At 43.6% G+C, this 116,988-nt stretch overlaps 1 protein-coding gene across 1 annotated transcript; it reads right to left on the reverse strand.

Moving 5' to 3' along the window:
- Nucleotides 1-14,831: 14,831 nt before the first annotated feature.
- On the reverse strand, nucleotides 14,832-83,302 carry PKD2L1 (polycystin 2 like 1, transient receptor potential cation channel). The gene is made up of 15 exons (XM_088473892.1): nucleotides 82,979-83,302; nucleotides 65,765-65,878; nucleotides 45,006-45,136; nucleotides 37,928-38,181; nucleotides 34,941-35,165; nucleotides 34,334-34,562; nucleotides 33,539-33,709; nucleotides 32,971-33,152; nucleotides 31,695-31,815; nucleotides 28,597-28,695; nucleotides 28,250-28,371; nucleotides 27,924-28,041; nucleotides 21,339-21,475; nucleotides 19,596-19,743; nucleotides 14,832-16,884 (listed from the first exon to the last, which is right to left on the reverse strand). Exons 1-15 carry the CDS (start codon nucleotides 83,256-83,258, stop codon nucleotides 16,705-16,707), a joined length of 2,511 nt encoding a protein of 836 aa, XP_088330018.1. The 5' UTR covers nucleotides 83,259-83,302; the 3' UTR covers nucleotides 14,832-16,704.
- Nucleotides 83,303-116,988: the final 33,686 nt, after the last annotated feature.

A 116,988-nucleotide genomic window follows, 5' to 3' on the forward strand; every position in this document is an offset into this window, starting at 1 on the left:
CTTAAAGTGTGTACCCAGCTTTAGGCTTTTGCAAGAGTAGTCTCTAAAGTTGTCATTCCCGCTGAGCTTTCTGTATGACAGAGCGGAAACCACAACCAATGGGCATCATTGCACTGTATTTACACCCGTTGTGGTCTGACTAGAACTGTGTACATTGCTACAGGACATGTTGGTGCTATAAATATATGTATTTCTCATTCATCCAGTAAGTGACACTGGAGTAAATACACTGGGGTATAGACAGTAATGAGTGGTGCCTGGGCACTTTTAAATTTATTTAGCAGTGCAGTTCGCGCCTCACCCTCTATACCTCGCCTGACCTCAGTTTTAGAAATGTGACCAGGGGGAGCTAGAGGCACATTGGGCTGTGTCTACAGCCTTTGTAAAGTTATTTTATTTTACTTTATTATGATATATGAACCTTGAGGCCAGGCAAGTTGCGGTAGTCTACCTCCACCACGGGAGCAGCCGGGAGGTACCCGCCACGGCTTACAGCAGCCGGTGTCTGGGTCCCTGGGGCTCTATTAGAGAGTCAACAGACTGGGGAGTCCGCAGCTTACAGTCAGAGCCAGATTAAGGTCCATATGGGCCTGGAGCTGAGATTTATGAAGGGCCTGTTGTGTATTGCTGCTAATAGTGTGACCATTGCACCAATAGTGTGACTTGTGATGTGCTGTGTGTGTGTGGTCTGCATAGGGGGTGTGGCTAGTTCTACTGAGGGCATAGATATCGGCGCCTACCATCAACCACATAACTTTTTTTTTTTGTGAAAGGGTGTGAACTGTATTATCTGCCTTTCCTTTTCAGATATCTGCAATTGTTCCCCATAAGTTTGAATGAGTTTGGAAAAGGATCCTCTGGATCCCTCACCATCTGCTCCTGATGATGCAGGCTCAGGCTGATGGCCGCATATGTGAAGTAATCGCACAGATAGAGCCCATGTCCCGGAAAGAGATTCTTCCTAAATCTGCATGAACATTTTCATTGTCACGTTGCTAATTTAAGCAATAATATATCCCAAATGCACAGGGGCGTTGGAACAATTTTATTTTGGGTAGGGGCAATATAAAATAGTACTGCCACCTGCACCCTTCCCCTCCTTCTCTAACTCTTACCTGTGCGCACAACGCCCAAGGACTCACCACTGACTGTAGCGATGGCCGCGGACTGTCAGAGTCTGTGCTTTACAGGCTACACAGCCCTTGCACCGCACAGAGGAGGAGTAGGTGTAATGTGCGGTGCTGTAACTTACAAAGACCACACATTACACTTCCTTCTACAGGCGGTGCAGGGGCCGTGCAGCCTATTACACAGCCCCTGACCGACCTCAGCCGCCGTGCCTTTTAAATCTTTACGGGGAGGGAGAACCGCCCCCTTGCCCCCTCCTTCCCCGTTCAGACGCCTGTGCATCTGCACTTAAAATGCTGGTATGAAAATCAGCCCCTTTGCTCCTAGTATGTTACTGCCAATTACAGATATTACGCCTTCACGGAGCTGCTCTGCCTCTGCGTGCTGTTTGGTAGGGTGCGGTGGGGCAGGACATCACACAGTTCAGAAGAGGTGCTCTATACAGCACAGGGAGGGCTTGTGAAGCCTTCCATATTGCCCACCGAGATTCCCCTCTGTGACAAGCTTTGGTCCCCTTACGTGCGGCTCAAGTTCCTGTACCCTCCCAAGTTAGCACTGTACCCTTGGGAAACCATTATTATATTAAATAGCCCACCATCAGAAAAATATAAATATGTTATTAAATAAGGTGAGTCGCAAGCTGATGTTCTTGTAATAAGGACGGAACCTGAAACCAGTTCTGTCTCTGCTTCTGTCCCTAACCTTATCGGCAGCCCTAACCCTAACTGAGAACCTAACACCCTAATGCCGAGTACACACTAAACGATGTGTACCCGGTGCGATGTAGTTAGCGGCGGGACCAGGCGGGGGTGCCGGCATAGGCAAGTACATACACACTTGCTAATGCCAGCAACGACGGGGGCCATGCTGCATTCGGCAGCTTGGCCCTTGCTGCTGATATCACCCGTCAGGCCTGCATTCAGGTCAGACAGGCGATGTCGCTGACGACGCACTCATCAACCGCATATCGGGTACACACTGGCCAATGTCCGGATCAGACGACCTATCGTCTAGTGTGTGTACCCGGCATAAGCCTCCTGGATATGTTAACAACGTTGAAATTTTAACCACCAATGTTGACCTGTGAAAGTTGACATGTTAACCACAGACGTAGTGACTATGTGACCGCCAAAAGTACATCTAAAGGTACGTACACACGTAACGATTTTTTGAACGATTTAACTATAACGATGTCATTATCGTTCAAAAAATTGTTCAGTTTCTCAGTTATAACAATGAACGAAAATCGTTCAAGCGCGCTCCCGTTTGTAGTTCATTTCAGACTGTCCAACATAACCATTTTCATTAAGGGAAGGAACATTTTTTCGTTCATCGTTGTAAAAATCGTTCATTTAGGTGCATACACAATGATTTTTTTGAACGATTTAACTATAACGACATCGTTATCGTTCAATCGTTGAAAAAAACGTTCAGTTTCTTAATTATAACGATGAACGATTTTTGTTCATGCGCGTTCACATTTGTAGTTCATTTCTGACTGACCAACTGAACGATTTTGATTAAGGGAAGGAACATTTTTCGTTCATCATTGAAAATATCGTTCAAAAAAGCGTTCATTACACTTCAAAAAATCGTTCACTTTTCAAAGGAAAATCAGACAGAAAATCGTTGGTAACAAAATCATTACGTGTGTTTGCAGCATTGAGCCTGAGTCTTCCATTTCTGGCACCCTCTTTATTTATTTTTTTTAAATATAGATGTAAATTGCTGCCGGACACAGCATCAGATAAAGAGAGGGATAGGTGTGTATACATGTCACTTTGAAAAAGAATGCATGTGGATTCTGAAACATTGGTGTGTACTGACATGAAATAAATATATTTCTCTATAATACCTGGAGTGCCATCTATCATTTCAACTCTGTATCTATTATCTACAACAGATAAAGGCACCTGTTCACTATCACAATGGATATAATCTGAGTGCCAGTCCTACTACCATTTCTTATTTCAATATATATATATATATATATATATATATATATATATATATAATATATATTATAGCGCCAAGGGTAAGATCACAACACATTACATACATAACACACACATTTACTCACACAAACATAACACACATATAACACATTACACCAACATGCATGTGATGGCAGCCCTGCGTCCATGTATTTCCACCAGCAGCTCAGCCTCTGTAGCTCCACTTTCATCAAAATGTAAGTGCCTAGCTGCCAAATTCCCTCTCCGGGAAGAGGTGGACGGTGGCTAGTAGATCCTCAGATAAGGATAGGAATCATTTGATGTTTCATCTGAAACATTGGTTAATGGTTTCGATGTTCAATGTTTCATTATCATCGCAAGATTTCTCCCCCGATGTTTTTCCCCGCTTTTCCAATGTTTTTTTTTTTTTTGTAACACTGTGGTGCTGTCACTGCTTTGGGCTGCCAGCTGGCTCTCTCCTTGTTTTATATAGTCAGTTACAACTTAAGAGAGTACAAAACACTTACTGGGGTAATGCTGCTGTGTGCATGTTGCTGCTCGGGGAGGTGGCTGGCAGTGGCAAAGTGAAGACACTCTGGTCAGCCAATTAGCAACAGCACTTAGGACAGCCCCACCCCTGGCTCACTGTCACTGGTGCTGCTCTCAGTGAACACTGGTTGGCTGCTTGGAGTGTCTGGCTTCTGCAGCTATTGGTAACTGAGCTGTCAGTCTCACAGTGTCACTGTCTGGCACTCACTGCATGTGCAGGACAGACCCAGCAGTGCCTCAGTGTCTGGAGTGACATTATTGGTGAGGAGCTGAGAGAGAGGGAGTACTTGAGGAGACAGAGGGCCTTATTCAGACCCAGTCGCAAGCGCTGAGCGCTTGCAACCGGGTCAATGTTTTCCCACTGGGCATGCGCACGTCGGAGCCGGCTCCGACGCGCGCATGCGCTAGACCCGGCTAGCAACGGGCGCTCTGTCACTACGGGTCTCGCACCAAAGGGGGCGAGCTGTTGATGGTGATTGACAGCTCGCCCCGTTTGGGAGGCGGGCAGGGGGGGTGGCCGACCAAACGGAGAGGTTCCCGACAGAACGATTGCCGTTTGGGGTGGCCCCACTGACATCAGCAATGATGTCAGTGGGGAGCTTCCTGCTCGATCAGAGCAGGAAGCTTCCTGGGGCTTGCGGTTGCTGAGACCCAACCTTAGGGTCTCGTCGCAAGCCCCGATGGTTGCGATGGTCTTGACCATCGCGACCATCACCCTGGTCGGTCGCTAAGCTGTGGGTTATAACCCACAGCTTAGCTAGCGACCAGGAGGCCGCACTTAAAAAAAGAAGCGGACGCCCTCATTCAGAGAGAGTGATCGCTTCTTGCGACCGCCTCTGAATGAGAGCCAGAGTATGTTTGTCATGATATAGACTTTAGCTGAGGGTGAAGAAGAAAAAAAAATAAAAGGAGACTCTGAAAGAGTAAAGTCTAGAAATTAAATTGAAAATAGAAGAGCCTGAGAAGGAAGTCTGTCAGTGTTGTTTATGGAGGACATTAAGGTACTGTACCACTATCACCAACAGGATCTGCCAGCTACACTGCCAGTGCCCTGCCAGCAGGGCCAGATTAACAATGGTACGGGTGGAGCTGCAGCTCCAAGTCTCCAATGCAAATAAGCCCTCATGACCCAGTGTAGTCTAGGCTGTGTTGATGTTGATAGGATTATTTTTCCTGTCATCACCAACATTGCAAAGCCCAGCCCATTCACCCCAGGCCGTTCTTAGCCCTGCACATATCACCTCTGGCGACCGAAGCCTCACATATCACCCCAGCTGTCCAGAGCGGTAGAGCCCTGCTCATTTATGCATGTTTTACATAATCCCCGCCCATTTGGTGAAGCCCTACCCACCCGCAGGTGCCCGCAGCCCCGCCCCCTGCGGGCATCTGAGGTCACTACTAGTGACAGACAGTATTGCAGAAGTGTTGTTTGTTACTGCTGGCATGGCACTGGCAGTGTAGCTGGCTGATCCTGTTGTTGATAGTGGTACAGTACCTTAATGTCCTCCACCTCCACAAACGAGTAACACTGTCAGACTTCCTTCTCACTCTCTCCTCTTTCTCAATCTAATTTCTCTTGTCCATTTTTACAGATTTTACTCTTTCAGAGCCTCCTCCTTTTTTTTTCTCTCTCTTCTCCACCCTCAGCTTAAGACTCTGTCTATATCATGACAAACACACTCTGACTCCTCAAGTCCTCCCTCTCTCTCTCAGCTCCTCACCAATTAATGTCACTCCAGACACTGAGGCACTGCTGGGTCTGTCCTGCACATGCAGTGAGTGCCAGACAGTGACACTGTGAGACTGACAGCTCAGTTACCAATAGCTGCAGCAGCCAGACACCCCAAGCAGCCAACCAGTGTTCACTGAGAGCAGCACCAGTGACAGTGAGCCAGGGGTGGGGCTGTCCTATGTGCCGCTACTAATTGACTGACCAGAGTGTCTTTACTTTGCCACTGCCAGCCACCTCCCCCAGCAGCAGCATGCACACAGCAGCCATAGCCCAGTCAGTGTTTTGTACTCTCTTCTTAAGTTGTAACTGAATATATAAAACAAGGAGAGAGCCAGCAGGCAGCCCAAAGCAGTGACAGCACTACACATTGTTACAAAAAAAAAAAAAAACATTGGAAAAGCGGGGAAAAACATTGGGGGAGAAATCTTGCGATGGTAATGAAACATTGAATCAAAAACATTGCAGGGTTAAACATTGAAACCATTTAACCGATGCTTCCGATGAAACATCAAATGATTCCCATCCCTATCTGAGGATCTACTAGCCACCGTCCACCTCTTCCTTGGCAACTGCTGAGAGGGAATTTGGCAGCTAGGCACTTACATTTTGATGAAAGTGGAGCTACAGAGGCTGAGCTGCTGGTGGAAATATATGGACGCAGGGCTGCCGTCATATGCATGTTGGTGTAATGTGTGGTTGTAATGTGTTGTGATCTTACTCTTGGCTGTGTGTGTGTGTGTATATATATATATATATATATATATAAATAATCCAAAGTGTCCACACTCCAATGCATAACGGGATGAAGGCGGGGTGCTTAATTTATAGACCATAAAATGTCCACAATGCATAGAAAAAATAATCGGCACTCACCAGGTAAAGAGGCATAGAAAGTTTTTTAATTGCCATTATAACGACAAGGTGCATAAGTTCAGTTGACGTTTCACTCCCATTTAAGGATATTTATCAAGACATAGCAGCAGTTCCCAATTGCAAGACAGCCAAGGGCAAAGTGTATACCCACACTGATTGAATCGAAACTCCTCTCCTGGCTGCAAAGCCTGCTGGGACATCATGGATAGAAACTAAGCAAATTCCACCCTAATACAATAATTAAGCATCAGCTAGGACTTAAAAATATAGATCAAAGTACTCCTATCTGAGCGAATACCGTGCAATGATAATTGCGCTTATCACACAGGCACACACATCCATATAGACTGCAAAGCACGGGTGATATCAACGGGGGCCAAGCTGCCGAATGCAGCATGGTTCCCGCCGTTGCTCCGTCGTTGCTGGCATTAGCAAGTGTGTATGTACTTGCCTATGTCTGCACCCCCGCCTGGTCCCGCCGCTAATGACAACGCACTGGGTACACATCGTTTAGTGTGTACTCGGCATTAGGGTGTTAGGTTCTCAGTTAGGGTTAGGGCTGCTGATAAGGTTAGGGACAGAAGCAGAGACAGAACTGGTTTCAGGTTCCGTCCTTATTACAAGAACATCAGCTTGCGACTCACCTTATTTAATAACATATTTATATTTTTCTGATGGTGGGCTATTTAATATAATAATGGTTTCCCAAGGGTACAGTGCTAGCTTGGGAGGGTACAGGAACTTGAGCCGCACGTTAAGGGACCAAAGCTTGTCACAGAGGGGAATCTCGGCGGGCAATATGAAAGGCTTCACAAGCCCTCCCTGTGCTGTACAGAGCACCTCTTCTGAACTGTGTGATGTCCTGCCCCACTGCACCCTACCAAACAGCACGCAGAGGCAGAGCAGCTCCGTGAAGGCGTAATATCTGTAATTGGCAGTGACATACTAGGAGCAAAGGGGCCGATTTTCATATCCAGCATTTTAAATGCAGATGCACAGGCATCTGAACGGGGAAGGAGGGGGCAGGGGGGCGGTTCTCCCTCCCCGTAAAGATTTAAAAGGCACGGCGGCTGCGGTCGGTCAGGGGCTGTGTAATAGGCTGCACGGCCCCTGCACCGCCTGTAGAAGGAAGTGTAATGTGTGGTCTTTGTAAGTTACAACACCGCACATTACACCTACTCCTCCTCTGTGCGGTGCAAGGGCTGTGTAGCCTGTAAAGCACAGACTCTGACAGTCCGCGGCCATCGCTACAGTCAGTGGTGAGTCCCTGGGCGTTGTGCGCGCAGGTAAGAGTTAGAGAAGGAAGGAGGGGAAGGGTGCAGGTGGCAGTACTATTTTATATTGCCCCTACCCAAAATAAAATTGTTCCAACGCCCCTGTGCGGTTGGGATATATTATTGCTTAAATTAGCAACGTGACAATGAAAATGTTCATGCACATTTAGGAAGAATCTCTTTCCGGGACATGGGCTCTATCTGTGCGATTACTTCACATCAGGCTTGCCTACCCTCCCGATTTGGCCGAGAGCCTCCCAATTTTCGGGTGCCACTCCCGGCCCCGCGGAAAGGCAGGCAAGCCTCCCAGAAGCCTCCGACCCTCCCGTCCTCCCCCTGAAAAGATTAGAAACCCCCGCAGCGGGGGAGCCGGTGACGCAATTCGCGCTGAATCGCGTCATCGCGGCCCCGCCCCCTGCTTCACACTGCCGAAAATAACGGCATTGTGAAGAGGGGGCGGAGCCACAATGACGCGATTGTGCGGCTCCGCCCCCGGCTCCACCCCCAATGTACCACCAACTAGCTGGCCCGCCCCCGGCTCCGCCCCCAATGACCGCCCCTGCCCCCCCTCCTGCTGTTAGCCGACAATCAGCTCCCTCCTGGAAGGCTGGAGCTGATTGTCGGCAAGTATGCTTCACATATGCGGCCATCAGCCTGAGCCTGCATCATCAGGAGCAGATGGTGAGGGATCCAGAGGATCCTTTTCCAAACTCTCATTCAAACTTATGGGGGCCGTTGTCCGGTCGGAAATGGAGGAACAATTGCAGATATCTGAAAAGGAAAGGCAGATAATACAGTTAACAACCGTTCACGAAAAAAAAAAAAAGTTATGTGGTTGAAGGTAGGCGCCGATATCTATGCCCTCAGTAGAACTAGCCACACCCCCTATGCAGACCACACACACACAGCACATCACAAGTCACACTATTGGTGCAATGGTCACACTATTAGCAGCAATACACAACAGGCCCTTCATAAATCTCAGCTCCAGGCCCATATGGACCTTAATCTGGCACTGACTGCCAGCAGTAACACACAACTTCTGCAATACTGTCTCTCACTAGTAGTGACCTCAGATGCCTTCGGTGGGTGGAGCTGCGGGCACCCACGGGTGGGCGGGGCTTATCTAAAGAAATGCATAAATGAGCAGGGCTCTACTGCCCTGGACAGCTGGGGTGCTATGTGAGGCTTCGGTCGTCAGAGGTGATATGTGCAGGGCTAAAAACGGCCTGGGGTGAATGGGCTGGGCTTTGCAATGTTGGTGGTGACAGGAAAAATAATCCTATCAACATCAACACAGCCTAGACTACACTGGGTCATGAGGGCCTATTTGCATTGGAGGTCTGGAGCTGCAGCTCCACCCGCCCCATTGTTAATCCGGCCCTGCTTACAGTGAGTATATTTTACCATGCTTGACTAGCAGGGTTGGTGTGGTTGCTAGGTGCAGTGGTAGTCAGGGTCAGAAGGTGGCTGGGACCTCTCTACAGCATACCCCTCCAGTAGTCCTAACTACTAAAAATGGGTATGTCAGGCTTGAATCTTATAGCGGATTTACAGCCACCCAGTACCTCCCTGTAAGCTGCTGTGCTGAACAGACCTGCTTTTGCAGTAAATACATGTACTATGTGCCGGCTTCTCTACATTAGTGACCGGCGAGCTCACTGCCACCTGCATTGGAGATGAACTAATGGTGGGAAGCTTGGGAAACTGCCTCATATAGGGAGATGTACTAAGCTCTGGAAAGTGATAAATTAGAGAGTGATAAACTATCAGCCACTCTGCTCCTGTCATATTATAGGCTGTGTTTGCGCTGATTGGTAGTAAATCACTCTAAATTATTACTTTCCAGAGCTTAGTACATCTGCCCCAGAGTGAAGCACGGGGGATCAGTAAAGCCAGTGCTCCCCACGCGGCTTTGTGAAGGTGCAGTGCGCTGCTGGCTGGTTCCAGTTTCAGTCTAATAAAGTTGTATCCTTCCTTTCTCTGTCAAGGTTCATTCTATTATTTTAACTTCGGAAGTGTGCTAAATTTGTTCAGACTAGTACTCTCTGAGCCCGCAGTGGTGTTTGTCTTGATGCTGTTCCTTGTTTGTCTGTTAGGATGGAATAGAAGAGAGTGGTGGTATTATAAACCGATCCTGCTATGTAGGAGGAGTTGCTTAGATTTGCAGTTCTACAGCTACTCTACATGACACCCTTGGGGCTGGTCATCTTGCTGCATGACCTTGTGGTTCCTGAACCTAGTGGATTCTTAGTCCGCTTCTTGGTTCCCTCTGGGGACAGGTGCCATTAAACTTTCTCTTGGTACACAGGTGATCCTACCGGGTATATTCCAATTACTCCACACCCTCTCCTGGGTTTCTGGTGGCATGGGCTCTCACATAGTACAACTACATGACCGTCCTGGTGGCTCTGATCTGGCTTCGCCGAGTAGGGTACATGGCTCTTCAGTAGTTTCTTGCAGGTGACCCATGGCCTGGCTGGCAACTTTCAGCCTGGGGGGCAAACCAGAGCAAGTGCCCCTGCTTTTCTACCGGCGAGTGCAATTTTAAAAACGGGCTTGACAGTAATGTTGGGGGTGTGTACCACAGTAAACTACTACATGCCTGATTTTTTATCCTATATGGTACACATCATAATTACCTTTATTTACTTCAATGACATTGAATATATTACACTATAAAGTGCTTGTTTTTCACCTTCTGACAAAAAAAATAAAAATAAATATATATATACATTGCTTGAAGTGTGCGGGTATGAAATGGTATCTCATGCCGTCACTTCACTTTGGCACCCGTCCGGCACTAGAACTGTCCCAGTGCCGGTCAACAAGCGGCTGCTCTCTGCTTGTTTAAATTTATCTCCGACAACGAATCAATCATGGCTCGCGGAGCAGCAGCCAATCAGGGGAGGCCGGGGTTGGGACTATCACTGTCTCAGCGCCGGTCACCAAGCAGCTGCATGTTTAAATTTGGCTCCGGCCGCGAGTCAATCACGGTTAACGGACCAGCAGCCAATCCGGAGCAGCCACGTGTCCGCCCAATTGGCTGACAGTCCGCGAGCTGTCATTTGCTCACAGCCGGCGCCGAATTCAAAATGCCAGTACCACCAAGGAGAAAGATTGTGGAAGGGAGCGCAGCGACCACGTTCACCAGAGCAGAGCAGGGTGAGGTGGGCAGTGTGCTGTGGTGTGAAGTATGCTATGAGCTATGGTGTGTGGTGTGCTGTGCCTGTGAGGGAATGTGTGCGTTGTTTAAGAGGACGTGGGGGTATGGAAATATCAGGGGGCTCAGGATTTGGGCCTGCCTAAGTAAAGCCCCCCGATATATCCATACCCCCACTTCAAAATGTCTACTTCGACCACGCACAGATTATATATATATATATATATATATATATATACATATACGCACACACTCACTCAACACACACAGTCACTCTTAGGGCCTGATTCAGAGCCGGACGCAATTAGCGCTTGCTCGTCCAGAAAATAGGGGTGCTATTCAAATCAACCGTTCGCTCTTTGCGGTCTGTTCACGCCTCTAGGTCTGAACGAGCAAACAAAACTTGCGGTCGTTTTTTTAAAAATTACGCCCCCTGGCCACTCGCATCCTACGTCATGTCTGCTATTTATTAGATTAATCGAGTACATCGACCAGCGTATGAACTGCTCGCTATTCTTGGGGTTGGATTTTGCTACCACAATTTTGCGAGCAGTTCTGGCTATAAAATAACCCAGTGACGTGGTCAATGACGCTGCTGTTTTAATTATGCACACCCATAAAACGCCCGTTTTGACCTTTAAGCACGCCTGCGTTCGGATCTCCACTCCCCGTTTTCAAGCACCTTCCACCGTTACCACCCACATACGCCTACTCCTGTCACTCAAATTATCAGGCATTCGCTATTTTGCGAGCACATGAATTTCGACCGCACTGACTGGTTCGCGCATGCGTATAACGATCCGTACGCATGCGCAGTTGGACAAGCATCGCTCGGAGCGGCCGCTTACGAGCGGCTCTGAATCAGGCCCTTAGTCAGCACACAGTCACACATACAGTCACACTTAGGACCTCATTCAGAGCCGTCTGCAAAATGCGAGCGCTCGCTCTGAATGAGGGCGGTCGCATTTTTTTTTTCAATGGCCTCCTGGCCGCTCGCTAAACTGTGGGTTACCACCCACAGCTTTAGTGAGTGACCAGGAGATGGTCACGATGGGCGAGACCGTCGCGATCATCGGGGCTTGCGACGAGACCCTTGAGGTAGGGTCTCGTCTGCCGCAAGCCCCAGAGAGCTTTCGGCTCTAACAGAGTCGGAAGCTCTCCACTTCCGGCTCTGAGGGCGGCCATTTGGGGCCGCCCCCAAACGGCAGGCGTTCGCATGGGAATGCCTCCGTTTGGCCAGCCACCCCCCCCGGCCCGCCTACCAAACGGGCCGAGCTGTCGATCACCATCGACAGCTGCCCCGTTTGTAGTGAGCCCCACGGAGCGAGAGAATTTCTCTCTCGCTCCGGGGCTTGCGCACGTGCACAACATCGACCCGCTTGCGAGCGCTCAAGAGCTCGCAAGCAGGTCTGAATGAGACCCTTAGTCAGCAAGCATACAGTCACACTTAGTCAACACACACATACACACACAGTCACACTTTGTCAGCACACAGTCACACTTAGTCACACACACACATACAGTCACACTTAGTCAACACACACATACACACACAGTCACACTTCATTCAGAGCCGCTCACAAAATGCGAGCGCTCGCTCTGAATGAGGGCAGCCGCATTTTTTTTTTTCAACGGCCTCCTGGCCGCTCGCTAAGCTGTGGGTTGCCACCCACAGCTTTAGCAAGTGGCCAGGAGATGGTCGCGATGCTCGAGACCATCGTGACCATTGGGGTTTGCGACAAGACCCTTGAGGTAGGGTCTCGTCTGCCGCAAGCCCCAGAGAGCTTTCGGCGCTAACAGAGCCGGAAGCTCTCCACTGACATCAATGGTGATGTCAGTGGGGCCGCCCCAAACGGCAGGCATTCACATGGCCAGCCACCCCCCCGGCCCGCCTGCCAAACGGGGCAAGCTGTCGATCACCATCGACAGCCACCCCGTTTGTAGTGAGCCCCGGAGCGAGAGAATCTCTCTCTCGCTTCGGGGCTTGCGCACGCACAGTGCGGCCGCTGCACATGCACAGGGCACAACATTGACCCGCTTGCGAGCGCTCAAGCGCTTGCGAGCCGGTCTGAATGAGACCCTTAGTCAGCACACGCACACACAGTCACACTTAGTCAGCACACATACAGTCACACTTAGCAGGCACACAGTCACACTTACTGCAAAAAAATTAGGTGGTAGAGATGGCGCTGCACACTGACCTCTGCCTACTCTTTCCAGCAGACCTATCCCAATAGGTCCAATATGAATATAAAAAGTTAATGTAGGATAGAGTGGGTCCGCTGTCTGTGTGTAAAGTCAAAGGATAACAAAAACAAAGAATACTTATCCTAAATAATGTAAGATAATCTTCCTTTTTGCCACAAACGTTGTTGTAGGTAATTTTTCCTTACAAGTCATCCATCAGGATAATTCCGTATATATGCAAAAATATAAAATATAAAAAACGGAATGTGTAGATCCTTCTAATCAATAGTATGATAATTCATAGGTATGTTACAAAGAAGTGTACAGTTTTTTATTTCAACTTTGATTCTGGATGCAGAATGCTTATATATTGGTTGAACAGCCCAGATTACACACCTAACTTACGTTAGCAAGGGGTGTTACCAGACGCATAAAGATTTCTTTCAAACAAAAGTTTAACGATACTTTTCTATATATAACGGTTCACACACCTGACTTACACATGCAAGGTATGCTGGGAAGCTCATAAAGGTTTCTTTCAAACATACGTTAATTAGTCTGATTAGTAGAGCTTCAATAAAGTGGATGCGTACCCATACTCACACTTTCTGGTGCATATTAAGACTCATCAAGGTATCTTTTCAAGAAAAAACTTCCCAAAGTGTCTCAGATAAAATAGGTAGGTATTTAATTCATAGTTGACGTAACACAATATAAATATTATAAAATCATAATAAATCCATAATCATACCTTGAAAAAGGGAGCTTTAATCCCGAAACGCGTTGGTCCTGGAGGCTGTCCAGATAGGTGTTTTTGGTACTGGAATAGAGGTGAAGTATGTGTTCTTTTATTTTTGCTATTTTCATCAATATGACTGTGCTGGCGCCTGCACAAAGTCGCGTTTTTTGAACACATGGTTTATTTGCCTATGGTTCCTATAGTACCTACCCTATCCCACTTTATTTACTACTTTTGGGGAATATTGACCCTATATCTTGTTTTGACCTTTATTGGTTTTACTTTTGGATATATGGATTTATTATGATTTTATAATATTTATATTGTTTTTTTAATTGTGACCGGGAATTTTGCAAAAGCTGGTCTGGGCCTCCCAGGTTAATGAATCTTCGCGTCTGGATGTGGTTCCATTGTCTCGAGCTTTGTTCTCGTATTGCTTCCATGCTACCACGGATTCCTTGTTGGTGCTTTCTGATACCTCACGTCAGGGCTGGCCAGCTTCTAAACAAAATTTTTCAGGTGGATCCGTCAAGCCGTTAGCACCTAGCTCCATATCTGCTCACGCTATGTTTTCAGTGGGATCCTCAGGGGCTGTCAAATGGGGAGGATTTGCTTCTTCACTTTGCCATGTGGCTGTGTGGTTCACAGTTCATACCTTTTTGTTATGTTTTACCAGTTGTTCTCTGGTGACCCCTATTTACTGTTGGTCGCAGGGTTTTGAAAGTTTCTCTGCGCTTTTTTACCTGGGTGGACAGCTTTGGGACGTCCCCGGTGTATTCACTTCAGTGTCCCTTAGTGGATGAAGTAGAAAATAGGATTTTGGTACTTACCGATAAATCCCTTTCTCTGATTCCATAGGGGACACTAGACACCCTCCCAGCGCTGTTCCTTGCTGCAATGGTCTTTGGAGAGTTTTCAGCTGCATCTTGCTTGTCTGCAGCGTATCAGTTTGTGGAAGCTTTTGATAGCTGTTCTCGGTAATGGACATTCTTAGTTGGTACCTCCTTATCCTTATCCTCCATATTCTCTCAGTCTTTGTTCGGGCTTGGTTAATCTTAAGTAAGGTTGGGTGGGGTATAGAGGGGGAAGAGCCAACTACACATCTAAAGAAATTTAAAGTGCCAGGATCCACTCATTACCTGTCTATACCCCAGTGTACAGCCATGGCCAAAAGTTTTGAGAATGACACAAGTATTGGTTTTCGTAAAGTTTGCTGCTTAAGTGTGTTTAGACCTTTTGTCAGATGTTATTATGGTATACTGAAGTAAAATTACAAGCATTTCATAAGGGTCAAAGACTTTTATTGACAATTACATTAAGTTTATGCAAAGAGACTATATTTGCAGTGTTAACCCTTCTTTTTCAAGAACTCTGCAATTCGCCCTGGCATGCTGTCACTCAACTTCTGGGTCATATACTGACTGATGGCTGCCCATTCTTGCCTAATCAATGCTTGGAGTTTGTCAGAACTTGTGGGATTTTGTTTGTCCACCCACCTCTTGAGGATTGACCACATGTTCCCAATGGGATTAAGGTCCGGGCAGTTTCCTGGCCATGGGCCCAAAATGTTGATGTTTTGTTCCTTAGTCATCACTTTGCCTTATGGAAAGGTGCTCCATAATGCTGGAAAAGGCATTGTTCATCACCAAACTGTTCTTGGATGGTTGGGAGAAGTTGCTCTTGGAGGATGTTTTGGTACCATTCTTTATTCATGGCTGTGTTCTTAGGCAAAATTGTGAGTGTTCCCACTCCCTTGGCTGAGAAGCAACCCCACACAAGAATGGTCTCAGGATGCTTTACTGTTGGCATAACAAAGGACTGATGGTAGCGCTCACCTTTCCTTCTCCGGACAAGCGTTTTTCCAGATGCCCCAAACAATCTGAAAGGTGATTCATCAGAGAAAATAACTATTATTACCTCAGCCCTCAGCAGTCCAATCCCTGTATCTTTTGCAGAATATCAGTCTTTCCCTGATGTTTTTCCTGGAGAAGTGGCTACTTTGCTGCCCTTCTTGACATCAGGCCATCCTCCAAAAGTCTTCGCCTCACTGTGTACTCACACCTGCCTGCTGCCATTCCTGGGCAAGCTCTGCACTGTGGTGGTGCCCCGATCCCGCAGCTGAAACAACTTTAGGAGACGGTCCTGGCGCTTGCTGGACATTCTTGGGCGCCCTGAAGCCTTCGTCACAACTATTGAACCTCTCTCCTTGAAGTTCTTGATGATCCATAAATGGTTGAGTTAGGTGCAATTTTACTAGCAGCAATATCCTTTTGTGCAAAGCAATGATGACTGCTCGCGTTTCCTTGCAGGTAACCATGGTTAACAGAGGAGGAACAATTATTTCAAGCTCCACCTTCCTTTTAAAGCTTCCAGTCTGTTATTCTAAATCAATTAGCATGACAGAGTGATCTCCAGTCTTGTCCTCGTCAACACTCTCACCTGTTAACGAGAGAATCCCTGACATGTCAGCTGGTCCTTCTGTGGCAGGGTTGAAATGGAGTGGAAATGTTATCTTTGGGATTAAGTTAATTGTCATGGCAAAGAGGGACTTTGCAATTAATTGCAATTCATCTGATCACTCTTCATAACATTCTGGAGTATATGCAAATTGCCATCATAAAAACTGAAGCAGCAGACTTTGTGAAAACCAATACTTGTGTCATTCTCAAAACTTTTGGCCATGGCTGTATTCACTGTCCCCTATTGAATCGGAGAAAGGGATTTATCAGTAAGTACCAAAATTCTATTTTTTTTACACTGTTTCATTGCACGTACTTCAGTATGTATTTGATTTTTATTTTTCAGAAAAAGTAAAGGCGCTGAAATCTTCTAATTATTTACCCTGTTAATCTTCAGAGAACCTTGTGCAGTTCCATTGTCCTTGACAAATGTAATTTTACAGTTTTAAGGTAAATTTTTAAACAGATCAATCTCAGTGGTGCCAGATATAACAGATATATAACTATATTTAACTGCAACATTAAACAGAGACAGTAACTGTACATTGGATAGGTACAAACTTTTTTTTTCCTTTGTCTATTACTAAATTTAGAGGTAACAGGATTGTAATCAAACACACAACCACAATACAAATGACAATGACTCTAAGAGAAATTTAAGGCGTTCTGTGAGCCAGTCATATGTGGGTAGAACGCGTTGCTGTTTCTGTACGACTGGTCCATGATGTTCCGGGGTTTATAATCGGAGTCCCAGTTCTCCTTCTCCTCTTTCACCAGCTGGCCTAAATTGCGTTGACGAATTTCTTCCTGGCTAAATTGTTTCTCCTTTAGATATGAAAAACAAAAACATTTTAACTGAAAAGTGCTTATTTATGCACAAACACACTAAAACGACCAATCTGCTGGTTTATTGATCGTGCTAGTTCCAGTTCACCTGCTTCAGTATTTAGGATCGCAACATAGTAACCTTAAATAATTTATACAATTTATAAAGTGTGATGTTTGTGTAAAATTGATATTTAAATTAACTTTGCCAATCTTTTCATTTATCTGCAAAAACATATTGTATGTTGCCTAGACTCCGCATGACTAATTTGTTTTAGCTTGGCGGTATTGCAAGAGAGTCTTATAGAGGGCGATTGAATGAAGTGGCTTGCCCATGATGCGTTGCTCCCTCGCTCCCCATACAGGGGCACAGAAAAACTAGCGATGTCCAGATATGCGTGGGATGCATTTTGCCTCTAAATGAATCTGTTCCATATTGTGAAAGAATATAGCAGCTGTAGGGCAAAGCCTCTTGCATCAATCAGTATTCACCCTTTTTTTATTTATTTTTTTACATCTCATTTTCTTATATCATGTAGTTAGATTGGATTTATCCAGGAATTCGAATCGCTAATAATCATATGATACACAGTTAGTTAAAAGCTAAGCATTTTGCTAACTAATTATGATTAAACCCCAGACAAGTTTCCGTCTTGCACCATATTATAGAAGCACCTTGAGCTGCAATTACTGGTAAGTCTGGCAGCAACTGGACACTGCGGCTATCACCCATTCTAGTCGCAGTATTACAGTTTGTTACCCTGCGCTGCACTCACTGGCAGCAGAAAGTAGTGTGGCACCTGTCAATCATTATCTGTTGATCACTATAATGAAATGCTTTTTCATACTTGCTGCAGATTTTATAGATCCATGATCCATCCAGAGTTTGAGAGAGAAAAAAAAACACCCTATTGTCACGGTAGTATTGTGAGACTAGGGTGTATATTTACTAAAGTGAGAGTTTTTAGAATTGGAGATGTTGCCCATAGCAACCAATCAGATTCAAGCTATTCTAGAAGGTGAAGTTAAATGTTAAGTAGAATCTTGTTGCTATGGGCAACATCTCCACTTCTAAAAACCTGCACTTTAGTAAATATACCCCTAGGTCAGTGCTTGTGCCACAGCACAACAGAGAACTATATTCTTAGTCACTTCCTTGTGTGTGCAGTGCAGGATAAAGCACCATGGGCAAAAACACCAGCGCCTGTGAATAAGTATCCCAAGTAGAATGATATCTGCTGCCGTCATTCAGTTTTTAATTGTATTCTTTTAGACCAAGCTATCACTAAACACATTTCCTCCATCTAGGTCACAGTCTTACCCAGCATGAGGGAGCTTTGGGACGCTCCATGATGTGCACATGAACACAATGACCAGAAGAGGTCTGTGCTTGCTGTTTAAATCTCTTTTTTTTTTTTTTTTCTCCTTGGGCTACAAATATTCATAGTCAGTTTATCCATCTAGGTTTAGTCTACACTTTATCTTTGAAATTCTCTGTTCATCATTTATGATATCCTCTGTGTCTGTAGGGAGCCTGGTATGTGGAAATGCCTCTTAAATGTACACGTAAAACACTAATCTGTCACTTTTGGTAATGTGTAAGACTAAACGTGTGTAATCCCAAAACACCTTTCTTAGTAAAGTACTATGAAAAATAAAAGTATGATGCAAGCCTAATGTAATAGAACTACCATTATTTAACAAATAAATAAAAACAAGCACACCTCACTACCCCCACACAGAGGTCCTCGCTTTTTAGTGCAGACTTGTACTCTCTGAATTCTCTAGGCCTCAGTGCTTTCACTTCCTATTATGCTGAGGACACCTACAACTCTTGGGTTTTCTTTTTTCCTTCAGAGCTTAAACACGCGTGCTGTAGATGTGTAACCCTCATTTCAGAGAACACCTACCCCGCCTATTGGTAGAAGTGGTTTTTCCCTCTAAATTTAGAGCTCATGTTTGAAGGGACTTAGGGGCCTATTCATCATTAGGGATGATCACTAGTGATAAATATGTTTTAAATTCGCTGCGAGCTTAAAAGATGTTTTGGAGGCATTCATCGTGCCTCCCTAATAAAAGTATCACTTCCGAAAAGCTGCTGTTTTTGTGGAGTCAGCTCTCGGAAAGTGATACTTTTTCCCTGCAGCTGAGGTATCCACAAGGATTTCCTCACTGCTGCAGTCTCCCCTTCAACTCGCCAGCTGCCAGTGTTCGTCCTGGCCCCCCCTTTCCCCCCACTGGCACTAGTGTCTGTCCCGGCCCCCCTTCACTCCCGCAGCCACTGGTGTCTTTCCCCCCCCCCTGCAGTGTGTCCTGGCCCCCCACCGCTGCTGGTGTCTGCTGCTCCCTCCATTTCCTCACAGGTTACCGTGTAAACAGCAGTCTGTGAAGATTATCAGGGGCTGAACGCCATCTCAGGATAGCATTCAGTAACGCCATCAATTTCCGAAAAAATGCTTTTTCGAACCTTGATGAATGGCCCTGACACTTATTTTGTACAAAAGTAGGTGAAAATGTTAATTTTTCACCTGTTTTTGTGAAAAATAAGTGATGATGAATAGGCCCCTAAAGCTCTGACACCTTTCCTACTCTGATGTGATTGGCTGTGTCTGTTCACCTTTAGCAGCAGCCGGTCTAAGAGTGCCACACTGTTGTTGTAATGTTACACTGCGCAGGGCCTGGTCATCACCAGTGAACATAACACGGCTTACCTTTGCAATATTGTTTGGCAGATTGTCCACAAGGTTCGTCTGCTTCGTCTTGTTTGTTTCCAGCGTTTCCAATTTTGTCTCCACGGTTTCTAGTTTTACCATTATTCCACTAACGGACATTTCAAGTTGCTGAAGTCTTCTCAAAAATCTGCAAGACAAGCAGTGGTCAGACTGGTGCTGCTCATAGCTCATGTTGTGGATTCACTATTGGCAGTGTTACTAATTCATAAGTCTGTCTTGTGTCTGTTCTTTTATGATAGCTTGCAAAAAATGATTCTAATTGTTTTATACTGTACTCATAACAAGTAATACACTAACAGGTGTGTTCTATTGCTTAGTGTGACAGACAGAAAGGATTACACTCCAGGGTTCTCATGGGAGGCAGTTACTCGTAGCTCCTGTGTGTCTGTGGTTTTCATCCACTGTCACACGAGTCCAGCCAAATTGCCAGCAGCAAAATGCTCATGTGGAAAATCTTAAAGCAGAGGTAATATTGTTTTTGTTTTGCAGTGCATAATAAAATTATTTCATATAATGATTATTAATTGTGTTGGTGAGTATTACACCCAGTCTTGTCATTATAACTCAGCGCCTTGGATCCTTCCTCTCCTTACATCATTGCAAGACAGAGGTTCCCAAACGCGGTCCTCAAGGCACCCCAAAAACATGTTTTAGAGGTATCCATGACTGAGCACAGGTGGTTAAATCAAATTGACTGCGTACTAATTAAGTCACCTGTGGTCAAACATGGATATACTTAAAACCTGGACTGTTAGGGCGCTTTGAGGACCGAGTTTGGGAACCTCTGCTCTAAGGGGTAAATTTACTAAGAATCATGTCTGGCCAAGAATGAACATGCTGAGACACGTGGTTTTTCCTTAAACACACAGATTTACGAAGAATCGTACTTCACTGAAACGTGTATAATATATTGGGCTGAAATGAGTAGACCTGCCTGTGAGCAGCGTGTTCTGCAGAAGCACTGCACAGATCAGTGTGATCTGTGCAGGCTTCTGTGTGTTGTAGGTGAAAGGTGCTAAAAATTAAGAAATAACGGTCTGGTACTTGAAATTTACCCCGAAGGGTCCCATTTATGGTTAGAAGTCTACAAATATAACTTTGCACCTGTTGAAAACCATGTTATGCTGCAGGTGTAAATTTGTGTAGGGGCAAATTTCGATTTAGGAGGTGGTGTGTCCCAGCTCAACTCTAAATCACACATAAAAATGAAGCTGACCAGTATTATCCCTGCATTGCATCATGGTTTGCCTAGGTACAGAAGGAGGTGGGCTGTAAGACATATTTCTTCTTAGATGATAGAAGCTGCAATAACATCTGCACATCAGAATTAGTCATTACCCAACATATTAACATAGAAACCGATAAACAAAATGTGTACAATACAACACTTTACACAGGTGCTCTAATCTCATTCGGGGTAGATTTACTAAGCCTAGAGGGTTTATATACAAAGTATTGCATAATAAAACCCGAAATTTCTGTACATGTTTATGTTTGATAAATAAAAGTGCAATGCTTTTACTAGCAAGAGACTGCTAGTAAAAGCATTGCCCTTTTAATTATCGGGCATAAACACGAACAGAAGTGTTGTGTTTTACAACCTGACACTTCGTAAATAAACCCAGTGGGGAGAGAGAAAGTACCAACCAAACAGCTCATAACTCATCTATTGGCATATGCATACTTCAATCAAAGACCATTTTGATTAATAAAATCACTTACACTGTGAATTCTTCTTGTGAAACCCAGTTGGACTTAGCAGAAAGGTTGTTCTTCATATCTGATAAGTTCACCACTTCGTCCAAATCCTTGCTCCCATATGATCTTCCCAAATTCTCAATCTCTGCATTCAGAGCCAGCTGTAACGAGCATTGTTATATTCAGGGGTGTAACTAGAACTTTGTGGACCCCATAGCAAAATTTTTAAGGGGCCCCCCAACTCAGGTCTCATCCAGAGTGTGTATGTATATGTGTGTATATGTATGTGTATATATAAAATGTATACAGTCAGGTCCATAAATATTGGGACATTGACAGAATTTTCATATTTTGGCCTCTATTCACCACCACAATGGCTTTGAAATGAAACAAACAAGATGTGCTTTAACTGCAGACTTTCAGATTTAATTTGAGGGTAATTACATACAAATCAGGTGAATGGTGTAGGAATTACAACGGTTTCTATACGTGCCTCCCACTTTTTAAGGGGCCAAAAGTAATGGGACTATCAACTCAAGAGCTATTTCATGGACAGGTGTGGGCTATTCCCTCGTTATTTCATTATCAATTAAGCAGGTAAAAGGTCTGAAGTTGATTCTAGGTGTGATATTTGCATTTGGAATCAGTTGCTGTCGACTCTCAATATGAGATCCAAAGAGCTGTCACTATCAGTGAAGCAAGCCACCATTAGGCTGAAAAATCAAAACAAACCCATCAGAGAGATAGCAAAAACATTAGGTGTGGCCAAATCAACTGGTTGGAACATTCTTAAAAAGAAAGAACGCATCGGAGAGCTCAGCAACACCAAAAGACCTGGAAGACTACGGAAAACAACTGTGGTGGATGACAGAAGAATAATTTCCTGGTGAAGAAAAACCCCTTCACAACAGTTGGCCAAATCAAGAACACTCTCCAGGAGGTAGGTGTATATGTGTCAAAGTCAACAATCAAGAGAAGACTTCTCAAGAGTGAATATAGAGGGTTCATCACAAGATGTAAACCATTGGTGAGCCACAAAAAAGGAAGACCAGATTAGAGTTTGCCATTACAGTTCTGGAACAACATCCTATGGACAGATGAGACAAAGATCAACTTGTTCCAGAGTGATGGGAAGAGAAGAGTATGGAAAAGGAAAGGAACTGCTCATGATCCAAAACATACCACCTCATCAGTGAAGCATGGTGGTGGTAGTGTCATGGCGTGGGCATGTATGGCTGCCAATGGAACTGGTTCCCTTGTATTTATTGATAATGTGACTTCTGACAAAAGCAGCAGAATGAATTCTGAAGTGTTTTGGGCAATATTATATGTTCATATTCAGTCAAATGCTTCAGAACTCATTGGACGGCGCTTCACAGTGCAGATGGACAATGACCCGAAGCATACTGCAAAAGCAACCAAAGAGTTTTTTAAGGTTAAAAAGTGGAATGTTATGCAATCGCCAAGCCAATCCCCTGACCTGAATCCAATTGAGCATGCATTTCACTTTATGAAGACAAAACTGAAGGGAAAATGCCCCCAAAACAAGCAGGAGCTGAAGACATTTGCAGGCCTGGCAGAGCATCACCAGGGATGAAACCCAGCGTCTGGTGATGTCTATGCGTTCCAGACTTCAGGCTGTAATTGCCTGCAAAGGATTTGCAACAAAGTATTAAAAAGTGAAAGTTAGATTTAGGATTGTTTAGTTTGTCCTATTACTTTTGGCCCCTTAAAAAGTGGGAGGCACATATAGAAGCCGTTGTAATTCCTACACCGTTCACCTGATTTGGATGTAATTACCCTCATATTAAATCTGAAAGTCTGCAGTTAAAGCACATCTTGTTTGTTACATTTCAAAGCCATTGTGGTGGTGAATAGAGGCCAAAATATGAAAATTCTGTCAATGTCCCAATATTTATGCACCTGACTGTGTGTATATATGTATATATATATATATATACATATATATATATATATACAATTTTTTTTTTTAATATGAACTGGGCGGGACCTGCACCGCACTGTAGGTCAGCGCACAATATAGGCAGTGTGTGTGTTTGAGAGCTGCAGGGACCTTCCCTGTCGCGCTCTCAGTATACAGTGCATCCGGAAAGTATTCACAGCGCTTTACTTTTTCCACATTTTGTTACAGCCTTATTCCAAAATGGAATAAATACATTTTTTTCCTCAAAATTCTACACACAATACCCCATAATGACAACGTGTAAAAAGTTTGTTTGCAATTTTTGCAATTTGAATTAAAAAAAAAACAAAACTAAGTAATCACACGTACATAAGTATTCAAAACCTTTGCTCAATACTTTGTTAATGCACCTTTGGCAGCAATTACAGCCTCAAGTCTTTTTGAATATGATGCCACAAGCTTGGCACACCCATCTTTGGGCAGTTTTGTTCATTCCTCTTTGCAGCACCTCTCAAGCTCCATCAGGTTGGATGGGAAGCGTGGGTGCACAGCCATTTTCAGATCTCTCCAGAGATGTTCAATTGGATTCAAGTCTGGGCTCTGGCTGGGCCATTCAAGGACATTCACAGAGTTATCCTGAAGCCACTCCTTTGATATCTTGGCTGTGTGCTTAGGGTCGTTGTCCTGCTGAAAGATGAACCGTCACCCCAGTCTGAGGTCAAGAGCGCCCTGGAGCATGTTTTCATCCAGGATGTCTCTGTACATTGCTGCATTCATCTTTCCCTCTATCCTGACTAGTCTCCCAGTTCCTGCCCCTGAAAAACATCTCCACAGCATGATGCTGCTACCACCATGCTTCACTGTAGGGTTGGTATTGGCCTGGTGATGAGCGGTGCCTGGTTAGCTCCAAACATAACGCCTGGCATTCACGCCAAAGAGTTCAATCTTTGTCTCATCAGACCGGAGAGTCCTTCAGGTGCATTTTGGCAAACTCCAGGTGGGCTGCCATGTGCTTTTTACTGGCTTCCGTCTGGCCACTCTAATATACAAGCTTGATTGGTGGATTGCTGCAGAGATGGTTGTCCTTCTGGAAGGTTCTCTCTCCACAGAGGAATGCTGTAGCTCTGACAGAGTGACCATCAGGTTCTTCGTCACCTCCCTGACTAGGGCCCTTCTCCCCCGATCGCTCAGTTTAGATGGCCGGCCAACTCTAAGAAGAGTTCTGTTGGTACCGAACTTCTTCCTTCAAAGCAGCAGATATTTTTCTGTACCCTTCCCCAGATTTGTGCCTCGAGACAATCACGTCTCGGAGGTCTACAGGCAATTCCTTGAACTTCATGCTTAGTTTGTGCTCTGACATGCATTGTCAAGTGTGGGACCTTATATAGACAGGTGTATGCCTTTCAAAATCATGTCCAAACAACTGAATTTACCACAGGTAGACTCCAATTAAGATGAGGGAACATCTTAAGGATGATCAGTGGAAACAGGATGCCCCTGAGCTCAATTTTGAGATTCATGGCAAAGGCCGTGAATACTTATGTACATGTGATTTCTTAGTGTTTTTTTCTATTAAATTTGCAAAAATGTCAAAAAAACTTTTTACACGTTATCATTATGGGGTATTGTGTGTATAATTTTGAGGACAAAAATGAATTTATTCCATTTTGGAATAAGGCTGTAACATAACAAAATGTGGAAAAAGTGAAGCATTGTGAATACTTTCCAGATGCACTGTATGTGAGGGTATGGAGCACTGTAGCCGCTGTGTCTGACTGCGCTCCTGAGGCTACCGGCATAGTTTAGAAGTGCACATTAAAAAAAAAAAAAATTCTACTACATATCCTGGCACCCTCCTCCACCCCAGTGCATGTGCCGCATTTCCCCCACCTTAGATACGCCACTGATCACTTGGCAAACACCCCCCTGAGCACTACTACTACAGTGGCAGTACTAGCTACTAGTTAGTTACTTGCTTGGGCAGGGGGAGAAGGAGTCGGGCTATCATCTCTGCCTGCACTGATTAGTACAGGCTCTGCTGCGCTAGATGGCCGATGCTACCCACAACCCTTCGGTGCGTGGCTGCTTTTTTTTTTGGCATACTGGGTGTCAAGCCCCGCCCCTGTCACATCCGGATGAGCCAGTGGAAATGCAGGGATTTTATTTAACTTTGCGGGGCAGCGTGAAGCTTGTCAAGAAAATGGGAGCCTATCGCGAAGATGCAGGTGGCTTGGCCAGTATGGTGCAGGGGGTTGCTTGCTTGACTGGCGGGCCCCCTAAGCCACCGGGCCCCATAGCAAGCGCACACCTTGCAGCCTCTATAGTAGGGTTAGCCAACCTCTGTCCTTGAGAGCTACTAACAGTTCATGTTTTGCAGACCACCTGGTCCACAGGTGTATTCATTTCTCCAGTGGTTCCCAATCTTTTTTGAATCACGGCGCCCTAGAGTATCAGCATTGTTTTCACGGCACCCTTAAGTATAAGTTTGTTATTGAGAAATTCAGAAACAAATCTAGTAAAATTGTAAAGTGAAGTAAATTGTGCTTATATGTCATCCTTAGGCTCAGTTATGTGGTGGTGGACAGGTTTACACTTCTGTTTGTTCACGTTTTTACCGTATTGACCGTATATAAAATGATTTGGTGCTGGACCACCAACCTGAGGCACCCCTGCAAGTGTCCCAAGGCACCCCAGGGTACCACGGTGCACAGTTTGGGAACCACTGCCATACTCACTAACACATTTGAAAAGATACACAGATGGGGCTAATTATTTCACTTGTAAGTCTGTGAAGAGACCTGGAAAACAAGCACTGTTGGCAGCTCTTGAAGACCAGGGTTGGCTACCCCTGCTCTATAGTTACGTCACTTGTTATATATTTCTATTTTATACAATGGTGTGACTAATCCACATAAGTGGATGAGAGTTGCACCACTGACAAAATAAGAATCACATCATACATTGATATATGGATAAAAAAGTATATCTTAACAGAATCAGCCGAATCCTCTTTTGCATTCAGCTTGGAAGTGTAACATGCAGTGCTATAGCACTTTTGCCGGCTTGTCCCTGCTCCCAGCACATGGGAGGTCACTGCATCACAGAAGGGGAGCTGGAAGCTGGGCACATGCTAAGGACGTGTAGGGTGGCTTCCCAGACTGTAGGGTACTATTCCAGACATCCACTAGCCAAACACAAGTGCAGCGATGGTGCTTTCCCATTGGCCTTGTGCCCTGGGCGGCGGCATCAATTGCAAACCCCTCAATACTGCTCTGTAAACATGAAAACCTTCATTCTGACTTTGACCTTTTGCAATTGAAAACTTTTTTTTTTTTTTTGGACTTTGATAGATTATTTGTGAAACAGAAGAAATGTAAAGTTTACGTACTTTCCATTGTCTGAATGAAGTATCATAACAGCAAAGTAGTAACCACTACAGCTGTGTATTCATGGACAGAGGAAACTGACGGGATCGGTATGTATCACCGCCGGCCGCAAATCCAAACAGCGCATGTCCGGCAGGGGTGAAGATTCAGACTGCTGCTAAAGGTAATAACCACTAATCTTCCCCCCCCCAACCTTAACCCTTCCTTAGGGGTGCCTAACTCTAACCCCCCCACTTGCCAAAGCCTAAACCTAACCCTCCCCGGGAAGTGCCTAACCCTAAGTCCCCCCCCCCCGGGAGCCCTAAATCTAACCCTTCCCCCCCACCCCCCGCGGCTGTGCGTGCCTGGCTTACCTTCGATCTGTAAGCCGGGTGTCGGGCTCCCGGCGTAGGTAAAATGACAGGCGTCGGGATTTTGACGCCTGTCATTTGTACCTTGCCGGGATTAGACTGTCGGGATTGCGTCCGACTGCTTCCTGAAACGGACATGTCACTGGTGAGGGGTACACTATTGTAGTTTTATCATTAGCTAGTTGAGGGCAGTTGTAGAAGTGGGACATCTTTAATAAGGAGCTGCTGTACATTTTGTATTGTCTGATAAGACTCGTTTGATTTGGAGGTACAAATAGATGTACCCTGCATTCTATTGCCAGAATTCACCCCTACAATGGGAAGAGTCATCTTATACTGTCCCTGTTTAATTGTGAGGCTCATTAACAAAAGTATTTCTGCTTAAAGTTTCAGTGCCTACCAGGCATATAATCATGTTGACTGGTACCATGATACAATGTGGGATACACAAAGTAATATGCTCATTTCATAGAACCCAGAATAAAAATGTTCTCTCTTCCAGTTTCCTGTGTTATATTCTGCATTTGTAAACTATGGATTGCTAATTATATTATTCCTCTTTTTTTTTTCTTTTTCTTTTTTTCTATTCAGGATAGGATTATCTCTGTGTCAGTGTTACAGCTAGTGGAACCTGATGGTTTATTAGAGTGTCAATAGTTATGTGGCACTGACATGAAGGAGGAGTAGCCAGCAGTTTCTGACATGTGTAGCTGCTGTTCCTTATACTGTATGTCAGTATTATACTGGGAGTGTGCTGCTTGCCAATGATGAAACAGCCACACTTATGGTGCCAGAAGTAGAGGATGCCGGGTGAGTGATCCAAGAGGGATAGTGCCACCCTAGATTTACTATCATTTACTTATTTGGTCAAGATTTACTATAGGGGTGAAAAAATATAAAATACACTAAATATTACACTCCTTATTATATATTAGTATTGTTCACATACCCTCCTTTCCTCCAGGATATTTCTCATTCTCTTCTGCTCTTCTTCATCTAGGATCCGGTTACCATCCTGGTCAAATCTAGAAAAGGCAGCTGTAATCTCATGGTCATCATGTCCCATCCTGCAATAAATAAAAGGACTTTATTTTGTGATATAACTTGTTACTAGTTTTTGAGACATGTCCTAGTCAACCAAAATCTCTGTCTGTGTATAGTGGTATATGCAATTTTAACATAGAGGCAGAATAATTAGGTGATCCTTCTATGGGTCAGGTTGTGTCCATTGAAATCTAGATCCATAGATCTGTAATATACAATGCTACTACTCACTCTTTTAGATTGTTTTTGAATTCTTCAAATGCCATTTCCTTGGAGCCGTGTTGCAGTGCTTTCTGCACATCGGAAATGCGCTCTTTCTTTAGTTTCAGCTTCATTAATGTCTTCCTGTAACCCTGGAATAATGTAAATGTGAACTTGATACCTTTTTGGTAGATTGTTTATTGGCGGTTCCAAAAAGGGCAAATTGCCCAGAATGCATTACAGCTTAAACTGGAAAATAGTCACTTTTTAATACTATATGGCAAAATGACACTAAACCACATTATCCATCACTTATAAATATCACATTTAAAGAGTAATTTAAACAAAAAAACAAGGCCTGTACTTGTTACCCATACCTGCTTTAAGATGTCCGAAAACTGTAGCTCATTCTTCTGGTGTGAAAGCTCTTCTTTCACTTCTGAATATGTGTCATTTATGATGGCCAAGAACATGTTCTAAAGAGGAAATTATTAAACAAAAATAAATAAATAAAAAAAAAGAATAACAGACAAAATTGATCTTAAATAGAAGTGCATGGTATTTTTCAGAAATATATACATGTTTTTGTGACACATTTGGAAAAAATATGTTCGACTTCCATATTTATGTGGGAAGCTGGGGTCTTTGGCATCTCACTATCTCCAGCACATCCATGTTGAGAGGTTTTAAAGTGCTGCCCAATAGGGGATTTATTTTTTAATTGGCTATTATGAGTTATGGGCCTGATTCAGCAAGGAACGCAAAGGAGAGAACGCACGTTCCAATGTTCTGCGCATGCGCGAACTAGCCAGTGCGATCGGGTTATGGTACGCAGACTGCACACAGTGTGTACACAGACCCTTCCGATACTGATTGACAGGAAGTGCCGTTTGTGGGTGGTGACAGGGGGTGGTCTGGCGAACGCAGGTGTTGTAACGCCTTTATAGGGGCATGCATAATTAAAGCATACGCAGCCATACCATAAGCTGTGCACAGGAAGCGGCTAAAAGCCTGCGGCAGGTCAGGTCAACCACTATTATGCTAATGGGTCCGATGGTTATGCTATCTTGCGTGCTGATCAGGCTGTGAGTAAAGGGAGATGGGCGGCTTAATATGGGGCTGGGCGCCTGCATCTTGTGCTGTGGTCTCCGTGCGTATGCACTGATTAGCATATTCGCAGCAGACGGGTGCGTGTCTGCTAACGTGCGTTCCTTGCTGAATCAGGCCCTATGTTCCGTATGTGGGCTATTTGTAGCTGTTTGAGGTGGAGCCACCATTCCTGGTATCTTAACTGATCTCTCTCTCTCTACCTGGTATAATTCTTCACAATTATAAGAACACATTTAAAATTTCCCCTTGTTACTTTTATCATGATTGTGCCCCAGTATTGAGGCAGGAAAAGTGTCCATCACATGCAATTTTGTTGACATCTGTGATAACGTTAGGAAATATTGCTTTTTATATAAAAAAATAAACTATGATCTATGATACAGCAGTTATTTCTATTACTGAACAATACTTTGAGCAAGAAAATGCAGATACTATTACAATGTGGTAGATGGGTGCAGGGGCGTATCTACCCATTGGCCAGGATGGCACTCGCCAGGGGCGCCAGCCAAAGGGCTCTGTGTGTTTGTTAAAGCAGCCAGCCAATGACAGACTTTCATTGGCTGCTGCGTCCACGGAGGGACTCAAGAGCTCCGCCTTCCGGCTCCCCCCCGCAGCGGGTGATGGGAGAGACGTAATGACGTCTCTCCCATAGTGCACTGCAGAGCGGGCCAGTAAGAGCGGACAGTGGCGATCGCGTCAGGAGCGGGGATTCAGGTAAGTTGTGTTTTGGTTTTATTTCTTCAGTGTGTGTAAGCCTGGCACGGGGGGGGGGGCTACTAGGGGGCACTGTATAGTTGGTGGCCGCTACTGGGGACACTCTATGGGGGATGGCCGCTACTGGACGCACTTTATGGTGGGGGTTGGCTGCTGCTGGGGCCACTGTATAGGGGGGACTACTACAGGGGGCAATGCAGCACAGTGGGGACTACAACTGGGGGAAATGCAGCATAGGGTGGACTACTACTGGGGGCAATGCAGCATATGGGGGACTACTACTGGGGGCAATGTAGCATAGGGGGGACTACTACTGGGGGCAATGCAGCATAGGGTGGACTACCACTGGGGGAAATGCAGCATAGGGGGGACTACCACTGGGGGCAATGCAGCATAGGGGGAACTACTACTGGGGGCACTGTATAGGGGGAACTACTGGGGGCAATGCAGCATAGGGGGGACTACTACTGGGGCACTGTATAGGGGAGTACTACTACTGAGGGCAATGCAGTATAGGTAGGACTACTACTGGGGTCACTGTATAGGGGATACTACTACTGGGGGCAATGCAGCATAGGGGGGACTACTACTGGGGGCAATGCAGCAATGGGGGACTACTACTGGGGCACTGTATAGGAGAGTACTACTACTGGGGGAAATGCAGAATAGGGTGGACTACTACTGGGGGCAATGCAGCATAGGGGGGACTACTACTGGGGCACTGTATAGTGGAGTACTACTAGTGAGGGCAATGCAGCATAGGGGGGACTACTACTGGGGGCACTGTATAGGGGAGTACTACTACTGGGGGCAATGCAGCATAGGGGGGACTACTACTGGGGTACTGTATAGGGGAGTACTACTACTGAGGGCAATGCAGTATAGGTAGGACTACTACTGGGGTCACTGTATAGGGGAGACTACTACTGGGGGCAATGCAGCAATGGGGGACTACTACTGGGGCACTGTATAGGGGAGTACTACTACTGGGGGAAATGCAGAATAGGGTGGACTACTACTGGGGGCAATGCAGCATAGGAGGGACTACTACTGGGGGCACTGTATAGGAGGACTACTACTGGGGCAATGCAGCATAGGGGGCTACTACTGGGGGCACTGTAAAGGGGGGACTACTACTAGGGGAAATGCAGCATAGGAGAGACTACTACTGGGGGCAATGCAGCATAGGAGGGACTACTACTGGGGGCACTGTATAGGAGGACTACTACTGGGGCAATGCAGCATAGGGGGCTACTACTGGGGGCACTGTAAAGGGGGGACTACTACTAGGGGAAATGCAGCATAGGAGAGACTACTACTGGGGGCACTGTATAGCGGGGACTACTACTGGGGAAAATGCAGCATGGGGGGACTACTACTAGGGACACTGTCTTGGGGGTGGCTGCTACTGGGGGCATTGCATAGGGGGGACTACTACTGGGGGTACTGCATAGGGGGGTAGCTGGGGAATCATTTTAAGTACTTATTTAATATATAGTGTAATTATTCAGAAATGATGGGGGGAGGGGGGGCGCCAGTCCATTAGTTTGCCAGGGGCGCTCGGATCCCTAGATACACCCCTGGATGGGTGCTGTGGGAATTACTGTTGTGCATGCGCTCATCACACTTTGGATGTTTCGCACAAGCTTACCAACAACACGAAGAAGACAAAGAAAACGTAGGTAACAAAATAAATAGGTCCCAGAATTCTGTTGGCATTGTCAATGGCATCATAGTCAAAATCTCCTAAGATGATTCTAAACTGGGTGAATCTAGAAAATAAAAGATTAGCAATAACTTTATAATGGTTTTCAATATGACATTGCATATGGGTTGAAGAGGAAGGGATTGGGAAGTGTAACCCTTGAAATATCAAGGGTTGATGGGATACAGACAACCAAACATAAGCACTCAATAGGCCTATAAAATAATCACATTTATTGTAATTCTTTAACGTGTGATCTACACAAAGGTCTTGTCAAATTGCTGTTGAAGGTTTTATAGCTATAAGAATAGGCATTGGTATGTTGCCTGGATCATGGATATAGGATGATAGTGACATGATATTAATGTCGCCATTGTGCTGACAATATTCTATCACAATTGGTATAATTGCCATATTCCTTTAAAGTAAACACTATGTTGAAGTACTGATTTGTCTAGATACATCCTAATCTGATTTTCATGTAACGTTAATGAAAAATGCTGCATTTGTTTTCCAAAATAAACATGTACAAGTGTAACTTTTGTGCTGTCTCTCATTTGTATCGGCTATACATTGCTTGTAATATTGCATTGTCCAAAGTGTCCAATTGTGTGACTTCACACAGAGCAATGAAGTAAGGGTGAGCTAAAGGGTACTGAAAACTCGTCCAATGTTATACTATGGAAGCCATTGTACCATATATTGGATTGGGGAAGGTTATCTGGCGTCAATGCTTTCCATGCGCCTGCCAAGAGCTTACTGATCAACAATACATTAGTGCAGACATCAGGAGACCAGTCGGATCAGGTGGAATGCCAGAAACTAGGCAAGTAATATTCTATGATAGTGTATATTCATTGTATATTGTGACTGAAACTCTTCTGAAGCTCTTGGCTTGTGTGCTTTCTTTGATTCAGAAATTAAGGATACTTAGCTCCTTTTATAAACATATGTAACAAGTGCAAAGCTGTTGGAGAGGTCAGTATGAGATTCATTTAAAATTGTCCCCCCCCAAAAAAAGAATATTATGTCTGCAAACCTACAACACCCTTCGTAAAGTACTTTAAATGTCTGTTGGTGTTAGCTTATTGGTCCATTTTGTACATTGCTATTATAGGCCTGCTTAATGTTGTAAGTTCATTATTCTCAGAGATATCAATTGATAAATGGAATTCAAAATGCAGATAATATCACATACGTTATATACAGCATTTTTACTTACATGCACTTTACAAATGTGCTAAAGTTTTCCACTTGGGTTCCAAACAGAAGATATCCCAGTTGAGCATAAGCAAAGAATACTATGAAGAACATGATTGCAAAGCCTAGGATATCTTTTGCACAGCGAGCAAGAGTAGATGAAAGTTGCGTCATTGTCTTATTGAAGCTAATGTATTTGAAGACCTGAAAGAAACCACAGTTATTGTAAACGATATTGTTGGAGTTTTATTTATTCCTATGGCAATAAACAAGTGCTTTTTATTTAAGACCATTGATCCAAATGTGAACTGTTGGAACTGGAATTTCTTTGAGGGTAAATGAAATCCACTATCACAGGGTCTAGGACAGAGGTTCCCAAACTCCATCCTCAAGGAACCCTAACGGTCCAGGTTTTAAGGATAAGTATGCTTGGGCACAGGTGACATAATTAGTACCTCAGTCTTTTGATTTAACCATCTGTGCTCAACCATGGATATCCTTAAAACCTGGACCATTGGGATGCCTTGAGGACCGAGTTTGGGAATCTCTGGACTTGTGTTTGATCATGTTACAGGTTAGTACCTACTTACTTTAATCCATGCGAAAAAAAGATTCACAGCATTCATGTTGTTGTATTGTGTTTGCCAAAAAGCCAAAAACTCAAAGTCTGCGTATTTGTTGGGCTGTTCCAGTAGGGATCCCATAAGCCGGTTAACTTCCAGAGTTCGGAAGATATGGAATGCAATTGCTACAAGAGAGAGCTTAACAAAGAGGGTGTGAATTATTTATGGATAAAGTCACACTCGCAAAATAGAGTGGGGTATACAGAAGCTTTTTTTTATCTTTTAGTTATTACAGAAACCTAATCATAAGATATATACTTTTATATGTTCTATTTTCATTCCATCGTGTTCATGAATATAGATATTGTCTGACTTTATTTATAAAGATCCATATCAATGTATAATGTAGTTCTTCAAAAATATGCCCAATACAATGACCCATCTCTAGTTGTTTCTTAACTTGCCAACACATGCAGCAATATTGCAACATGTGTGTATTCAAAGTAACCATTAAGCACAATAAAATTCTAGCCTGACACAGACAGATTTGGAAAGGTCATGCAGGAGAAGGTATTCCACCAACGTCTGCCGGTGTGTTCCATCAATAGACAACCACTATAATTAGCATCAGGTTGTTTGGGTTGGGTGTAGAAGAGTTGGGTCTGCCCAATTTACCAATGGGTGTGCAAATGTGGTGCGGGGTGCTAACTAGCCGTCACAGCTGTACTCTGTATATGTCTGTGTTTCCCAGTCATTTTTATGAAATAGAAAGTTTAATATAACAGAAGATGCAGACAGCAATGTCTATAAAATGATCCTCACCAGTATAACCACAAGATCTAAGATGTTCCAGATACTTGTGAAATATTTGCATTTATGTATCCTCAGCTCCAGAATTTCCTCCACCATGTAGTAAAAGATGAAAACACAGAAGATAATTTCACAGGCAATAATGAAATAATCCCAGTTGCTGACATATCGAATGAGCTTGACCGTACGAATCTGCCATGACGGTATAGCACCACCGGTTGCTGGAAATTCCACTACGAGTCTGCAGAAGCACATCAAAGGCAGTAAGTGCAATATGGTGCATAAAGAGCAGAATATCACTTTTTTATTTCCCATCTATAATATGAGAGCAGCAGCAGCAGCAGCAGTCTTCTCTGCCTGCACCTGATATAAGGGGGGAGAGCAATCACACTGATAACACCTGCCCCCTGGATCTGCACAATGGCGCCCCCTGCAGAGCACATGCAAATACTCCTCCTTGAAGGGGGGGGTTGTTTGGAAGAAGATGTGGCCATGCTTTCTTACATCTGACCACTCCCCTTTGCCAGTACCCATGCCCATCCAAGCTCTCTACAGCCCACTAATAGTGCTGCTGGCTGCAATCCTATCTTGAACGGGAGCACAAAAAGAATGTGCTTACCTTAAAACACAGAATAGGTTGATGTTGGCATTATACACTGAAAAGTCAATAAAGACTACACGAGTTCCTCTATCCAGCCACAGGTTATATTTCAAGGTTTGCAGACTCCTTAATGTTTCTTGTTTAGTCAACTCAAAATCTGTATAATAACCTCCCCCACTGTAGGTGGCTATTTTTCCCCAGTGTGACGAGCCTCCTAGCTCATCCTCTGTATGATATGTCCACCTGGTGACAACAACAAAAGTAAAACAATGTATTTAAAGAACAGTACTAAAACAGCATAATTTTTTAATAACCTCAAAGTAATTAAATTGTTAGGAATAAATATTAGACATATATACTAAATAGTTTTATAATTCATATTTAAAAAATATCAGATCCATGCACTTAAATACTTTCATCATTACACAAAATAGTTTTTATAACCAGAAAAAATGTACAATGATTTAAGCACTGCCATTTTGGTCATTCGCTTCAGTGTGTTGTAGCGATCACCCTAAAACATTAATTGAGTCGTTAAAACAAAAATGAGCCCGTCCAAAATAAATATGTAAAATTAAAACATAACTGCAAAAGTGTCATTTTCATGCTAAAAATTAAATGCAAATAAATAGCTTTGACACCTGTTACAGCAGCACAAGCTTTCAAGCATCTGCATTTATTGGCTAAACATTTGATGAACCTACAGCTCAGTTGCCAATCCAGCATCAGAGATTTTTCTTTTATGCAGTATGAGCACAAGTTATACCTTGTTTTTTTTGTTGCCAGAAGATTTTGTATATTCAGAAACTACTATTAGTCATGTTGTTCATTCTAACATGTCAAATAACAGTTTATCCAAAATGTTTTTGTTTTTTTCAATTTAAAGAAAGTGAATCAAAAGGAAACACCAGAAATATATTCTATGTGTAGGTTTGACAAGAAAATCTGCACTTGAGAATGAGAATAAACAATTTTTTGCAAATTCCATCTCCATTTAAATGCTAATCAATATCGTAATTTAACAAGGCCTTTCATTTTGTAAGCTAGTACTGTCGTCTTTTTTTTTTTTTTTCCTTTTCAAAGCCCTCCCGTGGCTGGGGAGTGGGACTTCACAGCAAAGGGTTAAGACAGAGAGAGACTAAACTTCCCAGAACAGCGCTGTCAGTTTTGCTCTCTACGGGCTGCTACAAGGGGCACAAAATTGACAAACTTAAAACATTTAGTCAGGGCACTGCCCTACTTGCACATTTGAACCCACTCACTCTCTCTTTAATCTATTTGACCAGCTTTAAAATATAAACAAATAGCAGGAGGGCAATGTGGTTGTCTTTATTTTATGTGACTTATTACTGCAATTTGAATTATCAGTTATAGATTGTTATACTAGAGTGCCAAATATGGATTAATATCCCGTGAGGTCATAGGATTTGGGGCTCACCTCTTTCAAATCTCATACATACCCATAACATTATATCTCTTTTGTTCTCATCAGAGTGAACATTAGGACACATATATACAAGTTAATGTTTTTATTTCAACATTACACAATACAAGTGAATATACAAATATGCATACCAGAGAGGACAATCATGTATAAAAATATGCCTACACCATGTATTAGTGTTTCTTCATTAATTCTGTTCTATTATTGCATCTCGAGATAGTGATAATAGAAGTATTGCGGCGATCAGCGCAGCGTAAATTCATACCAGGAGCCCAGAGACAAAAGATAGTTGTTGGTGTCGCCTCCACTCACATTCACTACCAATGCCCCAGTCCCAGCAGCACTCCCACACATTCCCCCTTAAACCACATTCACTACCAACAGCCCAGCAACACCCAGTCACTCTACTCCCCCTGCATTCACTTGCAACACCCCAGCAGAATACAGAAACACACCTTCCCTTCTGCATTCATTGCCAACAACCAAGCAGCACCCAGTCACATGCACCTTTCCTCCCTGCATTCACTGTCAACACCCAGCAGCACCCACACCCCTCCCCTCTGCTTTCACTACTAACCCCTTCCTAGCACCTATACAAACATTCCCGCCCCCTGCATTCACTGCCAAAACCTCAGCAGCACAGAGACTCACACCCTTCCCCCTGCATTCACTGGCAACACCCCAGCAGCACCCAGACACTCTCCTCATCCACTTGCATTCACTGTCAACACACCAGCAGCACCCAGGCACACACCCTTTCCCCTGAACTCACTGTCAACACCTTAGCAACACCCAGACCCACACACTCTTCACCTGCCTTCACTGTCAACACCCCAGCAGCAGCATACAGACACACTCCTCCCCCAATTAACTACCAACACACCAGCACACAAAATCTAACTGTTGTGATCAGGGTCTTCCATTTTTGCTATTTGTGAGTAGGAAGAACTAACAAATGAGGGGAAGGGTCATGCACTTAAGCCTCTACCCTGCCCATTTTATCATTGGTGCGGTTTTCTTGGTGGAGATCCGTCCCTAGAGACTGGACTCCAGGGAGGGGGCCCTGGCAGAGGGAGGACCACGCCACATGCTCCCTGCTTATTTCTGATCTGGGGCGCATAAAGCAGAACTTGGAGCAATGAAGGAGGACTGCCTTCCATTGCCTCCTGTATTTCCACGATCCTTGTTACATAGGTTTCCTCCACTTGATGTATATGAGGAAGTTTTATATAGTTGTTGGACAGAGAGAGGCATTTTTGCTCTTTTATTAGACCCCGGGGAAGGTACTGATGTGAATTATTAAACATTTTCTGTTAAGCGCTGTGTAAGATAAAGGAGATACATAAAAATGGTTAATAAATAAAGTAAGGCAGGATCAGAGGTATTCACTTAATGTGCATTCTCAGTAACAGGTCAGAATAAATGTGAGATTTCAACAATTATTTTTTAAAACCTATAATATTAGCTGTATAGTAAATGTGGGCACAGATAATAACAGTGATTAGCAATTCTCTAAATAGTCACAGCTATGTTTCACTAAACAAAAACATAATGTACTTACGCTGTCCCGTTATTCAGTCCAAATGGATTTGTATCCTCTTCATCCTTAGTATACACATCATAACAACCCGAGATATCTTCTCTAAAGTCCTTATGTACAACACAAGAATTATTCTCTACCTTCAGCTGTCGCATGCGTGGGACTCCAAGCAGCAGGTTCTCATAGTAAATGAATGAGTTTGGAGTGTTTTCTAAGGACGCATTATTGTACCATTTGGTCCAATAAAGGCCATCAAGTAATGGTCCCTGTGAATACTGGGAGGTAAAATGGAGAATAATATTAGTGTTACAGGTCCTCATCCAGTTATTAGTTGAAAACAAGATAATAGGACTTCTCTCACTTAAATACCTAATAGAGCAGATTGTGACTCTTCTAATGAGCATTTTTGGTTGGCACCCCTAGGTGGCCCCCTTGCACAAATTATATATTCTACAAATTTCTACCACTGCAAGATAAAGTTTGGCAAAATAAAATCCAAAACACTGTTGTCTAACACGTTTTAGCTTGAATGTGTAGCACATGTCAAGTATAAAATTAGTTACTAATTTATTTTTCATTCAGAATTAAAATGTGGGTCACACAACACCACACATTTAGCGTGTAGTTACCCAGGCAGGATAACCGTAGAGAAGCCAGTGTGTTAAGCATTGAGGGAAGCTATTTAATGACTATAAGTTAGAATATGAGATAATGGCTAATGATGCCTGCACCTATTATTAGCCTAGTTATCAAAAAATTAGCTTGTTTTATAAATGGCTAGCAGTTTAAAATAGGAATTGATTTGATCATGCGGCCCTATTATACCTATAGATAGAGATTGTTGCAGTGAGACTGCTACCTTATGACGATCTGCAGACTGTTTAGAAGTCAGGAGCACAAGGTACATTGCAATGGCCCTCCTGTGGTCTCCCTGTGATATGGAGCAACCATACAGAGCAGCAGGAGAAAAAGGGGAATGTTTCTCTTTTGTAACAACAGAAAGAGGTATGATTTAGGGAAGATGGAGCATGAATATTGACATATTATAATTACTGTAAACGTTATGGAGATTTGCTGCTACTGCTGATTATTATCAGGTACTAACACAACTTGTAGCCTATGAATCGCCGTTATTGGTACTGCTAAAATCCTTGTGTACAGGAATTACTGGTGCTTGACAATGGTCATACTGTAATTGCTGTCATGTCACTGGTTACTGCTATTACTTCCAAGATTTATATGGTCGTTACTACTATTGGTGGCTTATTAAAGAGCATTACTACTACTGCTAACATATTACTAGATATTCCATGCTTGTGGATTTTTACTGGGCATTGCTGTTATACTACTGCTGATATTTTATTAGAGATTAGAAATATTTATGGCACATTACTATAGATGGGGGAAGTGGCTGTCTACTGTTGAATTTGGAGTGCGCTACTGCGTAGCCCCATGTTGTCCCTCAGGGAAGTATCGTTCCCTTTAACAAGATGGCTGCCATTTGGTCTTCTGCACATGTGCAGCACCAACTTGTCATCTGTGTAATAGCACCACAATGGAACACATAAGTGTTCCACAGCTCCAAAGAAACCCTGCCGTTTATACCGCTAAAAGCTCCAAAAAGGGCACAACTGTTTATAATTGCACCGCTACCCACATAAAGTCGCCAACTGGTTATTTGTATGCTCCGCTCTATATATTGACTTTGGACTATCCCAAAACGGTTTTGCAAGTTTCACCCCTATCACACAGATAGTTTGCTGTCACACAGCGTTTGAAGAACTTGTTTTTCCCTTGCACCGTAAAAATGCTTAGTTCAAAAGTAGAGCAACATGTTAACTTTAAAAGTTTTATTTAAATTGAACAAAACACCCACTAAAACTTTCCGTATGCTAACCTATGCTTACAGGATAGATTGTATTGCACGTGTGTTTGAGTGGAACATAAGATTTAGTGACAGCCGTGAGAATATCAAAGATGATGAACATCCCGGAAGGCCTTGCACATCAAAAACAAATGAAAATGTGGAAAAAAAAAATAAGAAAATCGTTCGAATTGACAGTCGACTCAGCATCCAAATGATAGCAGAAACGGTAAATATCAACGAAGAAACTGTTAGGCAAGTTTTGCATCAAGATCTTAACATGAAATAAGTTTGTGCTAAGACCAAGGATTCTCACTGCCAAGCAGAAAGAAAATCGAAAGTGCATTTGTACTGAGATTTTGTGACAAATTCAAGTGGATTTGCATTTTTTAGATAAAGTTATTACCTGTGATAATACATGGATCTTCCAATACGATCCTGAGACAAAATACCAGTCCATGTACTGGAAAACACCATCACCAAGAATGAAGAAAGCAAGTCAAAGCAAATTCAATGCTATGTTAATTGTGTTCTTTGCTATCACTCTCACGCCTTCAGGTAAAGTACCAAATATGGCCCATTCAGATGTTAAAAATAAATAGTAACCAAATGGCGAGTGACCTAGCTCTATATTTGAGTCCAAAGTCGGCATATCACTGGGTATGTCAAAAGACAATGGAAAACCCACACCTGGGACAGGAGTGATTCTCTGGCGATCTTATTAAATATTGACGGTGAGAAGAAAGGTACGTCCTGTGGAAGTTGTTGAGAAAGAGTTCAAAATATGATGCTGCAGGAATCAGTTTAATTGAATGATCTAATGTTCGTAGCAGAGTCTGAGTGGTCCAAGATAGCAATTAGTCTCTTTGAGCAAACCCAGTAGTTATTTCATATTGTAGCGGGGTGTCTAAGAAGAAGTAATGCATGGATACGGCTTTATAAGTAGGGTTTTCATAGAGCAAGAGGTTGTCCAGAAGATTATCCCAATCATCTGGTGACAGTACTAAAGTAAGAGTTGCAGCGTAGTATTGAGCTTGAAGATAAGATATGGGAAAAGGTCTAAGTACTGGGTAAATGGTAGCAGCTTGTGAAAATAGCAACGGATTTCGAGTAAAAGGATCAGTGATTTGACGAAACCAGGTAAGGCCCGATTTAGACCACAAAGTAAAATGGTGCTTTGCTTCACAATGTTGGAAACCGGGGTTATGTGTCAGGGGAAGAAAAAGGGTTTAAGGAGCATTTATATCGAAGGGTATGCCAAAGCCTACGGGTAGACCTCAATGGTGGGTTAGATGGGCAGAAGGTACTTCACTATCATGTAAATGTAGAAAAGCGGTTAGGCTGACTTCTTCCAGAAAGGCAGATTCCCAAAGATAAATTTGTATACACATCTTTGTTATATAGCCAGTCCCTCAAATAACAGGTGAGCAGCGTGACTATAAGCAGTAATGTTAAGTAACTTGATACCCCCATTAGCTCTACTTTGCTGGAGTTTTGCAAGGCCTATTCAAGCTTTCTTACCATTTCAAACAAAGGTATGAATCATTTTTTCAATCTTAAGTCACGTCAGGTTAGTAGAATGGGAAAGGATTGAAGAGGGTAGAGTAATCTTGGAAACAAAGAATTTTTTTTTATTTAAAGACAAATTTTATTGAAAGGGTGAGAGGCATTACATAGATGACCTGCACAGAGGTCCAAAAAGAAAAAAATACATAGTAATGATACATGGAAAATTAACAAGTTGTCAGATACATGTATCGACAGACCATAAAATGAGTGCCCACAGTTCTGCAGTCTCAACCAATTTGTAATTAAAGCCTAGCAGTAGAAAAGAAGAACAAAAATATAGAATAGAAGGAGAAGAAACAAGAGTAGGAAAGAAAGGAAAAATGAGGGAAAGAGGAGTTGAAGACTCAGCTGAACTACCGACACGTGGGTGGCTAGGCATACGAGTCAGAGGTCCTGTCCAATTTTGAAAAAGCAGGATAAAGCAGGGGGGGAACTGGTAATGTGATGTCCAGGGATCCCATATTTTAGTGAAACGCTTAGATGAACCCTGAAGGATACTGGTCATTTGTTCCATGGAGTGAATGTACCAGATTTTAGCCAAGACCTCTCCAATGGGTGGGACCTCCGTTTTCTCCCAAACCAATGCAATCTGACACCTGGCTGCCAGCACCATGTGGCAAAATAATTTATGTTGACTATGAGTTGCCTCAGGGACACGCACTGGGAGAAGAAAATATTTGGGACTAAAAGGGACAGAGATGTCTATGATGGAGCTGGCGAGGGCACAAATTTCTTTCCAGAAGGGGACCAGCTTCGGACATCTCCACCAAATATGTAAAAACATCCCTATGTCGATCCCACAATGCCAACACAGACTAGAGATCTTGGGGTGCATTTTATGTAACCTAGAGTTGACATAGTACCACCTATAAAACAATTTATAGGCATTCTCTTTTATACGCACGCAAATAGAACCAGAGGTTACATTGGAATAAATGTCCTCCCAGTCTGCACTATCTAATGTTTCCCGTAAAGCTGGGTACACACCTATACAATCATCAGGCCGTTCATCCAATATCAAGAGAACGGTCATTGGATTGTATAGGTGTATACCCTATCCCGATGCAGGAGTGTTAGCCGATAAACGGCTTTTAACGGTCGGGATCGGGAGGTCACATCTTATGTACAGTTTAATATTCATCGGTTTGACCTCCCGATCCCATAGACGTCCGTACACACTGTGCTATGTCTGCACAGTGTGTATGCGGCTGACAGGGGGTCATACTAGGGACAGACTGCACGACTGACCAGGACAGTTATACATGATTAGCCTGCAATCATAAAAGTGTGTACCCAGCCTAAGTCAGCCGCCCAAGCTCTCTCATGAGGGTCTCTCTCCTCAGGGCATGGAGGCATTAGTTCTGTGTACAGCACGGAGATAAGCCTCTTGGTGTCTGTCCCCCCCCCCCCCCCCCGGAGTCTAAGGACTCAACTCTAGTGAGGGGGTCTATTCAAAAGTCGTGAGGATATTGTAGAGTGAAAGTGCCAAATTTGCAAATATTAAAAAAAAGATATGTGAGGGAGAGAATCTGGTATGAATATCGGAGAATGTAGGAAAGGATGAGTTCTGGGTGGAATCGTTCAACATTACAATTCTATTTTATTTTGCCAGCATGTAAAAGCAGCTGGATTACAACCTGTTCGGAAATCAGGATTGTTGAACAATGGGATCGGGGGCTAGGAGAAGGAGCAATATTATGCCGGCGAATTGCAAGGTCCCAGATATTGAAGACATGGGAGATAACGGGGTGATTAAGACTGCTTTGAGATGGGCCAATCTAGGGAGCCACAACAAGAAGGAAATGGAATACAGTTTCAGAGCAACCGATTCCATTGCTACCCACACCCTCTCCTCTATGGGTCTAATCTACAGAACTAACTGAGCTATCCTGGCCGCCATATAGTAAGATTTAAAATTTGGAACCCCAAACCATCGCTAGATGTGTGTCTTTGCAGCACATCCCTTCTCACCCTAGGGCATTTTTTTAGACCAAATGAATTGTGATGTAATAAACAAAATAATTTTTACTGATCTAGATAGGAGAGATTGAATTTATGCTATCTCTCATTGTGTTCTAAAATTCTACGTAAAATTGTGTTCGGGTTAAATGCATACAGTATAACATAGTGAGATTTGTTGGTATTTGTATCCCTAGATATGTGATGGATTTGGATGGACCATACCAGCCTTTTATAACCTCTGCGAGTATACAAAATTTCACATGTACTTAAGATAATTAAACATAAATTATAGCATCAGTCTCATTATTTAATAGCCACACCTCGTATATCAGAGCTAGATACTTTACATTGCAGATGAAGTGGTTCACTAGCACCCTAATAAAATTCCCCAATGCTGGTGGGTCACAAAATCATTTTGGTTCAGACATTGCCCAAAGAATTGCATATACTATGTGAAACAGGTTGCATGAACCAGATCTGAAGTGAGACAAGTTTTTACTTTGGTTTTATGCTATATTTTTGTTCTGATTTTGGATAATTTAAAACTTGTCACAAATGACAGGTCATTAATGGGCACTGCCATAGAAATAAATGGGAGTATTCTGATTGGTCAGAGTGTGGGAACTACCGTGCCTGTCATTTGTAATAGACTTGACCAATGGGTCTTTACTGTGATATTTAGCAGGGATTTTGTTTGTCAAGTACATGGGAGACCTATAAGGGGACCTTTCCCAAGAGATGTGTAAGTAATATATTGGTGAACGAGGGGTCTGGGGTGTGGTTATTTAAGGGGGTATTTACCAATTCGGTGTGTCTACTATCTTTGTTGCAATATTTTTGTTACAGGTGCACTACAGATGCCAGCAGGTCCTGTCTGCCCGGCAAGCTGACACTTGTGGTTCTCGAAGAGCCAGCATGCCCTGGTACCCCTTAAAATTGGGCATAATGGGGCTAGCCTGGGCCTAGTGCACCACTTACGAATAATCTTAAATCTATTATTACACATCAATTATTAACACTACTCCAACTACTACAATAGTGTGTAGATTTTCACTAGTGCTTTCAGCACAGGGATGGTTGTCCCTGTGGGGGAGAGGCTGCTCTTATTTTGAGGGCCCCACTTACCTAGGGATTTCAGTCCTGTGGGCTGGTACTAAACGCAGTGCTGATTACTGGAAAATCGAGAGGGAACCCATCCGTTTGTCCTCCCAATATTTCCATTAAGGCCTAGGGCTGGTTATCAATTTTGGGGGTGACCCCACGCCATTTAAAAAAATTGAGCACATTTTTGCACTGTTAATAAAAATGCATGAACGGATCCTAGGGATCTCTTTAATGTTTGTAAACCGCGGCAGGATGGTGGTTTAGATGGGGATGGACGGCAGGCTCTATTTAGAAGTTAAAAAGACCTTTTGTAAATGCTGTATTTTGCGGTTAGAACCAGCCGTCAATCCGCGTCGATGCCCATTGCTTTGCAAACACGCAGCTTAATAAATTTACCCCCCTTCCCTCAACCTTGTATGTATTGGTCTGTTTTATGTGCGAATTGCATTTTGTATCATTTGCAACTCTGATTGTCAGGCACTGCTGAGTTTGTGGTTCCTTATAATGAAACTATGACAATGTTAACGATGATCAAGAAATTATTTAAGTATACATTACATCTACACACAGTGGAGTCAGTCATTATGTATTTCTACTCACCGACCAAAAATCACTCATGCTGCCAATAGACTGGAAAGTAACGCCAGCATCGGATGACGGTGTGGACAGGAAAAGTGTGGACATCACATTTGTGTAATAGTAAGTATTAGAGCTCGTCATTCCATAAGTCACTGAAAATACAATATATTGTGATGTATATCTTGCTTTTCAGCATGCGGTTATGTACAGACAATTTATTTTTTTTACAGATAGATACAAGTCGTTTAGACAGAAACATTGGACGATGATACTGTACTGTCTGGAGTCTTCTGTAATGGACCTGTGAGTGCCTCAGTTTTTTGCTTTCCTTATGTTTTGGTATTTTGTGTACCTGGGCATTTCTGCATATGCTTCTGTGGAGTGCCAGCTTCGTGTGTGTGTGTGTAATTACAAAGGGACAGAAGTGTCCCAAATTGTCAGATTAAACAGAACTTGCTGAACTTGTGACATCCTGCTGGTTCTCCATTTAACTACATTGATTTTCAACAAAATACACAGGTTTACGGTGCATGGTGGTGGCGTTTGCAGTGGGGCAGACGTTTGCACTGATTGGTAGGCGGTGTTTGTCGAAGTGAGGGCGTTCCTAACAAAATACACAGGTTTACGGTGCATGGTGGTGGCGTTTGCAGTGGGGCAGACGTTTGCACTGATTGGTAGGCGGTGTTTGTCGAAGTGAGGGCGTTCCTAACAAAATACACAGGTTTACGGTGCATGGTGGTGGCGTTTGCAGTGGGGCAGACGTTTGCACTGATTGGTGGGAGGTGTTTGTCGAAGTGAGGGCGTTCCTAACAAAATACACAGGTTTACGGTGCACAGTGGTGGCGTTTGCAGTGGGGCAGACGTTTACACTGATTGGTGGGAGGTGTTTGTCGAAGTGAGGGCGTTCCTAACAAAATACACAGGTTTACGGTGCACAGTGGTGGCGTTTGCAGTGGTGCAGACGTTTGCACTGATTGGTGGGAGGTGTTTGTCGAAGTGAGGGCGTTCCTAACAAAATACACAGGTTTACGGTGCATGGTGGTGGCGTTTGCAGTGGTGCAGACGTTTGCACTGATTGGTGGGAGGTGTTTGTCGAAGTGAGGGCGTTCCTAACAAAATACACAGGTTTACGGTGCATGGTGGTGGCGTTTGCAGTGGTGCAGACGTTTGCACTGATTGGTGGGAGGTGTTTGTCGAAGTGAGGGTGTTCCTAACAAAATACACAGGTTTACGGTGCATGGTGGTGGCGTTTGCAGTGGAGCACTTGTTTACACTGATTGGTTTGAGGTGTTTGTCGAAGTGAGGGCGTTCCTAACAAAATACATATTAGTAGCAATGGTACTACTTGTGGAGAATAATGGAATACATCTCCTGGAGTGAGATTACTGAAATGGGACAAAGGTACAGCAATTTCCACGCTGCAATTTAAACTAATTTGGGCTGGAGTAGCTCCGCCTCATACGAGTAGAATGCAATTGAATACAAAGAACAGAATGCAATTTGTGCCTTCTAGTTGTACTTCTGTCTGCATAGTGTTCCTCTTCAGATCTTATCACCTCTCTGCAGACCCAGACACACTTCTATTTTGTAGGGGTCTCTCGATAGTGGAGAGTAGTTGTGCACATTGATAAGAGCAAGGTGGACGATCTTGCCACAAGGGTACAAAACAAGGTCTTTTGATCTGCTCTTTGATTGCCTTATGCAGAGTAGAATGTACACATTTTTATATGTATTTGTGTGTCAACACACATTATATAATGCACATGTGCACAAAAAATGACTTCTGCTTCTTTTGCATCTTACATTTATGAGCAGTGGTGGATTTTACCTAGGAGCTGCAGAGCCCCCTCCTGAGCGAAATCCACCAATACTCTCCAGTAAGCCCCCAGTCTTCTATTCCAACTGGCAGGCTTCACCTTAGTACTACATTCAGCTAGTCCCAGGGGGAGGTGTTTTCTTTCCCTGGGACTGCCAGCCTGGACTGCCTTTAGTAGAAAGCACTTCCAGATGGAAGCCACTTCGGCATTTAATACGCCAGTGCTACCTGGCTTCTAGGGGCTGCAGCCAATATTATATATATGCCACTTCATTACAGTTGCAGAGATGGATGCTTTCTACACTTTGTCCAGCTGAGCATACAGTACACAAGTAATTTGGTTGTTTTTGTCATCTGCCTTTTACACCTGAGCTTACTCCATTTATAATGTGTCCACTTTAATCTCAGAGTGCACTTTGTATATGACCCTCATTGTTTTGTTCTTTTGTTCTACTTGGTCATTTTGTCTCTTTTTTTGTTTGTTTTTGCAGGTGTTGCTGTAAATGTACATGAAAAGGTTTAGCCCAGTAGTGGCTTAGATTTCCAGAAATAGTGATATCCTTTAGAATGTAAGCTCTTACGAGCAGGGCTCTTTACCCGCTTGTGCTTCTCCTTGCTTTACTTTCATCTACTTACTCCCCACTAGGCACCTAATGGTGGGTACACACTACACGGTATGCTCCCTGAGCGATATCGTGTAGTGTTGTCCCCGGCAGGCTGTGCTCAGTGTCGTTCATGACATTGAGCACAGCCGCTGAACGATAACATTAACGATATCGTTCAGCGTCGGGCTCTCTCCCCCATTCCCCAACATGCAGCAACCTGACGACATCGTCAGGTTGGCCTGCATGTCAGCCCGATGAACGATAATGACGAACGACCCGCGGGAACGCGCGTCGTCGTTATCGTTCATCTTTTTGGGGTTAAAAATGGACGATAAAGTGGACGACTGAACGATAACGATATAGTTATCGTTCAGTCGTCCACTTTATCGCCCAGTGTATAGGCACCTTTACACTTGGTTGCTTATGTATATGGGTGTTATGGTCTCTAATGTAGCAATGTATATTATCCATGTCCTTGTCCTGTAATGTAATATACTGTAAGTCACTGGTTAACGTATTTGTTTATGTACTTTGTAAGGCGCGCTGCGGAACACTTGTGGCGCCATATAAATAAATGATAATAATAATACTAAAAAGGAGGAGCATCTGAGCTAGACGCTGGGACTAGGATTGCATGCAACTCCATTTTGCTGCCGGATTTTGTATATTTAGCACTGCACATGCTTCGTGGCTGAGCGTACGCAACTGCAAGCAATTCCAAGTCATACAGGTCTCAATCACATCTCCACTTGCAGCTGAATGAGTGTAACTGGGAGCGACAATGGGGCATTGCCATGTAGGCTAAGTGTTCAGAGAACGTGCCATGGGCGTATAAGTGGCATTGCGGCCAATGCTGAGTTGACCATACACAGAGATTGGTCTGAGTTTGGATGGTCTCTTGTACAAGGTATAGGGCTGGTGCAAATATAAGATGATAAAGATGACAGCTACTGCAATTCTGTATATGGGCAAAGATCTGCTGTTATTTCCATGCATGCGATATGGCTGCATTTACAGCATCTTGTGTGCAAGTCTGTATCAGGTCCTGACTATAATCACAATTATGTATATACATTCATTGCAGTTCATATATATATATATATATATAATAGTTTTAATTTCAGTTTATTAAAACATTTGTTAATGCATTTTCTAGTGTACAGTAACGATTTGATTTTATGAAACCTGTTAATGTGATCACTTTCCCCATTGTCTCCTCTATAAATGATGCACATTGTAAATTGAGTTTTGTGTTTTATAAAACTATTTTGTGCTGGAAAAAGAACTAAAGCCATGCCTCTGTACTTTTTTTTTCTGGCATGCAGTCATTATGTCGACATTACAGGTTTCTGGTTATGCTGCGGGTAGGTTTAGGGTTCTAACAGTAGAAAAATGTGTCAATGTGCTCAATGTCGACATTATGACCTTGTGGACATGTCGACATTGATGCCATGTTGACATTCTGAATGTCGACATTTTGTGCCACACCCAGTATACAGTACCCATCACAATATCCAATTCTCTCTGCTGACTTGTAGTTTTAACAAACTAATGGCTGTCAGCCAGCAATGAATAAGAAAATTAACACAAAAACTAGTCTATGCGGCTGCAGAATAGTCCCACCTACGACCTGGCCTTATATAACTCACTGCACTGTATTCTCTTCAATAACCTTTTGCTTTTGATACATCACACATTGCCCTGGTTCTTTCCACTTATTTTCCTATTCTCTCCTGAATTAGTTGATGTGTTTCAAATCAGAGGTTATGGAATAGGAAGAGCATTGTGTATCAATGTAAGTTACGCTGTAAGGTCTGCATATACAAGCCAGGCGTACACCTGGGCAAAGTTCTATATCATACTTACCTACTCTCCCAGAACGTCTGACAGATAACCAAAATTCCAGAATTGTAGATCACTGTACCACATCATGCCCACTACCTGGTGAAATGGGCAGGCTGGGGACACAATGACGCAAGTCTTCACATTTTCCTGCAAGGCGGCGGGAAGTGACCGGTTCCACCAATCACAGTGATCAACTGCTTCTACCTTTGGCAGAACCTCTCCCAGAGTGGTTGATTTCAAAGCTTGCAAGTAGCTACAATTTAACTAAACAAAAATGAGAATAGTGACTTAACCTAATTACTACCAACAGAATAAGATGTTAATCTTTACAATCACCTGATCTGTATTGCGGCCGATCTAGTCCATCTCATCCATTTTGGTTAAGCACATGTGTAGCCACTTTGCCGGTTTCGACTTACCTAATTCTGCATAAACAGAGTTTGCAATCCATTAATGCTGCCTATCAGTTACAGACTGTTCATGGAACGTGTGGCCATTGTTATGTTGGATAAAAATAAAGAGTATTGTATTTGGTTTGTATGTTTGCAGATGGAATGAAGAGATCTCCACAAAGCCCTGTGCTAATAAAGTCTCATCACATTGTTTCTGCAGTCATGTTTTCAACCTTTCCGAGCCATGTGAAATGGGTGATTTTGATGCAGGCTGTAGGGGATAGACTTGTATATGTGCTAGTTGAGCGCTCTGAGGTGCTGAATTACTATCAAAGTCTTTGATTAATGTATTTTATTAACATTTATTCATTAATATGAACTTATATATCACCAGCACATTTCGTTGTGCTATACAATTTGGAACAAAAGAGTAATAAGATGAGACTGGGTAATAACAGACAGACAGAGAGGAAAGAGGGCCCTGCTCGCAAGCTTACAGTCTATAGGGAAATGGGCATTGATACCCAAGGATAAGTGCTATATATTGCATACTGGTCCAGCCCCAGATAGCACAGGATCTTGATTGGCTGTGTGATTTAGTCACACAGTAATGTCAGCCTGGGGTCAGCGAGATGTGTGAGTGAAGAGAAAATATGTAAAGTTATATATGTACTTTGAACAGGGTATGTCATTTTTTATTATTCCCAAATAAAAGTGGATAAAAAAGACAAAATAGAAACATTCACAGAAAATACATTGAATGAAAACTGTAAACAATGGACTGTCATAAATATAGATTATTTTCTTTGCCATATTAACAATTGCCTTGTTGACTCTAAATAAGTTTTGTTTGTTTTTTCTTTCTAAAAAATTAACTTAATTTAAACCATAGAAAGTACTGACTTCCCTGGTGTCCGTGATAACATTGTCCCCCGTGCAAGCAATGGGTTGCTTCTGATCCTAAATTTGTTCATGGGAAAAAGTGGTGAAAATTCTTTTTACATAGACTGGTATAGCCGAAGGACTGTCTATGCAGTGGCGGAACTGCCGGAGACAATGGAGTCAGTTGCCGCCGTTCCGTGTCTTCCTGCTGCTGTAATAGAGGAGCCACCGATCAGCATCAGCAGCGCCCCTCCTCTGCGAGTGGGAGCCACTGACAGGGGCGTGCACGCTGAGGATGGTTGTCACTGTGGGAGTCGGGAGAACAGCCAGCAGATAAGCAGGGGCAGTGGTGTCCAAGGACGGGCACCAGTGCTTTGACTCATCCAGAGTGGCATGGAGGGGATGGGAGACCCTGGCTATAGATGTCCCAGCCAAGGTACCATTGACCTTGAGAAGTGTCACTGAACAGGCCGCAGTTGATGCTGAAGTATAAAGTAACAGGTAAGACAAAAAAAATTGAGGGGAAACTGCATTCAATATGCGGGGAGGGGGGGGGGGTTATCATGGTGGCCAGGAGAGAACACAGAGGGGGGGGGGAGAGTGAAAGGAGAGTCTAGAAAAGGAAAACTAGAGGCACAAGGAGGCACGAAGATGCAAAAGGGAGTATAGATAGAGGTACAAAGGGCCCAGACAGAGAGACAGAATGGGTACAGATTGAGGCACAGAGCGATAGGAGGGGGGACTGAGAGTCAGAATGGGGCACAAGTGTGTAGGCTTGCCATATCATCCCTTTAACTCAGGATACATGTGGATTACACAGGTTCTGTAGCTGATGAAAACCAGGTGATATGACGAGGTGAAGTCAGCCAGCCACAGAACCTGTGTAATTCATGTGTGTCCTGAATTAAAGGGATGATGTGGCGAGCCTACACATATAGAAGCACGGACAGACAGAAGAGGGTACAGGTAGAAGGAAATATGTAATTGGTTGGTTTAGGTAACAATAAATTACTTGTAGACAGATCACTTGACTATTTTGTTTTCAAATAAAAAATGGCGTAGAGGCAAGTGTTTCTGCGTCATAATATACCAACAGGCGGCAGCAACAAAGGTATTCTCCCTGTGCATGCTGTGGGCTCCAACTGAAGCGCACCGATTCCTCTGTACAGTTGGCCACATATAGGTGTCTGATCGCAAAAAACGGGGGACTGCAGCAGATATCTCTGATATCTATGATATCTGCTGTGGTCCCCCTAGATACATTCGGGGGATACTGTAAATTTGCAGATGTCTCCCGAAAGTGGATGTTTTCTCCCGGGGGATATCCTGCAAATTTATTTTAGTAAATAGGCCCAATAGAAACATTCTATTTTAGTGTGTTTGTGTGCGTGTGCCAGGGTTGCCGACATTTGGCTCCATCCTTCCAGAAGGGAGCTGTCGGGCAACCACACGGGAGGCGTACCGATGTGAAAGGGGCATGGCCTGGAGCATAATGCGCCATAGGGGGCGGGGCATAGGGCGTGACAGCGTGATCGCGTCATTGTGGCCCCACCCCCTCTTCACAATGCCGAGATTAATGGCATTGAGAGGCAGAGAGTGGGGCTACGATAACGCGATTCAGTGCAAATCGCGTCACCACCACAAGCACAGAAACACCCCTTGTGTCCTATATAATAATATAAATAGCTTAATCCCAAGAGTTTGTGAAGTGGATGCAGAGCAATTCATATACACCTATAAAAGCTTTGAGTTTATAGTTCAAGTCACTGAAATATCAATATCCAGAAAAAATAAAAAACTGAATGGGAGATGAGAAATAGGGACTGTCACCATCACGTACACTATATATTTTATCAAGGGCTAGAAAACTTTATTTCTACAGTATATAATCACATCAGATAAAATATCAAATGCCTCTTTCACCAGATCATAAGGAAATGATAATTATGCTTTAGTACAGGGGTGGCGAACCTTTTTCCTGCCGAGGGCCATTTTGATATATAACATTATTTGCGGGCCCGGTGCAGGCCCCCCCGTGTGACGTGGAAGCTGTAAGGGCAGCGATGTGACCGTCTGAAGGACGCTCCAGGCAGCACTGCTGCATACATTCTGGCTGCAGGGCGCCGTTCTAGGCACCGTACTAGCCAGATGAGGTTACCAGAAAAAAGCTCAGAGGGCCAGACCAAATGATTATGTGGGCCTGAGGTTCCCCATCCCTGCTTTAGTAGGATAGCATCTTATTCAGTGTGCACTATGCAGGTTTCCTCCAGCCTGTACAATGGGAGAGCAGTGTGAGGCATAATGCAGTTTGAAGCCTGGGCTTGGATGGTTGTTATCACAGAACTCTCCTGCTGTGTGAGCTGCAGCATGTACATACACAGCACATACTCTACATTGCTCTCTTCTAACTGGGTCCTAGAAGAATAACCAGGGACGTGCGGTCAGGGTAGGAAGGGGAGGCAGAGCCTCCCCTGTCATACTCCTGGGATTTGATATGTAATAATTAGAATAATACAAAGAAAATATTTATAACTTATAAACATCTACTTTGTTTATACTTTATTGTAATCATTTTTATAGTTAACACTCACCAACTTTGTGGAGCTCCCTGGGACTGCATGGAGATGAGGCAGCAACAGCTCAGCCTCCCTTCTGTATAGTCAGACACTGCTTGCAGAGCTGAGGGCGGGGCCACACCATGGGCAGTAAGCTGCACAGAAAGATAACTTATAGAGGCATGCCTCTTAGTTGGGGGGCATGCCTTAAGCTCTGATGGACACCTTGGATGAGTCATGACCAGAAAGTGCACTGCAGTGTTTAGAGATCAGAGCTCAGCAGTAAGAGAAGACACAATGATGCAGGTAGGAGAATCAATGGACACTGAAATCTAGTGTAGTGAGGGGAGAGTTAGTGAGTACGGGATGAGACAAGCTCCCAGCACTCAGACCCATCTCCATGTGTGCCTCCGCAGCCAATGACCTCCCCACTCGTCACTGAGAATAACACACAATCAAGTAATGTAAAAAGAGTCCACTTTCACAATTGCTGCAATTTCCCTAAAAGTAATCCATTGTACCAAAACTGTGCTCCTTATGCCATTTAAAAGCAAGAAATTACAGCTCCTTATACGTACACACATAAATATATAGAAACCCTCAAACAATAACAGCTCGACAATCCACAGGAAAAGAAACAGGTGCTTGTTCAATACAATAAATCTATATCACACAGCCACATTGTACCATTGTTTGTTTTTATATGTTTGTACAACATGGAGAATTGTCCAATTACACAGAGTAAACTCAGTTCTGTAACTTCATCCCTGGCATTCATAACAAGGCAATTACACCAGTTTTCCTACCATAAGTTAACAAAGTGCAAGTAACACACATACAACATAGAGATCTTATGTAACAGATACAACAGAGGTTAAGATATGATCATTAAATCATTTACAAATGTGGTAAGTTGTGGAAACACAATACAATTGCCATTTCATTTATTGTATCTTGTAATCAGAGGCATAGCTATTATTATTATTACTGTGTTAATCATATTTTGCAGCTCTGTACAGGGAATATGGACTCTATTTATTAACATTATTTTTACTAAAATAATGTGAAAAGGGGTGTTTTCGCACCCTTTTCACATTATTTTAGTATCACCTATACGTACTAAAGGGCAATTGCAGTAGAATTCGTAAAATTCTACGCCAAGCACTAATTATCACATATTTTTAGTAGGCAGATCACATTTCCCATAATTGAAATGGGAAATGCAATATGGCCAATGTTACTAAAAATAAATTGTGAAAAAATACCGGGGGAAGCCCTGTGATAATAACACTGGAGGTGGCGTTATCCAGAGTTTCCCCCGGTTACCGGACTCCTGCTCTGCTCTAACATGCAGAGCAGAGCGTGAAGCCGGCCCCAGCGATCAGCAGTGTGGTCTTAACAGAACACAAGCTGATCACTGCCAAAAAAAAAAAAAACTTACCTGAGTCCAGGGACCGGAGAATGGGGCTCCGGTCAGCTGATCTCCCATCCTACACTGTGACCCAGTCAGTTGACTGGGTCACAGTGCAGGATGGGAGGCCAGCTGACCGGAGCCACGGAGGACATCACTGGAGCACCGATCCTCGGAGGCAAGTGAAATTAAGGAATGGGGGAGGATGGAGCGATCACACGGGTGGAGGGGGCGGGTAGCGGCGGCTGGTCGGCGCATGCGCAGGCACCTTGTCACTGTATTTTTCCCGAAAAATACAGTGATAAGGCTGCAGATGGGATTCGCAGGGACAGAGCTTTATCACAAGCTCTGTCCCTGCAAGGGATTTTTAATAAATCCCTGTGATATTGCCTGAATGCGAATTCAGTCGGTAATATCACACTACAATCTGCATTTTAATGCGGATTGTAGTAAATGGAGCCCTATGTATTGTCCAGTGAGTAATAATATGCATACAGTATGTGGCTTATAAAGATCACTTTTTATGTTAGATTATATGTCTTGTTTCCCATGAGGGCAGTTGACTGTATTCTTTTCTCTTTGTTTCCACACATTTGCTCAAGCTGCACAATCACACTGCAGTGTCGGCAATATGTGCCAATAAAATAAAGCACAATAGTAATCAGAGTGATCAGATCATTTTTATGCTTGTTGGTGAATGCAGTTGAAAGATTATCGTTATTTGGCCTTTTTAAGTGGCTGTGTTCAATCACACCAAGTGGATCCAGGGACACCATACAGTGGCAAACGCAGGATTTTGAAAGGGGGTTTCCAAATCCTTGGGTACCGAACCAATGAAAAAACATCTAACCACAAATAAATAGATAGACAGACAGATAGAAACAGCTTACACAGGATTTAGGAGCACTAAATATACCACTCAGCCTAGGACTGGACACACACACACACCTCTCCCTATCAGTAAAAACATGAATGTAGCAGGCAAATAAATACAGCCAGCATGATTTATTAAAAACACCCCTCCCCCCAGTAGTGGTCCTCCCTTTGCAGTACCCCAGTAGTAGTCCCCCTTATGCAGTGGCCCCATTAGTGGTCCCCCCTATGCAGTACCCCCAGTAGTGCCCCTTATATAGTGCCCCCAGTAGTAATCCCCCCTTTGCAGTGCCCCTTATATAGTGCCCCCAGTAGTAGTCCCCCCTTTGCAGTGCCCCCAGTAGTGCCCCTTAAATAGAGCCCCCAGTAGTAGTCCCCCTTTTGCAGTGCCCCCAGTAGTACCTTATATATTGCCCCCAGTAGTAGTCCCCCCTTTGCAGTGCCCCTTAAATAGAGCCCCCAGTAGTACTCCCCCTTTTGCAGTGCCCCAGTAGTGCCTTATATAGTGCCCCAATAGTAGTCTGCCCATTGCACTGCCCCAGTAGTAGTCCCCCCTTTGCAGTGCCCCTTACATAGTGCCTCCAGTAGTAGTCCCCCTATTCAGTGCCCCCAGAATGGGCCACCCCCCTATTTAGTGCCCACAGTAGCAACCACTCCCCTATACAGTGCCCCCAGTAGCACCCACCCTATGCAGTGTCAGTGTCTGTGCCCCTTCCATACACACACACACACACACACACAACCCCCCCCCCACAAAAACACAACTTACCTGAATCCCTGCTCCTGCTGCAACCGCCGCTGTCCACTCCACCCGGCCCGTTCTGCACTATTCTCCCGTCATCCTCCCTCTGGTGTGGGGAGCCGGAAGGCGGAGCTCATGAGTGAGCTCCAGCCGGCTCCCTCCGTGGACGCAGCAGCCAATGAGAGTCTGTCTGACTCTCATTGGCTGCTAAAATAAACACACCACCGCCGGGTTGTACGAGCGTACTACGCGGTGCCGGAAGCGGTGTGTTTGTTAGTGTGTAGTGCGGATCGCACTCACTGCGGTCCACACTACACTTGGTGATCGGCGGGAACGGGGGGTTTCTGGGTATTCAGAACCCCCCCTCTGTGTGCCCCTGCCATAGGTCCATTTTGAGGCAATTGGGTGTCTGAGAGGGAATCGGTATGTAATGTCGGCTGTCAGGATGCCTCCTGCCACAATACCGACAGCGGCATCCTGACAGGGGTCGGGTAGGTATACTCACCCTCCCCCCTTCTCCCCCTAACCTCCCTTCTTGTACACATATAAGGTAAGGTATCACACCCCAGCGCCTCGTTATGTTTAAAAAAAAAAAAAAAAAAGATAAATACTATTTATCTTAGATATAACAGTATTTATTTTTCATTTATTTATCGTCTTCAAATAACAGTGAGTGTTAAGATATTTTTGTCTCACCACATGCAAAAGAGAACAAAGATACAATCTAGTGCAGATTGTTCTACTTCAAATTGTTGCACAGAACAAATAATAATTGCAACAGATTTACCCAAGGGAAGTCCCAAGGACCTTACCTCTAGGAATAATAGGCTTCAATGCAGCACAAATACCATTAACACATTTAATAATTCACATAAATTAAAAAAACAGTCACATCAAAGTAATCCACGTATAAGAAGTATAGCCCCAGGATGTATTTTGGGCTTCCTTATAGTCAATATGGATACATCATCACAGGTGAAGTTAGCCTCCTACCAGAATCAGGTGAAAAAGATACATATAATAACTGAAGAGATGTTTCCAAGCAAACCTCAGCCATCAATCCTCATCAGTCCCACACTGGCTCTGTGATCACCCTCTGCACCAAGGTGTTTCTACCTTTCAAGGTCTTTGTCAAGGCAATGAGGGTGTAGTGACCATGAGCTCCCTATATACCCCTGGCAATTAAGACCTCATCACTGGGAGGAGCCATCTTCATTACAAATGATTGCACATATATACATATAAATAGTCCTAAAAATCATAATCTTAATCCTGTTTAAACACAATATAAATCTATCTATTTAAAAATCTATAACAATCACAATGTTAATAGTCTCCTGATGCTAATGGTTCTTCGTATTAGGAGCAGAAGACTACAAATCCCAACATTCCGCTGGTGGAATTCCGGTCCACAGAGCTTCAGACTGGCTCAATTACTTCTGACAAACGGGACTTAACATTGCACGAGGATATGTTTACATGTGTAACCTAAAGTAGGATACGCGGTGACTTCCGGCTTTTGTAATCTTTTAATTTATACAATATTTATAAATTTTTAAATAGATAGATTCATATTGTGTTTAAACAGGATTAAAATTATGATTTTTAGCAGACCTCGCGGCCGCCGGTCTGCTCACTACATCCCGTCTGAGAGAATGTGAAGCTATTTTGGAGCAAGTGATGGAGCTGTTCAAACATTTTTTTGGTTATTTTGTCATTGTTAAAAAATGGTAATATGCAGCTCTTTTGAAGGCTGAAGGGTAGCATACACAACCATTGAAATGTCTTACGGTGCCCACACACATAGCGATCTGCACGCGATGAGCCGATGTGTATGATTTTCCTTGAAACTCTCCCCGGCAGCTCAGCACACGATCTCCACACGATTTGGTGTCCAATCTTCAAACGATCTCTCCTGCATCCAGACTTTCACAGTGCAACAGGTCCTAGATTGTTAGATCTGCCCTACTGCACGGCAGATCTAACAATGCGCTGTGCGACCAGCGGGGACGTGCATCGCATCGTGATTGTGAGTGGGGACTCACGATTTACTCTCAATTTGGCCATATTTAACAACGTCTGTCATTCCAATGTGTCGGAATCGGCCAGATCGGGTAAAATATCGCTGTGTGTGTAGCCAGCTTTGCCCATGACTGTTGTAGAACATTGGTTGTGAGAAAACATTGTTGCAGTTACTATGCGAGTTCGCAGTTAGTACACACTTGCCCAATCTCCCAGAATGTCTGTGAGATTATTACATTTTGGAGAGCTCTCCCAGACTTTCAACAGAGTAGACCAGCCTCCTGGATATCACCCACTTTCCCAGTGAGGTGGGTAGTGTAGTGGGCTTAGTAAGGTGATTGGTGGGGGAATTGCATCATCATGGCCCTGTCCCCTGCTTGTCAATGACGCGATCGTGACGTGATATATGAATCATCTCACATCTCCCACCCAATATTTCAACAAGTATGAGGTACAGATGTGTCCTCATACACTGTTGCTCAAGTTGGGGCAAATACCTCCTCTAGGAGTCAGGTGTCGGCCGTCACGAGCATCCTTCTTGCTGAAAGTGACAAAACTACTTTGCTAGATTTCACTGATCAATTAGATGTGCAAACTCTGTACTTCTGTGTGCGACTGAGTCTGAATCTGTGTAAGAAGTGCAGCGATGCAGTGGCCGTAGCTTTTTCTCACACCAAATGTCATTGTACTTCATCTGCGATAAGCTGGGATAAGCTCTGCAGCAGTCTAAGTGGTTGAAGTGCCATGATGCTGCCCTGAGCTCTCTTGCAGTATACTGTGACAAAGGCAGTGTCAGACTGGGACATGAATGGCCCACCAGGGAATGTACTGATAGGGGCCGCTGAAAAAATGCCAGCACCACTTTGACCTCCCAACTTACAGGCCCATTGACAAGACAACAGGCAGAAAAGGTAAATGTGTAGGCAGAATCAATAAACACTTAGGAGTATATTTACTAAAGTGAGAGTTTTTAGAAGTGGAGATGTTGCCCATTGCAACCAATCAGATTCTAGCTAATATCTTCTAGAAGGTGCTAGTTAAATGTTAAGTAGAATCTGATTGGTTGCTATGGGCAACATCTCCACTTCTAAAACTCTCACTTTAGTAAATATACCCCTTAGAATATGGAACACAGAAAGGACAGGCATACATTTAGTATATGGGACACATACAGGAGAGGCAGACACAGGCCATGGAACACAGATACGACAGGCAGTCACAGGCGATGGAACACAGACTGGGTAGGCCGACACTTAGGATATGGAACACAGACAGGACAGGCAGACACTTAAGATATGGAAATCAGACAGGACAGGCAGACACTTAGGATATCAAACACAGGCTATGGAACACAGACAGGATAGGCAGACTCAGGATATGGGATACAGACAGGGCAGGCATCAAACATCTAACCACGTACCACTTACATTTCCTGTGCTACTACAATGCTCCCTGCAGTGCTTGCAGCTGGATGGATCCCCGTGAAGCAGAGGGGAGGGCTGCAGACGGAAGAGCACACTCCTGAAGGACAACCACATCGCTGCTGAAGCTTCTGCTTTCTTAGTGCATTCTGGACTCCTGCTGCCTGTGGGACCAGAAGGTCAAAGGTCTGCCTGTCTTGTCCCTCCCACCCAGTGAAGAACATGCTGGACTGTCCCCGCCATCGTGGCCTGCTAAGTCCCACAACTGACAGAAAGGATTGGGGCCTTGAAGCAGTGGGTCCCACCAGGAAAATTATCAGGCCGTCTACTGGGCCAGTCCGAGTTTGGACGAGGGATAAAGGAGCCAATTGAATTAAGCCGTTGGAGAACACACAAAATTGCTTTAGAAACTTTTGAATAAAAAAAAAAGATTCAAAGGTACAGGGCAGAATCACATTTGATGTACTGTGCACCTCAGTTTGGGCAAGAGCATCTTTCTTTTTGTCAAAACGCATGTTTTTGTGTTATTGCGAAACAAGATGGTTTGTTTTGTAGATGAGCAGAGGTTTGCACCAGTCTTTCTGATAAAGAGTTGGATGGAGTGAGGACAGATGCGCCTACTTTCAAGGAGTTGTGCAAAACAGAGATTTTATTTTGCTGAATGAGTTTTTTGATATGAGACAGGATTGAAAAGGGGACATTTGTAGGTAAGGCTCAGATATGATGGAGAACATGTCTCATTCTATGCTCTTAATGAGAACAATTTGCACCTTCCATTGCACTTCAGCAGAGAGGTGCAGTTTTTCCAGTGTAAAAGAAACACAAATCTAGATTATAAAAAGCACATTACGTAATAAGGCAGCCTCAATGTCCCCTCTATAAATGTAAGCATTTTTAAGCATACTTGAGGTTAAACCGATCTGTATTTTAAAACAATAGAGGAAATAAATTAAAGTGGTGGTTACTAGGTGGAAGTTTGGACTTTGATGTGCTTTGTACACTTTTGCGCCTATTCACGTTTCCACCTCCTTCCATAGCTAGGTACACTTTAAGTTTGCTGAAACATCTCCTAAGAGCGCAATTTAGGCGTGGACCTTGTCATGCACTGGGTGGGCCATCAAGATGCAACAAAGCATAATAAGGGCATTAGTTGGCAAAAGTTGGTAAGGTGAACAAGCCGTCTCTGGCGAAACGCGCTTCTTCTAACCAGTGCACAGACCGGACCACTGTGACTACTACTGGTATCGTTGTAATGGTTTATATTTACTTTTATTGTATCCCACTCAGACTGCCGTGTCTGATTGAACGAATGACTGTGGGGCCTATTCATCATTACATAATTATCACTTGTGACAGTTATGTTTTGAACTCGCTGTGAGGCATTCATCATGCCTCCTTGCCTAAAGTATCACTTCCAAAAATGTGCTCTATTTGCGAGTCAGCATTTTGGAATTGTGATACCTTCCTCCTTTTAGCTATGCTGCCTACGCTTCCAGCCTGCAGTCCCTGCCCCGGTTATTCCCTCTCAGCCTGCAGCCACAGCCCTGCGTCTCCCCTCAGACACCTCCCGACACCTGTCCCAGCCTACCTGCGGCCACCCTTCCCCCGCTGGCTGCCCCTGCTGCTCTAGCCACTCTCCCCCTTCCACAGCCAGTGTTCGCAGCACAAAACCCCTTCCCCCCCGCTACCGCCACTGCATGTAAATCCTCCCCTGGTGTCTGTTCACCCACAGCCGTCTGGACTTTACTACCACTCTCCCTAGTCCCCCTTCCCAGCCGGAGGTCTCTCCTCTCCAGTAGTGGGACACTGCCTCTGTATGTAACTGCCCCAGTGTCTGACCCCCTGTGGCCGCCTTTCCCACACTGGATGTTACTGCCGCCTTCCACACTCCCCTTCTCTCTCGGAGGTCACTCCGTCCCACTGACTGCCACTGCCATACTGTTATTTCCTTTAAATGTCACATGTTTGTATGTTGTGTTAGGTCACTCATTTTAAATTCAGCCTAGTAATAAAAGTTATGTTTTAATATTTTTTGACGTTTTATCAATACTTAAGAGTGCCCCAACAAAGAGCCCTTCCTTTCTTCTTCTTTTGCTGACTAGCATCCTCTTTGGGCCAGGGGAGCACCATCAACCTAGATATCGCTATAGAACCACATTTGTACAAGGTATTGAGTTATGATGTATTTTTTTATTTTTTATTTTTTTAAATAAGTGCGTTGTCTGGTGCACATCCAGAGGGCTTTGTAAATTAGGTCCACATTATTAATGTAATAGATCCCACGGCTATGAACATGATGGATTGATGGTCCATGTATGATTATTTTCTACATGTGCATTATCATAGTAGTCTAATCATCAATGAAACCACATTCACTATTTAGCATGACTGCTTGCAGCATTTTCCTATAATGTGCTTTATGTACTGTATTATGGAGTTAAACTGGCAAAGCACTTCTCTTTTTAGGATTATCCCACTGACGTTATGCACCTATTTTCCCATGTTTCTCAGGGTAAATGCATAGATTAGTGTATGAAGAGTGTGTTTGTTGCAGGGAGGGAGCAATATTGTCTTCTCGTGGGGGGAAGTGGGCATACTGGAGGGTTACATGCTGACTGCAGACCACAGTGAGACTTCTGTGATCGAATACAACAATTTTAAAATAGTCTGATTTCTGCATGTCCTCTTTGATACTGGTGATCCGTTACTCACCATTCCTTTCACTATGTAGACAATGACACAGAGAAAATGCAAGTACAGATGGAGCCTGTTTGTTATAGATGAACAGCAGTGCGATCAGGCTCCAGTAATACAGTGTATCAATCATATTTTTCCTCCTTAACACCAGCAGTTTACCACTAATCTGCATAGTTATTGCAGCATTATCCTGCTCATCTATATTGCCTTGCCAATCACTGAATTGTACTATATTGCTGAATGAAACATGCAACATCTGTATATGCATTTACAGACCAATGTAATTACTAAATTAACACTCATACGCCATATACTTGCCTACTCTCCAGGAATGTCCAGGAGACTCCCGGAGGCCAACCACCACCCACACCCGGGAAAAGTGGGTGATCATGGGCGGCTTGATGATGCAATTTGCTCTGAAATGTAGCATTATAGCCCAGATCCCCGCATGACGATGCCTGGAATTGCGACCTTGTATAGTGGTGCAGGGGCCACAATGATGCAATGGTGGTGCTACGCCCCTGGAAAGGGCTATCTGTCTGCCCCATGACCCCTTGACCTCTCACCTGGCTGTCCCCTCCCAGAGGGGACATCCAGGATATCTGCAAGTATGCACTACACAGTTCATTCAAAACGTATACATCTGAGGGGAGTTTCCGAGTCAGACACAGTCACGACAGAATTTAAGTCTGCTCGTGGTAGCCTACGGACTCAGATGTGCTAATAAAGCCACCTGTCATTGTGTGTATTACTTTCTTTTCATACATCCAGGATCCTTCACCCACGTTTTTTTTGTGTCTGTAATTCAGCTGTCATTAGTATCTGGAGTTGCACTAGCCGCAAGCTTGGTGTAAAATATCCAACTGACACAGGTGCCCTAACTGCATCTGATATCTAAATAAACCACTGAAGTTTGGCTACACACTGACGACACTCCCATCAGACACAGCCGTTTTGTGCATCTTAATACCTGTGCCCAGGTGCTTCTAGAAAGCCCTACTTGTAGTTCGTGTCTGCTGGCACAAGATCCGACACAGTGGCAACCACTTGCTACATCAGATGTATCACGCAGTGCATGCGCACACCATATTTTGAGATTGACGCATGAGCAGTTGGGTGGAAATTAGAAAATGCGTCCGTTTCTTAAGATGCGGAATAGCCCCTTAGTCTCCTAATAGTGAAACAACCATTTCACTCCCAAGTCAACATCACTGTGACTGGATCATGTAGCCCCACTAAGCACATTTTGCTATCTGGCTGGGGCAATAAACAATCTGTGCACTTAGGACCTGATTCACAGCAGCACGCGATGCCGATGTTCACAGAGTCGAGAGATTCTTTGCTACTGTGCATAGTGCATACGTGAAGATCCCTAATAACTCCTACGGTGCATGCGTTACACAGTGTGTACACACAGAGGTGATGTCTTTGAAAAGTGTCGTGAGCTCCTGGTTGGTGACTGGGAGGCAGCTAAATAGAAGCACAGAGATGGTCCGTCCTATGGCCGTGTTAGGGGAATGTCGCTGAAGTGTTTGCATACACAGACGCTTCATCGTTCACTTTGGAGGCCATACTCTGATGGAAAATCAGCACCTGTCATAGGACTTGTGCAAGTTTGGATGGTGCGACTGATGGTGGTGTCTCCAAATCCTGAAAGTGGGCGTCTCAGTCCTTGCACATTCATACGTGTGCAAACCCGTCAGTATCCACCTCTGAATCAGGCCCTTAACCTCATGTATTAAACACCTATTAGATTATAAGATTGTGAGCAGGGCCCTCTTATCTCTCTGTCGGATTGTTAATACCTAGGGGTATATTTACTAAAGTGAGAGTTTTTAGAAATGGAGAAGGTGCTAGATAAATGTAAAGCAGAATCTGATTGGTTGCTATGGGTAACATCTCCACTTCTAAAAACTCTCACTTTAGTAAATATATCCCCTAATCTAGTTTTATTACTAAGTTTGTTCCAAATAGTAAAGCATTGTGAACATGCTGGTGCTATATGAATATTGTTAATAATAGATAATAATAAAAACAACATAATTAGCTGGTAAAAACGGGATGCGGTCAACATCCCAGCGTGCGGGATGCCGACGGACGATGTACCGGCACCGAAATCTCGACAGCATCGAGACCCCGGCACCAGAATCCTGACCGCAGGCATCCCAAAGGTAAGTTAGTGGGAGGGTTAGGGTGCAGGGTTAGCCATTAGGGGAGGGTTATGGGGCACATCCACTAGACCAGGGGTCTTCAAACTTGGCCCTCCAGCTGCTGTGGAACTACACATCCCAGCATGCACTGCCACCTTTTTGATATAACAGCATGCTAAAACTATGTGCAGTGCATGCTGGGATGTGTAGTTCCACAGCATCTGGAGGGCCAAGTTTGAAGACCCCTGCACTAGACGATCTACTCCCTGTCCAACCTCTTAACGATTTTCCCTTGAAGTTTCCCTTGAAATTTGATCTTCCACTCTGAACTATTTGCAAAAGATTTGCAAACGATTTGCAAAAGATCTAACGATAAACTATGTTGTTTCAATCTGTGATTGAGAGCTTTCAGCTATAGTGGGCCGATAGTGGTTTATCGTTTGATCGTTCAGTGTGAACGATGTGTAAACGATTTGTAAGCAATCAAGTGAAATTGACCTGCATGTTCAGTCGATGGAGGAGACGATCAAACGACCAGCGGGAGCGCGCATCGTACATCGTTAGAAACAATTACTACACGATTTGCAAACGATTTTTAAACGATTTTTAAACGATTGAACGATAACAATATCGTTATCGTTCAATCGCCTGCTAAAATCGTCTAGTGGATGCCCCCCATTAGGGTTAGACACTAGGGTGGAGGGTTATGTTTAGGGTGCTGGGAGGGGGAGGTTAGGTTTAGGCACTAGGGGAGGGGGAGGTTAGGTTTAGGCACCGGGGAGTGAGTGTTAGGTTTAGGGTGCAGGGAGGGGGAGGTTAGGTTTAGGCACTAGGGGGGGAGGTTAGCGTTAGGCACCAGGGAGAGGTAGGGGTAAGGGTTAGTCTTACCTCCTTTCCTTATGGGTGTCGGGATGCCGCTGTCGGTATTCTGACCAGCGGCATTCCGACTGCCGGGATCTCATACCCAACCCGGTAAAAACACTGTGCAAAACATGCAACACAGCGCCATTAAGAAAGGACAGTAAAAAGGACAAGATGTGATTTTTCATCACACTAACTTTTGTATAAAGTGCATGTATTGTATTATGTATGACACTGTGCCATGTGTCACCGCTATACAAATGCACTACTATTGTAACTTCCTAACGTGTTTCCGTTGTCACCTCTAAACATGCATCACACATTCTATCAGCAATATAGCAAGGATTGGGGGGCTGTAATCAGGAAAAGAACATGCAAGATACTATAGCTTACAAGGCAAATACTGTACATTATGATGCTTTAGCCATAGTGCTGCTTACTAAAAAAAAAAGTAATACAGTTATTATAATCACATCATAATGTTAATTTACTGTATCTTTCAACTTACAGAGACAGATGTCCACTAAGAAGATAATGTAGACAAGTAATTCCCTTAGTGTGGTTTTCACAAAAAGCTCTCGATTTTCTGCTGTATCTTCAGTTAAAGTTGTTCCCCAAAGTCCTGTAAAAATAAAGTTTGTCATAAATTATTTTGCCGTATATACTCCCAACATCCCCTCATGTTTACAAATTAACAATATAATCGCAAAAATACATTCCAAAAAGAGAAGTTTAGAAACATCCTTTTATTGTTTTGTGGAGGTTTTTTTTTGCATGACTTAAATAGCATAAATTTAGCATTGTGGTGTTTGGTCTGAAAATGATTACCCTTCAGTATGTTTATTAATAATCCTGCACACATTGAAGGCAGCCATTTTACAGGCTGTGCCAATATTCACTTTATTGCTGTCTATGAATCATGAGGAACCAGTGACATCACAATAGAGGCAGTTATTTTGTTGGATAAACTAATAATACCAATTTGAATGCAGCCTGTGAATACGTTGGGACTTGTTACATAACTGAATCACTTTGTTCTTATGAATATTGGTCTAACCCACAAAATGGCTTCCTCCACTGTGTGGAGAAAATAAATGGTGAAATGTATTTTACGTAGAACAAAAACTCCCAATTACCTGATAGAACATCTGACAAAGGGCTGGAATCAACAAATGTCTCCTGACTGGATGGCCAGAGCTCCCAATGGCTATTATTTCTAGTTGCGCATTAATCATTACTGATGCAATGATGTAAGTGCAATGACTAGAAGCATCAGTAATGTACAGTAATAGGTCCTGCTGCCGTATTAGTGAAATAAGAGGAGCCCACCTATATACTAGTGTAGGACAGCTATGCAAGATTTCAACATAATATACATTATAAACAATATGGAGTCACAGATAGTTCAGCATTTAACTATGGGGTTGCCTTGGACTTCAATTAATCTGTGGAAGAAGACCTTTATAGCAGACTTCCTTAAGTTAATGATTTTATTGAATGCCCTGATGAATCTATGATAGCATTGGTGTAACTACCATTAGGCCCTGTGTAGCTGCTGCCCTGTGCCTCACTCCCCTCTGCCATCTATTCAGATGGAGGCAGCAGCAGGGAGCTTGAGTGAGTGACCATTGACACCTGCAAGGCATCTGCAGTTCCACAACGTCATGTGCATATCCTAGGGCCCAAAAATTAAATTCTGCTCATAGAGCAACTTTGATTAGTTCTTTCTCTCTGGGCAGGAAGTACAGAGAGAAGGTGGGTCACTGGCCTAGAGCGTAGCTTAGGGGAGAGTAGGGGCTGATTGGGAATAGGAAGAGACATATTCCTCTCTACAAATTTGAGGACCCCTTCAAAACTAAAACTCGGGCCACACATTTCTAGTTCTGACCCTGCATGGCATTGTGACAACTCTCCCAGATGCGTAACTGATTTCTACAGAAACACAACTTATTCTCAGTTGATTTCTTCAAAATCTGGATTATGAATGTAGCTTGAACATTTGTGATCTCTAAATGCACCAAGAGTGGTTTTTAAATCACCAGTAAGTTTGTACTCAGACATAAACAGAAAAACAAGTGTTAATATCACAAAACACAGTATATTATTATACACAACCACATGACCACAACCACTACAAAACTTTAAAACTCGTAAAAGCATGAAGGATGAATATAAATGCATTCAAAAGTTGAGGCAGACATTTATCACAATTACATTACATTTTACCCATGAAGAATCATTATGTAGAAGTAAGCTCAGGGTTAATTTATTTCAGCAATTACCATCTAATGCATCAGTGACACCTTTACCCCAGCTCCATCCGCAAATCTTCTCCCAACTTTTATATTTTATATCTGAGGGAAGTGCTTTTACTGCAGGGAATAAGTGTCCAGGTGATCAATGCTCTGCAGATGTGTTAGATGGAAGGGACCAAGAAAAAACACAGAAACCTGTAAAACCCAAGAGGCCAATGTGTCAGCCTGCGTGACGAGTAACTGGGAAGCAGATTCATAACATGTCTTTATTTTCTATTTGTTGCATGATTTTATGGCTGTAATCAGCAAGTTATGAAGATAAACTATTCCTCATAAAGGAGCAATTTGTAAGATTCACAAATGCGTATAACAAACTAGATATATTGTAGATGGGTTGGGTATGGGATTATAGCGATCGGGATGCCAACAGAGGCATCCCGACAGTCAGAATCCCAACGCCTTAATGTTAGTAGCCTAACCCTCCCCCTAGTGCCTAACCCCCAACTCTAAACCTAACCCTCCCCCTAACCCTAATACTTACCATTGGAATGCCGATGGTTGGGTTTTTGGAGACAGGATTCCGACTGCTAATGGGATTCCAGCGCCAGTATTCTGAGCGCTGGCACCTGGACCGCTGGGATGGTGACTACATCCCTTATAGATTACTGTGTGTGCAGAATACAGGACAGGATGCTGGAATGTTGCAGAAAGTGTGTTTTACTTAGCATAACAACTGAAACTGACACATAAGGTTGTTACAGACTCACTGTCTGAGCTTGTAGGGGTTGGTATGATGTAACTTCCTCCAACAAAGCAAGAAACATTTGTAAGTTTGGGTGTAAGACAGTATAACAGACGTGTTGAATGTAGCAACAGTAATATAAACACAGTAAACAATCACAAAACTAAAATGCAAATTGGGATGGGACTAGATGACAAAGTCTTAAAAGTTTGGATTAAGTTTGGAAACTCGTCCAGACCTGGTAATAAAGGGAGCAAGAGGAGTTTGGTCATTGTGAGAAGGCTCAGTATGGGGTAGAGCAATGAACAGCAGTGAACCCTAGAAGGTGATTCTAGCACTACATTAAACATCCACTACAGAACAAATGGGCCTTGTGGTCTTCAAAAATGACAAAAGCAAAACTTGGCAGGCCAACCTTCATCTAATTTTCACATAGGGGGTGGTGCTGTTGGAGGATCTGGAGTCTTGGATACTCCCAGTAAGTGGCATGTGTTCCATTCAATTGTGGAGCCATTAGTTTCCATGGTGTAACTGTTCAGTCTGTTGGAACAACCTTGCACAGTGCCCAGTATGATATTTCCTGCAATCCTTCTAATTTTGGATCTTACTGCAGAAGTAATGGTGCAATGCTTGAGATGGCGTTACCCATGCCCTTCAATGGTGGACCTGTAAAGCCAGGAAGGTTTCATAGGATCTCTGTCAGATGATAATTTTTATTATCACATCTATTTAGAAGAAAGGGGCAGGTCTCAATAGGCATGCGTGGCTACTGGAACTCCTCAGCGCTAGGCTGCTTGTGAGTGGGAGAAAAACACACTTGAGGATTGATCATTTCAATTTGCAGTTAAAATGTTTTCTGTAATGCACCCACTGCATCACCAATAATAAAAACACTGCTAAGGGCCTGGTTCAGAGACTGACGTAGTGTACTAAAATGTGCAAAAACCGCATAAGGTGTCTTAAGTTAAAAGACGCCTTCTGATGGCTTCTCTGATCTGCTGCTGCATCCAATATTACAGCCATCAGATCAACTGGGTGACCCTCAGGATGTCTGGGAAAATCACGCTGCCAGGGCCAGTGAAACTGTGTCCAAAGAGTCCGACGCCCCCGTTTTCTGGAAGCTCCGTGTCACCACCCCCAAACAGTAGTAGCATGTCAATCATGCTGCTGCATTTGGGGCACTGCCAGCGACATTGCATACCCAGATCTGCAGATGCGCAGTGCGACTTCTACGCAAGTGCAGAACTAAAAACATTTGAGATGTGTGTAAACATCAGATTTACATACATCTCTGATTAAGGCCCTTAGTAAAGTGGTTCCTAAACTTTTTCAAGGCACCCCTAGGCCAATCATTTACTAAAAAGTATTGAATTGTGCTTTGCTGTCATCCTTAAGTTTAGTTATGTGGTGGTGGACAGGGTTGCGCTCCTGTTTGACCACATATTCTATGACTGGTACCACCAGCTTTCGTTTTGTCTATCACATTGACCATAAATAAACTTGAACTGGTACTGGACCACCAACCCATGGCACCTCTGCAAGTGCCCCGTGGCGCCCCAGTGGTTCCTAGTTTGTGAACTACTGCCTTAGTATTTACTTTCCTATTAAAGAAATGTACTGTATTCAGTTATCTACTATAGATGTTATACTTTTAATGGAATGTATTATGTTTCGATCGTCATATATTTTTTTATATGTCCAAGTGCCCTATGAGCCTACCCAAGTCTCTTGTGACATAGTCCATCTTCCCATGGTTATTAATAAGCAGAGACATGGAAACAAGAAGGATGATGAGCCGATTATGGCTATTGCTGCTCACAACGACCGCAACTGGCACATTGGAGATGAGTACTCTTAGCACGAGATTCAATTAGCTGCAAGGTTCTGGCGCTTATAAAAATTGGGTTGTCCAGGAAGGAAAGCCTTGCATGTCTCTGTTTGTGCTCCATGCAAGCAAAAAAACCCAAAAACAGTAAGGTACCTCTCATCATTACCCACTATGTGCAGTGACAGGCTGAATATCGCGCTAATTTGAACATGGCCTTTAGGATCATGGAAGAAGGCAAAGCTAAAAGACTCTACGACAGTCTAATATCCCATTTTATACTATATACAGTATTGATGTGTATGCAGCCTGACGAAGGGCAATAAAGCCCGAAACATTGCAAAAGGAGTTGTAGTAATGTCCTTATTGAAAGTCCGTTGAGTGCCGCTTTTTGGATCTGTATATATATATATATATATATATATATATATATATATATATATATATATATAGAGTAGCACAGGCCCGGCACTCAAATTCCAAATATAAAGAAGGTGCCCTCCGCAATGGTATCAAAATAAAGTCATGAAGGAGCGGCGGCACTCAGCAATAACAAGCACAATAAAGAAGGGTTACATAAACCTCTGTATTCACTTCAACGTTTCAATCGTCAAGATTTTCATCAGGAAGTACAGAAACCACATACAACACTTACCTATATGCACAATACACACCACGAGTGCAGCTGATCGCGTCCATCAGGATCACCATCTGACGTCATCACCCCGCACTATGCAGCGGGCGCGACGTCTGACGTGTCCGTCACTATGGAGACCAGAATAAACACATAAGACAAACCGTGCCTTCACCAACATAGAAAATAAATACATAGACAAAACAATAAGGTAATCTACTGTAGGTGAAGACCGTAAAAGTAGAATGTGAGCATCATTAAAACACAGTAATAAAGAGACAGAAATGGTAGAAGGAAGATACGGTAACAGAGAGGTACAGTCTAATGGGACCTACATGTAGGCAAATCAAGATTTAACTGAAGCATGTTAGCGACAATGTTTCATTGAGCCCATTAGGTTGTAACGTATTAAGACGGTGTATCCAACCTGCCTCAATCTGCAGCAAACGTCTAGCTCTATCTCCCCCTCTCACACTGACAGGGACATGATCAATCATTTTGTAACGCAGAGTCGACAAACTGTGTCGATGAAGTTTAAAATGGCGTGCCACAGGCTGATCAGTGTCACTGCCACCAAGGGCTTGGCGGATGGCCGATCTGTGCAATGCCATCCTCTCACGCAACTGGCGAGTGGTCTTGCCAATATACAAGAGACCACAGGGACACCTGATAAAGTATACAACGAATTGACTGGTGCAGGTGAGTATGAAATTAATTTTGTAACGATGGCCTGTATGAGGGTGTACAAAACTATCACCTGTTTCCAGGAAACCACAGGTTGTACAGCCTAAGCATTTATAATTGCCAGGTTTCTTGGTCAGGAAATGAGACTTACTGGAATTTTCAAAATTAGCGATGTCGTTATGCACAAGCCAATCGCGGATATTCTTACCACGTTTATAGCATGGTAATAAAGTTGTATTTTTGAATGCAGGAAGATTAACATCGGTGCTAATTAATGGCCAATATTTTTTGGCAGTTTTAATAATAGGACCACTGCTAGTACTAAAGCTATTGACCCAAACTAATTTATCACTCACATTTTTAGTATTGCACTGAGACTGTGTCACTGATTTGGGTGCCAAAAGGGCCTTTTGCCTAGCCAAATTAAGAGTACTGAGCGAATATCCCCTGTGACGAAAACTCTCAGTCATTTTATCCATTTGTGATGCTTCGTCAGTAGGATCACTGCAAATTCTATGAATTCTCAGAAACTGAGAATAGGGTAAACCCTTGATCAAACTTTTGGGGTGGTGACTTGAAGCAAGCAACAAATTATTACGGTCTGTGGGTTTCTTATAAATAGACGTACTGAGCTTACCATTAGATAGTGTGACCAATACGTCTAAAAAATGAATGCTATCAGCACAAATGTCATAGGTAAACTTAATATCGGGGTCCAGGTCATTAACCTCACACATCATCTGTAGGAACTCATTCCTACTACCCAGCCAGATAACAAATACGTCATCTATGTACCGCGTAAAAAACCTAATTTTGTCCGCATAGGCTCTGTTGGTAAAGAACAAATCTTGTTCCACGCGGTACATAAATGCGTTGGCATAAGCCGGGGCCGCACAAGACCCCATGGCACAGCCCAGGGTCTGCAAATAATAGGACCCATCAAATGTAAAATAGTTTCTCGTAAGTGTAAGAGACAAAAGATGTAAAAACAAAGACAAATCAGGACCATTAAACTTGGAATTGTTACATAACAATTGTTCCACTGCTGCTAGTCCTCTGGTATTCGGAATACTAGTATATAGGCTCACTATATCAATAGTGCAAAGCCAACAATCAACAGGTAAATCAATTAAATCATGTAATTTTTGTAGAAATGAAGAGGTGTCCTTTAGATAGGTGTCTTCAGCTTGTATCACAGGCTGTAAGTAGAAATCAATGTATCTGGATACCTCATAATATAGCGAATCTCTCGCCGCTATAATGGGCCTCCCCGGCGGATTTATCAAGTCTTTATGTAGTTTAGGCAGAGTATAGAAGACCGGAACTTTCGGATGACGGGGCATTAATGCATCCATAGTAGATTTGGAAATCAGGTGATCATCCACAGCAGACTTCAAAATTTCAGTAAGTTCATCCTGGTATATCTTAGTGGGATTCGCTGATAATTTGCAGTAGACGCTTGTGTCGGAGAGTTGTCGTAACGCCTCAGATCGATATGCTGAGATGTCCTGTATCACAATACCGCCCCCTTTATCAGCAGGGCGGATTGTTATACTGGTATCTTTACTCAGGCTTTTTAAAGCATCAATTTCTTTTTTAGATAAATTGAGATGAGCACGATGTTTAGCACCACAGCTGGTGATGCTATTGTCTACCATGTTGGTAAAGCTCCTGATCGAAACATTCTGGGAGACTAGTTCAAACGTAGACTTAGATTTGCATGGTAAAAACTCAGTATGTGTATTCATTCTTTCTGGTATTTCACCGAAATATTCTCTCAGTCGCAATTGGCGATTAAGCCTATGCAGATCAATTTTACTGTTCAATTGATTAAACTGTACCGTAGGTACAAAACTCAGTCCTTTACGCAATACTGAGAGCTCATCTAAAGTCAGAACCTTGGTAGATAAATTATAAACTATCTCCTTTTCTTGGGTGCTTGTTTTGCCTTGCCTCTCACATTGGCCCCCACGTCTGGTAAAGAGCCTGGCTGTAAATCCTTTTTGGCTCTGGTAGTTACCCCTAAAGGGGGTCTGCGTGATGATGTGTTGCCACTGGTACCAGCACATTCTGGGTCACTAGAGGGACCACCGCTGGAGGTATCGGTTTCTAGGGGAAACTTTTTATATCGATTGTAATATCCAGTTTTAACCAATCTTCTCCCTGTAGCAGGATTATTAGCCCAAGAGTATACCTTCTTTTCCTCGTAATCCCTGTTAACGAGATTGAGCTTATTTTGTTTGAACTTGATCAGATCTTTTTTATATTTATCTATTTGGGTCTGGAGTTTAGCAATCCAATCAATTGTAGTATCTTCTGTCAATTTGATTAGATGGTCACTTTCGAATGTTTTAATCTTCTCTTTTATGATATTCAGTTCTCTGCCAGATTCTTCAATAACTAATAGGATTAGATCAAAGGAGGCCTTGTTGAGGATGGCAGCCCACTTGCGGCAAAACTCAGGGTTAAACCGTCCTATGGTGGGTGTGTTGCGGATACGAAATCCTCGTGGTATTTTTTTGGTTCTATAGTAGTCACTGAGAGTGACACCGTGTAAAAAATAATCTGTCTCTTTTCTTTTTAGTCTGTATAATTGAGTATAATAGAAATCAATTGATTCAGCCCCTGCAGTAGTAGAGAGGTTGTCTTTGAACAGAATGCTCTCTGCATCTGTATCTGAGAATGCAAACACATCACCCACAGGTAAATCAATACAGCTCAGTCCAGATTGTTCAATAGAATCCACTGGCTGAGACATACTCTGTATCAATGGACCAGGAAAAAATCAGCAACACTGATGGAGAATCGAAAAAAGAATATATGGTATGGTGCCTAAGCAAAGAAAAAGGTGTCACCACCTCAAACGAATGTAGAGTAGCACAGGTCCGGCACTCAAATTCCAAATATAAAGAAGGTGCCCTCCGCAATGGTATCAAAATAAAGTCATGAAGGAGCGGCGGCACTCAGCAATAACAAGCACAATAAAGAAGGGTTACATAAACCTCTGTATTCACTTCAACGTTTCAATCGTCAAGATTTTCATCAGGAAGTACAATACAGAGTGAATACAGAGGTTTATGTAACCCTTCTTTATTGTGCTTGTTATTGCTGAGTGCCGCCGCTCCTTCATGACTTTATTTTGATACCATTGCGGAGGGCACCTTCTTTATATTTGGAATTTGAGTGCCGGACCTGTGCTACTCTACATTCGTTTGAGGTGGTGACACCTTTTTCTTTGCTTAGGCACCATACCATATATTCTTTTTTCGATTCTCCATCAGTGTTGCTGATTTTTTCCTGGTCCATTGATACAGAGTATGTCTCAGCCAGTGGATTCTATTGAACAATCTGGACTGAGCTGTATTGATTTACCTGTGGGTGATGTGTTTGCATTCTCAGATACAGATGCAGAGAGCATTCTGTTCAAAGACAACCTCTCTACTACTGCAGGGGCTGAATCAATTGATTTCTATTATACTCAATTATACAGACTAAAAAGAAAAGAGACAGATTATTTTTTACACGGTGTCACTCTCAGTGACTACTATAGAACCAAAAAAATACCACGAGGATTTCGTATCCGCAACACACCCACCATAGGACGGTTTAACCCTGAGTTTTGCCGCAAGTGGGCTGCCATCCTCAACAAGGCCTCCTTTGATCTAATCCTATTAGTTATTGAAGAATCTGGCAGAGAACTGAATATCATAAAAGAGAAGATTAAAACATTCGAAAGTGACCATCTAATCAAATTGACAGAAGATACTACAATTGATTGGATTGCTAAACTCCAGACCCAAATAGATAAATATAAAAAAGATCTGATCAAGTTCAAACAAAATAAGCTCAATCTCGTTAACAGGGATTACGAGGAAAAGAAGGTATACTCTTGGGCTAATAATCCTGCTACAGGGAGAAGATTGGTTAAAACTGGATATTACAATCGATATAAAAAGTTTCCCCTAGAAACCGATACCTCCAGCGGTGGTCCCTCTAGTGACCCAGAATGTGCTGGTACCAGTGGCAACACATCATCACGCAGACCCCCTTTAGGGGTAACTACCAGAGCCAAAAAGGATTTACAGCCAGGCTCTTTACCAGACGTGGGGGCCAATGTGAGAGGCAAGGCAAAACAAGCACCCAAGAAAAGGAGATAGTTTATAATTTATCTACCAAGGTTCTGACTTTAGATGAGCTCTCAGTATTGCGTAAAGGACTGAGTTTTGTACCTACGGTACAGTTTAATCAATTGAACAGTAAAATTGATCTGCATAGGCTTAATCGCCAATTGCGACTGAGAGAATATTTCGGTGAAATACCAGAAAGAATGAATACACATACTGAGTTTTTACCATGCAAATCTAAGTCTACGTTTGAACTAGTCTCCCAGAATGTTTCGATCAGGAGCTTTACCAACATGGTAGACAATAGCATCACCAGCTGTGGTGCTAAACATCGTGCTCATCTCAATTTATCTAAAAAAGAAATTGATGCTTTAAAAAGCCTGAGTAAAGATACCAGTATAACAATCCGCCCTGCTGATAAAGGGGGCGGTATTGTGATACAGGACATCTCAGCATATCGATCTGAGGCGTTACGACAACTCTCCGACACAAGCGTCTACTGCAAATTATCAGCGAATCCCACTAAGATATACCAGGATGAACTTACTGAAATTTTGAAGTCTGCTGTGGATGATCACCTGATTTCCAAATCTACTATGGATGCATTAATGCCCCGTCATCCGAAAGTTCCGGTCTTCTATACTCTGCCTAAACTACATAAAGACTTGATAAATCCGCCGGGGAGGCCCATTATAGCGGCGAGAGATTCGCTATATTATGAGGTATCCAGATACATTGATTTCTACTTACAGCCTGTGATACAAGCTGAAGACACCTATCTAAAGGACACCTCTTCATTTCTACAAAAATTACATGATTTAATTGATTTACCTGTTGATTGTTGGCTTTGCACTATTGATATAGTGAGCCTATATACTAGTATTCCGAATACCAGAGGACTAGCAGCAGTGGAACAATTGTTATGTAACAATTCCAAGTTTAATGGTCCTGATTTGTCTTTGTTTTTACATCTTTTGTCTCTTACACTTACGAGAAACTATTTTACATTTGATGGGTCCTATTATTTGCAGACCCTGGGCTGTGCCATGGGGTCTTGTGCGGCCCCGGCTTATGCCAACGCATTTATGTACCGCGTGGAACAAGATTTGTTCTTTACCAACAGAGCCTATGCGGACAAAATTAGGTTTTTTACGCGGTACATAGATGACGTATTTGTTATCTGGCTGGGTAGTAGGAATGAGTTCCTACAGATGATGTGTGAGGTTAATGACCTGGACCCCGATATTAAGTTTACCTATGACATTTGTGCTGATAGCATTCATTTTTTAGACGTATTGGTCACACTATCTAATGGTAAGCTCAGTACGTCTATTTATAAGAAACCCACAGACCGTAATAATTTGTTGCTTGCTTCAAGTCACCACCCCAAAAGTTTGATCAAGGGTTTACCCTATTCTCAGTTTCTGAGAATTCATAGAATTTGCAGTGATCCTACTGACGAAGCATCACAAATGGATAAAATGACTGAGAGTTTTCGTCACAGGGGATATTCGCTCAGTACTCTTAATTTGGCTAGGCAAAAGGCCCTTTTGGCACCCAAATCAGTGACACAGTCTCAGTGCAATACTAAAAATGTGAGTGATAAATTAGTTTGGGTCAATAGCTTTAGTACTAGCAGTGGTCCTATTATTAAAACTGCCAAAAAATATTGGCCATTAATTAGCACCGATGTTAATCTTCCTGCATTCAAAAATACAACTTTATTACCATGCTATAAACGTGGTAAGAATATCCGCGATTGGCTTGTGCATAACGACATCGCTAATTTTGAAAATTCCAGTAAGTCTCATTTCCTGACCAAGAAACCTGGCAATTATAAATGCTTAGGCTGTACAACCTGTGGTTTCCTGGAAACAGGTGATAGTTTTGTACACCCTCATACAGGCCATCGTTACAAAATTAATTTCATACTCACCTGCACCAGTCAATTCGTTGTATACTTTATCAGGTGTCCCTGTGGTCTCTTGTATATTGGCAAGACCACTCGCCAGTTGCGTGAGAGGATGGCATTGCACAGATCGGCCATCCGCCAAGCCCTTGGTGGCAGTGACACTGATCAGCCTGTGGCACGCCATTTTAAACTTCATCGACACAGTTTGTCGACTCTGCGTTACAAAATGATTGATCATGTCCCTGTCAGTGTGAGAGGGGGAGATAGAGCTAGACGTTTGCTGCAGATTGAGGCAGGTTGGATACACCGTCTTAATACGTTACAACCTAATGGGCTCAATGAAACATTGTCGCTAACATGCTTCAGTTAAATCTTGATTTGCCTACATGTAGGTCCCATTAGACTGTACCTCTCTGTTACCGTATCTTCCTTCTACCATTTCTGTCTCTTTATTACTGTGTTTTAATGATGCTCACATTCTACTTTTACGGTCTTCACCTACAGTAGATTACCTTATTGTTTTGTCTATGTATTTATTTTCTATGTTGGTGAAGGCACGGTTTGTCTTATGTGTTTATTCTGGTCTCCATAGTGACGGACACGTCAGACGTCGCGCCCGCTGCATAGTGCGGGGTGATGACGTCAGATGGTGATCCTGATGGACGCGATCAGCTGCACTCGTGGTGTGTATTGTGCATATAGGTAAGTGTTGTATGTGGTTTCTGTACTTCCTGATGAAAATCTTGACGATTGAAACGTTGAAGTGAATACAGAGGTTTATGTAACCCTTCTTTATTGTGCTTGTTATTGCTGAGTGCCGCCGCTCTTTCATGACTTTATATATATATATATATATATAAAATACATGTACATTTATTTATTGTATTTCACTACATTGCACATTCTATGCTGCAATAAGTTTGTCTTACTCACCCTGCATTTCATGATATACAATATATTTATTTCTGCTGTAATAACATGCTATTGACAATTTCATCTGGGCACCAATCACTATATAAACTGACTTATGCCATGTACTTTTGTTCATGTAGTGGTTTACCTATAATTTGGCCCTGGTAACACTACGTGGGCCATGGCTCCAACTAATCTGTCCACAAGCCATCCATTGCGCATCCTACCATGTACAGTAGCTTCAGGCTGAGTTTGTAGCACTTCTTGAACAATGGAGAAAGCATTGTGTAGACTAGAGATCCCCTCCTTAGCACAGCGATACCATATTTTGTGCACTGATTACCTATTTTGCACAAATCACCAGTTTCCCCATCTATTTATGGCCTAACTTGGTGAACACTGTGTGCTTGTACCCCCTGCATACTAACAGTAGGGAGTTTGGGCATTTTAACCCAAGTCTGGCAAAGTCTGATTTTATGCAAATTCAAAAACAAAAACTAATGGATGATGAATGTAAAAAAGTTTTTGGTTTTCTCACCTTCTCCCAGACAGATTCCCAGAAGGTGATTTCAATACGACAAATAATATGCGTAAAAAAATATTTTGATAAATAATATTTCATACATACTGTATGTGCATACAAGCTTTTTATTATATTGGTAATAATGTCTACTCTAAAAAAAACAGTGCTCAGTAAGCACCTGTCCGCCATGACTGCGTTGCTCGTCTGCACAGCACATAACATTGTGAGTCCTTTGTTGCCTGGTCAGGTACTTCTATAAAAGCTCATGAGGTATATTTACTAAAGTGGGTTTATAGAAGTGGATGTGTTGCCCATAGCAACCAATCAGATTCTAGCTATTATCCTCTAGAAGGTGCTAGATAATGATAATTAGAATCTGACTGGTTGCTATGGGCAACATCTCCACTTTAGTAAATATACTCCCATATCTCTCTCCAAACACATGGAGCTGGAATCTACATTTCTTCCAGCACAAACTATTGTACTCTGTGCAAATAATATCTCCACCCCGCAGATCACCTCCTCCTCGTCACTGCACCATTGTTTAAGCAAAACACTTATATGCTAGTTCTATAATAGGCTTAGTTCTTAAGTAGCAGAATATTACATTTAGCTCTCAACTAGCAGAATATTACATTTAGTTCTCAACTAGCAGAATATTACATTTAGTTCTTAACTAGCAGAATATTACATTTAGTTCTTAACTAGCAGAATATTACATTTAGGGAGTGATTCAGACCCGGACACAAAGCAGCGCACTTTCGCTGCTATCAGGGGCAGGGTATGCAAATTCTGTGATCGCACGGCAAGGCTTAAGGACGCCCTCTATGTTTTAGAGAGCGATGGCAGAGCGAACGCACGCTGGTGTAAAGACGCCCACTTTTCTTTCTTAACACACGTCATCTCCAGGAAGTGTATGATTATTCAGAACCATCGAGAACCATCGGAGCTGCTCGCAGCCCTTGAGGTTGACCCAACCCCACGCAAGCACTGCGATCACTGCAGGGTGAAATACAACCAAGTGACGTGTACAATGACGCTTCCATGCTAATTATGCACACCCATAAACTCCGTTTTGACGCCCAGACACGCCTGCGTTCGCAGCACCTCTCCCCCGTTTACAAGCACCTTCCCATGTTACCACCCACAAACTGCGCTATCTGTCACTCAAAGTAGCGTCCAGTCTGTGTAGTACGAGCACACGATTACCGAGCGCAGTGAGTGACTCAGCCATGCGCATATTGACGCATATGCAGATGGGCGACTATCGGCCATAGTGTGCGTTCGCGGCTTAGTGTCTAGGTCTGAATCAGGCCCTTAGTTCTTAACTAGCAGAATATTACATTTCGATGCTGCAATTTTGCAGTACAGCAATTGCAGCAATATTGCAGTGTGTGTGGGCTGAAAACAACTGCGCTCCATGATGAAAATCAGTATCAGGCCTGTGGTAAATGTGGTCGGAAAATAAGTGCAACTGGCTGCATCTGCGATCGGAAGGCCGCACTAACAGGGGAACAGTTAGCCCCAAAGTGATTGTTCAGCTGGAGAAGGTTCAGGTGAATCTCATCCAAATGAGCCACCTACGCTTGTGGCCAAATGAAACCGTTGCTTGGAGCTTACACCAGCTATGGTAACAAAACCTAAACATTATTTACAACTATAGTTAAGAAAAAAACATTTTATCCTAGGTGCCAACACCCCATTAATTCAAAGCACAGTCCAGGTTTTAAAGATTTGCCCATGGAAATGTCCTAATTTTCCCAATATTAACCAACTGAGCAATATTATTCCTATACATTCAATATACTGGAGGTGGTTCTCCTCAGTGCGTGGAAAAGCTACCAACACTGTAGGGGCTGCAGTCAGAATGGGGTCCAGCAATGCTGGGTCACCCACATGAAATCCCCGCACACCTCTCAGAAAACTGATCCAGCGCATGCTAAGAAGAGCAGAGTGAGAGTCTCTACTGACCGTGCACTGACACATATGTACATGTCTGGCTCATATCCAGAGACCCAGTAGGGGTCATGCACCTGACCTACACATGCTCATAAGAGACCATCACTCTGAAAGCAGTGTGGGAACTTGGGGGGCAATGCTGGTCCCTTCCCATATTTTGCTATGGGCCCTAGCTCTGCAGTGTTCTGCTCATGTTTAAGTACCTTCTGTGCTATGTAATTCATATTTATTTAAGAAGAGACTAGAATATGTCACAAAGATAACATTATAATCTACTAAGAACATGATGCTGGGGCTTGTAATGCAATAGTGTTCTCTAATGCACAGGAAGAATAATTTCCATGAGTGTGTACAGCTTAGTAGACTCAGTACAATATCTACCCTTGTTTTAGAGCAAGCAGTAAGTTAAAAACTGGGACAATTAAAAATTAACATTGACGTGTTAGTTGAATAGAATAGTAGTCTCTTATCAATAGTCTATGGCTGGAGAGCACCTAAATGTAACTGTCACCCATACTTTTATAACAGAGAATCTTACATTCCATCCATTGTAGTCCATTGTTAATGTTATACCTTTAATGGATCTCATATCATAACGTACTGGTTAGTAAATAGCTGAGCGCTACTAATAAAACTTACATAAGCATATATGTCTCTGTGTTAAGGGGGGGGGGGGGTCTGAGAGTATACATTTTCTATCTACTTAACAGATTTCCTGGCATTAATTTTGTTGACGGATGCAACAACAAACCTCTTCTCAGCCTAGGATAACTGATAACAGAGAACAACACCTTGCACACCGCTACCTAGCAATGGTAAATACCATAGAACTGAAATACTTTCAAGCTACAACACGAGAGACTTTATATATATATATATATACACCTGTATGTTGTTATCCTAAAACTTAAAGCGACTTGTAGTACAGATGCAGTTGTCCTGTAATGGACCCATGTCACCTCTGAACCATTGTGTGACATGAATATGGTGACACAGAATCCACTCTCAACTGGAAGCCTAATCAGGACCAGTGCTAGCTGAACCTAATTATTAGGCATCACAGCCATTGCAAAACCTGGACTAAGATGGTCATTTACCCAAATCACTAGCACTTATCCACAGATTTAATATTCCATAAAATAAAATACAAATAAGCTCCTAGGAAATATATTTTCCATTTTCAAGGCATTATTTGGACCAATCACCGAGATAGAAACATACTTTTCTCCCAGGACTGTGCTGGCAATGAGATCCCATTTCTCAAGTACAGAGTACAAAACATGCTGAAAAGATGATCAAAATACATAATAGTAAGAAAAATAGAACATACACAAAATGGTGATGCAAGTGCACTGCTGACTAATATAAATTACACATGTTAAGAAGAATTTGCTTAAAAAGCCCTAAAGTGTCAGTTTGTGGAACACCAAGCAAACCTGTGATTAATCATATGGCCTGGTCCACTGGGTACAAGACAAGATTCTCAGTGAGCCCCAGTTTTGTCTCAGTATACCTACGTACATGAACAGGTTGACTTTATTAGAGAGTAAAAACTATAAATCTGATTTACAAAATAGAATTGTTCAAAGCTCAGTGATTAATGGATAACTATAGAAAGATATAAGTAGAATCAGGGTTTTTCAAAGCTTCGTCTTCAGTTTTTTAACCTAGGCTTACAACAGCATTCATTTGGAAGAAGTAATTGATTGCTTTAACAAGCCTGGAAGGGAGTATAAAGGAAAATCAATTCTCAAATCTTTCGAACATGATCATTAAATTTCAGAAAACAATTTTTCAGTTAAAATATTTGATTCATTATGAAAAAGTCCAAATATTTTTTAAAGAAAAAAAACATTTACTGGCAGAGATTTTGTATTTCAATACTGAAAGAATTACCGGTAAATACACTGCTTAGTGTAATCTATAGCAGATTATCATTGCAAATCTGGCTCTTTCAGGGTACGTTTTAGAAGACATTTAGAACTAGATCTTTTATAATATAATAATAAAACATTTTCACTTAACAACACCTATTAACTTTAATTCAACCTCCAAAATCTTCTAATAAGAAAACTTTTGAACATTTCAATATCAGGGAGTGGAATCCACTTTCCACAATCAGGACAAAACAGAAAGAATATAACTCCCTTACCTCTAATTCCGCGGGCAATGTGGGAACAGCATTCCGAGCACAGATTTCTCCTCTTAGTCCCTTTTTCCTTTTGGTAAGGTGGTGGGTCTCCGAAATGGTCCATACTGTCATATGGATTTTCCAAAACAGTTTTGGGGTTGTATATGGCTTTGATCTTTGGAGACGGAGAGCCATCATAGGCTGGATTATCCCAAGCTTTTTTCCCTAAATTATCCATTTCTTGTTCCTCCTGAGGCTTGAACTGATTTTCTGCCTGGCTTCTAAACTTGGCTGGGTTCATGTTGTTTTATTTTGCTGGCTCTTGTACACAGGTCAGCTCTGATAATGATTAGACTCCGTTCTGACACTAATAGATCTGGGAGTGCACAGGTCTTTATATAGTGTCATTCAAGCTGGCTTTTGTCTACAGGACAGAACAGCCAATTGTCAGACAGGTTGTCTCAGACGGTTGTTAGTACAGTGAATGCAGTTAATAGTCATCCACTTTTCATATTCAGATACAGGACATCAAGCAGGAAGGGATGGTGTTATGAAGCATAATGATGTATTGATGTATGTGTGTGTGTGTAATAATTGCATATACTTATCACTAACACACGACAGTTGCATAATAATTTATCTATACAATAAAATCAATACTAACAGGAGAATGTATGCAATAAATAGTTACACATATATAGGGGCGTAATCATTTCTTAAGGTAAATTAATTAAATATAGTTAATTTGACTCAGATATTAGCGTGTGTACGGATTTAAATTACTGGTTCTAATATTGTGACTGCACGTGGAATAAAAGGGTGTGGTATATTATGTTGACATTTAGAACACAATTATAATATAGAAATCATTATGTAGATAACTAAAATGTTGATACTGACTTTATTATGAAGACAGTCAAAATGTTGACAGGGACATAATGCAGACATGGTTATAATGCAGAGATGGACATAATGTAGACATGGACATAATACAGACATGGACATAATGCAGAGATGCATTATGACATAGGGGGTCATTCAGACCCACTCGCGGCAGTACGCTCGCAAGTGGGTCGATGGTCCCCACTGCGCATGCGCATGACGGAGGGAGCTCCGTCGTGCGCATGCGCGAGACCCGGCGAGCGAAGGACTTTCCATCGCTCCGGGTCTCGCACCAAAGGGGGCGTGCTGTCGATGTAGATTGACAGCACGCCCCCTTTGGTGGGCGTGCCGGGGGCGTGCCTGCCAGACGGAGGCGTTCCCATGGGAACGCCTACCGTCTGAAGCCGGCCCCACTGACATCACTAGTGATGTCAGTGGGAGTGATTTTGGCTCTGATAGAGCCAAAATCACTCCTGGCCTTGCGGCTGGGAAACCCGACCGCAGGGTTTCCCTCGCAAGTCCGATGGTCGCGATGGTCAAGACCATCGCGACAATCTTTTTGCACGCTAGTATATGCTGTGGGTGGTCACCCACAGCTATACGAGCGTCCAGGAGGACGCTCCATATTAATGGAGGAGGGCCCTGATTCAGAGCGAGCGCTCTGGTCAGAGCGTCCGGCTCTGAATCAGTGCCATAATGCAGACATGGACATAATGTAGACATTGACATAATCCAGACATGGACATAATGTAGACATGGACATAATGCAGAGATGGACATAATGCAGACATGGACATAATGCAGAGATGGATATAATGCAGAGATGGACATAATGCAGAGATGGTTATAATGCAGAGATGGACATAATGTAGACATGGTTATAATGTAGAGATGGTTATAATGCAGAGATGGTTGTAATGTAGACATGGTTATAATGCAGAGATGGACATAATGCAGAGATGGATATAATGCAGAGATGGTTATAATGTAGACATGGTTATAATGCAGAGATGGACATAATGTAGAGATGGTTATAATGTAGACATGGTTATAATGCAGAGATGGTTGTAATGTAGACATGGTTATAATGCAGAGATGGACATAATGCAGAGATGGTCATAATGCAGAGATGGTTATAATGTAGACATGGACATAATGCAGAGATGGTTATAATGTAGACATGGTTATAATGCAGAGATGGACATAATGCAGAGATGGTTATAATGCAGAGATATTTATAATGTAGACATGGTTATAATGCAGAAATGGACATAATGCAGAGATGGACATAATGTAGACATGGTTATAATGCAGAGATGGACATAATGCAGAGATGGTTATAATGTAGACATGGTTATAATGCAGAGATGGTTATAATGTAGTGTGACACAGTTAGGTTAGGGGGTCCCTTTCCTGGGTAGAGGACTCCTTCCTTACACACACACACAGCAGCAGGGAAGCAGCACACCAGTCTGGATGCAAGTACAAGCTGGTCGGCGCCAGTCTTTATTGTACAATGTCAGAAACATAAAGAAAACATAAATATAAATCCTAGCCCTGTCGGGGCACTAACTTCACAGGTAGTTCCCTCACTACCAGAACCTGGCAGGGCCTAATGCCCTCGCCAGCAACAAAAGCACAGCACAACACTCACGGTTAGGTTTCCAAGTGTCTCTGAGCAAACTCCCTGCCTGCTCTCCCAGGTGAGACAATCAGCCCTAAACAAACTAGGCTTATATTGGCCACTCTCAGGTGGAAAAATAACAATCCTGTTACCAGGCTGCGAGAACCAAAACCTGGAGTGGCCGTGGGTGGAGCCCTCCCTCTCCTCTCACCGACACCCCCAGGTCCCAAACCGGCTTTTCAAAAAGCCGAAACTCAAGCCTGCTACACTGCAGACTTTCTCCTGGGGGTTTAAAACACAAAAGACAAGAATCTGGGACAAATGTACCTGCCACAGACCACTTTACCAGTGATCCTATCACATATCCCCCCCTTTGTTTCGACCTGTGGGGCGGAACAACTGAAGCCCCCAAACAATGAACACGTGACAACGCGTCAGCATTGGCCAGCTGGCTTCCTGGTCTGTGTTCCACTGAAAATTTCAAAGTTTGTAACGCCAAGAACCATCTTGTAATTCTCGCATTACTGTCAAATTTTCAGACATCCACTTCAGAGGGGCATGGTCAGTGATCAATTTGAACTTCCTTCCGACCAAGTAGTACCTGAGAGCCTCTAACGCCCACTTTATGGCCAACGCCTCCTTCTCCACTGTGGCATAGTTTCTCTCATGTACATTCAACTTTCTGCTAAGATAGAAAATAGGGTGTTCCTCACCCTCCTTGTTCTGGGACAGGACCGCTCCTATACCTACTTCTGATGCATCGGTTTGTACTATGAATTCCCTTTCAAAATTAGGAGTCATCAGGACTGGTTGGGAACACAACGCTACTTTCAACTCCTGAAAAGCTTTCTCTGCCTCAGGACTCCATTCTACCATGACTTTTTGTTTGCCTTTGGTCAGGTCAGTCAGTGGGACTGCCATGGTGGCAAAGTTGGGTATAAACCTCCTGTAGTACCCCGTAATTCCCAAGAAGGCTCTCACCTGCTTCTTATTCAGAGGCCGCGGCCAGTTTTCTATGGCATCAACTTTACTGAGCTGAGGCTTTATCAGGCCTCTGCCAATGGTGTATCCCAGATATTTTACTTCCTCCATGCCTAGACCACACTTTTTTGGGTTGGCTGTCAAACCTGCCTTATAGATGGAGTCCAACACTGCTTGCACCCTGGGTAAGTGAGACTGCCAATCAGGACTATGAACGACCACGTCATCCAGATAAGCAGCCGCATACCGTCTATGGGGCCTTAGAATCCTGTCCATCATTCTTTGGAAGGTAGCAGGTGCCCCATGTAGCCCGAAGGGCAACATCTTGTACTGAAACAAGCCCTCTGGCGCTGAAAAAGCTGTCTTTTGTTTGGCGCTCTCGGTTAACGGAACTTGCCAATACCCTTTGGTTAGGTCAAGAGTGGTTAAATACCTTGCCGTCCCTAGTCTCTCAATCAGTTCATCCACTCTTGGCATCGGGTAGGCATCGAATTTTGAAACACTGTTCAACTTTCAGAAGTCATTGCAGAAATGCACACTCCCGTCGGGCTTTGGAATCAACACAATGGGACTTGACCATTCACTATGTGATTCTTCAATAACCCCTAACTCTAGCATATTTTTAATTTCTTTCGACACCGATTCTCTTTGTGCTTCTGGTAACCTATAGGGCTTTAGATTAACTTTAACCCCTGGGTCAGTGATGATGTCATGTTTAATGACCGAGGTTTTCCCAGGTACGTCAGAGAACAGCACCCTATTTCTAATCAGAAACTCCTTGACCTCTTGTTGTTGAATTGCCGACAGGGTTTTTGCCACTGTCACTTCGGGAACTAAGGGCCCTGGACTTACTGGAGGGTCTCGGACGGCCGACAGTACCGTTCTATCTTTCCAGGGCTTTAACAGATTTATATGGTATATCTGTTCCGGCTTTCTTTTCCCCGGCTGGTAAACTTTGTAATTGACCTGCCCCACTCTTTCTAAGATTTCAAAGGGCCCTTGCCATTTAGCCAAAAGTTTATTTTCCACAGTGGGAACCAATACTAACACTCAGTCCCCAGGAGCAAAGCTGCGTAACCGAGCATTGTGGTTGTATACCCTCTGCTGTGCCTGTTGAGCCTGTTCCAGGTGCTCTCTCACTATCGGCACTACCGCAGCAATTCTCTCCTGCATTTGAGAAACATACTCAATCACCGTTTTGTAAGGACTAGACTGCCCCTCCCATGTCTCTTTGGCAATGTCTAGTAACCCCCTTGGGTGTCTCCCATACAACAAGTCGAAGGGTGAAAACCCGGTGGAGGACTGGGGAACTTCTCTTATGGCCAACAATAAATACGGCAATAAGTAGTCCCAATCCCTACCATCCTTGTCGACCACTTTCCTAAGCATGTGTTTTAACGTCTTGTTAAACCTCTCGACCAGCCCATCGGTTTGGGGGTGATAAACCGAAGTTCTTAACTGTTCGATTTTGAACAGGCGGCATAACTCTTTCATGACTTTGGACATAAACGGTGTACCCTGGTCAGTTAGTATCTCCTTAGGTATACCCAGACTGCTAAAGACATGAACTAGCTCTCTGGCAATGGTCTTGGTTAACGTATTGCGCAACGGGATCGCTTCCGGGTACCTGGTAGCGTAATCCATTATGACCAGAATATACTGGTGTCCCCTGGCAGACTTCATTAAGGGTCCAACCAAATCCATCGCTATTCTTTCAAACGGCATCTCTATGATAGGCAATGGAACTAGTGGACCCTTAAAATGTGGCCTGGGAGCATGATACTGACACTCAGGGCAGGATGCGCAAAAGTCAGATACCTCTTTATGAAGCCCGGGCCAGAAAAACCTCTGCATTATTCGCTCAGTGGTTTTCTCTACCCCTAGATGGCCTGCCGTTATATGACCATGGGCCAGATCCAACACTGTTCTTCTGTAGGCTTTGGGAACTATTAGTTGTTCCACAACATCTTCCCCCTTCTTAGTCACCTGATATAACAAATCCTGACACATTGCCATGTGGGGATAGGACAAAGGACTATCAGGGTCTACGGGTTTACCATCAACTACTTTTACATTCTCCCTGGCTTTTACCAAAGTAGGGTCATTCAACTGCTCGACGGCAAAGACCTCTCTTCTGACCTCTAAATCAGGCAGACGATCACCTGGCCCAACAACACTTCCCACCTCAATGGGAGGCACATCAGTTGGCGGGCCACCGTCACGTTCCGCATTCTCTAGTTCGCCAACCATAGTAGAAAAAGGGAATAACTCTGACTCAGAAGAAACTCCCTCCTCCACTACATCGACAACCTTCTCAAATGGATCGGGGTTGTTCACCTCTGGAACAAAACGGCTTTCCCACAACTTCCAGAAGTGAGCAAAGTCTCTCCCCAATATTGCATCGTACACCAGACCATGCACCAAACCCACAGAAACTATAGCAGAGCCACATGGTGTCTCGATGTTCACCTCGGCCGTAACATAATATCGAGTATCCCCATGTATGCAGGTCACACCAACAGTTTTCCCTGTATGCCTCAAGGGGTTCACCAGCTCAGCTTTTATAAGTGTCACCAAGCTACCAGAGTCTAACAGTGCCTCTACTCGGTTGCCATCTACAGTGAGTGTGGTTGCCCGCATTCTCCACCATATTGTGACACAGTTAGGTTAGGGGGTCCCTCTCCTGGGTAGAGGACTCCTTCCTTACACACACACACAGCAGCAGGGAAGCAGCACACCAGTCTGGATGCAAGTACAAGCTGGTCGGCGCCAGCCTTTATTGTACAATGTCAGAAACATAAAGAAAACATAAATATAAATCCTAGCCCTGTCGGGGCACTAACTTCACAGGTAGTTCCCTCACTACCAGAACCTGGCAGGGCCTAATGTCCTCGCCAGCAACAAAAGCACAGCACAACACTCACGGTTAGGTTTCCAAGTGTCTCTGAGCAAACTCCCTGCCTGCTCTCCCAGGTGAGACAATCAGCCCTAAACAAACTAGGCTTATATTGGCCACTCTCAGGTGGAAAACTAACAATCCTGTTACCAGGCTGCGAGAACCAAAACCTGGAGTGGCCGTGGGTGGAGCCCTCCCTCTCCTCTCACCCACAACCCCCAGGTCCCAAACCGGCTTTTCAAAAAGCTGAAACTCAAGCCTGCTACACTGCAGACTTTCTCCTGGGGGTTTAAAACACAAAAGACAAGAATCTGGGACAAATGTACCTGCCACAGACCACTTTACCAGTGATCCTATCACAGTAGACATGGTTATAATGCAGAGATGGACATAATGCAGAGATGGCTATAATGCAGAGATGGTTATAATGTAGACATGGTTATAATGCAGAGATGGACATACTGCAGAGATGGCTATAATGCAGAGATGGTTATAATGTAGACATGGTTATAATGCAGAAATGGACATAATGCAGAGATGGACATAATGTAGACATGGTTATAATGCAGAGATGGACATAATGCAGAGATGGTTATAATGCAGAGATGGTTATAATGTAGACATGGACATAATGCAGAGATGGTTATAATGTAGACATGGTTATAATGCAGAGATGGACATAATGCAGAGATGGCTATAATGCAGAGATGGTTATAATGTAGACATGGTTATAATGCAGAGATGGACATACTGCAGAGATGGCTATAATGCAGAGATGGTTATAATGTAGACATGGTTATAATGCAGAAATGGACATAATGCAGAGATGGACATAATGTAGACATGGTTATAATGCAGAGATGGACATAATGCAGAGATGGTTATAATGCAGAGATGGTTATAATGTAGACATGGACATAATGCAGAGATGGTTATAATGTAGACATGGTTATAATGCAGAGATGGACATAATGCAGAGATGGTTATAATGCAGAGATGGTTATAATGTAGACATGGTTATAATGCAGAAATGGACATAATGCAGAGATGGACATAATGTAGACATAGTTATAATGCAGAGATGGACATAATGCAGAGATGGTTATAATGTAGACATGGTTATAATGCAGAGATGGACATAATGCAGAGATGGACATAATGTAGAGATGGACATAATGCAAAGATGGACATAATGTAGACATGGTTATAATGCAGAGATGGACATCATGTAGACTTGGTTATAATTCATACATGGACATAATGCAGAGATGGACATAATGCAGACAGGGACATAATGCAGACATTGTTATAATGCAGACAGGGACATAATGCAGAGATGGACATAATGTAGACATGGACATAATGCAGAAATGGTTATAATGCAGAGATGGACATAATGTAGACATGGACATAATGCAGAGATGGACATAATGCAGAGATGGTTATAATGCAGAGATGGTTATAATGCAGAGATGGACATAATGCAGAGATGGACATAATGCAGAAATGGTTATAATGCAGAAATGGACATAATGTAGACATGGACATAATGCAAAGATGGACATAATGTAGACATGTTTATAATGCAGAGATGGACATAATGTAGACATGGACATAATGCAGAGACGGACATAATGTAGACATGGACATAATGCAACGATGGACATAATGTAGACATGGTTATAATGCAGAAATGGACATAATGTAGACATGGACATAATGCAGACATGGACATAATGTAGACATGGTTATAATGCAGAGATGTACATAATGCAGACAGGGACATAATGCAGACATGGTCATAATGGAGACATGGACCTAATGCAGACATGAACATAAAGCAGAGATGGACATAGGGCCTGATTCAGAGCCGGTCACTATTTGCGGTCGTTCGTTCTGGAAAAAGGGGTGGCTATTCAAATGAACCGTTCGCTCTTTGCGGTCTGTTCACGCCTCTAAGTCTGAACAAGCGAGCAAAACTTGCGGTCGTAATTTTGAAAAAGACGTCCCCCTGGCCCGCTCGCACCATACATCATGTCCGCTATTTATTAGATTAATCGAGTACATCGAACAGCGTATGAACTGCTCGCTATTCTTGTGGTTGGTTTTTCCAACCGCTATTTTGCGAGCAGTTTTGCCTTTAAAAAAACCAAGTGACGTGGTCAATGATGCTGTTGTTTTAATTATGCACACCCATAAAACGCCCGTTTTGACCTTTAAGCACGCCTGCGTTCTGAATTCCACTCCCCGTTTTCAAGCACCTTCCCCTGTTACCACCCACATACGCCTCCTCATGTCACTCAAAATAGCAGGCATTCGCTATTTAGTGAACAAACGATTTTCGGCCGCACTGACTGGTTCACGCATGCGTATTAATATCCATACGCATGCGCAGATGTGCGAACATTGGTCAGAACGAATGAGCGGCCGCTTACGAGCGGCTCTGAATCAGGCCCATAATGCAGAGATGGTTATAATGCAGAGATGGACATAATGCAGAGATGGTTATAATGCAGAGATGGACATAATGCAGAGATGGACATAATGCAGACATGGACATAATGCAGACATGGACATAATGGAGACATGGACATAATGCAGACAGGGACATAATGCAGACAGGGACATAATGCAGAGATGGAGATAATGCAGAGATGGACATAATGCAGACATGGACATAATGCACAGATGGTTATAATGCAGAGATGGACATAATGCAGAGATGGACATAATGGAGACATGGACATAATGCAGACAGGGACATAATGCAGACAGGGACATAATGCAGAGATGGACATAATGCAGATATGGACATAATGTAGACATGGACATAATGCAGACATGGTTATAATGCAGAGATGGTTATAATGCAGAGATGGTTATAATGTAGACAGGGACATAATGCAGAGATGGTTATAATGTAGATGGACATAGGGCTTGATTCAGAGCCGCTCGTAAGCGGCCCGCTCGTTCGCTCTGAGCGATGTTCGCACATCTGCGCATGCGTATGGGTCGTAATGCGCATGCGCCAACCAGTCAGTGCGGTTGGAAATCGTGTGTTCGCAAAATAGCGAGTGCCTGCTAACTTGAGTGACGGGATGAGGCGTTTGTGGGTGGTAACAGGGGAAGGTGCTTGAAAACGGAAAGTGGAGATCCGAATGCAGGCGTGCCAAACGGTCAAAACGAGCGTTTTAAGGGTGTGCATAATTTACAAAGCAGCGTCATCAACCACGTCACTTGGTTGTCTCTTAGCCTGAACTGTTCGCATGATTGCGGTAGGAAAATCCAACCACAAGCACTGGGAGCAGTTTAGACGCCTTTCGATGTACTCGATTAATCTAATAAATAGCGGAGATGACGTAAGATGCGAACGGTCAGGGGGCGTCTTTACAAAATATCGAGCTCATATTTCGTTCACTCGCTCAGACATAGAGGCGTCAACAGACCACAAAGAACGAGCGCTCAATTTAAATATCCGGACCCTTTTTCTGAACGAGCGAGCGCATATAGCGTCCGGCTCTGAATCAGGCCCATAATGCAGAGAGGGTTATAATGCGGAGATGGACATAATTTAGACATGGTTATAATGCAGAGATGGACATAATGTAGACATGGACATACAGATGGGTTCACATTAGAAATGTGCGCCGGACCATTTTTTGCTGCTTTTGGTTCTAATTCGTCGGCCGGTTTTGGTTTTGCCAACGCCGTGACTGGTTTTGGTTTGGGATTTTTTTTTAAATTGGCAAAAAACTTTAAAATCACATAATTTTAGCCTGTTTTGTTCCTAGAGTATTATTAACCTCAATAACATTAATTTTACACTCCTTTCCAGTCAATTTTGACCACCTCACAGCTCACAATATTGTTTTCAATATTCAATTTTGCGACTGGGTGAGAGCTGTCATACTTGCTTCCCCTTGCAAAGGATTGTTTCACAGTCAGTTGTTTTTTGTTTTTTTAAACCGTAGTCTTCTTGGTCGCCTTCTCGGATGAAGATCCATCCCCAGCAGCAGCAGGCCTAGTGCTGAAGGATGCTTCTGAGGAATCCTGGATATGGAAGGAGTCACTTAGCCTTAATAAACTGGATGCAGGACTACCTCCAATCATTACTGTGGATATTGAGGATGTAGGTGTTGGCGGTAGAGATTGCAGGTGCTGGGATCTAGTTGAATTTAAGAGAAGGGAGCTAGCTGATGTTGGACTGCATGTTGTTATTTTATTAGCACCAGTTTTTGACGTTGTCGAAAAACTTTTCATGAGTTCGCTGCAAATGACATAACAAGGAGGTTCCTAGATTGTTAACGTCCCTACCTCTACTTATCGTCGTTTTACAAATGCTACAAATGGCTTCACAATTGTCAGGATTTGGGTAAAAGTTATTCCACACATAACAGGTGCATTTGTTGGTCCTATGCCCAGGCATGACAATGGCCTTCCTCTTATCATGGTCACTTCCACTGGTGCCTGTCTTACACAAACAACATAATCAGCATCCACAATAATGCTGGCGTCAGCTACACAAATATCCCCCTCATCCTCTTGCACTTCCTCAGTGGCATCCTCAATTTCTATGTCATAAAATATATTTGTGCTGTCCATCCCAACATTTGCAGAGGGAGTATAAATGGAGGAAGGCGGCTTCTCTGCGAGTACAACAGTATCAGAGAGGTCAGGCTCACACATCGCACTTATGGACACACTTAGGCTTTCCTCAGGGATTTGTGACATTTCTGTTTCTGAACGCAAAGTTTGTTCTCTTTCCTTAGTGGTTTCAGTTTTTGTACACCTCGTCTACACTCTCAGTGATAAGGTCTCGTATCATCATGAGAGGCAGAGGAAGATGCCTCATTGACACTTGCAGAATCACCACCCATAAATAAAGGCCATGGCCTCAGTCTTTCCTTGCCACTGCATATGGTGAATGGCATGTTGGCAATTTTATGTTTTTCTGCACCACACTTTCCCTTTATTAGATGTGTATATTGTTTTTTTTTTAATTTTTAGATGCCCTGACAAACCCTCTATGCCCTTGAGCATCGGCTTTAGTAAATTAAGTTGAAGGACCAGTATCATCACCATTACTGGTGGCAGCAGCTGCAGCATATTTTGTTGCTTTTCTCTAAATGGAACGTTATCCATTTTTCAATTCATAGATCACTGCGTGGCTTATATATGCACGTTAACAAAGTGCACCAGACAGTACAATTATTTAATTAATTTTTTTGATGTCACAGCTCTATTCCTGTGTGGACTGGAGCCACAGGGTTTGCATTAAATATGCATGTTAACAAAGCGCACCAAGCAGTACAAATATTTTATTTATTTTTTCGATGTCACAGCTCTGTTCCTGCGGGGACTGTAGCCACAGGGCTTATATGTGCATGTGAACAAAGCGCACCATACAGTACAAACAATACAATTATTTAATTATTTTATTTTGATGGCACAGCTCTATTCCTGCGTGGACTGAAGCCACAGGACTTACATATGCACGTGAACAAAGTGTACCAATACAAATATTTAATAATAAAATGTTATGTCGCAGGCATAGCTCTATTCAAACTGCATGGAGTCACAGGCCTTATATATGCACGTGAATGTCTTACTGATGGACACAGCAGAGTACAGCACAGCATACAGCAGCGTGCACCCCTATACACATTGACTAAGCAGCACGACCACTTGTGAGTGTGGACACAGCCTAAACAGTAGAGTACAGCACAGCATACAGAAGCGTGCACACCCTATACACATTGACTAAGCAGCAGAACAACTTGTGACTTGTAAGTGTGGACGCAGATATGTGCCTCACTAAGCAGCACAGCCACTCGTGAGTCTGGAGACAGCACAGCCTAAACAAGCATAGTTAAGCGCAGCATACAGCAGTGTGCCGTACAAGGAAATGGCGCCGAGTCCTGCCCGCGCGCCTTATATAGAATCCAAAACATGTGAGAATCCGCCTCCGCAAGGATGTTTTGCTTGAAGTGGAATCCAAGTCAGAGGAGAAGACCTGAGCCGCACTCGGATTGACTCAGATTCCCAATGTTTGGGCGTGTTCGAATTCCAAGGAATCCGAACCGCTCATCTCTAGTTCGTATTCATCTGTCCTCTGTGCACTTCAAGTCACATTTACACATAATGCGTAAGCACCACGCCGTGGCATGACTCAGTAGAGCAGAGCATCTTTTCATGCAGCTCTTTCAATTAAATGCATCTTATTCGCAAAGCAATAAGCAATGTGAAAAGGACACAAAAGCAGCTTATGCTAATTAAAATTATGTGGCATGCCTATATTCTGTGTACGAATGTAGTTATATCTGTATGTGAAATGCTTAGTTTCAGTGTCAGTGGCTGTGATATTGTAATGTAGCATTTCACATTCAGAAATAACCGTAGTCGCATATGGCATGGCGCAACTAGAAGGGCTGTTTAACGTAGACATGGACATAACGCAGACAGGGATATAAGGTGCGTAACTTGGGGGTTTGGCACCCAGGGCAAGCTAGAAAAAACGGCGCTCCAACCTCCCCTCCATTTATGTGACCTGTGATTATTGTCCAAGGTCACTTATAGCCTCAGGAGCACGGGCCTAATGCCAATCTATCAGTGCCACAGGCCTAATGCCTGATTACCCCCACGACAACCTGATGGTCTAGGGAGGGATCAATGATGGGAAGCCCTCATACAGGGCCTACCTGTCCAGAGGGAAAGGCAGCAGTGGGGAGCTTTGCTAGCACCCTTAACGTTAGGGCTCGATTCAGACCCGCTCGCTAGATGCGTTCGCATGCAGCCAAAATATGCAAATCCTGTGATCGCACGGCAAGGCATTATGTGTATGTAGACGCCCACCAGCCTGTCTTAAGATACCCATTTTCCCACGTCTACTCCAGGAAGTGTATGCAACAATCGGTAACATGGAGTACCATCGGAAGCGTACGCAACATTTGTGGCTGACCATACCTTACCGCAAGCACTAAGAGTGCTTCAGTGTGTAAAACAACCATGTGACATGTACTATGACACGTGTCTTAATTATGCACGCCTCCGAAACGGCACTCAGACACGCCTGCATTTGCACCACCACTCCCCCGTTTTCATTGACCATCCCCTGTCACCACCCTTAAACAGCTTGTCCTGTCACTCATTCTAGCAAGCTGAACTTCAGTTGCTCAGTGGGGCATGCGCACGCTGGACGAGGCGCATGTGCAGTGCTGTAACGTCGGGCCGCTTGCAAGTGCACAGCGCTCGTGAGCGGCTCTGAATGAGCTCCATAATGCTGATAGGGACATAATGCACGTCACCTGCCTGTTTTTACACAGAAGTCCTCGCAGTGCTTGTGGTAAGGTAAGGCAACCACAAGTACTGCGATCCCTTCCGATGGTCCTCGATGTACCAATGTTTTAATGCACTTCCTGGAGATGACGTGTGCTGGTGGGCGGCTCTGCCTGTGCGATTGGGCGTATGGTGGACGCTCGCTAAGATGTAGTGGGCGTGCTTATGCCTTGGTGAGTGTTTTAATACACTTCCTGAAGATGAAGTGTGCTTAGTGGGCGTCTCAACATACGCTAATGGGCGTCTACATACACAAAGTGATTGCTCGCCAAGACATAGTGGGCGTGCTTATGCCTTGCCGAGCAAGAGACTGCCATGCCGTCAAATTTGCATACGCAGGGAGCGAGCGGCCGCATCTAGCGAACGGGTCTGAATCAGGTCCATAATGTGGACAGGGACATAATGCAGGCAGGGGACATAGGACCTCATTCAGAGTCTCTCGCTAGCGCTGTGCGCTCGCAAGCAGCCCGATGGTTTGCGTACGTGCATGCACACGCTTCGTTCTGCACGTGCATGAACTATTCTGTGCGATCACAGGCCGCTCGCTTGCCCATCAAAGACAGCCCAGTGAAATGAGTGACAGGAGAGGCCGTTTGTGGGTGGTAACAGGGGCAGGACACTAATAATGGGGGAGTGGAGATGCAAACGCAGGCATGCCTGAGTGTTTCAACGCCATTTTTGCGGCATGCATATAGTGTTCATTCTAGCACCCTGCACCTGCCACAACCTGTGCAGTTCCTCTTTCCTGCCTAGGGTGTCGCTCTTTGCTCTGGTAGTTCTAGAATACTCGGCTGATGCAACAAACTGTTGAGATACAGACCAGAGTGAGGTAGAAGCACCAAAGCAGAGAGTGACACCCTATGTAGGAAAGAGGAACTGCAGGGGTTGTGACAGGTGCAGGGTGCTAGAAATTAACACTATGCATAATTAACACGTAGCGTCATAGTACACGTCACATGCCTGTTTTTTACACTGAAGTCCTCGCAGTGCTTGCGGTAGGGTAAGGCAACCACAAGCGCTGCGATCGCTTCCGATTGTCCTCGATGTACCGCACGGCCGCCTAGATGTTTGTCTAGTGCGCATGCGCATGAGGGAGCCGGCTCCTTCGTCCGCATGCGTGAGACCCGCTACGACCGACAGCGCCGGTCGTAACGGGTCTCTTTCCAAAGGGGGCGAGCTGTCGATGTTGATTGACAGCTCGCCCCGTTTGGAAGGCGGGCCGGGGGGGTGGCAGCCCAAACGGAGGCGTTCCCATGGGAACGCCTGCCATTTGGGGGAGGCCCCACTGACATCACTAGTGATGTCAGTGGAGAGCTTCCGGCTCTGACAGAGCCAGAAGCTCTCTGGGGCTTACAACAAGTGAGACCCTACCCTAGGGTCTCGTCGTAAGCCCCGATGGTCGCGATGGTCTATGACCATCACGACCATCACCCTAGCGGTTGTTAGAGCTGTGGGTGTAAACCCACAGCCTAACGACCGAAACAGAGGCGGCCGGTCAGGATGCAAGCGACCACCCAGTTTCTGAGCGACCACTTCCATCCTCCGACCGCCTCTGAGTGAGGGCCATAATGCTTTCAGGGGACATAATGCTGGCAGGGGACATAATGCTGGCAGGGACATAATGCTTGCAGGGGACATAGGGCCTGATTCAGAGCCAGACACTATTTGCGCTCGCTCGTTCAGAAAAAGGGGCCGGATATTTAAATAGAGTGCTTGGTCTTTGCGGTCTGTTTACGCGTCTATGTCTGAGCGAGCGAACGAAATATGCGCTCGCTATTTTGTAAAGACGCCCCCTGGCCGTTCCCATCATACATCTCCGCTATTTATTAGATTAATCGAGTACATCGAAAGGCGTCTGAACTGCTCGCAGTGCTTGTGGTTGGATTTTCCTACCGCAATCATGCGAGCAGTTCAGGCTAAGAGACAACCAAGTGACGTGGCCGATGACGCTGCTTTGTTAATTATGCACACCCTTAAAACGCCCGTTTTGACCGTTTGGCACGCCTGCGTTCGGATCTCCACTCCCCGTTTTCAAGCACCTTCCCCTGTTACCACCCACAAACGCCTCATTCTGTCACTCAAATTAGCAGGTACTCGCTATTTTGCGAACACACGATTTCCGACCACAATGACTGGTTGGAGCCGATTCAGACAAAGACGCTAAGCTGCGAACGCACGCTATGGTCGATAATCACACGTTTGCGCATGCGTCAAAATTCGCATGCGCGAGTCACTGACTGCACTCGGGAATTGTGCGCTCGTAGTACACAGACTGGACGCTATTTTGAGTGACAGCGCCATTTGTGGGTGGCAACAGGGGAAGGTGCTTGTGAACGGGGGAGTGGATGTGCGAACGCAGGCGTGTCTGGGCGTCTAAATGGCGTTTTATGGGTGTGCATAATTAGCAAAGAAGGGCCATTGTACACGTCACTTGGTTGTATTTTAGCCAGCACTGATCGCAGTGCTTGTGGTGGGGTAGGGTCTACCTCAAGCGCTGCGTGCAGCTCCGATGGCTCTCGATGTCGCCGATTAATCACACACTTCCTAGAGATGACGTGTGCTAAGAGAGTGTCGAATTTGTAAATAAACCTTTTAATACATTCCTGCCTATAAACCTCTAAGATTCACCTGCCTAGGACCTCTAAGACAAAACCTGCCTATAAACCTCTAAACACAACGCTAATTGCGTACGCAGTATGACCGCAAATAAAGACAGGAGTGGAATCTGTGGTTCCAACGCACAAGTATTATTCAGGTAAAAGTACAGTCAGTTACACGCAATCTATACATACACAAGTTAGGCGTAAAAGGAAATAATACAGACCCAAGTATGGTTATGCATACGCTGCGCCTCTGGACCCAGAGATAAACTTCTGACTAGATATCCTCAGTTCACCCAAAATTCAGCATGAACTGGCAAACCAGTGTTCGGACACATGTATTTATTCCCCCCCCAGCCTGAAACAGGACAAAGGGGGAACTTCCTGCTGATCTCATTGGTTCCCAGAGGAGAAGCATATGTAACGACACATTTAACAGGTTGTTTCAAATAGACTTTCCCTGCCTCTAACAGCCGGAGTCTTTCTGGTAATGCCTCCTGTAACATTCCATCAACTAAACATTTTGTTGCTTGTAAGTTCTGCGATCCGTAACTTGAGTTTGCATGATGCGATCTCTCCACCGATAACACCGGGATTCTGTAAAAAGTGTACGCATCAGAACGAAACCAAACACACCTTGCTTATCATATATAATACCTTAGATATCAAAAACCTCTATTTCTTAGCATTTAAACTAACTTAACCAACTTGAATCATACAATTTGATGCTAATGGAACCTTGTGTGCGAATATGTAGTGTGTGAGTATTCGGGGTTTGATATAAGGACGCTAGTTATTAATGGGTGAGATTTAAGTGCATAATTTCTCATACACGAAGTGAACATCCAGCAGTGTGGATGGCTGAGGGTTGTAGTTCTACATGCCCTCTGTCAGCAGGCCCCCACCTGTTGTGTGTTCAAAGGAAAACAAAACCTCTTTTGTTCTCACAGACTCTTGTGTGAAGTGCAAATGTATTACCACCTCAAGCTGTGGAATTTGGGGCCATTCTGTCTAGGATTCAGACAAATCCAATTGTGTAGATATTATATTACAATTGCCACAACTATACTTTATCTGCATCCAGGGATTCCCAATTTGCATGTAAAAATACCCATTGACTCTTCTTATTTACTTTTACTCAGAAAGCTTGTTTTTCCAGTTGCCCTTGGTAGGTTAACAAAAACATTGCCATCTGTTCTTAGCTCCTGAGTTATAACTTCAATTGACGCTGACCACAAAAATGGTGTCTTGCGATCTCATTTCCAAAATGGAGTCTTGCGGCCATTCGCAAGATGGTGTCGCCGCGATTAAATTTTAAACTGAACTTGTCTCAGCCAATTATTCAACTTCGGCAGTCCACCCTTTGATAGCAAACAACATGCTATCACAATCTGCTATTAGAATTTAATTTAGGCTTACATTTACATATTATTTGGTGTTATCATGGGATGGCACAAGGTGGTTCTAAATCCATCAACAATGTGTCTCTAGGCGGGGGCATAAAACTACTATTATACGCACACCGCGGATCTTGGGAGATCATGTGACAGATGTGGGGATGCACCAGTCTTATAACAGTAGTTTTGAAGGGGAATTTGAGACTTTACATTGTCTGGGTGTTCTATAAATAACATTTCAATAATATCTTCTATGCATGTCTAAATATTATACATTTAAATGATGGTACTTCCTAGCTCAGGGTTGTAGGCAGTTCTGTATCTATCTCGGTATACATATTATCATTTCTGACCACCATCATAGTTTCATCCCTTCGTTTCACTCTGTTTTCACATTTTCCACACTTCAACACAATAGGAACACACCGGACGCATATGCCAATTACTATGATGACAATCAGTATAAGGATCAAGAATTTGCCTACGCTGGCGACCACTTCCTGGACCCACTCTCCTAGACCCGAGAACCATTTCACTGGGTTCAGCCATGACACCCATCTTTCTATCTTTTCCCCTGCTTCAGCCACTGATGCATTATGGTTCTTACGAAATTCCCACTTTAGCTGCAGAATCTCATCCATCTTCTGGTCTATCACCTCCTTAGGGTCGCTGGTATCATTGGTGACATAAGTGCAACACTTTACTCCAAATTGGGTGGCTAATGTTACGCAATACCCTCCAGTAACAGCAGTTAAATAATTCAACACTAGCCTGTGTTGCACTAGTTCTTTCTTGTACGCTTGCAATTCTCTCCCTGTGTACCTGAATGTGTCATCGTACATCTCGGTGATATTATCTATTAATTTAGCAAGTTCCTGGATATATCTAAAATTTAATGTACCCTTGCAATCCTGGTGGGATCCAGGGCGACTAAAACTTGGAAGCCAGTTGTCTCACTGATGAACTGAGCGGCTTTATGCATATCACCAGGTATCATATTTCTCTTGCCTCTGTGTTCATATTGTGTGTGAAGATATGGTGACGGTGTGTTTTTATTTATACCCAGCATTTCAACATGTGTGAGGGTCATAACTTTTGGAAGTATTTTTCCCAAATAACATAACAATTACAATACTAAAATTGGTCAGAAACTCCCCTGATTGGCATTGCACTCCTCCTGACTCAACTCCATCAGCTCCGCCATCAGCTCACATCTCCTTTATCGGTCCCCCATCACAGACACTGAGTATCCCCAAACAGATCATCATGACAAAAACTCTGGAAAGAAAAAGAACTAGGATGACCACAGCAGACCACTCCATTGCTGGAAGCACTGATCTACACATTTCTTTAGCTCAGATATCTCACCGTCACCTTTTTAATCCTTCCGGCACAAGCTCGCAATCGACAGGTCCACGTTATCGGCCTTGTCTCTGCCTTGTATCTCCACCGGTTGGTTAACCTTCCTATAGTGAGTGGAATGGACCCACGTATCTTCCCCGGCCACCCTTTGAGGATGCTGTATCATCAGATACGGAACTTTCCACCGATCAGTCAAACAACCTGAGCTAAAAAAAAATTTGGATCATAACAAATTCTTCCAGATTTTGACATCATGACAGTTTGCATTAGACATGTTAGTTAATAACACTTTCAATTTCGGTTATTCTCATTCATCTTCGTGAGACCCTGCACAGTAACCTCATTATCATATTTTCACATGAGGCTGCCTATTTGGACAGTATCTCAAAGGGGGGGCAAATAAAGGAAAAGACAATCTGGGATAATCTCAGTGTTGTTACCCATCATCTTACACATGTTCTTGGAAACGTCACCTATAAAATAAGTCCCCCTATCACTTTTAATAATTCTAGGGATATAGTATCTGCATACAGGTTCCTGCAATTAAATCTAGTTATCAATAGATACTGCTCTAAATAATGCCTGTGCCACTGGGTTGGATAGTATTCCAAGTAGTCGACCTCAGCCTGGCATGGCTGCCGTTTATCCTTAGCAACCTTGTGTCCTATGAGTGGGAGATAAAGCAAAACAGTTTAATATCATTTAAACATGACCCAAAATACAACAATAAATTGTCCACATTTTTCATTAGAACAGATCCATTGATAGGTTGAAAAGATTGTAAACAGTCATATAAGGCCTGGGAGAAGATACTGGGGTTACCTATGAACCCATGGGAAACTCGTGTTCTTGTGTGGTGTTCTTCACTTTGCAGTACTTACTTATGTGTCCCACTTGGTGACAGTTAAAACATAATTTTGAACGGGGTGGATGAAAAGATTGTTGTGGGATTTGAGCAAGAGGGAAAGGTGGTGGGTATGGGTAAGGATAGGCAGGGTAAGGATATTGTGGGGGATATGAGTATGGGACCTGTGGTTGTGTATGATATGTGGGGTAAGGATGTGTTTGCTGTGGTGTGGGATTGGTGAGGACGTGTAATTGTTCAGGTGCAGGTGTGTGTGTGGGTGCAGGTGTGTCGGTTGGCTGTGATGTTAACGTCATTCTCTCCAGAGCTTGTACACTGACAGCCATTAATTTTTCGCTCTGGGTCTCCCTCTTTTTTGAGATGTTTTTGTCATGTTCTATGGCAGACTCTATGAGGTTTTCTATTGTAAGTCCCCGCCAGCCAGGCTGTGAGGTCTGAACCCGAGTCTTTAAATCGTCTTTCAGACCGTCCATGAGTACCGTGACTATCATTCCCCTGTGGTGAGTGCTATCTTTAATATCTTCTATTCCAGTGTACTGGGTGATAGCCTGCAGAGCCCGGTCACAATATTCTTCTGCAGTTTCACTCTCCTTTTGCTTAATTGTAAAAATTTTGTTCCAGTTAACTACTACTGGAAAATATACACCCAATTGAGTTACAATGCGGGAAATGTTACCTTGGTTTACTTGGTCTGTTAAGGGAACGTCGCCATCCAATACACAGTCCGTGATAAATTTTGTCACGTCGGTATTGCGTGGTAGACAGGCCCTTAACACCACACGCCAATCTTTATTAGTGGGCTCATGAGAACTACCCAAATTTCTCAAAAATCTTTGACATTTGGCTAGTTCCTTTTTGGGATTGGGGAAATCATTTATGATGGAATTCAGTTCTGCTCTTGTCCATGGACAATGCATTACTACTTCCCTCATGGGCACTACACTGTTTGCATCTGCATTTCCATTCGGAACAGTTATTGTCCGAATGGGATGCAGACCGGCAGCGTTGCTACCTCTGACCTGGTTACCTGGCTGGGGGTTTAATCTGCTGCTGCTACGTATGGTATTAACAACTTCCTCAATGGGTGCCGAGTGTATTAACACTTCCCTTGCTGTTACCGATGGAGATGGCGGCACCACCCGTGATTGTGGTGATGCAGCATCTATCATTTGTACAGCATGGGAAATAGCAGACATTACAATAGGCTCATCTTCTACATCATAAACATTTTCTTTATGGTTACTTAAGAGGGGGTACAAATTACTTGTTACATTTTTATTGGTATTTTTGGTAACCGTACTTGCACCTCCATCCACATAAGGTGGGGGAGGTGAGCGTGAACTGCTGGCAATACTCTCCACGACACTACTTTGCCGCCTGTGCGCGCCAATTTGCGGCTCGTCCGTATTGCAACTCAGCGTCGCGGATGTATTTTCTGGCAATGCGTTTGCAACGCTAGTTTGCGTCGTTTGCACATTTTTAAGCCAAGCATCCCCTTCATGCTGCCATATTTTTAAACATTCAAAATACTTAATCTTTTTCTCTCGGGATCGCACCATACTGATGTGATCCTGGACATTATCTAACACATTTTTGTCAAAACTACCAATTCTGGGAAACGGTCTAACACTCTTTCTCGTCATATTAAACCATATATCACAATACCTTATTGCATAAGTACCGTACTTAGTATGCATAATACGACAGGCCGATCTGATCGGCGCCTCCATTAGCAGCACATCATTGCTTAACATTTCTACCGTTTGCGTGGCTCCCATTCTGAGACAACTCCTACGCTTTTCAATAAAAATTTAAACTGGTGAAAGACAATCAAGATACTTTCACTTACCTGTGAACGATTTAAGTCGGCGGCGCCCACACACCTGGATAAGATTTCGTAAGGCCACTTCCACACCTAGATAAGTTTTGAAACAGGCAACTTCCAGACCCGGATAAGCTTTAGTAAGGTAACTTCCAAACCTATGAGAGTTTGTATGTCGGCCATTCTCACGCACCTCTATACAACAAAGACAACATGTACACCTGCTACTGTGTTTAGAACGGTAAAGCTGCTTACCGAGTGACTAGACTAACCCTTGCACCTAGCCCTTAAGGATCATACGGTACCCTTAACTTTAGGGAATAAATTACCCCTACCAACAATACACACACTGTTACACACTTTTTAATAAACGTTTAACCCAGATATTGGTAGATAGAAAAAAATGTAAACCTCAATGGCTTTGTTCAAACACGTGGCAGCAGAACCGGAAGTGCGTATACGCTATTTGTGCGATCGTCCGCATACACAATTATGCGACTACCACACAAGCGTATAATTACTTTTTTAACTGCGTACGCAAAAATGCGTTTTAGCTGCGTACGCAAATACTGCAGCACCCCTCTAAACACAAGGTTCTATCAACAGAGGAAAAACAAACTTTTTTTTTTCCTCTCTTGTCCCTGGATTCTAATCAGCGCTTCCTCTACACAATAACCGGCAGTACGCTCTCAGCAACACTGTGGTAATGAGAGACTAATGCGTCTCCCAAAAGGCGCCTCCACCCTTTTGCTGAGAGAGGACTGACCGAGTGTTATCGTGTATCAGATAGTGTGATAAACCGATGAGCCCCCACTGTTGAATTTGTAAATAAACTTTTTAATACATTCCTGCCTATAAACCTCTAAGAATCACCTGCCTAGGACCTCTAAGACAAAACCTGCCTATAAACCTCTAAACACAACGCTATATGCGTACGCAGTATGACCGCAAATAAAGACAGGAGTGGAATCTGTGGTTCCAACGCACAAGTATTATTCAGGTAAAAGTACAGTCAGTTACACGCAATCTATACATACACAAGTTAGGCGTAAAAGGATATAATACAGACCCAAGTATGGTTATACATACGCAGCGCCTCTGGACCCAGAGATAGACTTCTGACTAGATATCCTCAGTTCACCCAGAATTCAGCATGAACTGGCAAACCAGTGTTCGGACACATGTATTTATTCCCCCCCCAGACTGAAACAGGACAAAGGGGGAACTTCCTGCTGATCTCATTGGTTCCCAGAGGAGAAGCATATGTAACGACACATTTAACAGGTTGTTTCAAATAGACTTTCCCTGCCTCTAACAGCTGGAGTCTTTCTGGTAACGCCTCCTGTAACATTCCATCAACTAAACATTTTGTTGCTTGTAAGTTCTGCGATCCGTAACTTGAGTTTGCATGATGCGATCTCTCCACCGATAACACCGGGATTCTGTAAAAAGCGTAAGAATCAGAACGAAACCAAACACACCTTGCTTATCATGTATAATACCTTAGATATCAAAAACCTCTATTTCTTAGCATTTAAACTAGCTTAACCAACTTGAATCATACAATTTGATGCTAATGGAACCTTGTGTGCGAATATGTAGTGTGTGAGTATTCGGGGTTTGATATAAGGATGCTAGTTATTAATGGGTGAGATTTAAGTGCATAATTTCTCATACACGAAGTGAACATCCAGCAGTGTGGATGGCTGAGGGTTGCAGTTCTACATGCCCTCTGTCAGCAGGCCCCCACCTGTTGTGTGTTCAAAGGAAAACAAAACCTCTTTTGTTCTCACAGACTCTTGTGTGAAGTGCAAATGTATTACCACCTCAAGCTGTGGAATTTGGGGCCATTCTGTGTAGGATTCAGACAAATCCAATTGTGTAGATATTATATTACAATTGCCACAACTATACTTTATCTGCATCCAGGGATTCCCAATTTGTATGTAAAAATACCCATTGACTCTTCTTATTTACTTTTACTCAGAAAGCTTGTTTTTCCAGTTGCCCTTGGTAGGTTAACAAAAACATTGCCATCTGTTCTTAGCTCCTGAGTTATAACTTCAATTGACGCTGACAACAAAAATGGTGTCTTGCGATCTCATTTCCAAAATGGAGTCTTGCGGCCATTCGCAAGATGGCGTCGCCGCGATTAAATTTTAAACTGAACTTGTCTCAGCCAATTATTCAACTTCGACAAGAGAAAGGTGGGCGTCTTCATACTTGTGTTCGTCCGCTCTGCCTTCGCTCTCTAAGGCGGATACTGACATACTAATTACCTGCCCCAGGTGATTTTAATTGGTATGGGTCCTTGCATTGCAGTACACACATCTAATGGGTACTATGATAGGTAAGTCCTAGATAAATGAATTAGTGTGTCAGTATTAGAGATGTTAGGGACCCACCTATATAAGGTTCGCCGTGACGTGGCAGGTGGGCAAACATCTTTGGCCAAACATGTACTAATAAACCTTACATTTAAAACCATGTTAATTATTGCAGTCTATTATAGATATTTTGATCATTTGTATTCTTAGTGCTTATAGTGTGCACCTGCTCCTCCCCCTTTCTTTTTTGCTGTATAACTACAGGTCTCAGCATGGTAGCACCTATTATCATGTTTAATATTAGGATGTGCCGCCCAGCCCCTCCCTTTTCCCATTCATGTTATGCCACACAGCCAGTTCATGTTATGCTACACAGTTGTACTCTTTATAAACATTATGCCACACAATAGTAGTGCCCCTTATAACACATTATGCTACGCAGTATTGCTCCTTACACATTATGCTACACACAGTATTGCCCCTTACACATTATGCCACACACAGTAATGCCCCTTATAACACATTATGCCCACACAGTATTGCCCATTACACATTATGCCACACACAGTATTGCCCATTATACATTATGCCACACACAGTAATGCCTCTTATAACACATTATGCCCCACAGCAATGCCCCTTATAACACATTATGCCCCACAGTACTGCCCCTTACCCATTATGCCCCACCCCACCCATTGTGTCCCTCTTGCAGCCTCTCACCTCCCCTGTTGAATTTGGTGCCGGGCCGCCAGCACCTGCATCTAACCGCAGCCATGGGGACGGAAACAACACCGCCGTCATTTCTAATCTGGTTGCTGATTGGGTGCCGGTCTGCAAGTTCCCATTGGTTTGCGACCAGTGCCTGATTAAAAATTACATTGGCGCTGTTTGTCAAAGCTGCTTGTGGCTACATGCAGGTTACCAAAGCAGTGCCAAGGGAGGCACCGGGCCCCCCTCAGCGGCACTGGCCGGACCGGCCCATCTGGCCATCGGACCTTCTGCCATTTGTCAGAACTGCCAGATGGGCAGTCCGGCCCTACAGGGACATAATGTAGTCAGGGACATAATGCAGACATGGCATAGGACCTCAATCAGATCCGCTCGCAGAAAAAGGGGGCGCTCGGTCTTAATGAGAGCGGCCGCTGCTTTTTTAAGAGCTTGTCTCCTGGCCGCTCGCTAAGCTATGGGTGACCACCCACAGCTTTAGTGAGTGACCAGGTAATGGTCACGATGGTCAAGACCATCGCGACCATCGGGGCTTGCGATGAGACCCTTGCGGTAGGGTCTCGTCTACCGCAAGCCTCAGACAGCTTCATGCTCTAACAGAGCAAGAAGCTCCCTACTGACATCACTTATGATGTCAGTAGGGCCGCCTACAAACGGCAGGCATTCCATCAGGAACTCCTCCATTTGTCCGGCCACCCCCCCACCAAGCCTACAAAACAGGGCGAGCTGTCGATCAACATCGACAGACGCCCCTTTTGTAGCGAGCCCCGGAGTGAGTGAGTTTGTCACTCGCTCCGGGGCTTGCGCACGTGCAATGCGGGCGCTGCGCGTGCGCAGGCCCTCACCATTGATCCGCTTGTGAGCGGGTCTGAATGAGGTCCATAATGTAGACATGGACATATTGTAGACATGGACATAGGGCCTGATTCAGCATAGATCACTATTGTGATAGCGTACGCAGACGGACGATTGTATTGTACTGTGCATGCGTATGCACCGCAGTGCGCGTACACGAGTTAGCACTGCGATTGCTCTGTGATCACTCACACATATACAAAGCCATCACAGACAGAGGGACGGGACTTCAGCTTTTGCTGGTGGTGACGGGGGAGTGGTCGAAGAAATGCCGGCGTGCCTGTCCGTTTGAATGCTTTTGCATGGGCATAAATAAGCAGTCACTGAGGACCTCATTCAGACCCGCTTGCTAGATGCGATCGCTCGCATCCAGCGTATGCAAATTTGTCAAAGTGACGCCATGGGAAGCGCTCGCTCGCCAAGGCATAAGCACACCCACTTTGGCTGTGCGAGCGATCATTCTGTGTATGCAGACACCCATTAGCGTATGTTGAGATGCCCACTAGCGAACGTCATCTCCGGGAAGTGTTTTAAACATTGCTACATCGAGCACCATCGGTAGCGATCGTAGCACTTGTGGTTGCCTTACCCTGCCGCAAGTACTGCAAGGACTTCAGTGTAAAAAACAGGCATGTGACGTGTAATATGACGCTGCCTGTTAATTATGCACGCCTTAAAAATGGCGTTGAAACACCGAGGCACGCCTGCGTTTGCACCTCCACACCCCCGTTATTAGTGGCCTGCCCCTGTTGCCACCCACAAACGGCCTCTCCTGTCACTCATTTCACTGGGCTGTCTGTGCTGGGCGAGCGAGCGGGCTACGATCACACAGAGTAATTCACACGCGCGCAGAACAAAGCATGCGCGTATGCAAACCATCGGCCCGCTTGCGAGCGCACAGCGCTAGCGAGCGGGTCTGAATCAGGTCCTATGTGCGATTAGGTTAGCGATTTCTCAGTAAGGTCAGACCTGGACATAATGCAGACATGGACATAATACAGAGATGGTTATAATGCAGACATGGACATAATGCAGACATGGACATAATACAGAGATGGTTATAATGCAGACATGGACATAATGTAGACATGGACATAATGCAGACATGGTTATAATGCAGACATGGACATAATGCAGACATGGACATAATACAGAGATGGTTATAATGCAGACATCGACATAATGCAGACATGGACATAATACAGAGATGGTTATAATGCAGACATGGACATAATGCAGACATGGACATAATACAGAGATGGTTATAATGCAGACATGGACATAATACAGAGATGGTTATAATGCAGACATGGACATAATGTAGACAGGGACATGGGAGCTCATTCAGAGTCGGTCATGAGCGCTGAGCGCTCACAACCGACTCGATTTTGCCCCACAGCGCATACGCACGACGGAGCCAGCTCCATCGTGCGCATGCGCGAGACCCGGCTAACGACGGGCGCTCCGTCGTTAGGGGTCTCGTAGCAGACGGGGCGAGCTGACGATGTTGAGTTACGGATCTGACTTGCCGACTTCCCTTACCTACATTGTCCGAACATGCCAGAGGCTGTTCACCTTGGAGACCTGCTGCGGAGACCTGCTGTCGTTTGGGGGCGACCCCACTGACATCATTGCTGATGTCAGTGGGGAACTTCCTGCTCAAACAGAGCAGGAAGCTCCCTGGGGCTTATGAGTGCTCAGACCCTACCCTAGGTTCTGGTCATAAGCCCCGATGGTCGCAATGGTCTTGACCATCGTGACCATCACCCATGTCGGTCGTTAGAGCTGTGGGTGTTAACCCACAGCTTAACGATTGGCAAGGAGGCGGCCGTTCAGGATGCAAGCGGCTGCCCTGATTCAGAGCGACCGCTTGCATCTAACGACCGCCTCTGAATGAGGCCCATAATGTAGACAGGGATATAATGTAGACAGGGACATAATGCAGACATGGACATAATGCAGAGATGGACATAATGTAGACATGGACATAGTGCATACATGGACATAATGCAAAGATGGACATAATGTAGACATGGACATAGTGTAGACATGGACATACAGTAATGCAGAGATGGACATAATGCAGAGATGGTTATAATGCAGAGATGGACATAATGTAGACATGGTTATAATGCAGACATGGACATAATGCAGACATGGACATAATGCAGAGATGGACATAACGCAGACAAGGACCTAATGCAGAGATGGACATAATGTAGACATGGAAATTATGCAGACATGGACATAATGCAGAGATGGACATAATGCAGACATGGTTAGAATGCAGAGATGGACATAATGCAGAGATGGACATAATGCAGAGATGGATATAAAGCAGAGATGGACATAATGCAGACATGGACATAATGCAGAGATGGACATAATGCAGACATGGACATAATGTAGACATGAACATAATACAGACATGGACATAATGTAGACATGGACATAATGCAGAGATGGACATAATGCAGACATGGATATAATGCAGACATGGACATAATGCAGACATGGACATAATGCAGAGATGGACATAATGTAGACATGTACATAATGAAGACATGGACATAATGTAGACATGGACATAATGCAGACATGGACATAATGCAGAGATGGACATAATGTAGACATGGACATAATGCAGAGAAGGACATAGGGCCTGATTCAGCTTGGATCGCAGTTACTCATATGCATGCAATCGGCTGATTGTTTTGCACGACGCATGCGTACGCATCGCAGTGCGTGAAGCAGCTGCTGCAATCGTAACTGTGATCGCAGTGGCGATGCAGACCCATTGCACAGTGACTGACAGGAAGTGCCATTTGTGGGTGGTGATGGGGGGGGGCTGGTCCGGTGTACGCAGGCGTGCCAGTGCATTTCAACACCGTTGCAGGGGCATGCATAAATTATCCACTGCGATACCATACGCAGCCTGAGGCCTCATAGCGTGCTCTGATTTAGCAGTTCCTGAGTGAGGTCTGACCTGACTTAACTGTACAGTGCATATGGGTCTGATGGTACCGATTATTTCGATATGTTGCCAATGTGTACGGAAGGGGAAGTGGGTGTCCTTATGTTAGGCTGCGATTGCAATGCGAATGCAAACATTTGCATATCACAAACAACTGAACAATAACCAATAGGTGCTAGTTATCCCTGCTATTGATGATAACACCACTCATAGGGGCATATTCAATTAGCTGCGAAAAGTCCCATCCTTTTCGCCTGCCGGACTTTCTGCCTACATCGCGTGTTTTTGGAGAAAACACTTTTCGCCCTATTCAATTCCAAAGGACGCAAAAACGCGTCCCAGCAAAACTCAAACAGGCAAAAAAGTGCTGTCAGATTTGGGGAAATCAGCCTGACACCCCCCAAAAGATGGACTGATATTGGGGATCATGGTATATGCCCCCGAATAGCCCTGCTGAAGGTATTTGTTGTGCTTAAACGCTCTCAATAGCTGCTAATTAGAGTCTTTGCACAAGTGGTGAAGAATAGCATTTAGCAGGTTTTTTTTGCAAAAATAAGTTGTCCCAGCAAATTTGGGGTACATGAAAATGGGTGCAAGCATGGTTAAAAATCGCTAAACTGAGATTTCAAAAACATAAAAAACACACCTTCAGCAAGCACCTACAATCAAAAAAACACCTGGGGCATACTTGGGGGACCCCCTGGAGTCTATTTTGCTAGTTTTTAAGTTTGTCCCCCAACTTTGAACTTTTTCGCCCCCAAAACGAAAGTACTTTTTTGAGGTGATCTAGTTTTTTTTTATACTTTTTTTGATGCAGTTTACCTTTGGGGTACTGTCCCAAGGCTGCACGTGTGTTCCCGCAACTTTGCACCCCAAACCCACAATTCTGCACTTTTTTTCGCCTGCATTCAGAGGCGAATCTTTTCCACTGGTTACAAGTCGCAGACTTTTCACACCGGCGAAAAGTCTTTGGAATTGAATACGGGGATAAGTTCTCGCCTAGAGAAATGACATCATCGGCAGAAACTTTTCGACAAAAACGGCTTATTGCGGGTAATTGAATATGGCCTTAAGTCTCTGCAGGCTTAACAATATATCAGAAAAATAACAAAAGAAAAATTTAGAAACTGCGCTCTGTCAATGAGTGTTTTAAATCATCGAGTACACACTCAAATTTAGAATATCAAATAACATAATTTATTAAAATCTAAAAATACAATATTGCATGGGTCCCAGCAAGCATAAAAATATTGCACAAAGAGAATATTATTCTGCAATAGCAGCAATAGCCTATAAAACTATTTAATGTCCAAATCTCTGAAAGTAAAGAGAACGAGAAGGCACCACTCTTATTCCAGCATATTGTGGGTTTAATATCCGCTGATGGACTGCGGTATTGTCCGTAATGTTAATGTATAAGATATATAGTTTCTCACCCTTGTATCTGCACAATGATTCAGGTATAATCCTTTTGTAGCCAAGTAGTTGTAGGACTTGAAAATCGGGCTGCTTGTCCGGAAGGCAGTGTCCAATAATGTATCCTCGGTCCGTTGGCTTCCAGCAACAATCCCGCACTCAAGCAATGTGCATACGGTGAGACCGACGTCTCTACCATGTGATGAGCTGCGAGTGCTGGGAAAGTTAGCAGCTAGCGGCTGACCGGCAATGGGGAGACAAGATGCTATGCCCGCAACATCTACCAGGCTCTTCACTTCCGCAACTGTGGGCAAAGCATCTCAAACTGTCTTTGTAAACAATATTTGCAGTTTTTCCTTTAGGGATTACCACAAAAAGATTATTGAGGCTACTAACTCGTGAGAAAGTCACTTAACCTAAGGGAAGGGTACAAGTAACATGAGCAGGGACTCTATGATATGTAGTATTTGTCTTGGTGCGCCACCTACTGGATTGACATGTATACTGCAACTTTATGAGTAAAGGAAAACTGCCTGATTAGTGCTTAATATACAGCCATGGCCAAAAGTTTTGAGAATGACACAAGTATTGGTTTTCACAAAGTTTGCTACTTCAGTGTTTTTAGACCTTTTTGTCACATGTTACTTTTGGTATACTAAAGTAAAATTACAAGCATTTCATAAGTGTCAAAGGCTTTTATTGACAATTACATGAAGTTTACAGTATGCAAAGAGTGAATATTTGCAGTGTTGACCCTTCTTTTTCAAGACCTCTGCTATTCGCCCTGGCATGCTGTCAATCAAATTCTGGGCCACATACTGACTGATGGCCACCCATTCTTGCCTAATCAATGCTTGAAGTTTGCCAGAATTTGTGGGTTTTTGTTTGTCCACCCACCTCTTGAGGATTGAGCACAAGTTCTCAATGGGATTAAGGTGTGGGAAGTTTCCTGGCCATGGACCCAACATTTTGATGTTTTGTACCCCAAGCCACTTAGTTATCACTTTTGCCTTATTGCAAGGAGCTCCATCATGCTGGAAAAGGCATTGTTCGTCACCAAATTGTTCTTGGATGGTTGGGAAAAGTTGCTCTTGGAGGATATTTTGGTACCATTCTTTATTCATGGCTGTGTTCTTAGGCAAAATTGTGAGTGATCCCATTCCTTTGGCTGAGAGGCAACCCCACACATGAATGGTCTCAGGATGCTTTACTGTTGGCATGACACAGGACTGTTGGATTAAATAGATCTTGACATTTATATATCTATGTATTTAAATATGCACACATATATAACTGTTTGGGGTGTGCAATATATGTATATGTGTGTGTGTATATATATATATATATATATATATATATATTAGGGATGTGCAGGCTCGGATAGGTTCGAATTTGCACGTTGAGTTCGGATTTTTCCCTCCAAAAAAACGGAACTCAGAAAGAGGCTAAATATCATCTTACATGGACGAACATCATCATTCCTGGACAAAGATTTAATTTGAGGGTAATTACATCCAAATCAGGTGAACGGTGTAGGAATTACAACCAAGCTTCTAATAAGGTGTATGGACATGGTTGGCCTTGTATTTGCAAAAATAGTTCAATGCTCTTTGCAGGCAGGCAGTTTTCCAGAACCACTAACAGAAGCAATTGTTAGACCACTCCTCGAAAAGTTATGGAGAAAGTGGTGGCAAATCAAAAAGAAACTCATCTGTCAACCCATGATATTTATGATCCATTCCAGTCAGGAATCAGGAGAAGACATAGCACTGAAACTGACCTGGTATGTGTGCTTAATGAGCTTCTGATGGCAAGATATAGAGGTGATTGTTCAATCTTAATTCTTTTGGATCTCTCTGTAACATTTGATACTGTGGACCACAGAATTCTAATTGAGCGCCAAAAAAAATTCTGTGGACTGGATGGCACAGTCCTCAGCTGGTTCAAATCATTTCTCACCAGCAGGTCACAGAGAGTTTCTTCTGGAATATGCTCATTATCACCAGTGCCATTGCCATTTGGTGTCCGACAGAGTTCTATACTATAAATGCTTTTTGCAGTATACATGCTACCACTGGGTGAAATAATCAGATGTTATGGCCTGGTCTACTACTGCTATGCAAATGATACACAACTGTATGTGTCCTTTGCTCCGGGTACTGAGAACCCAATACCACCCCTAAATTGCTGTCTAGCTGAGCTCCAGGAGTGTATGAGTGCTAGTTGGCTGCAAATGAACCATGATAAAACAGAGGTCCTTATGATTGGTCACAAGACAAGGCTGCAGCATAGCTAACCAACAGTACTTACTGTACACTTGGAGGTTCAGAACTACAAAACATTGAACATGTGCAGAAGCTTGGTGTTGTCCTGGAGAGTGACTTGACACTTAAACATCAGGTATCAGCTACAATCAAATCCTCATTCTTTCATCTGAGGAACATAGCCAGAATCAAGCACTTATTTCCCTCAGAAGATCTGCCTAAAGTCATCCATGCATTTATATCATCACACCTAGACTACCGCAATGCCCTCTACCTAGGTCTCCCAGCAAAAGATGGCAGATCAATTTCAAGATTGGATAACTGACTTTCAAAGCCCTTCATGACCAGTACCCAAGGTACATGAAGCAGCTTCTGATCTCTTACTGTCCCACTCGATTACTGCAAACCGTTGACGAAGGACTATTAACAGTACCAAGAGTCTCCCGGAATTCATATGGTGGTCGAGCTTTCAGCTTTGTGGCTCTGACTATATGGAACTCACTTCCCTGCACAGTTCGAGAAGCCTCCACTCTAGAATCCTTCAAAAATAAACTCAAGACTTTCCTGTTCACCCAAGCATTTCACTAATGTCCCTTGTTAAGGGTGTTTTGTATTTTGTGCTGCAAAGGCAAATGTAAAGCACTTTGAGTCTTCTTAGGAGAAAAGTGCTATATAAAGAACATTATTATTATTATTATTATTATTATTATTATTATTATATAGTCATTTTGGACTTGAGAAGCCTGTGCAAATTGTCCCCAAAGTTCATAAACAGTCCCTAAAAAATTATATTTATATACAGTACATCTAGTAATTTTTGGCTTGAGGAGCCTGCACACAGCACACGCAATGTCAAGTGTCTGGTTTTACTTGATTGCTCTTCTCCCTGATGTCACATTGATGTCACATCGAGATAATACATACCACAGTATCTTTCTAGGTGACAAAGCTATACAATGTTGCAAGCGCAATCCAAATTCATCCTGTAGTTTTTGCGTGATGCCATTATGAACAGACAGACAGACAAACAAAAATATATAATTATTTATTTTTTTGTCTCCATAGTTCATACAGAGGGCCTGATTCAGAGGCGCTCGCAAAAAGCGCAGCTATTGCGAGCAGCCAGGATGATGGTCGTGATGGTCAAGACCATCGCGACCATCGGGCTTGCGACGAGACCCTTGTGGCAGGGTCTCATGGCCACAAACCCCAGAGAGCTTCTGGCTCTAATAGAGCCGGCAGCTCTCCCACTGACATCACTGGTGATGTCAGTGGGGCCGCCCACAAACGGCAGTTGTTTGTGAAGCCATCCCCCCGCCACACCTACAAAACGGGGTGAGCTGTCGATCAACATCAACAGCCACCCCTTTTGTAGTGAGCCACGGAGCGAGTGCTTTTTGCGCTCGCTCCGGGGCTCGCGCACGCCGCGCGTGCGCACTGGGCCACCATCGATCCGCTTCCGAGCGCTATGCACTTGCGTATCGGGTCTGAATCAGGCCCAGAGTCCCAAGGAGTACATTTCTCCAAAAACATTTCTGTATACAGACACACCCATTACAACTTTATTATAAGTATAGATGTAGACATTTTGACCATATCAAAATGTCGACATGGTGAAAAATGTTGACATTGTAAATATAGGTAACTGCACATAGTTTAAATTGCTATCAAACTATAGACATGTTGACCTTTTGACTGTCGA

This window comes from Taudactylus pleione, unplaced genomic scaffold, assembly GCF_031769625.1.
Source record: "Taudactylus pleione unplaced genomic scaffold, aTauple2 ptg000016l, whole genome shotgun sequence".
Taxonomy (NCBI): domain Eukaryota; kingdom Metazoa; phylum Chordata; class Amphibia; order Anura; family Myobatrachidae; genus Taudactylus; species Taudactylus pleione.

Bases quoted from the DNA above. Each gene is read 5' to 3' on its own strand.
- PKD2L1 (XM_088473892.1), bottom strand. From the start codon at position 83,258: ATGAACCCAGCCAAGTTTAGAAGCCAGGCAGAAAATCAGTTCAAGCCT. The intron at 33,710-34,333 runs GTGAGGATCATT...CTCTTTGTTAAG, and splicing joins TAGATCTTGTGGTTATACTG to CTCTCTCTTGTAGCAATTGC. The intron at 28,696-31,694 runs GTAAGCTTGTGC...TTTCCTCTTTAG, and splicing joins TTGTCTTCTTCGTGTTGTTG to AACATGTTCTTGGCCATCAT.